The following is a 144,179-nucleotide window of genomic DNA, read 5'->3' as shown; positions in this document are numbered from 1 at the left end:
CTTTGACATTGGAAGAAAATTTTGTTCTAATTAAAGCAATGAAGAATTTCAACACCACAATCGATTCATCCTTAGAATTCAAGAGGCACACCCATGTGAATCTACTGAAATCATCTACAAGAGTCAAGAAATACTGTTTGCCATCATAAGTAGACACTCTAAAAGGTCCCCACACATCTGCATGTATAAGATCACCCAATGCATAACTCTTTGTAATGCTATCTGGGAAAGGTAAACGAGTTTGTTTAGCCAAAAGGCATACAAAACATGGATCATTACAGTCAACAAGTTTTGTATTTCCAAACATATGCATTCTTTTCATAGTCTCTATAGGCACATGCCCTAATCGTTTATGCCATAAGGTAGCATTTATTCTATTAATAGGCAACATAGAAGAAATGAAACCAACATGTAATCTTCCATGTGTTAACTTTGACATTCTGATCCAGCACATACAATCCATGCTCCATTCTACCAATCCCCTTCACCTTGCCATTGCAAATGTCCTAGAATATACAACAGGCAGGAAAGAAGGCAAAAAATAAGCCTAAATCCCTGGTCAGTTTAGATACTGATAACAAATTATACCTAAACTTAGGTATAAAAAGCACATTCTTGATCACTATGTTATCTAATATACTGGAAGTCCCTAAGTGTGTGATCACACTTGTCTCTCCGGTAGGTAATTGCACCTTTCTTGAATTACTCTCAGACAGTTCCATATAATCAATATATAGATGTAGGCTAGACACCATGTGATTCGTAGCTCCCGAGTCTATAATTCACCTATTTTCTTTGATCATACTCAGAAGTGACAGTGGTATACCTCTGACCTTGGCATGGGCAGCTGTATCAGTTGAAGTGTTGGTGTTGGTGTTGACCTAGTTGAGCATTCTTAGCAACTGAATATATTGCTCCTCTGTAAAAAAATGTCCTGCAGGTTCAGTTTTTGACCTTTCTATCTGTTCATTTGGGGCTGCTGTACATTTGTCCATCTGCACATGTGCTGCAGTTGCATTCCTTCCAAAGTTCTTCCTCTTTGGTTTGAAATCTGCAGGATATCCTACCAATTTGTAACAGACATCCCTAGTGTGTCCCTTGTACTTGCAATAATCACAATACAGCTGATTCTTCTGCTTGTAGCCTCCAGTGTATGTTTGCCCTGTGTTATAGCCCACAGCATTAGCTCCATAACCTGCATTGGAAGCCATTGGGTTAGCTACATGACCTGTGTTATAAGTCATTGCTTGAGCTCCTATTTCCAAGTTACTGATGCTAGCTGCCTTAGCTCGTTGACTCTCATCCTGCACAGCCATTGCATAGGCTTCATTGATGTTTGGAGTTGGAATCATCAACATAATCTGACCTTTCGCCTGAGCAAATGATCCATTGAGACCACTTAGAAACTGCATTGTTGCTGAATATGTTCCACAAATATCCTTGACTCAGGACATGGACATGAAGGAGTAGTTGTCATAACATCATATTCATCCCATAGGTCCTTCAGTTTAGAATAGTAAACAGAGACTGGTGCCAAACCTTGCTTAAGGGCTATAATTTCCTGCGACAAATTGTAGATTCTAGAGATGTTCCTCTTATCAAACCGTTCCTTCAGATCTCTCCACACATTACACGCAGAGGACCCATAGACCACAGTACTATAGAGCTCTTTGGTGACATCATTCATTATCCATGATAGCACAAATGCATTGCATCTCTCCCACTGATCGTGCAAATTTTGCTCAAAATTCTCCTTCTTACAGGTTCCATCAATAAATCCAATTTTGTTCTTCGTAAACAGCCCAATTCTTATAGATCTAGACCACAAATTGTAGTTCTCTGTCCTTATCAGCTTAAATTCAATCAGATGCTCTCCCGGCGTGTCTGATGGTCGTAAATACAAAGGATGAGTGTGCCCTAGCACAGCCTCAACAGGATGAGCGTGTCCTTGCACAGTCTCAACAGGATGAGTGTGTCCTTGCACATTCTCAGCATTCAATCCATCATTAGCCATTTTTGCTCTGAATTAGGAACCCTAGCTCTGGGACGACGAACTCCGACGAGAATGAAAATCGAGAGAACAAATCAGAACTGTAAGAGTGACAGAAAGAAGAAAGATACAACGGAAGAGAGAAGGCAATCTGTAAAATCTCCATTGTTATTCACGATTGGAGAAAAAAATGAATTAGCTAACAAACAAAGCTCAGCTAACTACTTATATACAGACACTAACTAACATCTCATTAGTTAAGTTAGGTACTAACTTCTAATCTGTACACTTTAACCCCTGAACTTTCTACACATACAAATACTATCCTGGCTCAATAAAAGGGTCCTTCAGTTTGATTCGTATTCAGATCAAAAATTATATTTCTTAAAAGGATTTAATCCTTTTCCTCTCAATGACAGATTCGAGAACAAATACACATTCTCGTGATTTGTTGTTTAGCTCTTCCATTTCCAGTGGTCACATAGTTACAAACCCAAACAAACAATAAAAGCTAAATAGAAAAAGAAAGGAGTTTAGAACTAAGCTATTTTTGACTTGGAAGACAAAGAAGAATGATAAAGATGAGACGGTATAAAATGAATATTCATCAAATTGACTATTTTCCTTTTTTCTTTGATTTGCCTTTTCTATTGATTCCTGTGGATTTGATCAAAAACAATTCTTGAATGAGGCCAGGGATGAATCGAAAAAGAAATCTTTATTGGTTCTACCTCCTATTTTTTATGAAGGGTTAGTACCCAGCCGGGCCTCTTTTGTGTTAGGATCGGAAAAATCAGGTGTCATGCGGAATCTAGCAAAGCAAACCTTTAACGACGATAAATCATACAACAAAAGAGAAATATACCAAAAGAGACACAAACCTTTAACGTGGTTCGGTCAATTGATCTACGTCCACGACGGAGATGAGCAATCCACTAAATAAAAGAGCGTACAAAATATCGAGAGAACAACCTCACGAAAAGGCAAACACAAGTGACACACTAATATTTGTTCCGTAAAGTTCTCCCCCTAAACACGACTCTCAAACCCCATATAGCTACATTGTGGATGCTACTGAATGAGAATGAATGATCCTCAATTTATAGAGCCCAAACCTTTTCCTACAAGAAAAGGGACTAGCCAAATATGGAAGAATTATATTTTCCTTCTAGGAAAAGAAAAACTCAGTTATGGTAAATATGTTGTCCTTTCCTTCATGAGATAGGAAAATCAAATATGGTAAGAAAACCAAGACAACCCTTAACATTTTGTTCCAACGAATTTGAATTTGAAAACCAAAATGCCTGTTATAATTGTAATATTTCATTTCAATTGAATAGAATTCGCTCAAATTTCAGGACACGACGTCCTAAAGTTTGAACCGCGTTCTAAAATTCGAAAATTGTGTCCATAAATTCGAACTTATATCCTGAATTTTAAATTACTAGTAGTTCGAAAATCCAAGGCACTTAGTCCTAAATTTCAAATTAGCAGTTTAGAAATTCAGGACAGTTAGTTCTGAATTTCAAATTAGCAGCTTACAATTTTAGGACACTAAGTCCTAAATTTCAAATTAGTAGCTCAAAAACTTAGGATACAAAAATTTCAGGATACTGAAGTTTGAGCGAATTAGTTAATCTTTAAATATATTGCAAATGCTGGATATATTTTAAATAGCATATTTAAAAGTGGTTATTGATGCATTTTGATAGCCAATTCCTTAAGGATTGTTTGGTTGCTCGTTAGCAAAATAATCCAGACATAAAATAATATAATATTTGGTTAGCTGCATAAATAATTTTTGCATAACTAATGTAGTATTTGATTGTCCAAATAAGAACAAACAATACCCGCATAAGTAATTCAGCAATCAATTAGCAGTATCAAGCTTAACACCCACGTAATTTATGCAGGAACATGAGCACTATTTGTGTGGGATAAATTGCAATTACTAAATCATACTCTTTATATTTCAAAATATTATAATGAAAGAAAAATAATGTTTGACTATAGGAGTGAAGCTAGAACACAGGTTGCGAGTTCGTCCGAATCCAGTTGTTTTAATCCAGACCCTATATTTGTCTTAAAAAGTCTATCAAATATATATAAATTATTAAATTAGAATCTAGTAACTTAAACAGACTAGAATCACAAACCCATAAACTTCAAATTTTAACCCGTAAATGTTTGACTAGTGTTACATAAAATTAGAACCAATTCGTTACATATAATTAGAACAGTCAAAATTGATATATAAAACAGTCCATTTCGACTTCTTTTAACTTAACAGTCCTCTGTTGCCAATTGGAAATCACAAAAATAGAAGATATCACAAACTTAATAGCTAATCATATTAACACAACAGCTCTTGGAGTCTTCCGGTTGAAACCTATAGGATATTCCATTTGTAGGATAAGAAAGAAAAGGAATAAAGACCAAATATTTCTCCATTTCCCTTTTGCTTATTTTATGTTTTTGATAACAATTGAAATTTTCTCTCTCTCTTGTTTGACTTTTAAGGGAATAGGGAACAAGTAAGTATATTACTATTATAGAAGAACTAATCTCTTGATCACGCTTCTCTAGTGCCAAAAATAAAGAATATATTTATTTTACTTTATCCATTTTTTTAAATGGAAAAGGGCCAAAAATATCCTTGAACTATTTGAAATAGCTCAAAAATATCCTCCGTTTGTTTTGGTACCAAAAATATCTCTGCTGTCTATGTTTAGGACCACAAATGCCCTTAGTCTTGCCATTGAAGCTGACATGACAGTCCAACTGTGTTAGATTTGCTTACATGACCATCTACCTAAGCAATCCAGCATGGCGAAAAGTTTATTTTTTGTTCTTGAATCCTAATCACAAAATAAAATAAAATAGAAAATTAAAAAAATACCAAAATAGTTCTTAATTGGGGTTTATGCTTTGATTAAAAAACTCCATTGTGCTGAAGTTTATTTGAAGTTGTACATGTGTGTCGAAGGATCGAGCTCATTGATTGGGTTTTAGGGTCAATAGATCTGAGGCTCAAATTTAATTCAAATGGTTGATTGTTGTTGGAAAACTTGTGTAGCCATTCTTTATTTGTCAAAATTTGAAAATAACTGGTGATTTGAAACCTTCTTGGTGAAATATTTTGTAGTTGTTGTTGGGTTATTGAAAATAATTGTTGTCCAATTTTAAGAGTTTTAATTATATGTTACTGTAAATTGCTTCGATATTGCGATTGAAGCTAAAAATTGAACTTTAACAACTTTAACAATTGCGATTTCTTGGTTTGAACATCTGAGCTAACCCCCCCCCCTCCCGAAAAAAAACCTTCATGGAAGAGTTCTTAAAAGCTTGATAATCTGAAAAAGCGTTTTGTGAATTTATGATTGGTTTGATCTGAATCTTACTAGGGATTGTTGGGTTGATATTGTGAAGCTATAACAGATAAGCATCTAAAAAATTAGATCAAACTAATCATAAATTTTCACAAAAGAGAACAATGGAGTTTTCTAATCAACTCATAAACCCCCATCAAGAGCTATTTTGGTATTTTGTTAATTTTCTGATTTTTTTTTGTGATTAGGATTCAAGAACAAGGAATAAACTTTTCGCCATGCTAGATTACTTAGGTGGATGACCATGTAAGTAAATCTAACCCAATTGAACTGCCATGTCAGCTTCAATGCCATGACTAAGGGTATTTGTGGTCCAAAATATAGACGGTAGGGATATTTTTGGTACCAAAAATAAACGGAGGGTATTTTTGAAATATTTCAAATAGTTCAAGGACATTTTGGCCCTTTTCTGTTTTTTCTATATCTTCATATCCAATTGTGTGAGCTAGGGGTGTTTATAAAAACCCGAAAAATCGAACCAAACCGAAAACCAAACCAAACCGACCAAAAAAATTGATATTTTTTGGTTTGGTTTGGTTTTGGTTTTGAATTTAAAAAACCAATCAAATTTAGTTTGGTTTTGGTTTCAATCAGAAAAAACCAAACCAAACCGACTATAGGAGTAGCTATTTTAAATTTATTATTACACTTATATATATGTATATTTTTATACAAAGTTTCAAAAATTTAATGGTAAATTTTTATAGTTTGCACTTTTAGTATAGTTCTTTACCTTTACATTCTAATTTGATTGGTAATTTTCTTTTGTTAAGTGTAAGAATCCATTTCGTGTTAAAAATAATATATTTTAAGTGAGTCCTTAAATTATTCATCACTATTTGATTCAATTACCATCAATATATCTTGGTAAATAATAGATTTCTTAAAAGGCAATTGATTTGATAGTGCTACGTTGAAAATGTGGTCGCCGGAATATGTGTTTGGTAGTGTATGTCTTATATTTAAGGAAAAATCGACAAATAACCGAAAAAATCGAAAAACCGACATAAACCGAATCGAGAAAAAACCGACTTAATTGGTTTGGTTTGGTTCTAATATTTGAAAAACCGACTTACTTGGTTTGGTTTCTTTTAAGGAAAAATCGATCCAAACCGAACCATGGACACCCATAGTGTGAGCTATTAAAAAAAATCATATTTTAAAAATAAAAATTACCTAATTTTATTTATTTGAGATTCGTGACATGTTTCTTCATGTATATACTCCCTTCATTTCTATGGAATACCTTAAACCACCCCTAAACTTGGCTCAGATTATTAGTATTCTCCCCGAACTATGCCCGGTCTTAACTACCCCCCTCAACTTGGCCTTTTGAGGGCCATTACTCCCTTAGACGCTGATGTGGTAAAAAGTATGGGTGCACTCGTCTGCTACATGAATTTTTCTGTTTATGTGGCATTTTTTTGAAAAATAAAATATTTTTTTATCTTTTTAAGAATATTACTTTTTTAGATGATTTTTTTCGAATAAAATTTATAATAACACTTGGATATAACTACATTATTTAGGCTAAATATTTTTATTTGGCCAAAAAATAAAGTTTTACTTAGTCTTTTTTTTTTTGAATTTGACCTGAAAATAAAGATTTATACAATTGAAATAAATCGTCAAGTCATCTAAAAAGTTATAAAAAATATATAGCTGAAATAAATAGTCATTGCATCAAAAGAAGAAATAAAAAGAGTGTACAATTGCACTTGTAATTTCTTGCAATTGTACACTCTTTTTATTTCTTCTTTTGATGCAATGACTATTCATTTCAGCTGTGTATTTTTACTTTTTTTTAGGTATAATCTGTAAAAAAAAAATTAGAACACCATAATTTAGAGCTATATAAAAAATTATAGCCAAAATAATTAATTTCAAACTATGTATTTTTTATAACTTTTTAGATGCCTTGACTATTTATTTCAATTGTATAAATCTTTATTTTCAGGTCAAATTTAAAAAGAGATTAACTAAAACTTTATTATTTTTGGCCAAATAAAAATATTTAGCCTAAATAATGTAGTTATATCTAAGTTTTATTATAAATTTTATTCGAAACAAATCATCTAAAAAAGTAATATTCTTAAAAGGTAAAAAAATATTTTTATTTTTCAAAAAAATGCCACATAGACAGAAAAATCTACGTGGCAGGCGAGTGCATCCACACTTTTTGCCACATCAGCATCTAGGGGGCTAATGGCCTCAAAAGGCCAAGTTGAGGGGGGTAATTAAGATCAGGCATAGTTCGGGGAGGATACTAATAATCTGAGCCAAGTTTAAGGGTGATTTAAGGTATTTTGCCAGAATTAATTGGTTCAAAGACAGAATTATGCAGGGATTGAAACTAAGAATTCTATTACAGGGTAGTATATAAAAAATACTTATTGCTAGATGTCAATTACCCATAGAGCCTTTGCATTTCTTACTACTATATGAAATTATATGAATGATTTCGTCTAATAAATTAAACTATTCTAGGAAAACACTTTATTTCAGGTCAACATAATCCTTTATCGGCATGAGCTATATTAGGTGTAAATTAATTTCCTTATAATTAATATATTTCCTTTTATATAGAATCCTATAGTATTAATTTTCTTTCTTATCTAGAATACTAGTATTAGTACCCCGCGCAGAAGCGCGGACACTAATCATGTTAAATATTTAAGTTATTTGGATTGTGTATAAATAATCTTAAAATTTATACTTTCTCAGTAAATATAGATAATAATTGGATATTAACTACATGGAAAAAATTAACCATTTCTTCTATTTTATTTTTTTTGATACTTTTTTGCCGGTGTCATTGGATCCTAAAAATAGTTAGGAAGCAAAATAATAACTCATATTTATGGCAAAATAATTAAATGTTGAGACAATGAATGACTATTTGGATAAGACTTAACTCTTTTACTACTACTTGAACTCTTATTTGGTGTGTTGATATCTCTTAAAAAATATTTCTTTCTTAAAATTTCAGATTCTAAAATATTATTTTTCAATAATAATTATTTTTATAATAATGTAATTGAAAATACTATTCTTAATTCAAAACTCATTTTAGTTGGCTATCTAAAAATATAAAAAATTCTTTAGTTAGTGATTTTTTTTTACTCAATTTTGATATTTGACATTAACCATGTTAAATATCTGAGCTATTTGAATTATATGTAAATGACCTTAACATTTAAACCTTCTAAATAATTATAGATAATCGTCAGATATTAATTAAGAAATACTACATGAAAAAAGACTAACATTTCTCAATTCTCGTAATGATAATTTTATTTTTGCACTATTCTCATAGGTATCATTGGGACCAAAAAATAGCTACAAAGTTAAATAATAACTCATATTTATGGCAAAGCACAAAGGTTGACACGATATAAGCGATTCTTTGATTACGACGTGACTCTTATACTACGATTTGAACTCTTATTTGGTATGATTTTATCTTTCAAAAAATATTTTTATTTTAAAATTTCAATTTCTAACACTTTATATGTATTATAATAATAATTATCTTTATAATGATGCAAGTGAAGATATTTTAAAATAAAAATAAATAACTCATATTATTTTAAAAGTTAAATAATAACTCATATTTATGGCAAAGCACAAAGGTTGACACGATATAAGCGATTCTTTGATTACGACGTGACTCTTATACTACGATTTGAACTCTTATTTGGTATGATTTTATCTTTCAAAAAATATTTTTATTTTAAAATTTCAATTTCTAAAACTTTATATGTATTATAATAATAATTATCTTTATAATGATGCAAGTGAAGATATTATCGTTAATTTAAAATTCAGTTTAATCGGCTATCTAAAAATTTAAATGATTCTTTGGCCGGATTTATTTGAGTATGACTCCACTTTAAGTTTATCGATATCTCTAGCCCTAGAATTTGAATTTTTAATACCCTATATATACAATTTCTTTTTTTCTTTGAATCAGTAAATATTAAATTAGTTGATTATTATTATAAAACATTGCATATATTGTCTTAAAATTGTCACGTAGTTTATTTTTGACACCATACTTGGCTTAACCTCAATGAAAACTACTCAAATTGCATTCTAATTCAAATGCGAATATCATATTAGTTTGTTAGTAATAGTGATTTTTTAAAAATGACGCATAATGTAAATTTAAAAAAATATTCTAAGATATCCTTATCTTATAATCTATGCATTTGAGTTAAAAAAAAATATTTGAAATCGATGAGATTAACTTTCAAATTTTTTATACTCAACAAAGATGAAACATAAGAAGACATTTGTTGTTCATCTTTTATTTCTCGTTTTTAGATCTTTCTAACATTTTGTTTCAATATTTATTTTCTTTTATCTTATTTTTATGTCATTATTTCTTTTGTAACAAAAAATTTAATTTATTTCACTATAAAAGGATGTATTTTAATAAAAATTGTCTACATGTGAACTTTAATTATATTTTTAGTCTTTGGTTGAAATTATTTCATATTTTTCTTTTGGCTTTATCTAATCAGCCTAAATATGTGCTCACCCAACCACTTAAATTAAAAAATTGAATGATGTGTAGTTTATATATAATCCATATATAATATATGTATAATCGTGTGTTATCGGCATATCATCTATTTATATTAGCTATAAAAAGTAAACAATAAATATGGCCGGCTATTATGTAAATATTCCATAAGATTTCGGTTTTTTTGAGCTTATCCATGATATAACTTCTATTATAATAATTTTAAAACTCTCTACTAATGTTCAAAAATATCTTATCTTTTTATTATCTTTGAATTAAAAAAAGTAAAGAGTTTTTTCGAAATAATTTGTTTACATTTAAAAAAAAAAAATTCACGTCATACCAATTTTTTCTTTATATATATATACTCTTTGTTACACTATAGAAACTATCAATTAGAAAACAATTTCTCTCTTGTTGAGTTTGAAAAAAAAATCTTACACATAATCTAATGATTCAAAATTAATATTCTTCAACGAAAAAAATATTATACCCTTGCAATATTGGTCTGACTACAGCTAAATGAAGGGGTTTTAGCTTATACCCTTCAATTCCTTGAATGTGCTAAATTAAAATTAATGATAGAAATTGTATAGACAAAGTTTTGTTATTTGTTTGATGTCCATTTATGCAAATTGACTCTTCAAACAAATATTCTTCAAGAAAAAAAAGAAACAACTTTTTTTTTTAAATATTGACTGATTTTGTGATGTTTCTTTCTCCAGCATGTATGTTTACTTTATTATATATGTAAGTAGACTTTTATTTGGTTTTGTAAACTCTTTTTTGTTATTTAGATAAACATAGACGTGTACCCTATATATTACATTTATTTTACACGAATTTCATTTTATTCAAATCTAGCTACAATGTTTCAAAGAACAATACTTATAAGATTTTAAATATGAAAAAAATTTATAGTGATATGGAGTATTATTATTTTTTGGCTAGATGCGAAGTAATATTTAAATAATTAGAAAAAATAACAAAAGTTCCTAATATGATTGCATATGATAACATGATAAAAAAAAGATAAATTTTATTTTTAATGTAAATTCGAATTTTAGAACTTTATCTATAAATTCAAAATTATCTTTTAATTCAAATTCCGTATATATATTTAATTCAAATTCCGTATATATATACGGAATTTGAATTAAAAGATAATTTTGAATTTATAGATAAAGTTCTAAAATTCAAATTTACATTATATATATATATATATATATATATATATATATATATATATATATATATTTGTATTTAACTAAAATAGTCAAATATAAAAAATAGTCAAATATAGAATAAAGTTATCATATACTATTGAGATTTATTAGCTTGCCACTTGACTTAACCATAATGTCAATCATATATGGTAACTTTCTTGCTTTAATATATATATATATAGATTAAGAATATCTATTAAGTTAATTCTCTCTTTTTTCTTTCTTTCTTTCTTAGTTGTTTTTTTTTCTAGTTTAGACTAAAGTCAATATCTGTATATTGACTTCAAATTGGAGTGAAAATATAGAACTAAATTATTCTTTAAATACCATAGTCTGACATCTTCCAACCCAAGATTTTAGCTGTTTAACTTTTGGCTGAAGATAAAAGGCTTTTAAAATGTGTTGACTTAAGTGTTTCAACCAACTTAACAAACAATTGAATATTATATTTCATGTTAAACATTTCAAGAAAATCCAGTTGGTTTCAGAGCTAAAGATGATGATTAAGGAAGTTGGTAAAATTTGTATAACAATTTGCTGCTTTCAGTTTCTTGTAATAGTTGCAGACGCCATACCTACAACATTGGATGGACCATTTAAGCCAGTAACTACCAGATTTGATCCTTCACTGCGTAGAGGAAGTGATGATTTACCAATGGAGCATCCAAGGCTTAAGAGAAATGTGACTTCATTTTTTCCAGAACAGATTGCTCTTGCCTTGTCATCTTCTCCTACTTCTATGTGGGTTTCTTGGGTCACTGGTAATATCATACTCCTCTTCTCTATTTAAATTTATTTTCTTTGCTTAGCTACTTTATGGAGAAAAGAAAAAGATTTGCTTAGTTCTTAAATCTTGTTCAAATTACATTTATTTATGGGTTACAATGTTTTGGTTTTTGGTATAGAGGAAACCGTCTCTCTGCCTCATTGGGCAGAGGTAAGTAGGGGTAAGGTGTGAGTACATATTACCCTCCCATATCCCATTTGTAGAATTTTACTAGGTCGTTGTTGCTGTGTTGTTGGTTCTTTCGGTATAGCAAATAGAGATACCGTGATTTCGCATATGATTGATTGGCTGAGAATTTTTTCCATTTTTGACTTTATTGGTGTTAAGAGGACGTCTAGATCAAGAAATAGTGTGTACCACTAATGGAAGTATCAGTTCATTTAGATGGAATTAACTGGTCAAAGTTACTTAATGGAGTTGACTTTATGCACTCGCAATGTAAAAGAATACCAGGTAAATATTTATACTAAACATGATTAGTAATGTGGAAAAAATTGGGTAAATTGTTGAAGCATGTCAAATTGCACAAAGCATGTAGACGTTTTGAACTCTTTTTACCAAAAAAAAAAAAACAGCCCTAACCTCCCGCTATGCGCGAGGTGCGGTAGGTTAGCCCAGTTTTCTTTAACTCTAACTTAAAGAATCTAAATAAAATTATCACTTTTGCAAGAGGTTGTTTGCACGGCTCGTGACCTCCTGGTCACATGGAAGCAACTTTACCTGTCACGCCAAGGCTCCCCTTCAACTTAAATTCATTAATTTATTGTGTGGTCGCTTTATTTAATTTAGTTTTGGAACGATGATATAGGCGACCCAACTTGCCTAGGTTTGAGGTGTAATTGTCGTCGTTGTTGTTGTTGTAGCTTGTGGAAATGGTAGTATACTATTTTCAGTTAGTTTGGTTTCCTTTGGTCAAGTTACTTGAATTTTTTGTAGTTATCTTCTTTTTTGTGTCTCGGCTTTGGCAGCTTTTCCAATTGGTCTATAGGGGATGCTCAGATCATGAAGCGTACCAATTGCCATAACACTAATTAATTTAGAATGGATTTGATTGTTCAAGTCGTTTTAAAGTATTTTTATGGTTTCTTGTTATTGGTTTTAGGGGAAGCTCAGATTGGTCTAAATGTGACTCCACATGATCCAACAACAGTAGCAAGTGAGGTGTGGTATGGAAAGGAAAGTGGGAAGTACACAATGAAAAAAACTGGGGTTTCAGTGGTTTACAGTCAGTTGTATCCATTTGAAGGTCTATGGAACTACACCTCTGGCATTATTCATCATGTGAAGATTGATGGTAAGTTTTTCTGCAGAAACCTTTTTGAGTTGCTGCATATATTCACTTTGCTAACAATATCTCGCCTTTTCCAGCTTCAAACTGAGATCCATGCATGTTGATAGAAAAGAACACATTCTTGCGAACATTCACTATTTTTAGTGTGCTAACTTGATTTGGATGATAAATTAGACCATATTTCGATACATTTGGTTATGATGCCATTGGAAGAATTATCTTGTAGCTGCCGAGTCAGCACGGTTTTGCCTTAAAAAGTCAAGTAGATATAGGGAACTGTTTGAATTACCTTTGGTTATTAGAAAATTCAATCACCAAATCTTCCTTCCCTGAAAATGTAGATTAAACCATGAATTGCTTTGCAGTTTATATAAGTAAGGGGCTACAATGGTTACCACCTTTTGTTTGTTAGATGATATTTTAATCTAATAAGACAATCAATTCATCATAACTGTGGTAAGCTAATAAAGGAAGAGTGAGTAGAATGGTACAGATTAAACAAGTGAGCTTCACAAAGAACTCCTTCTGGTTTCAAGTTTCGATATGCAAATTTAAGCGGCAGGTTCCTAGAGTAGTTAATCCCCTAAAATTGAGTGGTATATTATATAGATATACCAGTTCGCTATATATCTATATATGGTGCTGAATATTGCCTCTGAATTATAAGCCATTAGGATAACTTAAATGTACGTATATCGCATTAGTTAAAGAAATCCATGTCTCCTTCCACATATCTTTGCTTTGCTCCGTGCCACTAGGTATCTCTAATTATTCATCATGTGAAGATTGATGGTAATGTTATCTGCACAAACCTTTAAATGGCTGCATATGTTCCCTTTGCTAATAATATCTTGCTTTTTCCAGCTACACTATTTTTAATGTGCTAACTTAATTTGGAATGATAAATTAGACCAGGTTTATACTTTTATTTATGCTGCCGAAGAATTATATTTTAGCTGCAGTGCGAGCACAGTTTTGCCTAAGAAAGTCAACTAGATGCAGGGAACAGTTTGAATTACCTTTAACTCTAATAAGACAATTTGATTCATTTGACTGTGGGGAAGCAACTCAAAGGAAAAAAGAAGTTCAAAAGGAAGAAGGGAAGAAACAGTAGAATGGTACATATTATACAACGGAGCTTCACAAAGAACACCTACTGGTTTCAAGTTTCTACATACAAGTATAAGTGGCAGGGTCCTAAAGTAGTTAATCCCCTGAATTTGAGTAGAATATATTACTGATCTACCCCGTTTACTAAGAGGCTGCACATGTGCAGTGTATATGTATCTATATATGCTGCTGATTGCCTCTGAATTATGAGCCGTTAGTGTAGGATAACTTAAATGTACGTATATTGCATTAGTTAAAGAGATCCATGAATGCTAGTTCTCCACTCCTTCCACATATCTTTGCTTTACTCCGTGCCACTAGTTATCTCTAATTAATCAATAGGAGGACCATAAGCTAAACTGTGTGAGTTGGTGCATCTAGCGTATGTGTCTTATAGCGTAAATTACTAAAATGGATGTAGAGGATCATATAGATCACTAGAAGGATAATGTAGTTTGTATTGCACTCAGATATCCAGTGAATAGCAAGCAACATTAGCTTTGCGTGTGGACTACTATCGTTGTCAAGTACACTTTGGGTTAGAGGAACTTCTTTCATCCCTCTTTTGTAATTTCAGTTCAGTTGATTGATAATCTTTCAGCTTCATATGGAATGTCGACTCATCAGGATGTCGTGAAATGGAGACCATCCATTAGTATTTTAGCATTCATATGAAAAAGGTAACAGTAATACCGATGGAGGATAAGATTTACTAGCTTTTTTAGGACTTGGAGGGAACAAAATCTTACAAACTTGCACATTTCAAATGTACATCTAGGTCTTTTGATTTATTCTGTTATGCGGATGCCATTATTATTAAGTGATAAGTAATTATTCTTTTTCTGATCCAAAAATGAGAGTTCCTTTCCTTCCATAGGTCTTGAACCTGAGACAAAGTATTATTACAAGTGTGGGGATAGTTCTTTAGCAGCAATGAGTAAGGAACTTGAATTTGAGACCTTCCCATTGCCTGCATCTAACAAGTATCCACGACGAATAGCAGTTGTTGGCGACTTGGGTCTTACAAGCAATACAACCACAACCATTGATCATCTCATAACAAATGATCCTTCCATGATTCTGATGGTCGGAGATTTAACTTATGCAAATCAATACCTTACAACGGGTGGTAAAGGAGCTTCATGCTTTTCGTGTCAGTTTCCAGATGCACCCATCAGAGAGACATATCAACCTCGGTGGGATGGATGGGGAAGGTCGTCTATTCTTTTTCTCACTTAACTAATCTCTTTTGTCTCTTAAAACTTGTCTGCCCTTTCTCTATAATTTTCTTGATGAGCAGGAGCCTCCTGTCTTGCACTGTCGCTAGAATGCTATATAGAATTGTCTTTTGATATGGCATATTGATACAAATAGTCAGCTACTGCTGATATGTCTTGCGAATGAATATTGTTCTCTCTTTAATTTCTAATCTTACATGGAGATTTTACTTGAAGAAAGTAGAACTTTTTCTCATCTTTATAGCAATTTGAACTCAAGATAATAACTGAATTTGCTGTTCTACATTGCACAAAATATTCGGTGTTCCGTTGTAACAATGTCATTTTGTTAAAGCTAGATGTATTGTGAGGAGAATCATTTAAAGGGCTAACTTAGGTGCCTATTTTGATGGCCAAATCATAAGTTGTAACAATGATTAGGGCAGACAATATACATATATAGATGTAATTGTTGAGCATGTGGGATGCAATAGTCTGTTTCGGGTGTGAGGTTTGAGTTGAGGCCAGGTACACTATTTATTGAGTGCTCATAAAATTGATATCATTGTGGAACAACAAACTGCTACAGAGCCTATTATATATTCCTATGAGATAGAAAATGGAAAATAAAGTGAAAAATTGGAAGTCGTTGGATTTGAAACAAGCTAATCTGAATATGATTCTTTGTGGTGCATTACTAATTTAAGCAAAGAGAGAAATTTGAACTGAATAAACTGGAGTTGCAGGTTTATGGAGCCGCTGATCTCAAGAGTTCCGATGATGGTTATTGAAGGAAACCATGAGATTGAGCCTCAAGTAACAGGCCTCACATTCCAGTCGTACTTGACAAGATTTGCTGTTCCTTCAAAGGAATCCGGCTCTAACAGTAACTTTTACTACTCTTTTAATGCTGGAGGAGTCCATTTCATCATGCTTGGAGCCTATGTTGACTATAATCAGACCAGTAAGTAATTAAATTGCTTGAGTTAATAAATCATTTTTTTCATTTTTCAGTACCTTCAGTCACTGCCTGTTTATGTCTAGAATTTGAGGTATACTAGCATAAAGAAAGATCATGCTGCAAAATATAATGTGTTTTTTTGTTTAACTTGTATCAGGTGCTCAGTATGCTTGGCTTAAGGATGACCTGGAGAAAGTAGATCGTGGCGTGACTCCTTGGTTAGTGGCTGCATGGCATTCTCCTTGGTACAATAGCTATTCGTCACACTACCAAGAATTTGAGTGCATGAGGCAGGAAATGGAAGAAATCCTCTATACGTATTGCGTTGATATTGTTTTCTCTGGTCATGTAAGCTGAAATACACTCCTAATGGCTGGCTATGGATAAGCAAATTAATGATCTCAGTCCAGACTTCTCTGGCCTTGAAATAAGAAGCTATTTTTGCTTATGTTCTGTCCTTTTACCAGATCATATCATAGCATTAAGAGGCTAAGAAAATCATAATTGGTGAAATAAGAAATATTTCTAGTGAAATTCGAATATGTATGTTCAAGTAACAGTGCAATCTAGATATTAGGATTTCATGAAATCATTTAATTAGGATTTCTTCACGAAAAGATAGGTTTCTCATTTTAACTTAATTTGTGTAATTCATGTCAGGTACATGCGTATGAGCGAATGAATCGAGTCTACAACTATACATTAGATCCATGCGGCCCTGTTTATATAACGGTAGGAGATGGTGGTAATATTGAGAAAGTTGACATTGATTATGCAGATGATCCCGGGAAATGTCCTTCACCAAGTGACAACATTCCAGAATTTGGAGGTGTATGTCACATGAACTTTTCCAGTGGACCTGCTAAAGGAAAATTTTGCTGGGACAGACAACCCGAATGGAGTGCATACAGAGAGAGCAGCTTCGGTCACGGAATACTGGAGGTAAAGCCAGAGCTTTAGCTATATTACTTTTCTTTATCTATATGCAGTATAATGTTCACCTTGATGTCAAACAAGCCTCTTTCATCAAGTTAAAGAAAGCTATTAGTCTATAATAAGATACTGTAAAATAGTAAATAACCTGCCTGCTGTGTCACCTACTCTTGTAGTTTCGTATTCCTGGATCTCTGTTATTACTCATTGTATTACTTGCTTCATTATCTTATTACCTTGTTGTTGGTATTGTTTCTCTATTGCTTCATTTTTACTGTTCTTGAGCCGAGGATCTTTCAGAAACAGCCTCTCTACCTTCATAAGGTGGGATAAGGTCTGCATACACACTACCCTCCCCAAACCCCACTTGTGGGATTTCACTGGGTTTGTTGTTGTTGTTGGCTGCTGTGTCACTTTTATTTCATCAAAGCTACACAACTGATTCTATTTCTGATAACAAGTATGTTTCATATTTACCATTGTCTTTTTTTTTTGTTTAACGTATGTCTCTTCTCCATTCATACATGCAGATGGTAAATTCAACCCATGCATTATGGACTTGGCACCGTAATCAGGACATTTACCATGAAAACAGTCATGGTGATCAAATATACATTGTACGACAACCTCAATCTTGCTCTGTACGACAACCTCAAAGGTGATGGCGGACAAATATATCTTTAATAAAATTATTCAACAAAGTGAAATAGTTATGGAGTTTATAGAACTGATTATGATATAGGCGCTGTATAGGGTCTCCGATAAGGTTATGTGGCTCTGAGGGCTATACTCCAAGGAGGATATCTGTGAGAAAAGTAATAAAAATTGTTGATGTCATAGTAATTACTAGTACTATTCACCAAAAGTATTTATGTTCTCTATTACTGAAGCATTTTTAATTTTTCTCTGGAAATGGCTCTAAGGTATTCCAGTTCACTGTTAGTTACTACTTTGAAACAAATTTTTTCCACCTGCATGTAACGAAGAAAATGATTTTTGCATCTTCCAAAGGCGATAACCAGTACCATATTTCTTTTCCATTTGTAAGTGCCATGCTACGTTGAACTCGGCACTCTTCTATCAATGAAACTCGGCATTATTCTCTCTATCTATGAAACATTGGATTTTGGCTCTTCATCAGAATGTTATCTGGTGGATTTTTTTATTCGAAGACTAACGCAAGACAAAGATGAAAATTTTCTGCAAGTCCTCTTTAAGGCCTATAGAAGAAACTGCTGAACCTATCATTCTCCAGCATGCCAAGACCTGTAAACATTTATAGTTATCTCTATGTCTCGGGTTATCATATCTTTATACATGAGTCTCTCTGACTTAAGATGCGAAAACCAAGTCAGAGATTACTAGACGTCTCGCAGAGTGACTCAAAATCTGTTTAAAAGTTTTTTATGGAGCAACAGTAAAGTTATCTCCGTGTCACGGGTTCGAGCCGTAAAAGCAGACACTAATCTTGCGTTAGAGTAGACTGTCTACATCACACCCCTCGGTGTGCGGCCCTTCCCAGAAGCGTGAACGCGGGATGTCTTGTCCAGTGCCTGCCCTTTAAAAACTGTATTGCATTGTAAGAGCAGGTTGAGTCCATTAATGACACCTGCATTGGAAGTTGTAGCCTCTTAGATCATGTTGGGTTTAAAGAAGCTTAAAAGAGAGTGAATGGAAAATGGAGGGAAAAATAAAAATTTGATTTTCCCTCCTTGACAAAGGGACATTGTCCCATATTGGAGGAGGAAAAGACTTTTGATGGGTATATATACAATTGCTCTTCTTCTAGCTCTTAAAGAGTTACGAAGAAGGCAAGCCTCGCGACGTCGTCTCTCGGCTTTAGCTTCAGATTTGGATTTGATCAAATGATCGATTGATTAATTAATTTTTTTGAACCAAATTTATTTATTAATATTAATGCAATATTAATTAAATCCAAATTAGACCGTTACTGTAACGGTAATTTAATTTTTCTCTGTTTTAATTTTCCCGTTATAATTTGGCGGTTTGCACAAATGGCCGTTTTATAAAACAACCATTTTGAGTTGCAACCTTACCTGAAGAGTTGTAACTCTTCAGTATAACCCAACGTTTTTTGGCTATAAATACATTAACTCTCCCTCAGATTTTCCTTACAAAAATTCTGATTTTTCTTTCTTCTTTCTGCATTGTTTTAACAAAAAAGAAAGCAGTAAGTGTGATTTACTACTGTTCTTTGAGTTCGTCGATCACTGGGGATTAAAGTACCGCTGCACCAGTGAGGTTATCTGTTCTATCCTGGGAGAAAATAATCCTAAATCTCGGGTACTAGGAGGAGATTAAGTTCCTTAAGGAAAAACTGTGAATTCAGTGGGCTCGGATTCATTTTATGTTCTTCTACATTTCTGATTTTTTCCATTGGTACTAGTTTTGAATATATTTTCGAATACAGATTTATAACAAGCTTGAGGAACTTAATTTATTTTTCTGTATTCTTCTTTTATTCTGTTTCTGGGAGACTAAATCCTAGTGCTTTCTACTCTCAGTTTGGAGACTAAAATCTTCGGATTTTCTACTCCTTTTGTGTTCGGTTTGAAGAAATAAAATCTTCACCGTTGTATTTAATCTATTTCTGTTAAAGTTTTTCGGTTTGAAGATTTTAAATACTTCACTGTTAATTAATTTTGTTTATGTTTTGTGATTAACAGAAATGACAGAAACATGAACTCATGTGGTTGGCTCTACGAGCAATGTTGCTTCTTCCAGTCGTTCTGTCCTACCACCGGCTCCGGCGGAAAAGCCCGAAAAAAATTTCAGGATTGACTTCAAACTGTGGCAACAAAAGATGTTCTTCTATTTGACTACTTTGAGTCTACAGAAGTTCATCAAAGAGGACATTCCAGTTCTGCCGGAATTAACTCCTGAGAATGAACGTTTTATGATGACTGAGGCATGGAAGCACTCAGATTTCTCTTAGCCGAATGGATGATGATCTTTACAACGACTATACTAATGTGGAAACTTCAAAAGAACTATGGGAGGCGTTGGAGAAGAAGTATAAAACCGAGGATGCCGGTTTGAAGAAATTCGTTGCAACCAAGTTTTTGGACTATAAGATGGTAGACAACAAGCATGTCATTACCCAAGTTCAAGAACTGCAAGTTATCATTCATGATCTCCTTGCTGAAGGTATAATATGAATTAATGCTTTTGTTGAAAGTATCAATTCTGTTACTAATTATGAATTTTTTGTTGAAGGTTTGGTCATCAATGAGGCGTTTCAAGTTGCAGCAATGATTGAGAAGTTGCCTCCTTTATGGAGGGACTTAAGAACTACTTGAAACACAAGCGCAAGGAGATAAAACACGAAGATCTCATCGTTCGATTGAGGATCGAAGAGGACAATAAAGCTGCAGAAAAGAAGACATGTGTGAACTCAATAATTATGGGAGCAAATATTGTTGAAATTGCTCCAACTAATCCAAAGAAGCGGAAGAAGTCTTCTGGACCAAACAACTATCCCAACAAGAAGAAATTCAAGGGAAACTGCCTCAAATGTGGAAAGGCTGGACACAAAGCTGTAGAATGTCGTGCTCCAAAGAAAGAGAAGAAAAAGGGTTATATGGTTCAAACAAATGATGATATTGGTGACTTGTGCTCTATGTTGTCTGAATGCAACTTAGTGGGATATCTTAAGGAGTGGTGGATTGATTCTGGTACCACCCACCATGTTTGTGCTGTTAGAGAAGCATTTTCTTCATATGCTCCCGCTGGAACCGACGAGACCATTTTTATTGGAATTCTGCAACGACGAAAATTGAAGGTTATGGAAAGATATTCCTAAAGATGACCTATGCAAAGTGGTGACTCTGAACAACGTTTGTCATGTTCCTGAAATACGGAAGAACTTAATTTCTATTTCACTTCTTGCAAAGAATGGGTTTAAGTGTATTTTTGTTTCAGACAAAGTTGTAATAAGTAAGAACGGGATGTACTTAGGAAAGGGTTACCTTACTGAGGGCCTTTTTAAGGTGAATGTAATGGTTGTTGATAATAATAAAATTTCAGCTTCTTCTTATTTACTTGAGTCAAATGATTTATGGCATATACGTTTGGAACATGTCAATTATAAAACCTTGCGAAAAATGATTAATTTGAAAGTATTGCCTAAATTTGAATGCGACAAATCAAAATGTCAAATATGTGTGGAATCTAAGTATGCTAAACATCCTTATAAGTCAGTGGAAAGGAATTCAAATCCTTTAGACTTAATTCATACAGATACTTGCGACATAAAGTCAATACCATCTTGCAGTGGAAAGAAGTATTTAATAGCTTTTATTGAAGACAATACTCGATATTGCTATGTTTACTTACTTCATAGTAAAGATAAAACAATAGATACATTCAAACAATACAAAAATGAAGTTAAAACGCAACTTAACAAGAAAATCAAAATAATAAGAAGTGATAGGGGTGGTGAATACGAATCTCCTTTTGAAGAGATACAACAACAACAACAACACCTAGTATACACGAATCTCCTTTTGAAGAGATATGCTTAGAATATGGAATTATTCATCAAACAACGACCCCTTACACGCCCTAATCCAATGGGATTGCGGAAAGAAAGAATTGATCATTAAAGGAAATGATGAATGCTTTGTTGATAAGTTCTGGTTTGCCACAGAACTTGTGGGGGGATCTACTCTTACGGCTAATCAGATATTCAATCGAGTAACCCATAGCAAAACGCAATCCATTTCATATGAAAAATAGAAAGGAAAGAAACCCAACTTGAATTATTTTAAAGTGTGGGGAAACCCAAAATGTTAAAGATAGGACCAAAAATCGTTGATTGTTTTCATAGGATATGCGACCAATAGTAAAGCATATCGTTTTCTGGTGCATAAATCAAAAAAATGCCGACATTCATAATAATAAGGTTATAGAATCAGATAATGCTGAATTCTTCAAAAATATATATTCATATAAAAAGGAATGTGAGTCGATTGGTGAAGGATCTAAACGATCTCGAGAAGAGACAAAAGAAAGTACGTATAATAAGGAGGATCCAAGATGTAGTAAATGTCAAAGAATGTCTACTTCATTTGGACCAGATTTTGTGACTTTCTTATTGGAAAATGAGCCTCGAATATTTAAAGAAGCTATGTCTTCTTTGGAATCATTATTTTGGAAAGAGGCAGTCAATAGTGAAGTAGAATCCATACTGAACAACCATACATGGGAATTAGTTGATCTTCCTCCAGGAAATAAACCATTGGGTTCTAAATGGATTTTTAAGAGGAAAATGAAAGATGATGGTACTATTGACAAATATAAGACAAGACTTGTGGTCAAAGGGTATAGACAACGAGAAGGTCTTGACTATTTTGATACATACTCTCTAGTTACAAGAATTACGTCCATTCAAACGTTAGTAGCATTAGCTGCGGTATATGGTCTTGAAATTCATTAAATGAACGTTAAAACGACCTTCTTAAATGGAGATTTGGAGGAAGAAATTTACATGGAATAACCTGAAGGGTTTGTAGTTCCAGGTAAAGAAAAGAAGGTATGTAGACTTGTTAAGTCACTTTATGGACTAAAACAAGCACCCAAACAATGTCATGCGAAATTTGACCAAACAATGTTGTCAAATGGTTTTAAGATAAATGAATGTGATAAATATGTATACATTAAAAATGTTGCAAATCACATAATCCTTGTTTTCTTATATGTGGATGATATGCTGATAATGAGTAATGACATTGCCAACATAAATGCGACCAAGTGTATGCTAACTACCAAGTTTGATATGAAAGACTTGGGAGTTGCCGATTTAATTCTAGGTATTAAGATCCATAAGACTTCTCAAGGTCTGGTTTTATCGCAATCTCATCACATAAAAACAGTACTTGAAAAATTTTAAGTACTTAGATTTTAAAGTTGTAAAGACTCCAATTGACGTGAATCTTGCACTTGCAATGAACAAAGGCCAAAGCATATCACAATTGGATTATGCTCGTGCGCTGAGATGTTTAATGTATACCATAAATTGTACTCGACCATATTCAGCTTGTGCTATAAGTAAATTGAGTCGATACATGAGTAATCCAGGTCAATCTCATTGGATGGGAATGAAACGAGTTTTGGGATATTTAAAACATACCTAAGACTTTGCTTTACACTCTAGTAATTATCCTGCGATGATTGAGGGATACTGTGATGCAAATTGGATCACCGGTTCAACTGATTCTAAGTCCACAAGTGGATATGTATTCACTATTGGTAGAGAAGAGGTATCTTGGAAGTCGTCCAAAGAAACTTGTATTGTGCGCTCTACAATGGAGGCTGAGTTTATAGCCTTCGACAAAGCTGGTGAAGAAGCTGAATGGCTTCGGAATTTGTTGGAAGATATTCCATTTTGTCCTAAACTATTGGCACCAATATGCATACATTGTGATAGTCAAGTGGCAATTGGAAGGGCTAGGAGCATTATGTATAACGGTAAATCTTGTCATATATAACAAAGACATAAAACCGTTAGGCAACTACTCGTTAGGGGGATCATCACAATTGACTATGAAAAGTCGAGCGATAATGTGTCGGATCCACTTACGAAAGGCCTAACTGGAGAGGTGGTTGAGAAATCATCGAGGGGAATGAGACTATGGCCGAGGACAAGTTATTGTGGCGGTAACTCTACCTAGAAGACTGGAGATCCCAAGATCTAGGTTCAAGGAGATCAAACAAAGTCATTAATGACATTTCAACATTGTTAACTAGAAATTTTGGTCTATTCTCGTGATGAGACAATGTTCAGTATCAAGGATAAAGTATTAAGGCTTTTTAATGGTTTCTAAATTTGATATGGGGTATATCAAATAGTGTATCTATGGGATGAACATTTAGGAATCACCTATGTAAATGTGAAGTGTTACCCGCTTCTAGGAGAACTTTGTAAGGCCAGTTTTCTATGCACTTAAGAAACCAGGCAGTTTTCATGGCAGAAACGAACACAACCAAAGATGGTTAAGGGTTGATTGTGTGACTTATGGTTGTCTAGGTAACGACCCGGTTGGTCATTTCGAGAGTTTAGCCCTGTTCCCCCATTTCTCTGCTTCTTTTGTGTTCTACAGCTATATTATGATTTACCAGGTTAGTTGGTTTGGGTCCAGAGTGATTTCAGAGTGAATTGAGACATTTCGTCTCATAGTTGGAAGTTTAAGTTGGAAAAGTCGACCGGATGTCGACTTATGTGTAAACAACCTCGGATTTAAATTTTTATGGTTTCGTTAGCTCCGTTAGGTTATTTTGGACTTAGGAGCGCATCTGGAATGTAATTTGGAGGTCCGTAGTAGAATTAGGCTTGAATTGGCGAAAGTTGGAATTTTGGCGAATTTGACCGGCAGTGAAAATTTTGATATCGGGGTCAGATTTGATTTTCGGGAATTTGAGTAGGTTTGTGTTTTAATTTATGACTTATGTGCAAAATTTGAGGAAATCGGACGTGGTTTGATAGGTTTCGGCGTCGTTTGTAGAATTTGGAAGTTTAGAAGTTCATTAGGCTTGAATCCGAGTGTACTTCGTGTTTTTGATATTGTTTGAGGTTATTTTAAGATTCGACTAAATTCGTATGATGTTTTGGGACGTGTTGGTATGTTTGGTTGAGGTCCCGAGGGCCTCAAGGTGATTTCGGGTGGTTAACGGCTTGATTTTTAGTTGAGGAATACAGCGGAAGTGCTGCTGCTACTGGAGTAACTGCACCTGCAGAGTGGGCACCGCAGGTGCCAGCCCGCAAAAGCGTGGCAAGGATCGCAAATGCGACCAAGAACGAGATGGGCAAAGTTCACAGGTGCGAAGACTTTCCCACACTACGATGGTCGCGGAAGCGGGAAGAAGGGCGCAGATGCGAGATTCATCCGCATGTGCGATGTGCGCAGATGTAGTCTTGTGATTGCAGAAGTGGAGGCAATGGCTTAAGTGACTTTCTGCAAAAGCGGAGGTTTGACCGCAGATACGGCTCCGCAGATACAAATATAGAGCCGCAAGTGTGAAAAGCCTGGGAAGAACATATAAAAATGGGATTTCGAGATTTTTCACATTTTGGAACTCGGATTTTGAGGAGGATTTTGAAGTTATTACTGAGATAAGCTCCTTGTGACTATTTATCTTCAATAATGGTGTTTCTCCACTGATTTTACACCTAGTTGGTGAGTTTTTGAGGTGAAATTTGAGAGATTAGGGCTTGAGAATTGGAAAGTGAATTTTGGGGATTTGGAGGAGCAAATGGTATCGTATTTTGATAAATTTAGTATGGTTAGACTCGTGAGTGAATGAGCTTTAGGGTTTTTGTGACTTTTGTCGTATTTCGAGACGTGGGCCCGGGGGACGGGTTAAGTCAATTTCGAATTTTTGGCTCTAATTTAGTAGTTTTCTTGTGAAATTGATCCCTTTAGCATATATTAATTGTATTGCACTGCTTGTGGCTAGATTCGGGGACGTTTGGAGACCGATTTGTGAGGCAAAGGCTTTGTGGAGTAGAGATTTGCTTGGTTTGAGGTATGTAACGCTTTCAAACTTAGTTCTGAGGGTTCGAAACCCCAAATTATGTGTTATGTGATTGGTGTTGAGGTGACGCACATGCCAAGTGACGGGCGTGCGGTTGTGCACCGTGAGAATGTGACCTGGTTGGTTCCATGACGTTGTATAGTGACTATATCTTGTTGATATTCGTGTTTTCACCATGTGATAAAGTAGTTGAGCTATCAATAATGCTAGATATCATGTTTAGGCTTTATGATGATACTGTTGGGACCCATAGTGGTAATTTTTTGCTGCCATCTCACTGATTACATTGATATTTCGTACTCAGTCATGTACATGCATTTCATATCATGTTTCAATATTAGTTTTTATTTATTGATAGATCATATCACTGTTCCGGGCTAGTTTTCATGATATTGTGAGCCTGTGAGTGAGACTGGAGAGATTGATGACTGAGTGAGGCCGAGAGACTGATTATGAGTGACCATTATAGGATCGGGCTACACGCTGCAGCGGTTATACTGATTTGTGATAGCGCTTGGGCTGTAGGAGCCCCTCCGGAGTCTGTACACACCCCAGTGAGCGGGGTTGATATTATTGAGGGATGAATCTTCCTTGGATATGGATCTTGTCCGAAGTACTTGATACCTGGAGATGGATCTTCTTCATAAGGCTTGATTGGCCTTCCTCGGTACTGGGTGACTTATAGTCAGCGATGTATATATTTTGGGATGGATCTTCCCTGGGCCTTATGGGCCATATACAGTACTGAGTGGTTGAGCATTTGAGAGTGTGAGCACATGAGGTTGACAGCATGGTGCATTCCATACAGTTCGGATATGTTTTACCTTGCTGTTTTGAGTTGTCTATTTAATTAGAAAGCATGCCTACATTTCTGCATGGTTATTTCTATTTAGCTGTATCAGTTGAGTTCGTCACTATCTTTCATTCTAAAGTATGGACTTGTTACTTGCTGAGTTGGATGTGCTCACGTTACTCCCTACACCTCGTGTGCAGATCCAGGCGATTCAATTTACGGCAGCGGTTGCTGATTGAGGCTTCAGAGTTCGGAGACTATCAAGGTAGTTGCACGGCGTTCGCAGGCCTTGACTCTCCTTCTTTATCACTAGTTGTATTTTCAGTTTATTTCTATAGACATTGTATTGGATTTTATCTTGATTTAGACGCTCATGTACTTAGTGACACCCCGTTTTTGGGTTGGATTGTATCGTATTTTGGGATTTATCCTGTTTCAAAAAGGTTTTCCTTATTGTTAATTGCTTCCGTCTTTATTTTTCAAAGTTATTATTAATATGATGAGTTAATAAGTAGAGGCTGGCCTAATTCCACGATAGGCACCATCACCAGAGTTAATTTGGGTCGTGACAGTTATACACCAAAGTTCGACGGTTCAAAGATATCAAATCTACTAATTGATTGAGTATATCCGACATAAGTTCACTACGGAAAGTTCAAATGGAAACCTACTTATCCAGATGCGATTTATCCTTGCTTGTAAATCACACAGTTTTTCATGCATATTTCCGTGATATAACCATTCCCCATTCATGTAGGGGATTGTTGGGTTTAAAGCCTCTTAGAGCTTAAAAGAGGGTGAATGGGAAATGGAGGGAAAAATAAAAATTTGATTTTCCCTCCTTGACAAAGGGACATTGTCCCATATTGGAGGAGGAAAAGACTTTTCTTCTAGCTCGTAAAGAGTTAAGAAGAAGGTCAGCCTCGCGCCGTCGTCGTTGTCGCTCGCTCGACTCGGATTCGAATTTGGATTCGGATTTGGTCAAACGATTGATTGATTAATTTTTGGGCCAAATTTATTTGTTAATATTAACGCAATATTAATTAAATGCAAATTAGACCGTTACTGTAACGGTAATTCAATTTTCCTCCATTTTACTTTTCTCGTTATAATTTGGCGGTTTGCATAAATGACCGTTTTATAAAATAGCCATTTTGAGTTGCAACCTTACCTGAAGAGTTGTAACTCTTCAGTATAACCCAACGTTTTTTGGCTATAAATACATGAACTCTCCGTCAAATTTTCCTTACGAAAATTTTGATTTCTCCTTCTTCTTTCTGCATTGTTTTAATAGAAAAGAAAGCAGTAAGTGTGATTTACTACTGTTCTTTGAGTTCGTCGATCACTGGGGTTTGAAGTACCACTACACCAGTGAGGTTATCTGTTATATCCTACGAGGAAATAATCCTAAACCTCGGGTACTAGGAGGGGATTAAGTTCCTTAAGGATACACTGTGAATTCAGTGGGCTCGGATTCATTTTCTGTTCTTCTACATTTCTGATTTTTTTATTGCTACTCGTTTTGAATATATTTTCGAATACAGATTTATAACATATCGTACCCCCACCTTGAAGGTAGAGATATTATTTTTACTAAACCCTCGGCTCACGAAAGTCGAGAAAAATAACAATAGCACCAAGCAATAACAACAACAAGATAGTAAGAAAACGAAACGAAAGGAACAACAAGTAATAAATCTAACAATAACAGAATACAGGTCTAACACTAATACTCTTGTCTACCTACTTGCTGTCTATCTTGATTCTCGACCTCCACACCTTCATATGAAGGGTCATATCCTCGGTAAGCTGAAATAACGTTATCTTGCCTAATCACCAGGGGTGGCTCTAAGGCTTTGGGCAGTGAGGCTATTGCCTTAGGTCTCCAAAATTTGAAGGCCCCAAATTTATTATAAACTAGTATTAGCACCAGCGCGGATGCGCGGACACTAATCATGTCAAATATTTGAGTTATTTGGATTATATGTAAATAATCTTAAAATTTAAACTTTTTTGATAATAACTCATGCTTATGGCAAAACGTTCAAAGATTGAGACTATGAAGGAAGGACGCTTTGGATACGACTTGACTCTTTTACTACTACTTGAACTCTTATTTGGTGTGTTGATATCTTTCAAAAAATATTTATATTTTAACATTTCAGTTTCTAAAACTTTATTTGTCAATAATAATGTAAGTGAAAATATTATCCTTAATTCAAAACTCATTTTAGTCGGCTATCTAAAAAATTTAAAAAAAAAAATTTAGCCAGTGAATCCCCCCCCCGCCCCTAGTGTGACTCCTTTTTGATATTTGACATTAACCATGTTAAGTATCTGAGTTATTTGAATTATATGTAAATAACCTTAAAATTTGAATCTTCCAAATAATTATAGATAATCGTTAGATATTGATTAAGCAATACTACATGAAAAAAGACTAACATTTTTTAAATCTCGTGTTGATAATTTTATTTTTGCTCCATTCTCATTGGTTTCATTGGAACCTAAAAATTCCGCAAAGCGAAATAATAACTCGTATTTATGGCAAAACACAAAGGTTGACACAATATGAAAGATTCTTTGGTTACGACGCGACTCTTTTACTATGATTTGAACTCTTATTTGGTATGTTATTATTTTAAAAAAAAAAGTATTTCTATTTTGAAATTTCAATTTCTAAAACTTTATATAGTTTCAATAATGATTATCTTTATAATGATGCACGTGAAGATATTATCCTTAATTTAAAATTTATTTTAATCGGCTATCTAAAAATTTAAACGATTCTTTAGCCGATGAAACTTTATTTCAGTATGATTCCATTTTGAGTTTATCGATATCTCCAGCCACATATTTTGAATTTTGAATATTGAATACCTTATATACATATAGATTTTAAAATATACTTTTTGTTATACTTCAATACAACAACAACATACCCAGTAATATCCCACACTGTGGGAGGAGGGTAGTGTGTACACAGACCTTACCCCTACCTTATTTTGTTACACTTGAAAATCGCTATAGAAACTAATATACCTCTTGTTGAATTCGAGAAAAAAAAACCTTTCACATAATCTAATGGTTCAAACTAAATATTATTCAACAAAAAAAATATTATACCCTTGCAATGTTGTCTTGAAGAGGTTTCAACTTATACCTTTTAACTCCTTGAAGGTGCTAAATTGAAATCGATAATAGCAATTGTAGCCAAAGTTTGTTATTTGTTTGATGTCCATTTATGCAAATTAACCTTCAAACAAACATTCTTCAATTTTTTTTTTTTTTGAATATTGGATGATTTTTGTGATGTTCTTTCTCCGGCATATAGGTTTACTTCATTATATATGTAAGTAAACTTTATCTGATTTTTAAACTCTTTTTTTGGGATCAAGCTGGGTTTTTTGTTGTTGTTGTTTAAACTCTTTTTTATTATTTGGATAAACATGTATGTACCCTATATATTTTATTTAATTTTAAAAAAATTCGCTCTATTCAAATCTTAGCTATAGTGTTTTAAAGAATTATATTATAGGGTTTTAAATGTGAAAGGATTTTATAGTTATTTGCAGTTGTTGTTTCTAAAACTTATATATATTTCAATAATGATTATCTTTATAATGATGCAAATGAAGATATTATCGTTAATTTAAAATTCACTTTAATCGCCTATCTAAAAATTTAAATGATTCTTTAGCTGGTGAAACTTTATTTAAGTATGACTCCATTTTGAGTTTATCCATATGTCTAGCCACATACTTTGAATTTTGAATACTTTATATATACATATTTTTTGTTATTTGAATCATTAAATGTTAAATTAGTTGATTATTATTATATAACATTGAATATATTATCTTTAAATTGCCAAGTAACTTTTTCTCGATACCATACTTGGCTTAGCCTTAATGCAAACTACTCAAATTGCATTTAAATTCAAATTCGAATATCATAGCAGCTTGTTAGTAATAGAGATTTTTTAAAAATGACACACAATGTAAACTAAAAGATAATAATATTCTAGGATATCCTTATCTTATAATCTATGTATTTGAGTTGAATTTTTTTTTGAAATCGATGAGATCGGCTTCCAAATTTTTTTTACTCAATAAAGATGAAACAAAAGAAGAAATGTGGTGTCATCTCTTATTTCTTGCTTTTAGATTTTTCATTTATTTTTTTCTATATTTATGTTCTTTTATCTTATTTTTTGTGTCGTTCTTTATTTTGTTACAAAGAAATTAATTTATTTTGCTATAAAAGGATGAGTTTTTTTGTTTGATGTCCATTTATAACAAAAGATAATTTTTTTTTATTTTAATTCAATATTTTAAAACTTTATCTATGTTTAAAATTATATTTTAATCCAAATTCAGTTTATATATATATATATATATATATATATATATATATTTGATTAACATAGTCAAATATAGAATAAAGTTACTGTATATTATTGACATTTATTAGTTTGCCACTTAGCTTAGCTATAATGCCAATTATATATGCTAACTTTATTCCTTTAATATATATATATATATATATATATATATATATATATATATATATATATATATATATATATAGATTTATGTTCTTTTATCTTATTTTTTTATGTCGTTCTTTCTTTTGTTACAAAGAAATTAATTTATTTCGCTATAAAAGGATGAGTTTTTTTTGTTTGATGTCCATTTATAACAAAAGATAAATTTCTTTTTCATTTTAATTCAAAATTTTAAAACTTTATCTATGTTTAAAATTATCTTTTAATCCAAATTCAGTTATATAACTGAATTCAGTTTTATATATATATATATATATATATATATATATATATATAGATTCTTATTTTTCTTATTCTTCTTTGTCTTATTATTATTATTATTATTATTATTATTATTATTACTATATACTATACAATTTATATAAATAATTAGTATAAAGAAAAGTGTTACAATATAATTTTGTTACTTGATTGAGGTTATTTTATACCAGTAAATTTATATATTATGATAATTTTCTTCCCTCCTTAATTAGCATATTTGCTTCACTCTTCAATTTTAATTATTTCCTTTTTATATATGAATTATGTTATATGTATCGACAACATAATGAATTTCTTTTAAAATATTCTTTGAAATTGCGCGAACACAAAAGGATTCATGCACCAATTTTCTTTTGGTGTAATTCGACATATTATATTAGGTTATTTATAATTTATTCTGGATATTCACCAATAAGTGTTACTTAATAGAATCAACTACAATTATCGTTTAAATTGATCAAAAGGAGTAAATATTTTTGACACCGTCAATGTTCAAAATTTAAGCTATTACATTATGTACGTTTACTTCCTTTTCTTGTTTGTGATGATAGTCAAATCGAATTTTTCACTTTGGTTTCTGAACCACAACATCCGATAGTCCACAATTTTATTTTTTGTGCTCATCTTCCTCTTTTTTTTTTTTTGAAATTCACTTTTTTGTTTTAAATGCTTAATTTTGTTATTTAAAAAGCAATTTTTTTTTTGTTAGTATAAATATTTTATAAAATAAATTTAAGGGTCTCTCAATATGGTTTCGCCTTCGGCCAAGAAATCTGTTAAGCCCCTGCTAATCAACTCTTACAGTATCTATGTATTAAAATATTCAATATTAAAGTTGTTATTTTTTTTTCTAGCTCCAAAGTTTCGGAAAAGAATTGTCCCAATTAGAGTTGCTTCAAACTTCAATACTATGAAACTCCAAGGTCATGCAATATGATGATGACTTTAAATACTACCACTGACACTCAAAATTTGGAATTAAATAATCCCCACAAGCATATATTACACTTTCACATACTAACATTTCAAGCTAATACACATATCAACGAGTATTTAACGCTGTGGTATTATTGGAAGTCTACCTTACAAATGTCCAAATTTGAGTCTTACTTTATGAAACAAAAACAAAAAGACATGCACACCTTGGATTAGGGAATATAATTGGTGCTTTATTATGAATAGGCAAACAGACAAACTATAATATGCGAATAATATTTTCTATACAATGTAGCCCGTCTAGCTCAGTTGTAGAGCGCAAGGCTCTTAACCTTGTGGTCGTGGGTTCGAGCCCCACGGTGGGCGATCTAATTTTCTACTCTTTAAACTTTATTTCTCCATTTATCATGTTTTGATTCCTACGTAAATTTAGAACATTACTTTGACCTCATCTGATATTTCATTTTTTTCACCTTTCCTTTGAAACTATTATTCCAAGTTTATCCACTAACTACGTTCAAGTAATCAATACGTTTTGATGATATTATCATTGTCTCGATGTTATAAGGTTCTACTTAAAATGATCAAGCTATGCTTCCCATGTAATACGTAAATGGTTAAAACAATTTACATTTTGTATGCATCACTTCGCTTTGCTTTACAGCCCCAAAGTTTTTAATAGGAATTTAATATTTTTTGTCTCAGAGAATATTGAAGTTTGTAGAAAAAAATACAAAATCTTTATATAAAAAGGAAGAAAGATTACCTACTTTTTAAAGAACTTTAATTAAACTAGTAAATAAAGTTTTTTACAACAAGATCTAAGGTCGTATATTGCAAACACCTAATAACATCTTATTAACTTAATAATTTTACAACTATTTCAACATTTCATATTTCTTAGCTTATTAACGATGAAAACATAGTTAAGCCTCATAAAGTTTATTTAGATTTGTAAATGACAATATAGATAATCCACGTTCCTCATTCAATAATTTATCAAATTTAGACATAGTTTCTGAACCCTTGTATCTTATTGAGCTTTGCTTAATGACAAGAAACGGGAGAAAGAGAACGTGTCCTTAAGGTAAAAAAAATAAGGCCTTGTAAGCTGCCATCAAGATATTTAAGGAGGTAATGATCTTCCTAACAACAAGATCTAAGGTCGTATATTGCAAACACCTAATAACATCTTATTAACTTCATATTTTTACAACTATTTCAATATTTCATATTTCTTAGCTTATTAACGATGAAAACATAGTTAAGCCTCATAAAGTTTATTTAGATTCGTAAACAATGACAATACAGATAATCCACATTCCTCATTCAACAATTCATCAAATTTAGACATAGTTTCTGAACCCTTGTATCTTATTGAGCTTTGCTTAATGACAAAAAACGGAAAAAAGAGAACGTGTCCTTAAGGTAAAAAAAAAATAGGGTCTTGTAAGCTACCGTCAAGATATTTAAGGAGGTCATGATCTTCTTAACAATAATTGACTGGATTTTAAAAAAATTCAAAAGAATGATCATATTTTAAGAAATGATGGGATGAGTTATGGTGTTTTAGATTTCAACTAAGTCCAAGATTAAAAATGATATGACCTAATCAAACGTGTAGCTTGTCCTTTTCTTTAAGATCGGGTTACCCCATTTTGCAATAAATAAATAAATAAATAAAGTAGCAAAACAAACTTTGTAAAGTGGAGTATAAAGCAAAAAAAAAAAAAAAAGAAGAAGAAGAAGAAGAAGAAATTGATGCTACAATTATAAAAGAAAAGCGAAAACACATGATAAAAATTGCTTTGTTACTTCAAATTATTTTGTTTACAAACAAATTAAAATGTCATAGTTGTATTCTTGCAATAAACAGTCAACCTAAATTTTCAATTATACTATCAATACACTTCATTTAATAATTATACGACAGCTTTAAATGATCTAATTATAGAAAAAGAGAATAAAACAGAACATGCTCTAGGAACAACAACTATAAAAAAAATTAGGTGATCTATAATCATATTACATATTTATACTCATAACATCAAAATAATTTAATTACAAAGTATATTTACATATCTAATTATTTGGAGCTCAACACTATATTGCTTTCACTATTCATTATTTTGAGATACATCCCCCCTCCCCCCAATTTAAGTTATTTTAATAAGTTTCTACTGCTTGACACGAGATATGGATAATCATGCCTATTTACTCAATAAGAATTTTGGTCATAACCATCCGATCAAAATGTCAAAGTAGATCATACACCAAGAACAACGTCAAAGTATTAGGTATGATACGATCATATCACATGTTTGTATTAAATAAAGCAAATAAAATGTTCATTATACATCGTAGCTACCTAACTACAATTTTTTCCATCTAATCATTTATTTATATATATATAAAAGAAGAAAAAATAATGCTGACTTGATACCTCTCTTTGCGCAAGAAATATATTTATCTTTTTTCTCAATTTTTTGGATTTTCCTTCCTCTTTCTTCCATTTACGTGCTAGATTAAATAACACAAAAAGACATTCTTAAATGCTCTTAAATCTTAATCAGTGTTTTATAAAGCGCGGGCATAAGGCGAGGCGTTTTACATATGCCTCAGCGGGGCGTAAGCCCTATGGGTATTTAATTTTTAATATTTTATAAAATAATATATGTAACGACCTGACCGGTCGTTTTGAGCTCTAGCGCATCGTTTGGCAGTTTGAGGCTTTGAGCAGCTTCACTTAAGGTATTATGATTTTTTACGCGTGGTCGAAATTGAAATTTGGGGAGTTCGGGTTGATTTAGAAAGAAAATTCTCATTACGGAAGTTTTAAGTTGAAAGAATTGACTAAGGTTGGATTTTTGAGTAAACAACCTCGGAATCGGGATTCGAAGGTTCCAACAGGTTCGTATGATGATTTCGGACTTGGGCGTATGTCCGGACTAGGTTTTGGAAGACCCGAAAACGTTTCGGCGCCTATTGTGGAAGTTAGCATTTTGGAAGAAATTTCACAAGTTTGGGTTGAAGTGCATTTCAGTGTTATCGATTTCCACTTGGGATTTCGAGTCTGGGAGTAGCTCCGTGTAGTGATTCTGGAGTTGGGAGCGAGACCGGAAGTGAATTCGGAGGTCCGTATGTCATTTTGGAGTCATTTGGCTAAAGATAGAAATTTGAAGGTTTTAGGAAGTTTGACCAAGAGCTGACTTTTTGATATCAGGGTTGGAATCCAACCCCAGAAGTTGGAGCAGGTTCATAATGGCGAATATGGCTTGTGTGCAAAATTTGAGGTCAATCGGACGCGATTTGATAGGTTTAAACACCGGAAGTAGAAGTTTGAAATTTTAGAGTTCATTAAGCTTGGATTGGAGTGCGATTCATGATTTTAGCGTTGTTCGATATGATTTGAGGCCTCGAGAAAGTCCGTAATGTGTTTTAGGCTTGGTTGGTATGATTGGTTGGGGTCCCGGGGCCTCGGGTGGATTCCAGATGGTTAACGTATCAAAAATGGAATTTGGAGAAGGTTTGATGCTGCTGGTACTGGTATGACAGTTTTCTTCTTATTATGGGTAACAATTTTCTTCAAAAATTTCCGGAATCCAGGCACATGGGCCCGAGGGTATTTTCGTCAACTTTTCGAGCGGAGTTGGGAAATTATATAATTTGAATTGTTACAAGTATTGGAGTGAATTTTTATTGGTTTGCCCGTTGTTTGAATAGTTTTGGGGCGTTGTGCATCAATTGGAGTCATTGGAAGGGCTTGGAAGCCGGTTATGGAAATTTCGGAGCGAGGTGAGTCTCCTTTCTAACCTTGTAAGAGGGAATTGTCCCCATAGGTGAGTTAATTGGTTATGTGCTCCTATTTGCGGGGGCTACGTATGCACGAGGTGACGAGAGTCCGTGCGTAACTATTATTATGCTTTAGTCCGAGCAGTTTAGGGCCCAAAAACATGCTTTCTTGAAATACTTGCAACCTTGTTGACAAACTTAAAATGTTTAAAACATATCGAACGTGTAAATGAATTTCTAAAAAAAGAGGCTAGATATCATTTCTTGACTTTTAAAAGAGAAATTTGCCTTTTCCTGAATATTTTCTCCTTGATGAATTATTGATTTAATTGTTTGAATGTATTTATCTATTGTGGAACGGGCCGAACGCCTCGGTAGATTAAATAGATGCATCTATGGTTCGCGCCATTCGACCCTCTAGCAGTGCACAATTTAAATATTGTTGGATCGGGCCGTACGACCTTGGCATGATTTGCGCATGCTTGTATTGCTTGCCTTGAAATTTATTGATATTGATATTTGCCCTCCTAGCCTTGAGATAATTGAAAATTAATAGATTATGAATCCGGAGACTTTTAATATAAAAAGGAACTTTCACCTATTCGTGACTTATTTGAAATTACTGTCATTCTTAATAAATCCATGATTATTCGAATTAATATTATATTACTATTGGACCACTAGTAAGTGTCGAAGTCGACCTCTCGTCTCTACTTCTTCGAGATTAGACGGGATACTCATTGGGTACACGTTATTTTTCGTACTCATACTACACTTGCTGTGTATTTTTGTTGCACAGGTTTATGTGTGGCTAGTGGCTTAGTGGCATAGCGGCATGGTCGATACAGAGACTTGGGTGAGTTGCATTTATCGAGACGTCCGTAGTCAGCAGAGTCTCCTTCAGAGTATTGTACTGTATTTTCATTTCTGTCCACTTGTATTCCAGACAGTTACTGTATTTTATTTCATCCCCTAGTAATTGCTCATGTACTTGTGACACCGGGTTCTGGGATGATCACGGGATTTTCAGTAGTTAAATTTTGTAAAGACATCCTCATTTATCCAGCGGAATTTATTATTTATTATTTATATGTTTAAAGAAAATGGTTTCAAAATAATTAAAAATGAGAAATTGCTAGTAAATTGTAGTTGGTTTGCCTGACAGTGGTGTCTGGCGCCATCACGACCCTTAGTGGATTTTGGGTCGTGACAACATGGTATCAGAGCACTAGGATCCCCTAGGTCTCACGAGTCATGAGCGAGTCTAGTAGAGTCTTGCGGATCGGTACGGAGACGTCTATACTTATCTTCGAGAGGTTATAGGACTGTTAGGAGCACCTCCCTTCTTGATTCCTCATCGTGCAGTTTGATTCCTTTGAGGCTTATGCCTTGGATGCCTTGGTAAGGTTTGAGCACTTAGTCTCTAAAAGTAGCTGTAGAATTAGAAAAGTCAACCGAGTGTTGACTTATTGGTAAATAACCTCGGAATGCAGATTTTATGGCTTGGATAGCTTCGTTAGGTGATTTGAGACTTAGGAGTATGCCCGGAATATTTTTGTGATGTCCGGTGTAGAATTAGACTTGAATTGGCGAAAGTTAGTTTTTGGCAATTTTCGGTCGGCAGTGGAAAATAGGCTATCGGGGTTGGAATGGAATTCCGACAGTTGGAACAGGTTCCTAATGTCATTTTGGATATGTCTGCAAAATTTCAGGTCAATCGGGGTTGTTTTGGATAGTTTCGGCGTCGTTGGTGGAATTTAGGAATTTCAAAGTTCATAGGCTTGAATTTGATGTGATTTTGGTGTTTTGATGTTGTTTTTGGTGTTTCGAAGGCTCGACTAAGTTCGAATAATATTATGGGACGTGTTTCTATATTTGTTGAGATTTCCGAGGGCCTCGGGTGGATCTCGAAAGGTTAACGGATCAATTTAGACTAGAAGAAAAGCTGCATTTTTTCACAGCAGCATGAACAGTAACTCGGGTGAATAGTACTCGGGTGAACAGTAACTCGGGTGAACAGTACTCGGGTGAAAAGTCCTCGGGTGAACAGTACTTGGGTGAACAGTAAAACACGTGAGCAGTATTTAAATAAACCTTCTGCGACTATTAAACCCTTTTACACCATTTTTGAACAGGAAAAGAGCTTTGAGGCGATTTTGAAGAGAGGAAATCATTGTTCTTTATTGAGGTAAGGATTTTGGACCCTAAAACTCGATTATTTGTGATTAAGGAACAAAATATCAATGTTTAATTCATGAAAATCAGTAGAAAAAGGTGGAGTTAGAGCTTGAGATTATGAAACCTTCTAGGGATGATTTGAGGGGGCCAACGAACTCTGATTTTTGAGTTCTTTATATGTACGGACTCGTGAGATGATGAAGAATATTTTGGTATAGTTTGTGTTCCGCGAAGCGGGCCCGAGGGTCAGGTTTTGACTGATTTCAGGTTTTGTGCTTAAAATTGATATTTTTCAATTGGAATTCATTCGTTTAGCATAATTTGGTGATAAAAATCTGAACTTGGTAGATTTGGAGCACTCGGAAGTTGGTTCGAGAGGCAAGTGTGTTGCAGAGTAGCTTTTCGGGCTAGTTCGAGGTGAGTAATGATTTTAAATGCTGTTCTAAGGGTATGAAACCCCGAATTATACAATGTTCGGCTATGTTGAGGCTAGATGACGAGCGTAGGGTCGTGCACCGTTGGGGATTGTGACTTAGTCCATCCCGAATGACTATTTTTCTGTATATTTGGTAGCTAATTGTTTGATATTATTATACTTTGGGCTAAATGCTATATTTGGGCTTCATGCCAACTGTTTGAACCCTTAGGGGATCGTTAATGATAGAGCAGTCATGCCAGATCTTTCAATGTTTTCAAAACTCATCTATGTTAATCTGTTTTAGAAACCTTAAATGATGTTTTAAAGATATTTTGAGCTGAGTTGCATATTTTTACTATTGTCCGGAGGGCTTATGAGATTTTTACTGAGTAAGGCCGAGGGCCTGTATTGTGAGGATACTTTTGGGTTAGGCTGCACGCCACAACAGTGATACACTAATTATGATAATGAGGCCGAGGGCCTGAGGTTGTGCACCATGAGGTGGCTTGATATTGATATGAGGCCGAGAGCCTGTTTATGATGCCACGAGATGGCTTGATATTGTGCTTGGGCCGTAAGGGGTCCCTCCAGGAGTCTGCACACCCCCCGTGAGCGTGGGTACCCATTGTGACATGAGATATAACCCAAGGGACTGGTATTATTCTGTGATATTGCCCGAGGGGTTGATTTGATGTTATTGTGCCCGAGGGGCAATTCTTATGTGTTTACCATTCCTAGTTGTTTTTCCTATCTATTGTTGACTGCTTAAAAAGGTATTTTTATGAGATTTCATTATTAACTTGTGTGACGACCCGACCAGTTGTCTCATGAGTTACAGCTCCGTTTCCCCCATTTTTGCTTCTCTATGCTTCGTTATCCGTGTTTTATGGTATCGGGTTGGTCAGATCGAATCCGGAATGATTTTAGTAAGGTTTGAGACACTTAGTCTCTTTTAAGGGAGTTTGAGTTAGAAAAGTCAACCGAATATTGACTTATGTGTTAGAGGGCTCGGATGTGAGTTCCGATGGTTTGGTTAGCTTCGAGAGGTAATTTATGATTTAGGAGTGTGATCGGAATGAGTTTTAGAGGGTTGGAGTAGTTTTATGCTTGAATTGGCGAAGTTGATATTTTGGCGATTTCCGGTTGGTAGGCGAGATTTTGATATAGGGGTCAGAATGGAATTCCAAGAGTTGCAGTAGCTCCGTCATGTCATTTGGGATGTGTGTGTAAAATTTCAGGTCATTCGAACGTGGTTTGGTTGGGTTTTTGATCGAAAGTGTATTTCGGAAGATTTTAGAAACTTAGGCTTGAATCCGATGTGATTTGGTAGATTTGATGTTGTTTGAGGCATTTTGATGATTGGAACAAGTTTGAATAAGGTATTGGGTTATGTTTGTGCTTTTGGTTGAGGTCCCGGGAGCCTCAGAATGATTTCGGGTGGTTAACGGAGAAGTTGAGATGTCATTTCAGTTGCTGAAGTTTTGCTGCTTTTGGTGTTTTTGCACTTGCGGTTTGGGGACCGCAAGTGCGGTGCCGCACGTGCGGAAGGGGGAGCTACAAAAGCGGATTTGAGAGGAAGAGTCAGGAACCGCATACGCGGTATTTGGACTTCGCAGGTGCGGAGATTGGATCACAGATGCGGTTTGCCGCTGGTAGGTGAATTCCGTAGAAGCGGAGGATTTGACCGCATATGCGGTACTGCAGAAGCGGGTTTTGGACCACAGATGTGGAAAAGCATGGGCAGAACATATAAGTTATTTCATTTCGCGAGATTTAGCTATTTCACCATTTTTGGCTTTGGCTTGGGAGTTTCTTGGACGATTTGAGAGGGGGATTTCAAGAGAACTTCATTGAGGTAAGGAATTTGGACCTAAAACTCGTTCCTATGCTATTATTTCATGGATTAGAGCTAGAAGTTATGGAAATCAAAGGTTAAAAATGGGGAAACTAGGGCTTGAGAACTTAGGCCTTTAATTGTGGATTTGAAGGACTATTTGGGGTCGGATTTGAGAACTTTTGATATGTATGAACTCGTAGGAAGATAAGGAACCTATTGATGTAAAAATTTCTGAATTTCGAGAAGTGGTCCCGGAGTCAAGTTTTGGTAATTTCAGGATTTGTGCCTTTTGTTGATTGTTTTCGCTTGGGCTTTGTTCCCTTAGCATATGTTGACGTCATCGTTCTGATTTTGGATAGACTCGATGCGCGTGGAGGCCGATTCAAGGGGCAAAGGCATCATGAGCTAGAGATTTAGCCGGTTCGAGGTGAGTAATGATTGTAAATGATGTTCTGAGGGTTTGAAACCCCGAATTACACATCGTAGTGCTATATTGAGGTGAGGCACACGCTCGATGAGCGTGGGGTAGTGCACTATTGGGGATTGTGACTTGGTCCATCCCGATTGATGATTTTTACCGCGTATTTGATTGAAAACTATTTGCTATCATCATTATTTGGGCTGAATGCCATATTTGGGTTTCGTGCCAACTATTTGAATCCTTCGGGGATTTTCATTGCTATTTCCTCACTGTTTTGGCTTTATACTTGAACTCAGTCATGTTATTTTCCACTGTTTTCACACTCAACCATGTTTACTCAGTTTTAAGACTTAAATGATATTTTAAATAATGTTTGGGCTAAGAAACACTGTTTTACTATTGCCCGAGGGGCTTGTGAGTATTTTTGACTGAGTAAGGCCGAGGGCCTATATTGTGAGGAGACACTGCTACTGATTTGAGGCTGAGGGCCTGAGTTATGTACGCCACGAGGTGGTTTGATTGATATGAGGCCGATGGCCTAGTTTTGATGCCACGAGATGGCTTGTTATTGCGCTTGGGCCGTAAGGGGCCCCTCTAGGAGTCTGCACACCTCCAGTAAGCGCGGGTACCCATTGTGATGTGAGATTGAGCCCGAGGGGATGGTATTGTTTTATGTGATTGCCCGAGGGGCTGGTACTATTCTGAGATGTTGCCCAAGGGGCGGATTTGTTGACACTGTGCCCGAAGGGCGAGCCTTTACGTGTTTACTTTTCATAATTGACTGTCAATTTCCTGCTTAATCATTGAAAAAGGGTTTTTCATGAAGTTAAATTTTGAGTTAAAGGATTTTACCTATCTTTCACTGTTTTACTATTTTGAAATGGTTTTACTGCTTCATTATAGAATGCTTTGTGCCCTACGTGATTTTCTGCTTTCAGTTTTTATTTACATTTGTTACTCACTGAGTTGGAGTACTCACTTTACTCCCTGCACCCCGTGTACAGATTCAGACGTAGCTGGTCCCGCTCCCGAGTGCTGATTCATTCCAGCTTCAGGCGGATCTTGGAGGAGTCTTTAGGTAGCTATTGGCGTTCGTAGCCCGGAGCTCCTCCCTATCTGTTTCCTTTATGTTCTTAGTTCAGTATTTAAAACTCTGTAGTTACGTTTGAGGATTCCGTATTGTTAGCCCGGTTAGGGCTGTGTTGCATTGTACTTCTGTATTTTATTGATATGATCTGCTACTTCATTTTATTAATCATGGTTTAGGCTATTTTATTATTGATTAACTATTTAACATCGAATTAGGAATAGTTGGCTGGCCTTGTCTTCACGAGAGGCGCCATCACGATCGGGTTCGGGTTTAGGGTCGTGACAAGTTGATATCAGAGCCTAGGTTACATAGGTCTCACGAGTCATGAGCAAGTTTAGTAGAGTCTCGCGGATCAATACGAAGACGTTTGTATTTATCCTCGAGAGGCTGCAGAACCTTTAGGAAAAACTTCATATTCTTGAAATTTTTGTCGTGCGAACTTGTTGATCCGAGAACTAAACTTATGTTATTCTATTCTCTCATAGATGGTGAGGACACATGCTACTGGTCGGGGTGGAAGACCCCCAGTACCACCAGCTGTGGCCACCAGAGGTCGAGGACGCGGCTGTGGTTGTGGTAGAGGCAGAGCAGCGAGGGCAGCACTTGTAGATTTACCAGCTGCCCCAATTCAGGATCAGGTCCCAGTTATGGACGCTCCTGCAGCACCAGCTCAGGCACCAGTTGTGCCCATCATGATTCCGGGTCTTCAGGAGGCCTTGGCTCAAATCTTATCAGTTTTCCAATGCCTAGCTCAGGCGGTTTCAGCCACTACAGTTGCAGCTACTTCTCAGGCCGGGGGAGGCAATCAAACTCCCACCGCTCACACACCTGAGCAGGTCGTGCATGGACTCCAGACGTTGAGGGTGCATCTAGCCCAACCGGTTGCAGCTGCTCAGGACTATGTAGTTCCTGCCATACCAGAGGACGAGCAGCGTAGGTTGGAGAGGTTTGGTAGACTTCAGCCTCCGTCATTCAATAGTGCAGATGGCGAGGATGCCTAGGGTTTTCTAGATAAGTGTTAGAGGATGCTTCGTACAGCAGGTATTCTGGAGACTAGCGGGTTCGCTTTCACTACTTATCAGTTTTTAGGAGCTGCTTTCACTTGGTGGGAGGATTTTGAGAGGCGTAGGCCTGTTGGTGCAGCACCCCTTACCTGGTAGCAATTCTCCGTTCTCTTTCTGGAGAAGTATGTGCCGCAGTCTCGTAGAGAGGAGCTGTGTAGGCAGTTTGAGTGGTTGCGTCAGGGGGAGATGACCGTGTCGCAGTATGAGTTGAGGTTCTCTGAGTTGGATCGTCATGCCATCTAGTTGCTCCCGACAGATAGAGCGAGGATCAGAAGGTTTGTTGATGGTCTTACTTATCAGCTTCGTATTCTTATGACCAGGGAGAAGGTGGCTGGTGCTACTTTCGAGGAGGTTGTGGATATTTCCCGTTAGATTGAGTATGTTCTTCGCCAGGAGCGAGAGGAGAGGGAGGCCAAGAGGCCTTGAGGATCTGGAAGCTATGGTGGTGCTCCTTCGAGGGGCCAGTTTCAGCATGGTAGAGGCCGTCCATTCAGGCTTGCTCAGCCAGCTCGCCCAGGTTATCGTGGGGCGTCTTCGGGTCATGGTTATCACAGTTCTCAACAGGGCCAGTCTTCACTTAGTGCCCTTCCAGCTTAGAGTTCGACCCATGCTCCATTAGTCTAGGGCTCTTCTATGCCGAGTTCATCTTCTAGTCACTCCAGTGCGAGGGGTTCCCTTCAGTCCCCTTCTCCAGCACCTAGGAGTTGTTATGAGTGTGGCGAGATAGGTCACATATGAAGGTAGTGTCCTCGTCGTGTTGCAAGTTCGTCCCAGCAGAGGGGTTAGTCATCGGCTTCAGTGCCAGTTTCTTTACCACCACCCGCTCAGCCAGCTAGGGGTAGGGGTCAGTCAGCTAGGGGTCGCCCAAGATGGGGAAGTCGATCAGGGGGCGGCCAAGCCCGTTTCTATGCACTCCCAGGCAGACCCGATGCTATTGCTTCAGATGCTGTCATTACAGGTATTGTTTCAGTTTGCCACAGAGATGCCTCTGTATTATTTGATCCCGGTTCCACCTTTTCTTATGTGTCATCATACTTTGCTTGTTATTTGGGTACGCCCTATGAGTTTCTTGATTTACCTGTTCATGTATCTACCCCGGTGGGTGATACTATTGTTGTAGACCGTGTGTACCAGTCGTGTGTGGTGACTATTGGGGGTCTGGAGACCCGAGTGGATCAATTGCTATTGAGCATGGTGGATTTTGATGTCATTTTGGGCATGGATTGGTTATCTGTGTGTCGTGCTATTCTGGACTGTCATGCTAAGACAGTCACATTGGCTATGCCGGGTGTGCCACGGATCGAGTGGTGAGGTGTGACTGATAATGTTCCTAGTAGAGTGATCTCTTTCTTGAAGGCCCAACGTATGGTTGGGAAGGGTTGTCTTTCATATCTAGCATTTGTGAGGGATGTCGGAGCTGAGGCTCCAAGTATTGATTCTGTTCCAGTTGTGAGGGATTTTCCCGATGTGTTTCTTGTAGACCTACCGGCCATGCCACCGGACAGGGATATCGATTTTGGTATTGGCCTGGTGCCGGGCACTCCGCCCATTTATATTCCGCCATATCGTATGGCACCAACAGAGTTGAAAGAATTGAAGGAGCAACTTCAGGAACTCCTAGATAAGGGGTTCATTCGGCCTAGTATGTCACCTTAGGGTACACCGGTTTTGTTTGTGAAAAAGAAGGATGGCACAATGAGAATGTGCATTGATTATAGGCAATTGAACAAGTTAAGAACAAGTATCCTTTGCCTCACATTGATGATCTATTTGACCAGTTTCAGGGAGCGAGGGTGTTCTCCAAGATTGATCTTCGTTCGGGTTATCCCCAGTTGAAGATCAGGGATTCAAATATTCTTAAGACAGCTTTCAGGACCCGATATGGTCATTATGAGTTCTAGCTGATGTCTTTTGGGCTGACCAATGCCCCAACAATGTTCATGCATTTGATGAACAGTGTGTTCCGGCCTTATCTTGACTCATTTGTCATAGTCTTCATTGATGATATTCTGGTATATTCGCGTAGTCAGAAGGAGCACGTGGAGCATTTGAGAGTTGTGTTGCAAATATTGAGAGAGGAGAAGCTTTATGCAAAATTCTCCAAGTGTGAGTTTTGGCTCAGTTTAGTGGCTTTCCTGGGGCACGTGGTGTCCAGTGAGGATATTCAGGTTGATCCAAAGAAGATAGAGGCGGTTCAGAGTTGGCCCAGACCGTCCTTAGCTACGAGATTCGCAGCTTTCTTGGTTTGGCGGGTTATTATTGCCGTTTTGTTCAGGGATTCTCATCTATCGCATCGCCCTTGACCAAGTTGACTCAAAAGGGTGGTTCATTTGTATGGTCGGACGAGTGTGAGGAGAGCTTTCAGAAGCTCAAGACAACTTTGACCACATCTCCAGTGTTGATTTTGCCATCAGCTTCAGGTTCATATACCGTGTATTGTGATGCTTCGAGAGTTGGGATTGGTTGTGTATTGATGCAGGAGGGTAGAGTTATTGCTTATGCTTCTCATTAGTTGAATCCCCATGAGAAGAACTACCCTGTTCATGATTTGGAGTTGGCTGCCATAGTTCACGCATTGAAGATTTGGAGGCATTACTTGTATGGCGTATCTTGTGAGGTGTTCACTGATCATCATAGTCTTCAGCATTTGTTCAAGCAAAAGGATCTTAATTTGAGATAGTATAGATGGTTGGAGCTGCTTAAGGATTATAATATCACTATATTGTACCATCTGGGAAAGGCCAATGTGGTGGCCAATGCTTTGAGCCAAAAGGCAGTGAGTATGGGGAGTTTGGTATATATTCCAGTTGGGGAGAGACCTCTTGCAGTTGATGTTCAGACCTTGGCCAATAGGTTCGTGAGGTTGGATATTTCGGAACCCAGTCGGGTATTGGCTTGTGTGGTTTCTCGGTCTTCCTTATATGATCGCATCAGAGAGCGCCAGTATGATGATCCGCATTTGCTTGTCCTTAGGGACAGAGTTCAGCATGATGATGGTAGAGATGTGACCATTGGTGATGATGGGGTGTTGAGGATGCAGGGCCGAATTTGTGTGCCTAATGTGGATGAGCTTCGGGAGTTGATTCTGTAGGAGGCCCATAGCTCGCGGTATTCCATTCAACCGGGTGCTGCGAAGATGTATTAGGATTTGAGGCAACACTATTGGTAGAGAAGGATGAAGAAAGATATTGTGGGATTCGTAGCTCGGTGTCTCAATTGTCAGTAGGTGAAATATGAGCATCAGAGACCGGGTGGCTTGCTCCAACAGATGGTTATTCCTAAGTGGAAGTGGGAGAGGATTACTATGGACTTTGTTGTTGGACTTCCACGGACTTTGAAGAAGTTCGATGCTATTTGGGTGATTGTAGATCAGCTGACCAAGTCTGCGCACTTCATTCCTGTGTACTACCTATTCTTCAGAGCGGTTGGCAGGGATCTATATCTGAGAGATTGTTCGCTTGCATGGTGTCCTAGTTTCCATCATTTCAGATAGAGGTACTTAGTTTACTTTGCAGTTTTGGAGGGCCATGCAGAGAAAGTTGGGTACTCAGGTGGAGTTGAGCACAACTTTTCACCCTTAGACGGACGGGCAGTCCGAGCGCACTATTCAGATATTGGAGGACATGTTGCGTGCTTATGTCATTGATTTCGGAGGGTCATGGGATCAGTTTCTACCGCTTGCAGAGTTTGCTTATAGCAACAGCTACCAGTCGAGTATTCAGATGGCTCCATATGAGGCTTTGTATGGGAGGCGGTGTAGATCTCCAGTTGGTTGGTTCGAGCCCGGTGAGGCTAGGCTATTGGGGACAAACCTGGTGCAGGATGCTTTGGAGAAGGTGAAAGTGATTCAGGAGAGGCTTCGTACAGTGCAGTCGAGGCAAAAGAGTTATGCTGATAGGAAGGTTCGAGATGTGTCCTACATGGTTGGCGAGAAGGTTCTGTTGAAGGTTTCACCCATGAAGGGTGTTATGAGATTTGGAAAGAAAGGGAAATTGAGTTCGCGGTTCATTGGGCCTTTTGAGGTGCTCCGAAGGATTGGAGAGGTGGCTTATGAGCTTGCTTTGACACCCAGCTTGTCGAGTGTGCATCCGGTATTTCATGTTTCTATGCTCCGGAAGTATATTGGGGATCCATCTCATGTTCTGGATTTCCGCACGGTTCAGTTGGATGATGATTTGACTTATGATATAGAGCCAGTAGCTATTTTGGGTTGTCAGGTTCGTAGGTTGAGATCAAAGGATATAGCTTCAGTGAAAGTGTAGTGGAGAGGTCGGCCCGTAGAGGAGGCTACCTGGGAGACCGAGCGGGAGATGCGGAGCAGATATCCTCACATGTTTGAGGCTTCAGGTATATTTCTTAATTTGTTCGCGGACGAACGTTTGTTTAAGCTGGGGAGGATGTGACGACCCGGCCAATCGTCTCATGAGTTACCGCTCCGTTTCCCTCATTTCTGCTTCTTTATGCTTGTTATCCGTGTTTTATGGTATCGGGTTGGTCGGATCGAATTCGGAATGATTTTGGTAAGATTTGAGACACTTTGTCTTTTTTAAGGGAGTTTGAGTTGGAAAAATCAACCGGATATTGACTTATGTGTTAGAGGGATCGGATGCGAGTTCCGATGGTTCGGTTAGCTTCGGGAGGTGATTTATGGTTTAAGAGTGTGATCGGAATGGGTTTTAGAGGGTTGGAGTAGTTTTAGGCTTGAATTGGCGAAGTTGATATTTTGACGATTTCTGGTTGGTAGGCGAGATTTTGATATAGGGGTCGGAATGGAATTCTGAGAGTTGCAGTAGCTCCGTCGTGTCATTTGGGATGTGTGTGTAAAATTTCAGGTCATTCGGACGTGGTTTGGTTGTGTTTTTGATCGAAAGCGTATTTCAGAAGATTTTAAAAACTTAGGCTTGAATCCGATGTGATTTGGTAGATTTGATATTGTTGAGGCATTTTGATGATTGGAACAAGTTTGAATAAGGTATTGGGATATGTTTGTGCTTTTGGTTGAGGTCCCCGGAGCCTCGGGATGATTTCGGGTGGTTAACGGAGAAGTTGAGATGTCATTTCAGCTGCTAAAGTTTTGCTGCTTCTGGTGTTTTCGCACCTGCGGTTTGGGGACCGCATGTGCGGTGCCGCATGTGCGGAAGGGGGAGCCGCAGAAGCGGATTTGAGAGGAAGAGTCAGGAACCGCAAACGCGGTATTTGGACCGCACCTGCGAAGTCGCAGGTGCGGTGATTGGATCGCAGATGCGGTTTGCGGCTGGTAAGTGAATTCCGTAGAAGCAGAGAATTTGACCAAGATTTGACCGCATATGCGGTACCGCAGAAGCGGGTTTTGGACCGCAGATGTGTTAAAGCCTGGGCAGAATATATAAGTTATTTCATTTCGCGAGATTTAGCTATTTCACCATTTTTGACTTTGGCTTGGGAGCTTCTTGGACGATTTGAGAGGGGGATTTCAAGAGAACTTCATTGAGGTAAGGAATTTGGAACTAAAACTGATTCCTATGCTATTATTTCATGGATTAGAGCTAGAAATTATGGAAATCAATGGTTAAAAATGGGGAAACTAGGGCTTGAGAACTTAGGCCTTTAATTGTGGATTTGAAGGACCATTTGGGGTCGGATTTGAGAACTTTTGATATGTCTGAACTCGTAGGAAGATAAGGAACCTATTGATGTAAAAATTTCTGAATTTCGAGAAGTGGGACCGGGGGTCAAGTTTTGGTAATTTCGGGATTTGTGCCCTTTGTTGATTGTTTTAGCTTAGGCTTTGTTCCCTTAGCATATGGTTGACGTCCTTGTTATGATTTTGGATAGATTTGACACGCGTGGAGGCTGATTCAAGGGGCAAAGATGTCGCGAGCTAGAGATTTAGCCGGTTCGAGGTGAGTAATGATTGTAAATGATGTTCTGAGGATTTGAAATCCCGGATTACACATTGTAGTGCTATATTGGTGAGGCACACACTCGATGACGAGCGTGGGCCCGTGCACTATTGGGGTTTGTGACTTGGTCCATCTCGATTGATGATTTTTACCGCATATTTGATTGAAAACTATTTGCTATCATTATTATTTGGGCTGAATGCCATATTTGGGCTTCGTGCCAACTATTTGAACCCTTCGGGGATTTTTATTGCTATTTCCTCACTGTTTTGGCTTTATACTTGAACTTAGTCATGTTATTTTCCATTGTTTTTATACTTAGCCATGTTTACTTAGTTTTAAAACTTAAATGATGTTTGGACTGAGAAACACTATTTTACTATTGCCCGAGGGGCTCGTGAGTATTTTTGACTGAGTAAGGCCAAGGGCCTATATTGTGAGGAAGTACTGATACTGATTTGAGGCCGAGGGCCTGAGATATGTACGCCACGAGGTGGTTTGATTGATATGAGGCCGAAGGTCTAGTTTTGATGCCACGAGATGACTTGTTATTACGCTTGGGCCGTAAGGGGCCCCTCCAGGAGTCTGCACACTTTCAGTGAGCGCGGGTACCCATTGTGATGTGAGATTGAGCCCGAGGGGCTGATATTGTTCTATGTGATTGCCCGAGGGGCTGGTACTGTTCTGAGATGTTGCCCGAGGGGCGGATTTGTTGATATTATGCCCGAGGGGCGAGCCTTTACGTGTTTACTTTTCATAATTGACTGTTAATTTCTTGCTTAATCATTGAAAAAGGGTTTTTCATGAAGTTAAATTTTGAGTTAAAGGATTTTACCTATCTTTCACTGTTTTACTGTTTTGAAATGGTTTTACTGCTTCATTATAGAATGTTTTGTGCCCTACGTGATTTTCTGCTTTCAGTCTTTATTTACATTTATTACTCACTGAGTTGGAGTACTCACATTACTCCCTGCACCCCGTGTACAGATTCAGGCGTAGCTGGTCCCGCGCCCGAGTGCTGATTCATTCCAGCTTCAAGCGGATCTTCGAGGAGTTTTTAGGTAGCTGTTGGCGTTCGCAGCCCCGAGCTCCTCCCTATCTGTTTCCTTTATGTTCTTAGTTCAGTATTTAAAACTCTATAGTTACGTTTGAGGATTTCGTATTGTTAGATGCTCATGACTTGTGACACCCCGGTTAGGGCTGTGTTGGGTTGTACTTCCGCATTTTATTGATATGATCTGCTACTTCGTATTATTAATCATGGTTTAGGCTATTTTATTGTTGATTAACTGTTTAACGTCAAATTGGGAATAGTTGGCTGGCCTTGTCTTCACGAGAGGTGCCATCACGATCGGGTTCGGGTTTAGGATCGTGACAAATTGTGTTACTAATTTTGTTATGCCTCTGATAGCTAAATGTTGTGTTTAACGTGATTTTATATCGTTCAGTCTTCATTTATTCTTATTACTCATTGAGTTGGAAGTGCTCACTTTACTCCCTGCACCTCTGTGTGCAGATTCGGGCGCTACAGGTCCTGATACTCAGGGTTGACAGTTTCAGCAGATCTTCGGAGGTTTACTAGGTAGCTGTTTGGTGATTCGCAGCCCAGTGCAACCTCCCTCTATCTTATTTCTTTTCTGATTCAGTTATTTAGTAGTGGAGTAGACTTTCAGACTGGTAGTATTGTTTTAGATGCTCATGACTGGTGACACCCCAATGTTGGGCTGTGTTGGCTTTTATCTCCGCAAATTATACTGTTAAATGCTTATTTTGGGATTTTATTTCTGATTAAAGACTTAGTAGTTATTATTTTAATTGCTTAAAGTGAATTGGAAGTGAGTCGGCTGGCCTTGTCTTCACGAGAGGCGCCATCACGATCGGGTTGGGTTTAGGGTCGTGACACTTGTATTCTGGACAGTTACTGTATTTTATTTCATCCCCTAATTGCTCATGTACTGTGACACCGGGTTCTGGGATGATCATAGGATTTTCAGTAGTTAAATTTTGTAAAGGCATCCTCATTTATCCAACGGAGTTTATTATTTATTGTTTATATGTTTAAAGGAAATGATTTCAAAATAATTAAAAATGAGAAATTGCTAGTAAATTGTAGTTGGCTTACCTGACAGTGGTGACCGGCACCATCACGACCCTTAGTGGATTTTGGGTCGTGACAATATAATTATAAAAAATATTTTTAAATAGGTAAAGTTGCATAAAATTTTGAAAAAAAACTATAAATAAGTTAAATATATATATAAATCCCATATTATCTAATAAAATTATATAGAAGTCCCAAATAAAGTGAAATTATATAAGTGAAATTACATATTAATCCCAAATAATTATATATAAGTGAAATCCCATATTATCTAATGAAATTATAAATCCCAAATAAATAAGTGAAATTATATATAAATCTAATCAATACATATAAAAGCATGCACACATATAATCCCATATTATATTTTGAAAGAGAGCAAGAGAAGCACTGAACTTAAAAAACTAATTACATACATATTTGCAAACTAACAGTGAAATATAAAAAGAGAGGAAAGTAATGAGTTCAAAATAATACAGTTTCTACATGGAGGAAGGAACAAACCTGTTGAATTTGAAATAAGAAGAATAATGAAGTTTTTTGTTGCAAAAAAAGTTATAAATTGCTGCTCTTGGTAGAGGCAGACTACAGGAAAGAATTGGGAAAGACTTCTAATTTAGGGCTTTTAGCAATATTAAAAAGTTTACTTTTAAATTTAATGTTTTTAGTTCCTTTTTAAAAAGATGTCTCTAGGGCTTACGCCTCAACCAAAAAACTCGCCCAGGCGTACGCCTCGAACTTCTGGGCGTACGCCTTACGGGACTTTCGCCCTCCACCATCGCCCCGGGGCATTTTTGGTACGCCTCGCCCCAGGGCTTTCCCTAGGAACGCCTTTTAAAATACTGATCTTAATCATATTTATCATATTGATTGAATCATTAATTAATGGGATCATTATAATTTTAGATGAGTTACAAACTTTTCACCTCCCCATGCACCATAACATTTCCTTTTTCAATAAATTCAATCATATAGATTTCATATACATATTGTCAATCCTCTTTTCTTAGGCGTGTTGTATGTTTCAATTAGTTTCACGTTTTCGGTGCTAACGGGGGCTTCCAAGAGTATGTTAATAGATTATTATTTTAGTTGTTTGGCTTCTTACTGTTATCGTTTAGGTATATATCAAGTGTGGTTTGAAGTATATTTTGTGTTAAAGTAAAGATTTTTGTTCTTGATGTGCTTTTCTTTGTCCATGATTTTTCTCTTTCACAGGTAATGTGATTCAATATTTGTTATGCTCTTTAATTGTTGCTATGCTCTTTGTATAATGTATATGACGGAGGAATTAAATTGGTTTTGCTTCATGCTTTCACGATATGCATTTTATCTTTTTTCTTTTTTTTTTTCTTTTTCACATAGTCATAGTTCGGAAAAAACTATGTTAGTCTTTTGTCTCTTCTGTTTTCTTTAAATAAATTCTCTAAACATTTAAAATTAGCATTCAATGGGTAACAAAGAAGTATAGAGATGAATAGAAACAAATGACGAAAATTAAAAAGAATAGTGTAATTATTTTAGATGAATAAAAAATTTAAATGTGAGGATATGTCATTTCTTTTCATAAAATAGATCTATTCTTTGAAAAGGTGTGCTAGTTAATATGTCACTTTGTGTAAGTGTACTATTCTATATAATTGCAGCACCTATAAAGAATTGTTGCACTAGAAAATTTCAATTCTTGAAATTTGTCTCAACTTGAAATCTTCATCTTTTTGGCTATTCATTTCATTCACTCTAACTCTAATTTAGCAATTCTTCTTCACTTTAACTTCTAAAAAGCAATTGAGAGATTTAACGGTACCTCCGAACTTTTATTTGAGTGCATATTAGAGTGAATATTTACTTTTAGATTGTTCAGTAATTTTTGTTACGGTAATCATCACCAGTGACCTTGCGTATATATTAGTCTGATTCTTTTTCAAAAATTTGCTTTTAAGATTTATATGGAAGAGAAATGTAACTTGTGAGATTAAATGATAGAAAGAATTATCTAGAAAAAGTAATTATTTTTTAGGTTCATAGTTGAAAAAATACGTCTCAGGTTGAATTGTTTTTCCAAAAAAAATAGCTTAACGAAAGGAAAAGAATGTTTCATATTTCCTCTTCATAGTCTGTAGCCGGAAATTAGTCTTATATGGGTTTTTTTTTTTTTTTTTTCCATTTGTGTTATATAAATAACTCCTTTTTTCAGTTTGATTTAATATAGCTTTCACTTTAAGCCCCTCATAAATATCTAATTATATTTAAAAAATAGTCTATGACAATGACATGTTCAACCCCTAAAAAAAGTAACTTAAATGGATTCAAATTTGAGGTTAACTTACATAAATTCCTTTTCATATTCTTTAGACTTTTCTGTGTATTTTTTATATCTACTATAATATCATATGCACTTTAATTTGATCGAGAGAAAGATACAAGTTATTTCTGTTGCGTGATTAAGCATTGATTATATGCTTTTCAATTTTATGATTAGGAGTCCATAAGTTCCTTTCCTATTTAAATTTAGACCAAAAGAGGAATTTGTTCTTTCCTTTATTTTATTGCAGGTGTTTTTGGTTATTTTAGATAATTTTTTTCGATGAATGGGAAATGATTGAAAAAGTGTTTACTTTGTTGTAATTTTCTATAATTTTAGAAGATTTTTCAATCAAAGTGTTGTTATTTTAATACTTTCAATTTTACTTAAAATTATTAATTTGATTAGTTTTGAGTTTAGATCTGATTTTTATAAGTGAAAATTAGTTTAGTATTTGCCATGTTTCTTCTTTTTCTATATGAACTAATTTATAAAATATCACGAACAAACTCACAATTATTTATTTATATATATAATCGCGCGAAGCGCGAACAAGTTAACTAGTTGTATAATAATCAAGTCATCAAAATAGGTTGATTGTTCATCAATCTGAGCTTGTAATCCCCTCCCCCCCCCCCCCCCAAAAAAAAAACATTTTTATATTACTCATTACACACATATTTTAATATTCTCAATATTATTTTAAAAAGTATGTACTGATCGCTATATATGGGACACACGTACCACGTACATGTCCAGAAATTAGTTATATTAAAAGCACGAAGTTCTTTAACGAAGTATCATTCACCTTATTTGCTCTTTAAAAATAAATTTATTGTACAAAATCATTATTTAATTTATTTTCTAATATTTAGAAGTATTAAATCAACTAAATTTTTTGCACTATATCCTTTTTTACTTGAAATATGTAGAAATCCTAATATTAGTCAATAAAAGAAAAAAAATTAGATTTGTAAAAGTATAAAACCAAAAAAAAAAAAAAACAGATTGAGTTGGATTAGAAATAAAATACCAAACTTTCTTAGATTCTTTTGCCTAAATAAAGATACGATTATTTTCTATTAAAATGATATACTCACTGTCAGAGTCTACAATAAATAGATTCTGAAATATATCATTTGGAGCATCTCATCCTCAAATAGATTCTGAAATATATGATATTCTGAAATATACTCAGCATAATCGATTAGACTAGTGGCTGGGATAGCATGTATGTAAATAGCTCTTTCTAATTGTTACGACCCAAATTCTCCTTTAGGCCATGATGGCGCCCAACGTTACCGTTAGGCAAGTCAACAGTGAATTAACTATATAATTGTTTCTTTTAATGTTTTAGAAATAACTGATTTTTAATTTATGCATAAATAAGCAGCAAGAATGTAATAAAATGAGAGACAAATAGTTTTAAGAGCAAGTGAGATAAGTAATTATCCAAAATCATCATGTGTGTACTAGTATAATTTCCAAGGCCTGGTGTCACAAGTGTATGAGCTATTAGTAGAATATACAAAAGAATACTAATACTGTCTGAAATGAAGTAAACAGAAAATAAATGCAACAGGAAAACTTCAGGTGCTGTGGAACGGGCTCAGAAGGCAGCTCACTACGAAGTCTCGGAGAAATCAGGAGTGCGCGCCGGGATGATAACCAGATGCACCTGCCTCAGATCCTGCACGGGTAGTGTAGAAGTGTAGCATGAGTACATAAACAACATGTACCCAGTAAGTATCTAGTCTAACCTCGAAGAAGTAATGACGAGGGATCGACTTCGACACTTACTATAGGCTAAAAATAAAAATATTGAAATTCTAAATAAGCATGGAGTAAATGAATGACAATAAAACTCAATAATAAGAAATAAATAGACAATTCTTTCATCGATAGTAAGTCCCAAATCAATTTCCATCATTTAATCATTTAACCCCTCGAGCCAATGAAACAATATCAAATATAATTGGGCTCTAAGTATTATTATGCATGAATTATGCCGAGGACATACGACCCGATCCAAAAATACATATACATATACTATGTGCATTGCCGAGGATCGAACGACACGAACCATAGATGCATCTATTAACCTGCCGAGGCGAGCTGCCCGCTCCCATGAGAATAGTGGAATTTACCTCGCTCGCGAAAAATACTTGCGACACGAGTGAACATATATTTCTCGAAATTATCATAATATTCTTAAATTCTTTCCAAAAATAAGGAATCTAAACTTTGAACTTTAAATCTTGAAATCCTCAATCTTAGCTCTTATTCAATGAAATTAATAAACATAATCAAATAACGGTGTCAACAAGGTATGATGTAAACCTAAGACTACCCCGACATGAGCATAATTAGTAGCTACGTACGGACTCTCGTCACCTCGTGCGTACGTAGCCCCCACAAATAGAAGCGCATATTAATTCGATTTACCTATAGGGTTAATTCCCTCTTACAAGGTTAGTAAAGAGATTTACCTCGTCTCAAAGCTTACTTTCCGGTCCACAATTGTGCTTTAAATCCTCAACTCGGTGCCAAACGATTCGAAACTAGTCAAATGTTATATAAAAATGATCAATACATGTCCAAAAGTTCATATCCTAACTATTAAAGTGATTTTCCAACCCTAATTGAAGAATTCCCAGGCCCATATGCCCGGATTCCGGAAAATTTTCAAGAAAGTTGTTACCCATAACCTAATGAACTCAAACATATAATTTTCACTCAATTCCATAACCATTTTCGTGGTTAAATCTCATTTTTATCAAAACCTAGGTTTTTCATCTAAACCCATAATTTTACAAATTTTACATGTTAAATCTACCCATAATCTATGTATTAACTCACATTGTGCAGAAATTATTTACCTCAAAGTGTTAGGTGAAAACCTCTCTCTAAGATCTCTAAAATCGCCCAAGGAATGAAATAAATAAGCTCAAAAATGCCTAAGTCCCATATTAAATGAGGTTCTACCTCTAGCGGTTTCCACTTCTGCGGACCTGGAGTCATATCTGCGGCTCTACACCTGCGGAAAAGCCATCACAGGTGCAGTCCTAGCCTAGACTGGCTGGCTCCACTTTTACAAACAGGGACCCGCGTCTGCGGAGGCTTCTCAACTTTTACGGACCACTGGCCAAATGTACAAAGCCGCTTCTGCGGCCAAGAGCTCGCACCTACGGCTAGCCAAGTGCAAGAGCGATTGCACCAGAAGTTGGGAACTTCAGCTATTTCTCCCAAGTCCAACTTGGTCTGAGCCTCGTCCGATTAACAACTGGAGTTCCCGAGGCCCCGCCCGAATATATCAAAAATTTTGAAATCATAAAACGGACTCTCTCACACCCTCGGAACACATAAAACATCAACAAAACTAAGAATCACACCCCAAACCAATTTGAATCAACTTAAAAACTTCAAGTTCCTTCAAACTTTCTCCGACCGCGCCGAAATATACTTACACTACTCGGAATGACACCAAATTTTGCGAGCAAGTCTATCACAACCCAAAAATCACAAGTCGTGATGGCACCTAACTCGATCCGTTAAATAAGCCAAACAACAGAAAATACATCCCAAATGAGATTATCTGGTAATAGTGAAGAATTATCTGAATATTTGCAAATTGACCCAAGAACTGGTAGTATGAACCATGAACTTCTAAGACTTGGAATTTACAAAGCTGATACATATAATCACACGATCTGTTTGAAATTTACATAACAAATTAGCAAAACCTAAGCTATCAAGGACAAGTGGCAGTTGTATTCAGAATGCGCGAACATCTTCAGGGTCAGCACCCGACATCACCAGCAGCTCCGCTCCAAAAATCTGTACGCAATGTGCAGAAGTGTAGTATCAGTACAATCGACCCCATGTACTGGTAAGTATCTTGTCAAACCTCGCCGAAGTAGTGACAAGGCCTTTTAGTTTAAAGATACTCACTGATAAAACCTGCACTGTAAATCAGCAATAGAACTATACCTCGATATAATGGAGAAGATTACATGAAACGAATACGCAAACAATAATCGAATACTAGCAGTGATCACAATTTAGCATCTTACAATACCTCGACCAATCCTTTCCTTAGAATGAAATCGATAAACCACGACAATCACTTCATAACTTTCATAGCATGAAGAATGTACTCGATATCCAATCAATTACACGGCAACACCATTCGTACTTTTATCTCATCCTCACCCAATATACGTATAACAGAACCAACCAGGTGACAAAAATACCGATAACAGGAATTACAAAGTAGGAAATACACAAGTAGTAATACTGAACGAAGATATACATGTGGGCAACAGAAATAGACTAGGCAGAAAATATATGAGAAATAGCAGCAATTAGGAAAACACGGGATATCAACTTCAGCTAACTAGTATGGTGGAGGACTAGGTGTAAGCATAACAAATAAGAAAGAAACACATGATCTATACAAGTTAACAAGTAGAGGCATGAATGGCTAGCATGGTGGAAGGCTTGTACTAAAGTGCAACAAAATAGATACGACATGAGTATACTTATAAAAACAAAAAATAGGCATGATATTTGCAAGTTAAACAAGTAGAAGATATGAGCAACACAACGACAATTGAGATAAAGATAAATGACAGAACAATAGTAACAAGTCACATAAGATTTGTGATTTACGACAATAATAGCCTAATGTAAAGACATGAACATATACGCGGGAAATCAGGTATCACAACATAATGCATGTACCTCATCCTCGCCTGCACGGAAACACCCATCATGCCATGATCTCACGATAATATGAAAGCATAACAATATAAATGAAATGACATGGTATCACCCTTCGTGTTTTTACTCTCAAATGATATGACACGGCATCACCCTTCGTGCTTTACACTCTCCCTCACAATATAATGTATAAACAATGGCACGATATCACCCTTCGTGCTTTACACTCTTTTTGTTATGACCCGGATTTCCCACCCTCGGAGGTCATGATGGCGCCTACTCGTGAAAGCTAGGCAAGTCGAGTATTATAGATTCACTAACTCTTCTATTTAGCCCTTTTTAACAGTTCAAAATAACATGAAATATTAACAATAATTAAAGACATGCGCAAGACGTAATCTGATAACTTAGCCAACAACAAGTACGACAATACCAAGTATATCTCTACCCGGAACAGGTGTCACAATATCACGGACCATCTACGAATACTACAAACAATTGTATGGAAAGAAAGATACAATCTGTCTCTGAAGTAAATGAAAACAGAATATAAAGATGGAAGAGAACGTCGGGGCCTGCGGATGCCTGCAGGACTACGTCAGAATCTCCGACTGGACTGAAGGTAGCCACCCAAAGCTATGGTCCAAAAGCTGTCGCTTCGGGATCTGCACACAGTATAGAGTATAGTATCAGCACAACCGACCCCATGTGTTGGTAATTGCCTGGCCTAACCCTGGCAAAGTATTGACGAGGCTAGGACCAGACTACCAAATAAACCTGTGCAGTTATATCATATACAACGGAAATAAAATAGAAATATACAAATAAGGATGGGAGGGGGGCATGCTGCGGGGGAATATCATCTACCAACAGTAACTCAGGAGAGAAACATAAAGAACAATCTAAAATTTTGCGTCAGAAAGAATAAGAAAAAATTGTAACAAATCAATAATCACTTTTATCATTTATTGTTGCGGCGCGCAACCCAATCCAAATCATAAAAACACTGTTGCAGCGTGCAACCCGATCCATAATATCTATCACTGTTGCGGCGTGCAACCTGATCCAATTATAATATTGTTGCGGCATGCAACCCGTTCCAAATATAATATTGTTGCGGCGTGCAACCCGATCCAAATATAATATTGTTGCGGCGTGCAACCCAATCCAATTATAATACTGTTGCGGCCTGCAATCCGATCCAAATATAATTCAACACCAATCACAAAAAAATTCCCGGCAAGGGAACAATAAGGAAACAATACTATCCCGGCAAGGGAACCGACTTTATAAGTAAATACGTCCCGGCAAGGGAGTCAGCTATAACCAAACTTATTCCAACATTTAACTTCACAAAGAAACCTCAACTAGCACCAATACTCAACCATAAGCAACTTCCACGAGAATACTCATAATTCTTGCCCAACACAGAAAGTCAACAACTTAGGCATTCGTAGTACTTATTAAGAACACAACGATTTCAATTTAAGACTCACGGGCATGCTTGACACCAACGTAAAGATACTCGTCACCATGCCTATACATTGTACTCAACAAATAACATATAGCAAATAGGACACAACTCCTAATCCCTCAAGCTAAGGTTAGACCAAACACTTACCTCGATGCCACGAACACAATTCAAATCCCAACATGGCTTTAGCTCTTGATTCCACCATCAATTCGCTTGTATCTAGCCATAAGTTACTTAATTACATCAATAAATGCTAAATGAATCAATTCTAATGCATGAAAATAAGTTTTCTAAAGTTTTTCCCAAAAAATCAAAAATCGCCCCTAGGCCCACATGGTCAAAACCCGAGGTTCGAAAAAAAACTCGATTACGCATTCCCCCACAAACCCAAATATATGATTTGTTTTTAAATCGGACCTCAAATCGAGGTTTAAATCCCTAAAATTCGAAAAACCTAGGTTCTACCCGAAACACCTAATTTCCCACATGAAAATCATTGATTTTGAGTTGAAATCATGTGAAAAGATGTTAAAGATTGAATAATAATTAGAAATGACTTACAATTGATTTGGAAGAGAAGTTGTCATTGAAAAATCGCCCAAGATTGTTTTGGTTTTGAAAGAGTGTGAAAAATGGTAGATTTTTGGCTAAGTTATAAAATTGCAGGTTGTAGGTGTCGCAATTGCGACCTGCGAACCCTTCAGAAAACTGACCTTTTCGCATTTGCAAATAAAATTTCCGGTCACCTTCGCATTTGCGAGGGACCTTTCGCAAATGCGATATCGCATTTGCGATAGAACAGTCGCATTTGCGACTAAGATTGCCTAGGTCCATTATCGCATTTGCGATACTTTGTTGCATTTACGAGCCAGGCTTCGCAATTGCAAAGCCTGCAGACCTGAACACACCAGCTGAAAAACCTGCAACTTCCTAAGTCCAAATTCCACTCCGTGGCCTATCCAAAACTCACCCAAGCCCTCGGGGCTCCAAACCAAACATGCACACCAACCTAAAAACATCATACGGACTTGCTCGTGCATTCAAATCACCAAAATAACATCAACAACTATGAATTTAGCATCAAAATTATGAAATCACTTAAGAACATCAAATTTTCACAATTTTTCTCAAATAAGGTCTGACTCACATCATCTCAAGTCCGTTTCTTACCAAACATCACAAACTCAACTTAAATCACATATAAGACCTGTATTAGCCTCCGAAACCAAAATACGGGCCCGATACCATCAAATTTCAAACACATTTCATTTCCAAAAACTCATAAATATTCCAGAAACAATTTTCTTTAAAAATTCATTTCTCGAGATTGGGACCTCGGAAGTCGATTCAGGGCATATGCCCAAGTCCCATATTTTCCTACAGACCCTTCGGGACTGTCAAATCACGGGTCCGGGTCTGTTTACCCAATATATTTACCGAAGTTAACTTAATCTCATTGTAAAGGAAAAATCCATCATTTTTCATAGATTTTCACATAATGGCTTTCCGGCTACATGCCCGGACTATGCACGCAAATCGAGGTGAGATAGAAAGAGGTTTTTAAGGCCTCAGAACACAGAATTTGTTTTTAAAACAAGTAGTTATCACATTCTCCACCTCTAAAACAACTGTTCGTCCTCGAATGGACATAAGAAGGAAGTACCTGAGTCGGGAAAAGATGGGGATAATGTCTCTGCATATCAGACTCGGACTCTCAGGTCGATGCCTCAGCAGGCTGACCTCTCCACTGAACACGAATAGAAGGAAAACTCTTCGATCTCAACTGACGAACCTGCCGGTCTAGAATAACTACCGGCTCCTCCTCATAAGAGAAGTCCTTGTGCAACTAGAAAGTGCTGAAATCTAGCACGTGGGATGGATAGCCGTGATACTTCCGAAGCATGGACACATGAAACACTGGATGCACGGCTGATAAGCTCGGCGGCAACGCAAGTCTGTAAGCCACCTCTCCCACTCGATCCGATCAAGAATCTCAAACGGGCCAATGAACCTAGGGCTAAGCTTGCCCTTCTTCCCAAATCTCATCACGCCCTTCATAGGTGACACTTGAAGCAATACCTGCTCACCGACCATGAAAGCCAAATCACGAACCTTACAGTCGGCATAACTCTTTTTCCTAGACTGAGCTGTACGAAGACTATCCTGAATGATCCTGACCTTGTCCAAGGCTTCCTGTACTAGATCTGTACCCAACAACTGAGCCTCCCCCGGCTCAAACCATCCAACCGGCGACCGACACCGCCTACCGTACAAAGCCTCATAAGGAGCCATCTAGATACTCGACTGGTAGCTGTTGTTGTAGGCAAACTCTGCTAAAGGAAAAAGCTGATCCCACAAGCCTCCAAAGTCAATGACACAAGCTCGGAGTATATCCTCCAAAATCTGAATAGTCCGCTCGGACTACCCGTCCGTCTGAGGATGAAACGTTGTGCTCAACTCAACCCGTGTGCCCAACTCCCGCTGAACTGCTTTCCAGAAATGTGAGGTAAATTGCGTACCTCGATCTAAAATGATATACACGGGCACACAATGAAGACCAACAATCTCCCGGATATAGATCTCAGCTAACCTCTCGGACGAATAGGAGACTGCCATAGGAATGAAATGTGCTAACTTGGTCAGCCTATCAACAATAACCCACACTACATCAAACTTCCTCTGAGTCCGCGGGAGTCCAACAACAAAGTCCATGGTGATACGCTCCCACTTCCACTCAGGAATTTCAATCTTCTGGAACAAACCACCGGGCCTCTAATGCTCGTACTTAACTTGCTGACAATTCAAACACCGAGCCACATATGCAAAGATATCCTTCTTCATTCTTCTCCACCAATAATACTGTCGCAGATCCTGATACATCTTCGCGGCGCCTGGATGAATAGAGTACTGGGAACTATGGGCCTCCTCTAAAATCAACTCTCAAAGCCCATCCACATTTGGCACACAAACTCGGCCTTGCAACCTAAAAACTCCATCATCTCCTAAGGTATTCTGCTTGGCATCTCCGTGCTGAACCGTGTCTCTAAGGACACAAAAATGAGGATCATCATACTTTCGATCTCGGATACTCTCCAATAAAAAAAAATGAGCGACTGTGCAAGCTAACAACTAGCTGGGTACAGAAGCATCCAACCTCACGAACTGATTGGCCAAAGCCTGAACATCCAAAGCAAGCGGTCTCTCACCGACCAGAATATAAGCAAGACTGCCCATACTGGCTGACTTCCTACTCAAATCATTGGCCACCACATTGGCCTTTCCCGGATGATATAAGATGGTGATATCATAGTCCTTTAATAGCTCCAACCACCTTCTCTGCCTCAAATTTAGCTCCTTCTGCTTGAACAAATACTGCAGACTCTTGTGATCCGTAAACACCTCACATGCCACGCCATACAGATAATGTCTCCAAATCTTCAACGCGTGAAGAATGGTTGCTAACTCCAAATCATGAACCGAATAGTTCTTCTCATGAATCTTCAACTGCCGTGAAGCATAGGAAATGACCTTGCCATCCTGTATCAACACCGCACCAAGTCCGATATGAGATGCGTCACGATAAATTGTGTAAGGCCCTGAACCTGTGGGAAAAACCAACACCGGTGCCATAGTCAAAGCTATCTTGAGCTTCTAAAAGCTCGCCTCACACTCGTCCGACCACCTGAACTAGGTACCCTTCTGGGTTAACCTGGTCATCAGGGCTACAATAGACGGAAACCCCTCTACAAACCGATGGTAGCCTGCCAAACCCAAGAAACTCCGGATCTCTATAGTTAATGCTGGTCTAGGCCAGTTCTTGACTGCCTTTATCTTCTTCGGATCAACCTGAATACCCTCTGCTGATACAACATGTCCCAAGAATGCAGCTGAACTCAACCAGAACTCACACTTCGAAAACTTGGCATACAACTGACTATCCCACAAAGTCTGAAAAACCACTCTCAGATGCTGCTCATGCTCCTCCCGGTTGCGGGGATAGATCAAAATATCATCAATGAAGACTATCACGAACGAGTCCAAGTAAGGCCTGAAATCTCGGTTCATCAAATCCATAAAAGCTGTTGGGGCATTTGTCAACCCGAATGACATCACCAAGAACTCATAATGCCCGTACCGAGTGCAGAAAGTTGTCTTAGAGACATCATATGCCCTAATTCTCAACTGATGGTAGCCAAATCTCAAGTCAATCTTCGAAAATACCTTGGCACCCTGAAGTTGATCAAACAAATCATCAATCCTCGGCAATGGATACTTATTCTTGATCGTAACCTTATTCAACTGCCGGTAGTCTATACACATTTGCATCGATCCGTCCTTCTTCTTAACAAATAACACCGACGCACCCCAAGGCGAAACACTAGGTCTAATGAAATCTTTCTCAAGCAAGTCTTGTAACTGCTCCTTCAATTCTTTCAACACAAGCAGGGTCATACGATACGGCGGGATAGAAATAGGCTGAGTGCCCAAAAACAAATCAATGCAAAAGTCAATATCCATGTCGGGTGGCATACCCGACAGGTCTAAAGGAAATACCTCAGGAAATTCATGAACAACAAGCACAGAATCAATGGAAGGAACCTTAGCACTAGAATCACGAACATAGGCCAAATAGGCCAAACACCCCTTCTCGACCATACGCTAAGCCTTCATTTATGAGATAACACTACAGGTAGAATGACCAGGAGTCCCTCTCCACTCTAAACGAGGTAAACCTGGCAAGGATAAGGTCATAGTCTTAGCATGACCCTCCAAGATAGTGTGGTAACAAATCATCCAATCACCATGTCATAAGGTGATAACCAGTCCATCTCCAATATGACGTCAAAATCATCCATGTCCAGAAGTAACAAATCTACACGAGTCTTAAGACCCCCAATCACAACTATACACGAATGATGGACTCGATCTACCACAATAAAATCACCCACCAGTATAGACACATACACAAGAGCACTCAAAATATTACTAGGCATGACCAGATACGGTGCAAAATAAGATGACACATAGGAGTATGTAGATCCTGGATCAAATAAAACTGAAGCATCTCTGCTACAAACTAGAACAGTACTTGTAATAACTACATCGGAAGCCTCAACCTCAGGCCTGGCTGGTAGAGCATAACATCGGGGTTGGGCCCCACCACCCTAAACTACATATCTGGGATGGCCTGCTGCTGGCTGGCCTCCACCTCTAATACCTCTACATCCACCTCTAGCACCTCTACCTCCACCTCTAGCTGGATGAGCGGGCTGTGGAACACCTGGCACCTGAACCATAGCACAGGAACCCTACTGTTGCGACTGAGTACCACCAACCTCGGACAAGTCCTCCGGATATGACCATACTCACCGCACTCAAAACATCCACCTGAGAGCTACAGATGAGGAAACTGAGACTGACCCTGGCGACCCGAATGACCACCCCGGAAACTCTAGAGCGGCGGTACACTGATAGGAGCTGGTGGTGCACTATAGGACCGCTGATCAGAATACTGCATATGAGGACCACAACCACCTGAAGCACCATGAGAAACCTGAAGTGCTGACTAAAAAGGCCTAGGAGGATGGCCCCTACCATACGAATCCCTGCCTCCAGATGAGGCACCACTGAATCTTCCTGAATGATGAGGCCTCTTGTCGGACCCCTGACCACCCCCCTGCGATAGTACCATCTCAACTCTCCTGGCCACATTGGCCGCCTCCTGAAAAGAAATCTCACTCCCTGTCTCCTTAGCCATCTGAAGTCGAATAGGCTGAATGAGTCCCTCAATGAACCTCCTCACCCTCTCTCTCTCGATACATCTGGTTTCATACTGAGTATGACAGGCCAAGTCGATACTGAGTATGACAGGCCAAGTCGAAGAGCATGACAGGCCAAGTCGATACATCTGGTTTCATACTGAGTAACGGTCATAGAACCCTACTGGAGACGCTCAAACTACCTCTAGTAGATCTCTCTCTAAGTGATAGGGAGAAACTTCTCCAGAAATAGCTGAGTAAACTGCTCCCAAGTCAAAGCTAGCGATCCGGCCGGTCTAGCCAAACAATAATCTCTCCACCAAGTCTTGGCGGATCCAGACAAGCGGAAAGTAGCAAAGTCGACCCCATTGATCTCCATTATCCCCATGTTCCTAAGAACCTCATGACAACTGTCTAGATAATCCTAGGGATCCTCAGAAGATGCACCGCTGAAAGTAGTAGTGAAGAGCTTGGTGAACCTGTCCAATCTCCACAAAGTATCGACAGACATAACTGCTCCATCATCGGTCTAAGCTACCACACTCAGCTAAACTGCTCCAACTAGATGAGCTGCTGGATTCTGAAACTGGGGAGCCATCTGCTCCGGAGTGCGAGTAGCAGGAGTCTGGGCTCCTCTCCAGTTTGAGAGATGGCTGGTGCTACAGGAAGTAAGCCTGCTTGGGTGACACTCTCGATAAGGCCCACTAGATGGACCAGATCATCCTAGAGTACTGGGATAGCAATAAATCCCTCTAGGACCTGAGCTGGGCCTACCAGAACTATCTGGGCCAGAACCCCATCATCAAAGTCAACTTGAGGCTTCGCCGCTAGTGCTGCTGCTTTGGGCTGAGCTCTGCCCCTACCTCGGCCTCTAGCACGGCCTCGGCCTCGGCCTCTGCCCCTCTTTGGAGCTGCTGCTGGGGGCTCGGTCTGCTGATCGGTGGATGAGGAAGCACGTGGTCTCGCCATCTGTGAAAGAATAATTAGCATTGAGAAACCAAACCGCACGATAGGAAAGAATAAATGTGAAGTTTTTACTAACTCTGTAGCCTCTGGGGGATAAATACAGACGTCTCCGTACCGATCCTCTGACTTTAATAAGCTTCTCCATGAATTGTGAGACCTATGTAACCTAGATCTCTGATACCAACTTGTCACGACCAGGATTTTCCACCCTCAGGAGTCGTGATGGTGCCTACTCATGAAAGCTAGGCAAGCCGAGTATTATAGATTCACTAACTCTTCTATTTAGCCCTTTTTAACAGTTTAAAACAACGTACGATCAATAGTGAAATATTAACAATAATTAAAGACATGCGGAAGACGTAATCTGATAACTTAGCCAACAACAAGTACGACAATACCAAGTACATCTCTACCCCGAACTGGTGTTACAATATCACAGACCATTTACGAATACAAACAATTGTCAGGAAAGAAAGATACAATCTATCTCTGAAGTAAATGAAAATAGAATATAAAGAAGGAAGAGAACATCGGGGCCTGCGGATGCCTGCAGAACTACCTCGGAATCACTAACTGGACTGAAGGCAGCTACCTAAAGCTATGGTCCAAAAGTTGCCGCTCTGGGATCTGCACATAGTGCAGAGTGCAGTATCATCACAACCGACCACATGTGCTGGTAAGTGCCTGGCCTAACCCCGGCGAAGTAGTGACGAGGCTAGGACCAGACTACCAAATAAACCTGTGCAGTTATATCACATACAACGGAAATAAAATAGAAATATACAAATAAGGATAGGAGGGGGGCATGTTGCAGGGGAATATCATCTACCAACAGTAACTCAGGAGAAAGGCATAAAGAACAATCTAAAATTTTGCGGCAAAAAGAATAAGGAAAAACCATAACAAATCAATAATCACTTTTATCATTTATTGTTGCAGCGCGCAAAATCATAAACACACTATTGTGGCATGCAACCCGATCCATAACATCTATCACTGTTGCGGCGTGCAAACCGTTCCAAATATAATATTGTTGCGGCGTGCAACCAGATCCAAATATAATATTGTTGCGGCGTGCAACCCAATACAATTATAATACTGTTGTGGCGTGCAACCCGATCCAAATATAATTCAACAACAATCACAAAAAGAGTCCCGGCAAGGGAACAATAAGGAAACAACAGTATCCCGGCAAGGGAACCGACTATATAAGTAAATACGTCCCGGCAAGGGAGTCAGCTATAACCAAACTTATTCCAACATTTAACTTCACAAAGAAACCTCAACTAACACCAATACTCAACCATAAACAACTTCCACGAGAATACTCATAATTCTTGCCCAACACAGAAAGTCAACAACTTAGGCATTCGTAGTACTTATTAAGAACACAACGATTTCAATTTAAAACTCACGGGCATGCGTGACACCAACGTATAGATACTCATCACCATGCCTATACGTCATACTCAACAAATAACATATAGCAGATAGGACACAACTCCTAATCCCTCAAGCTAAGGTTAGACCAAACACTTACCTCGATGCCACGAAACACAATTCAAGTCTCAACTATTCCTTTACCTCTTGATTCCACCACCAATTCGTTCGTATCTATCCACAAGTTACTTACTTACATCAATAAATGTTAAATGAATCTATTCTAATGCATGAAAATAAGTTTTCTAAAGTTTTCTCCAAAAAGTCAAAAATTGCCCCCGGGCCCACATGGTCAAAACCCAAGGTTCGAACCAAAACCCGATTACCCATTCCCCCACGAACCCAAATATATGATTTGTTTTGAAATAGGACCTCAAATCGAGGTCCAAATCCCCAAAATTTGAAAAACCTAAGTTCTACCCAAAACACCCAATTTCCCCCATGAAAATCATTGATTTTGAGTTGAAATCATGTGAAAAGATGTTAACGATTGAAGAAAACTAGTTTGAAACGTCTTACAATCGATTTGAAAGAGAAGTTGTCTTTGAAAAATCGCCCAAGAGTGTTTTAGTTTTGAAAGAGTGTGAAAAATTGTAGATTTTCGGCTAAGTTATAAAATTGCAGGTTTCAGGTGTTGCAATTGCGACCAGGGTTTGCAATTGCGAACCTCTCAGAAAACTGACCCTTTCGCATTTGCGAATAAAAATGTCGCATTTGCGACCAAGTCAATTTCCGGTCACCTTCCCATTTGTGAGGGACCTTTCGCTAATGCGATATCGCATTTGCGATAGAACAGTCGCATTTTGCGACTAAGGCTGCCCAAGTCCATTATCGTATTTGCGATGCTTTGTCGCATTTGCGAGCCAGGCTTCGCAATTGCAAAGCCTGCAGACCCGAACACACCAGCTGAAAAACCTGCAACTTCCTAAGTCCAAATTCCACTTCGTGGCCTATCCAAAACTCACCCAAGCCCTCGAGGCTCCAAACCGAACATGTACACCAACCTAAAAATATCATACGGACTTGCTCGTACATTTAAATCACCAAAATAACATCAACAACTATAAATTTAGCATCAAAATCATGAAATCACTTAAGAACATCAAATTTCCTGAATTTTTGCAAATAAGGTCCGAGTCACGTCATTTCAAGTCCGATTCTTACCAAACTTCACAAATTCAACTTAAATCACATATAAGACCTGTACCGGGTTCCGAAACCAGAATACGGGCCCGATACCATCAAATTTCAAACACATTTCATTTCCAAAAACTCATAAATATTCCAGAAATAATTTTCTTTAAAAATTCATTTCTCGGGCTTGGGACCTTGGAATTCGATTCCGGGCATACGCCCAGGTCCCATATTTTCCTACGGACCCTCCGGGATCATCAAATAACAAGTCCGAGTCCGTTTACCTAAAATGTTGACCGAAGTCAACTTAAACTCATTTTAAAGGCAAAATTCATCATTTTTTTTATAGATTTTCACATAATGTCTTCCGGCTACACGCCCGGACTGTGCACACAAATCGAGGTGAGATAGAAAGAGGTTCTTAAGGCCTCGAAACACAGAATTTATTTTTAAAATAAGTGATGACCTTTTGGGTCATCACAGTTCCTTACCAAGCTATGACGACTCGGCCGGTTGTCTTAAAAATTAATACCATGATCCCCTATTAACTACTTTTTCCAAGTTTATTTCTTCTATTTTGATTTGACGGGATGTTCGGTTTTGAGTTTCGGAGAGTTTTGAGACACTTAGTTACTAAATGAGAGCTTAAGTGTTGGAAAGTTGGCCGTAGTCGGAATAGTATGAAGACGGCCTGGGAATGGAAATCTGATGGTTCTATTAGCTCCGTTAGGTGATTTTGGGCTTAGAGGTGTGTTCGGATTGTGTTTTGGAGGTTCGTAGCTAATTTAGGCTTGAAATGCCGAAAGCTGAATTTGTGAAGTTTCCGGTCCAATAGTGAGATTTTGATCCGAGGATCGGAATGAAATTCCAGAAGTTGGAGTAGCTCTGTATTGTTTAATGTGGCGTGTGTGCAAAATTTTAGGTCATTCGGATGAGGTTTGATAAGACTTTTTGATCGAAAGCATATTTTGAGGAAATTTGGAGTTCTTAGGCTTAAATCCTTGGTTAATTTGATGTTGTTTTAAGTGTTTTAAAGATTGGTACAAGTTTGAATAAGGTATTAGGTGATGTTTGTGCTTTTGATTGAGGTCCTGGGGGCCTCAGGGTGATTTCGGATGGTTAACGAGAAATTGAGGAACATATTGCAGCTGCTGTATTTTTGCTGCTTCTGGTATTTTCGCATCTGCGATTTGGGGATCGCAGAAGCGTAGCCGCAGAAGTGGCGTAAAGACCATAGAAGCAAAATTTGGGAATTCCTCAGGAACCGCAGATGCGGTGAAATGTTCGCAGAAGCGCAACCGCTCATGCAGATGCGGAAGCTGGCATTTAAATGAAAGTCGTAGATGCGACGTAGTTTCCGCAGAAGCGGACGCAGATATGGTCTCAGGGCCACAGATGCAGAAATCATTGGGCAGAACATATAAATAGTTGCCTTCGCGAATTTGAGCGATTCCTTCACCATTTTCATCCAGGTTTGAAGCTTTTAAGAGAGATTTTTGAGGAAAACAAAGGGGAATCACTTGGAGGTAACATCCTTGACTTCATTACTCATTTTTATGTGATTAAAGACCTAATTAGTGGTAAAAAATTTGGGAAAAATGGGTAAGTAGGGCTTGATTCTAAGAGACCTTTGAATGAGGATTTGAGGGGCCATTTGGACTCTGATTTCAGTATTCTTGTTATGTATAGACTCGTGAGAGTAAGAGGTTTCTAAAAATATAAATTTCACCTGATTCCGAGATGTGGGCATGAGGGGAGTTTTGGTCATTTTACCTAATTTCGCGTATTAGCTTAGAATTTAATTGTAGAATCAGTTACTTGAAGTGTTATTTACATTATGAAATTGAATTGAATAGATTTGGGCCATTTGGAGTCGAGTACTTGTGGCAAGAGCGTGGTTTCGGATTAATGTTGAGCCAGTTCGAGGTAAGTGGCTTGTCTAACCTTGTGTGGGGGACCTTCCCCTTAGGATTGTTATGTTTGGTAATTGAAATGCCTTCTACGTGAGGTGACGAGTGCGTACTTGTGCTACTTGTTGGAAATCCGGTTTTCTTTAAGTAAATACTAGCATGTTTCCTTTCCTTTTTCTATTACTTGCACTATTAAGCCTGTTGTTAGCTTAGGAAAGCATGTCTAAGTGACTTAATTGCTTTATTTGATTCAACATACCTTACTTGAATTCTGTGCAGCATGCTAGGCTAGAATCACTTATTGCCTTAATATGAAATTTGCCATTTCTATATATCATCCTGCTGCTGCTGTGTATTTATTTTGGGACTACGGATGTGGGATTTCAGTAGCTCCCCCTTGTCTGTTTACTTTGAGATTACGGGTTAGATTCCCGATAGATCCCCCTGCACATTTACTTTGGAACTACGGGAATGCACCCGGTGGATTCCCCCAGTACTAGGTATTTACATTTGGGACTACGAAATGGGATTCCGGTAGATCCCCATGCACTATGAGTTGGACTACAGGACGGGATCCCGGGAGATCCACTAGGCATGTACAGATGGGACTACAGGACGGTATCCTGGGAGATTCCCGATTGTTATTATTGGTGCTAAGCTGTATTTCCTTTCCATGTTTACCTTCTTTCTGTGTAGTTGTTGATGTCCTATATATCCTGTGTTATTTTACTGCCGTACTTATTTATATTGTTCTATTCTTACTGTTGATCTTTATATTTTATTTAACCTTAGTAGGGCCCTGTCCTTCCTCGTCACTACCCAACCGAGGTTAGGCTTGGCACTTACTGAGTACCACTGTGGTGTACTCATGCCCTTTATGCACATGTTTTTCATGTGTAGATCCAGGTACCGTTACTCAGGCCTATCATCCTTGAGGAGGCAACTGCTCTAGAGACTTCGAGGTGCATCTACCGTGTCCGCAGACCGAGAAGTCCCTTTCTATTCCTGCTTTTAGTATTTAGCCCTTTTGTACTTTCCTGTTCTTATAGACATTCTGGAATTAGAGTTATGTAGCATTATTTTCTCCGCTTGTGGATCCGTGAGTTTTCGAGTTTTGGGATAGTGTATCAGATTTTGAGAAGTTATGTGTATATGCCGAGCGGCATTTAAATATTGTTTCCTTCGGTTGTTTTAAGCTTTTGATTGTTTATTCTGCAAGTTTAGTTTATTTTCTGCACTTGTTTGGCTTACTTAGTCGTAGAAACTAGGTGCCGTCACAACAGTTCACGGAGGGCGAATTGGGTCGTGACAAGTTGGTATCAGAGCTCTAGGTTAATAGTAGTCATGGATCATAAGCCGATTTATTAGAGTCTCGCTGATCGGTACGGAGACGTCTGTACTTATCTACGAGAGGCTATGTAACTGTTAGAAAAATTCCACTTCATTTGATTTCCTTGTCATGCGATATTTTGACATCATAATTCTAAACTTCTGTCTTCTATCCTCTCACAGATGGTGAGGACACGTGCTACCCGAGATGATCAGAAACCCGCGCCCCCTATTGCAGCCGTCAGAGGCCGGGGCCGGGGTAGAGGCCGAGGATGCGCACATGGTGTAGCCAGAGCACCTGCGCGAGCTGCCACTGAGGTACCACCGACAGATCCAGCCGAAGTCCAGGCACCTGATATGCCTACCGCTACTACTACTCCAGCTCTTTAGGAGACTTTGGCACACTTCATGAGCATGTACATCACTCTGGCTTAGGCAGGGTTGCTTCCCCTTGCTGCAGATACATCTCAGGCTGGAGGAGTAGCACATACTTCTGTCGCCCGCACTCCTAAGTAGCGAGTGCATGTTGAGTAGGTCCCTGAGATTATTCCTATACCGCCTGCAGTGCCGGTTCAGCTCGAGGATAGAGCAACAGCTTCCGAGGATGAGCAGTTGAGGCTTGAGAGGTTCAAGAAGTACAAGCCCCCTGTATTTAGTGGTCTAGCATCGGACGATGCTCTGGGATTTCTAGATGAGTCTTACCACATTCTTCATACCATGGGTATATCAGGATCGAGCAGGGTTTCCTTTACTACTTTCCAGCTTTGAGGAGCCACCTATGAGTGGTGGCGCACCTATGAGTTAGATAGTCTGGATGTGGATGATTTACTGACTTGGACTCAGTTTTCATATATATTCCTAAGAGAGTATGTTCCTCAGAGCCTCAGGGACGCATGTCGCGCAGAGTTTGAGCATTTGCGCCAGGGTACTATGACTGTCTCAGAGTATGATGTCTGTTACACCAGTCTGGCTAGGCATGCACCAGCCGTGGTTTCCACTGTTTGCGAGAGGGTTCGCCGGTTTATTGAGGGCCTTATTCTCAACATCAGATCTAGCATGGCTCATGAGTTGGAGATGGATATTTCTTATCAGGAGGTGGTGAGCATTGCTAGGAGGATTGAGGGTATGCCTGCTTGGGAGAGAGAGGAGAGGGAGGCCAAGAGTTCTCGAGAGTCGGGCCACTTCTCTGGTGCCCGTACCCCAGCTGCTGGACGTCATGATAGGGGTTATATGAGTCACCCTATTTATTCAGCTCTTCCAGCAGCCAGTAGTGCTCCAGCTCCTCCTAGACCTCAGGAGCCTTATTAGGCACCACTGGTATCTAATGCTCTTCCTGCGCGGGGTGCTTTCAGAGGTCAATCCAGCAGACCTGGCCCAAGCCAGTCATAGCCGCCACGTCCTCCTAGAGCTTGTTTTGAGTGTGGCGACACATGCCATATGGTGAGGTACTGCCCCACACTTGGGAGGGGTGCACCTCCACAGACTTCTCAGCCATAGTGTGTCCCGCAGAGTTCTCAGGTTATGGTTACCGCTCCAGTTGCTACCCCACCTGCTCATCCAGCTAGAGGTGGAGGTCTGGGAGGTAGAGGTCGCCCTAGAGGGGGAGGCCAGGGCAGATACTATGTCCTTCCTGCCCGTACCGAGGCTGTTGCCTCCGATAATGTCATCACAAGTATTATATTGGTTTGCCACAGAGATGCATCGGTTCTATTCGATCCAGGCTCTACTTACTCTTATGTGTTTTCTTATTTTGCTCTGCATTTGGGTGTATTTTGGGATTCTTTGAGTTCCCCTGTTTATGTTTCTACTCCATGGGAGATTCTCTTATTGTAGACCACATTTATCGGTCGTGTTTGGTTGCTCTTGGTGGTTTTGAGACTAGAGCTGATCTATTGTTGCTCAATATGGTAGATTTTGACATTATCTTGGGCATGAACTGGTTGTCGCCCCTTTATGCTGTTCTTAATTGTCACGCCAAAACTGTGACGCTGGCTATGCCAGGTGTACCGCGTGTTGAGTGGAGGGGTACTTTAGATCACACTCCTAGTAGGGTTATTTCTTTTCTTAAAGCTCAGCATATGGTTGAGAAGGGGTGCGACGCGTATTTAGCTTATGTGAGAGATGTCAGTATTGATACCCCTTCATTTGATTCAGTTCCAGTAGTACGGGATTTTTTCGATGTGTTTCCAGCTGATCATCCAGGCATGCTGCCTGATAGAGATATTGATTTTGGCATTGATCTGTTGCTGGGCACTCAGCCCATTTCTATTCCTCCGTATCATATGGCTCCTCGTGAGTTGAAAGAGTTGAAGGATTAGTTACAAGAATTGCTTTATAAGGGTTTTATTCGGTCCAATGTATCACCTTGGGGTGCTCCTGTCTTGTTTGTGAAGAAAAAGGATGGTTCTATGCGTATGTGTATTGATTATCGCTATTTGAACAAGGTTACAGTGAAGAACCATTATCCTTTGCCTCGTATTGATGATCTGTTTGACCAGCTTCAGGGTGCACGAGTGTTCTCTAAGATTTATTTGCGCTCAGGTTACCATCAGTTGAAGATTCAGGAGCCAGATATCTCGAAGACTACTTTCAGGACTCAGTATGGTCATTACGAGTTCCTTGTTATGTCATTTGGGCTGACCAATGCCCCAGCAGCCTTTATGCCTTTGATGCACAGTGTGTTTTGGCCGTATCTTGACTCGTTCGTCATTGTCTTTATTGATGATATTCTGGTGTATTCCCGGAGTCGGGAAGATCATGAGCAACACCTGAGGACTGTGCTTTAGACTTTGAGAGATAAGAAGTTATATGCTAAGTTCTCGAAATGTGAGTTTTGGTTAGATTCAATGGCATTCTTAGGCCACGTGGTATCGAGTGAGGGTATTCAGGTGGATCCAAAGAAGATAGAGGTCATGCAAAGTTGGCCCAGACCATCCTCGGCTACAGAAATTCGCAGTTTCCTTAGTTTGGCGGGTTACTACCATTGTTTTGTGGAGGGGTTTTCATCGATTGCGGCCCCTATGACCAGGTTGACCCAGAAGGGGGCTCCATTTTAGTGGACGGAGGAGTGTGAGGCGAGCTTCCAGAAGCTCAAGACAGCTTTAACCACAGCCCCAGTTTTGATATTGCCTATAGGTTTGGGGTTTTATACGATCTATTGTGATGCCTCGAGGATTGGCCTCAAAGCGGTGTCGATGTAGGATGGTAGGGTGATTGCCTACGCGTCCAGACAGTTGAAGATACATGAGAAGAACTACCATGTTCATGACCTTGAGTTAGCTACCATTGTTCACATCCTGAAGATTTGGCTCCATTATTTATACGGGGTTCCTTGTGAGATTTATACTGACCATCGGAGCTTGCAGCATTTTTTCAAGCAAAAGGATCTAAATTTGCGCCAAAGGAGGTGGTTGGAGTTGTTGAAGGATTATGACATCACTATTTTGTATCACCCGGGCAAGGCCAATGTAGTGGCTGATTCCTTGAGTCGCCCGGCAAAGAGTTTGGGGAGTTTGGAATATTTACCAACATCAGAGAGGCTTATGGCGATGGATGTTCAAGCCTTAGCCAGCCAGTTTGTATCTTTCGGAGCCCAGTCAGGTTCTGGCTTGCATGGTTTCTTGGTCTTCCTTATTTGATCGTATCAGGGAGCGGCAGTATGATGACCCTCATTTGCTTGTCCTCAAGGACAAGGTTCAACACGGTGATGCTAGAGATGTGACTATTGGTGATGATGGAGTATTGAGGATGTAGGGTCGGATTTGTGTACCCAATGTTGATGGGCTTCGAGAGTTGATTCTAGAGGAGGCCCATAGCTACGCGGTATTCTATTCATCCGGGTACCGCAAAGATGTATCAGGATTTGAGGCAGCACTATTGGTGGAGGCGAATGAAGAAGGATATAGTTGGATTTGTAGCTCGGTGCCTCAACTATCAGCAGGTGAAGTATGAGCACTAGAGACCGGGTGGGTTGCTTTAGCAGATAAAGATTCCGGAGTGGAAGCGGAAGCGGATCACCATGGACTTTGTAGTTGGGCTCCCACGGACTATGAGAAAGTTCGATGTTATTTGGGTGATTGTGGATCAGCTGACCAAGTCCGCTCACTTTATTCCTCAGAGCGGTTGGCAAAGATTTATATCCGGGAGATTGTTCGACTGCATGGTATTCCAATGTCCATCATTTTAGATAGAGGTACTCATTTCACATCACGATTTTGGAGGGTCGTTCAGCATGAGTTGGGTACTAGGGTGGAGTTGAGTACAACATTTCACCCTCAGACAGACGGACAGTCCGAGCGCACTATTCAGATTCTTGAGAATATGCTCCGTGCGTGTGTGATTGAGTTTGGAGGGTCTTGGGATCAGTTCTTGCCTTGGCGGAGTTTGCTTATAACAACAGCTATCAGTCCAGCATTCAGATGGCACAATATGATGCTTTATATGGGAGACGGTGTAGATCCCCGGTTGGTTGGTTTGAGCCGGGTGAGGCTAGATTATTGGGCACACACTTAGTTCAGGATGCTTTGAAGAAGGTTAAGGTGATTCAGGTCCGTACAGCCCAGTCCAGACAAAAGTTACGCGGACCGAAAGGTTCGTGATGTTTCCTATATGGTTAGAGAGCGGGTTCTACTTCGAGTTTCGCCTATGAAGGGTGTCATGAGATTCAGGAAGAAAGGAAAGTTGAGTCCGAGATTTATTGGACCTTTTGAGATATTGAGGCGTGTTGGGGAGGTTGCTTATGAGCTTGCCTTACCTCCCAGCTTGGCCGGAGTTCACCCGATATTCCATGTTTCGATGCTCCGGAGGTATCACGGTGATCCGTCGTACATGTTGGATTTCAGTTTAGTCCAATTGGACAAGGATCTATCTTATGTTGAGGAGCCAGTGGCAATATTGGACAGGCAACTTTCTAACATTGCATCAGTAAAGGTTTAGTGGCGGGGCCAGCCGGTCGAGGAGGCGACCTGGTAGACCGAGCAGGATATGCGTAGTCGTTACCCTCATCTTTTCACTACTTCAGGTATGTCTTTATGCTCGTTCGAGGACGAACGAATGTTTAAGTGTAGGAGGATGTGACGACCCGGCCGGTCATCTTAAGAATTAACGCCCCGATCCCCTATTAACTGCTTTCCCAAAGTTTATTTCTGCTATTTTGATTTGCCGGGATGTTCGGTTTTGAGTTTCAGAGAGTTTTGGGAAACTTAGTCCCTAAATGAAAGCTTAAGTGTTGGAAAGTTGACCGTAGTCAGAACAGTGTGAAGACGGCCTCAGAATGGAAATTCGATGGTTCTGTTAGCTCCGTTAGGTGATTTTGGGCTTAGGGATGTGTTCGGATCGTATTTTGGAGGTCCGTAGCTAATTTAGGCTTGAAATGCCGAAAGTTGAATTTTTGAAGTTTCCGGTCCGATAGTGAGATTTTGATCCGAGGGTTGGAATGAAGTTCCGAAAGTTGGAGTAGCTCCGTATTGTTTAATGTGATGTGTGTGCAAAATTTCAAGTCATTCGGACGAGGTTTGATAGACTTTTTGATCGAAAGCGTATTTTGAGGAAATTTGGAGTTTTTAGGCTTAAATCCTTGGTTAATTCGAGGCTTCGATGTTGTTTTAAGTGTTTTAAGGATTGGTACAAGTTTGAATAAGGTATTAGGTGATGTTTGTGCTTTTGGTTGAGGCCCCGGGGGCCTCGGGGTGATTTCGGATGGTTAACGAGAAATTGAGGAACATGTTGCAGCTGTTGTATTTTTGCTGCTTTTGGTATTTTCGCATCTGCAGTTTGGGGACCGCAGATGCGAAGCCGCAGAAGCGGCATAGAGACCGCAAAAGCGGAATTTGGGAATTCCTCAGGAACCGCAGATGCGGTGAAATGTTCGCAGAAGCGCAACCGCTCCTGCGGTTAGAGTTCTGCAGATGCGGAAGCTGGCATTTAAAAAAAAGTCGCAGATGCGACGTAGTTTCCGAAGAAGCGGGACCGCAGATGCGAAAATCACTAGATAGAACATTTAAATAGTTGCCTTCGCAAATTTGAGTGATTCTTTCACCATTTTCATCTGGGTTTGAAGCTTTTAAGAGAGTTTTTTGAGGAAAAAAAGGGGAATCACTTGGAGGTAACATCCTTGACTTCATGACTCATTTTTATGTGATTAAAGACCTAATTAGTGGTGAAAAAATTGAGAAAAATGGGTAATTAGGGCTTGAGTTTAAAAGACCTTTGAATGAGGATTTGAGGGGCCATTTGGACTCTGATTTTAGTATTCTTGGTATGTATAGACTCGTGAGAGTACGAGGCTTCTAAAAATATAAATTTTACCCGATTCCGAGACGTAGGCCTGAGGGGCATTTTGGTCATTTTACCTAATTTCGCGTACTAGCTTAGAATTTAATTGTAGAATTAGTTACTTGAAGTGTTATTTACATTATGAAATTGAATTGAATAGATTTGGGCCATTTAGAGTTGAGTACACATGGCAAGAGCGTGGTTTCGGATTGATTTTGAGCCGATTCGAGGTAAGTGACTTGTCTAACTTTGTGTGGGAGACCTTCCCCTTAGGATTGGTATGTTTGGTAATTGAAATGCCTTGTACGTGAGGTGACGAGTGCGTACTTGTGCTAATTGTTGAAAATCCGGTTTTCTTTAAGTAAATACTAGCATGTTTCCTTTCCTATTTCTATTACTAGCACTATTAAACATGTTGTTAGCTTAGGAAAGCATGTCTAAGTGACTTAATTGCTTTATTTGATTCAACCTGCCTTACTTGAATTCTGTGCAGCATGCTAGGCTAGAATCACTTATTGCCTTAATATAAAATTTTGCCATTTCTGTATATCTTCCTGCTGCTGCTGTGTATTTATTTTGGGACTACAGATGTGGGATTTCGGTAGCTCCCCCTTGTCTGTTTACTTTGGGACTACGGGTTAGATTCCCGGTAGATCCCCCTGCACATTTACTTTGGAACTACAGGAATGCACCCGATAGATTCCCCTAGTACTGGGTATTTACATTTGGGACTACGGGACGGGATTCCGGTATATCCCCGTGCACTATGAGTTGGACTACGGGACGGGATCCCGGGAGATCCACTGGACATGTACAAATGGGACTACAGGACAGTATCCTGGGAGATCCCCGATTGTTATTATTGGTGCTGCGCTATATTTCCTTTCCATGTTTACCTTGTTTCTATGTAGTTGTTGCTGTCTTGTACATCCTGTGTTATTTTATTGTCATACTTATTTATATTGTTCTGTTCTTTAATGTTGATCTTTATATTTTATTTAACCTCAGTAGGGCCCTGGCCTTCCTCGTCACTACCCAACCGAGTTTAGGCTTGGCACTTACTGAGTACCGCTGTGGTGTACTCATGCCCCTTCTGCGCATGTTTTTCATGTACAGATCCAGGTACCGTTACTCAGGCCTATCATCCTTGAGGAGGCGATTGCTCTAGAGACTTTGAGGTAAATCTGCCGCGCCCACAGACCGAGAAGTTCCTTTCTATTCCTGCTTTTAGTATTTAGCCCTTCTGTACTTTCCTGTTCTTATTAGACATTCCGGAGTTAGAGCTTTATAGCGTTTTTTCTCAGTTTGTGGATCCATGAGTTTCCGGGTTTTGGGATAGTGTATCAGATTTTGAGAAGTTATGTGTATATGCCGAGCGGCATTTAAATATTGTTTCCTTCGGTTGCTTTCAGCTTTTGATTGTTTACTCCGCAAGTTTAGTTTATTTTCCGCACTTGTTAGGCTTACCTAGTCGTAGAGACTAGGTGCCGTCACGATAGTTCATAGAGGACGAACTGGGGTCATGACACAAGTATATGTATACCAATGACAAGCATGGCAGGAAACATAAATAATATCAAGGAGAGTGTTTAAATGAACATTCCAAACAAATCATAGTCACAACTTTCCAAGCCAACAATGATTCAATAAACCCTCAAGAACCGTATTATTCATGTACTTCTGCAAATCTCACAAATGGTCAACAACACAAATATAGAATCTAGTATCTCAAGAATACCGGCTGTAGTAGTGTATTAATGATTATGCAAAGTGATGACCGAATTAGACACATCAATGTATTCTCAGAATTTCCTTCAAATTTGATCAAGTTATAATAAGCTAAGTCTTGATTTCTAACATTTAATACCACGTTCTTTATATCTAGAAGTCAAGTGAGGTATGAAGCAAGAAGGTCACGAAATTCTATAAGACATAATTATAACATAATCTACCCCCGAGCATGATCGACCCTGGCACATACATATATGCTCGTCACCTCATATATTTATCACCCCCTCATGTAGCAAACAACGTCAAATAGTAGGAAAAATTCCCTCAACAAAGCTAGGTAAGACACTTACCTCAATTCGGCTAACTCAACACCCAATTTAGCCTTTTTCCTTTACAAATTTGCCTCAGCTCGGCTCAATCTAGCCAACGACAATTTGAATACACCACACCGTGTAAGAGAAAACATATTTAATTAATAAAGCTGTAATTTTTATTAGATTTCTAAAAAGTCAACAAAAGTCAAACCCCGGGCCCGCCCAGTCAAAACCTGGGTCCAAGGGTAGGTCTTGACTACCCATAGCCTCACGAGTCCAAATATATATTTTGTTTTCAAATCCGAATCCTATTCGACTCTCAAATCCCAAATTTTTATTTTTCAAAATTTGACAAAATCCCTAAAGTTTCCCCTAGATTTCTCGTGAATTTGATGTTAAATCGTATATAAAATCATGAAATATAGTTGAGAATTGATTAGACGCACTTACTCATTGATTTGGTATAACAATTCCTTCACAAAATCGCCTCTCGTCGAAGCTAGGGTTCAAAATATATCAAAATGAAGCGAAGTCTCGGAATTCTCAGGATTTAAGAGGTTGCAGATATCGCATTTGCAACAGGGGGTTCGCAAATGCGAACAATATATCGCAAATGCGAACTGGAGGTTTTCCTGCTAAGGTCGAATTTGCGACCAAGGGCTTCACAAATGCGAAAAGGGGACCATCGTAAATGCGAGGAATTCTTCGCAAAAGCAAATTCCTGCCCAGTAGCCTGGGATCGCAAATACGAGGCTGCTTCGCAAATGCGATAGTCGCATTTGCGACCAAAACATCGCAAATGCGATGACACCAGCACCAACAAACAAAGATTATGAAAAATCATTTCGAAACCAATATGAAACTCACCTGAGCCCTCGGGGCTCAAAACCAATTATGCACCCAAGTCCAGAAACACAACACGAACTCGCTCGCGCGCTCAAATCATCAAAATAACCTCTAAAACCACGAATCGGACGCCAAAACGCATGAAATCAAACTAAACTTCAAGAACTTCTAGAATCACAACCGAGCGTCCGAATCATATCAAATTAACTCCAAATGGCGCCAAAATTTGCAGACAAGTTCCATATGACGAAACTAACATACTCGAAGCTTTAATTCACGCATAACAACCTCGAAACAATGGATCTCACCTCAAGTCAAAATCAATGAATTTTTAAACTTCCACTTCTACAACCGATGTCGAAACTTATCAAATCATGTCCAATTGACCTCAAATTTCGCACATAAGTTAAATTTGACATTACGGACCTACTCCAACTTTTGGAATTGAAATCTGACCCCGATATCAAAAAGTCCACTCCCGGTCAAACTTTCCAAAAATCAACTTTCGCACTTTCAAAATTAATTCAACTACGGACCTCCAAATTACGATCCAGACGTGCTCCTAAGTCCAAAATCACCCAACAGAGCTAACAATACTGACAGAACTCCATTCTGAGGTCAAATGCTAAAAAGTCAAACTTGGTCAACTCTTCCAACTTAGAGCTTAAATCTTGAAGGTCATTCTTCCAAATCGATCCAGGATAACTTAAAAACCAACACCGACGATTTACACAAGTCATAATACATCATGCGGAGATACTCGAGCCCTCGAAATACTGAGCGAAGTGCAGATACTCAAAACGACCAATCAGATCGTTACAAAGTCATAAATTACCATACGGAACTATTCCCATGTCTTGGAATCCCAATTGGACCTCGATAACACCAAAACCTACTCAAAACCAAATTTCAAGAACGTTAAAACCTTCAAAGAGCCAACTTTCACTTTTAGGCACCGAAACGCTCCCGGGTTATCCAAACCCCAATCCAAACATACGTCCAAGTCCGAAATCATCATACAAACCTATGGAACCGTCAAATTCCGATTTCGAGGTCATTTACTCAAAGCGTTGACCAAAGTAAAACTTAGCCTTTTTTGCCAACCTAAAGGAACCAAGTGTTCCGATTTCAACCCGAATCCTTACAAATCCCGAACTAACCATCCCCGCAAGTCATTAAATAGTAAAAGCACATACATGGAGCCTTATTTAGGGAAGCGGGGTTCTAGAAAGCAAAATGACCGGTCGGATCGTTACATTCTCTACCTCTTAAACAAACGTTCGTCCTCGAACGAGTCTAGAATCATAACTGGGGTACTGAACAAGTGTGGATATGTGCTCCGCATGTCCTCCTAGGACTCCCAAGTCCCCTCCTCGACTGGTTGGCCCCTCCACTGAACCTTTACCGCGAAAATCCTCTTGGACCTTAACTGGCGAACATGCCTATCAACAATGGCAACTAGCTCTTCCTCATAACCCAAGCTCTCATCTAACTGAATCGTCCTGAAGTCTAACACATGTGACCTGTCGGCATGATACCTCTGGAGCATAGACACGTGAAAAACCGGATGAACTCCCGATAGACTGGGAGGCAAAGCAAGCTCATAAGCAACCTCCCCAACTCCTCTCAAATCTCAAATGGACCTATAAACCTTGAGCTCAACTTGCCCTTCTTCCTAAACCTCATGATCCCCTTCATCGGCGAGACTTTCAAGAGAACCTTCTTGCCCACCATAAATGATAAATCACGCGCCTTCTAATCCGCGTAACTCTTATGTCTGGACGGTGCTGTGCAAAGTCGCTCCTGAATTAACTTTACCTTTTTCAAGGCATCCTTCACCAAATCAGTACCATATATCTTAGCCTCACCGGGCTCAAACCATCCAATGGGAGAACGACATCGCCGACCATATAAAGCCTCAAATTGAGCCATCTTGATGTTGGACTAATAACTATTGTTGTAAGCAAACTCGGCCAAAGGCAAGAATCGATCCCACTTCCCTCCAAAGTCAATCAAACATGATCTAAGCATGTGCTCCAAGATCTGAACTATCCGCTTCGACTGTCCGTCGGTCTGCAGATGAAAAGTTGTACTGAGCTCTACAAGGGTCCCTACCTCACTCTGTACTGCTCTTCAGAAATACGAAGTAAACTGAGGGCCTCTATCTGATATGATGGAAATAGGTACACCATGCAATCGAACTATCTCCTGAATATAAATCTAGGTTAACTTCTCTGAAATATACGTAGTCACAACCGGAATGAAGTATGCCGACTTGGTCAACCTATCGGCAATGACCCAACTGCATCAAACTTCTGCAAGGTCCATGGCAAGCCAACTGCGAAGTCCATGGTAATGCGCTCCTACTTTGACTCAGGAATAGTCATCTATTAGAGTAGGCCACCTGACCTCTAGTGCGCATACTTAACCTGCTGGCAATTTAGACACCTCGTAACATACTCAACTATGTCCTTCTTCATCCGCCGTCACCAATAATGCTGCCTCAAATTGAGGTACATCTTCGTAGCAGCTGGATAAATAGAATTTCGAGAATTGTGTGCCTCCTCTAGAATCCTCTCCCTCAAACCATCGACATTAGGAACACATAAGCGACCCTGGAGTCGCAAAACACCATCCTCACCGATAGTAACCTCCTTGGCACCACCTTGTAGTACCGTATCTCAGAGAACCAACAAGTGCAGATCATCAAAGTGACGAGCCTTAATCTGCTCTAATAATGAAGACTGGGAAACGACGCATGCAAGAACTCGACTGGGCTCCGAAATATCTAGCCGCACAAGTCTGTTAGCCAAGGACTAAATGTCCAAAGATAAAGGCCTCTCCTCTACTGAAATGAATGCCAAGCTACCCTCTCCGCCTATCTGCTCAAGGCATCCGCAACCACATTCGCCTTGCTCGAATGATAACGAATGGTAATATCATAATCCTTCAATAACTCAAGCCATCTGCGCTGCCTAAAATTGAGATCCCTCTTCTTGAGAAAATGCTACAAGCTACGATGATCAGCGTAAACCACATAGGACACCCCGTAAAGATAATGCCTCAAGATCTTAAGAGCATGAACAATCGCGACCAACTCCAAATCATGTACGAGTAATTCTTCTCATGGATCTTCAGCTGACGTGAAGCATATGAAATAACTCGCCCCTCCTGCATCAATACACAACCCAAACCAACGCGTGAAGCAATGCAATACACAATATACATCCCCGAATCGGAAGGCAACACTAGAACGGGTGACGTAGTCAAAGCTGCCTTGAGCTTCTGGAAGCTCACCTCACAATCATCAGACCAACAGAACGGAGCACCCTTCTTGGTCAATCTAGTCAAAGGTGTTTCAATAGATGAGAAGCCCTCCACAAACCGCCGATAATAACCTGCTAACCCTATGAAGTTCCAGATCTCGGTTGGCGTAGTGGGACGAGGTCAACTCTGAACTGCCTCAATCTTCTTGGGATCTACCTTAAGACCCTCGCCTGATACAACATGCCCCAAGAATGCCACAGAATCTAGCCAAAACTCACACTTGGAGAACTTAACATATAGCTTATATTCCCGCAAGATCTGAAGCACCAATCTCAAATGTTGCTCATGCTCCTCCATGCTGCGCGAGTATATCAAAATGTCATCAATGAAGACAATGATGAACGAATCAATATATGGCTTGAACACCCTATTAATCAAATCCATAAACGCCGCTAGGGCATTAGTCAAACCGAAGGACATCACTCGAAACTCATAATGGCCATATCTAGTCCGAAAAGTAGTCTTCGAAACATCCGAGTCCCGAATCTTCAAATGATGGTACCCCGATCTCAAGTCGATCTTTGAGAACACCCTGGCACCCTGCAATTGGTCAAACAATTCATCAATATACGACAACGGGTACTTGTTCTTAATGGTGACTTTGTTCAACTAGTGATAATCAATGCACATCCGTATAGTCCCATCTTTCTTCTTCACGAATAACACTAGTTCACCCCAAGGCAATACACTTGGTCTGACGAACCCTTTTGCTAGCAACTCCTCAAGTTGTTCCTTCAACTTCTTTAACTCTTTCGGAGCCATATGGTACTATGGGATAGATATAGGTTGGGTGCCTGGAGCCAAATCAATGCAGAAATCGATGTCACGATCTGGTGGCATGCCTGGAAAATCAAAAGGAAATACATCGGAGAACTCTCGAACTACAGGTACTGAATCAATCGCTAGAGTCTCTACGATAGTATCCCGAACATAGGCTAGATAAGCTAAATAACCCTTCTCGACCATGTGTCGAGCCTTCATAAAAGAGATGATCCGGCTAGGTATGCTGACAGAAGAACCCTTCCACTCCAATCTAGGTAACTCTGTCATTGCCAAGGTAACAGTCTTGGCGTCACAATTAAGGATGGCGTGCTATGGAGATAACCAATCCATGCCCAGGATGACCTCAAAGTCGGTCATATCAAGCAGTAGAAGATCCCCTCTAGTCTCATAACTATAGAACGTAACAATGCAGGACCGATAGACCCGATTCACAACAATAGAAACGCCCACCAGAGTGGAAACATAAACAGGAGTACCTAACGACTCATGAGGAACATCCAGGAAATGAGCAAACAGAGATGACACATATAAATAGGTAGACCCTGGATCAAATAATATCGAAGCATCCCTACCGCAAACAGACATAATACATGTAATCACGACATCTGAGGCCACTACATCTGGTTTGGCCAAGAAAGAATAGAATCTAGCCAGAGCGCCACCTGGCTGGCCTCCACCTACCTGGCCTCCACCTCTAAGATGGCCCCTACACACATGCCCTCTACCTCTAGACGGCCGGACGGTTGTTGCGGCAGCTAGTGCTATAATCATAGGCTGAGAACCCTGTTGTACTGCCTTGTCCCGAAGTTTGGGGCAAAACCTCTTCAAGTGGCAAGGATTCCCGCCTTCATAACAACCCCTCGGAGCGGTAGACTACTGAAAGTTTGACTCCGATGGCCCGAGTACCCAATGGAAGAACCCTTAATAGCTAGTAGGCGATAGGAACTCTCTGGCATGGCACTAAAATAAGGTCGCACTGGAGCACCCCAAGGAGGCGGCGGTGCTAGATATGCAGGCCTGCTAGGCTGATCGCTCCCAAACTGATCCCTGCCACCAAACGGGGCACCACTGAACTCTCTGGAATAGCAGAGTTGCTTGTCCCGCGGCATCTGCTCTCGGCCCCGCTGATAACCCTCAATCCCCCGAGCTATCTCCACAACTAGCTGGTAAGAACTCCTCATATCCACTTCTCGGGCTATATTGGCCTGAATGTCGCAGTGCAATCCCACAACAAACCTTTGTACTCTCTCTGCCTCAGTAGGGAGTGTGAGCATCTAATTTTTTACTACATTTGAATTTTTCATTACTTTTTAGTATGTAAATATTTGCTAAGTTTAATCTTGATATTTTAGCCTTTATTTCACGTTTTAATAGGTTAATTTGATAAAATTAAAAACCAACAAAAAGATTTACATTTTTAAAGTGTTAAATTTTGTTATTCTTGCAAAGAAAAGAAAATGAACAAAAATATATCTTTTCTCCTAATCTTGATAAACTAGTATTTTCATTTAATTAGTATTTTGCCTCGCCACTTTCACTTGATAGAAGTAGTAGTTTATTTTGTAGTTGTGTATCTTTTAAAAGAAAATCATAAAAATAGTCCCGCTATCATTAGGATCTTAAAATAGGATTAATTTTTATCTCTCAGCTTTTCCTTATTTTGTAGTAGGATTAATTAACACTCTCATGTTTAGTTTTTCTTGTAAGTTGAGATCTTTTTTGTTAGCTTGTTAGTCTTCTCTTCCGTTATGAATTTTTCTTGCATTTTATCAAAAATTGAAAAGAAAACAAACCATATGTGAACATGCATATCATAAAATATGAGTAGACTTGCGTAACAAAATTCACATGGGCAAAAGGTTTCTTATCTTTTTCGTACACATGCAGTTACCAAAATAGGAATATTCCTTGCCTATATTTATTCTTTTTGTCCCATATTTTTGGTATTTTGATCCGCATATACCCTTTCCATGAAATATCTTCTCATTCACTTTATACATGTATAGGATTCCCTCACCCATTCAATTTTTCCATCATCCTTATCCTTAGCTGGGTCTCACGCGTACATGACTCGACCCAAAAACCTTTTCTTGGTGGCCAAGCACACATATTATATGGAGTGTATAAATATATCTTCTTTCATACACAGGGGGATATCTAAAAGAGAGGATGAACCCTAGAGCCCTAAAGAAAGAAAAGGATGCGCAACAACTGATAAAAAAACGCAGTAGCAAGAGCTAAAAGAAACAACTTCATCTCCCTCAAGAACACCTGCTAATCACCATTAAAGCACCCCAAAATCAGCACCTAAAACTCGACAAAACACATCCATTTTTACCTCAAGTCCACCCCAAAATATAGTAGAAATCCAAGCCAAAAAGGAGCAGCAAAACCAGTTTTAAAACCTCCAAAATCCAGCCAAGAACTCCAACAAAGCTTCAGCTCAAAATCGGGCTTCCGACGAATGTTTCCGGTGAGTTTCATGGTTCCAGCGCGGTTTTTGGGTGGCAGGTCTGTTTGCTTTTAGGTTGTCAGTGTGCCATTCCTTGTATGCTGACCGGAGGCTCTTGCAAATACAGAAAGCTAATTAAAAAAAAGGTTCATTTCCTTTATTATTTTCTGCATTTTTTATTTTTTTAAAGTTGTTACCTTATTCGGCCATCAACTATGTGTGACCTTAATTTGCCCGATTGGCTTTCTTCCTGTTGCCTCTATTTTGTCATCTTTTAGTATGTTTCAGCATTGTTAATATTTAGTGTTGATCTGAAGATTAATTAGTTTTGTTTTGAGTGATGGATTCGTTAGTGTAGAACTAAATTTATTTGGGCTTGATTATTTTATTGGTTTTATTCATGTGGGCCATATGAGATGTCTTGATATAATGGGCCGTATAGTCTAGCTAGAAGTAGACGTAGCTTTGAACATAAGACAAATTAGATTTGCAATAAATCAAAGTACGCGTTTGCGCGACTTTAGCCAAACAATCTTAATAATAATAAAATGTTATTAATTGTGTACATGTTCGCGTGACACGAGTACGATTTAAAAATGAATACTCGTAGAAATGCTTTTAGGCGTGGTTTTTAAACTACTATCGTGATTGTCTACATGTTCGCGTGTCGCGATTCTTATTTTTTCAAATAAATTGAAGGTACGCATTCGCGCGACTTTGACCAAAATTTTTGTTAAATAAACTAAGTGTTAGGAATTGTGTACACGTACACGTGACATGATTCTTGATTAACCAAATTAGATGAGTATACGTACACGTAACTCGATAATTCTTTAAATATGAATAATCAAGTACTTAAGAGCTGTAAAAGGCAAAATACACATAGGTTCTAAAATGAGTAATTAAACAGTTAATTAAGCCAGGTAAGATTAAAAGCGACCGTGCTAAAACTACGGAACTCGGGAGTGCCTAACACCTTCTCCCGGGTTAACAGAATTTCTTACCTAGTTTTTTCTGGTTTCACAGACTTTAAACAAAATCAAATTTTCCTCGATTTGGGATTTAAAATAAACCGGTGACTATGAACACATAAAATTATTCCAATTGGCGACTCTGAATTTAATAAATAATCTCATTTCGATTAATGTCACTTTAATTGAAAAAACTCCCTATCCCTTCTGGAAAAAGGAGGTGTGACAACTCGGGCGACTCTACTAGGGAGAAGAACCTAGAATCTCTGGTTCAGGGTTCAAGAATTCGAGCTTGTTAATGTGATTTTTACTTGGCTTTATTTATTGTTGATATTGCTATATTTTGTGGGCCTAATGTGCTAATTTTCGCTTATTTACCGCTTTGATATTATTTGAATTGTATTAAACTGTCTTCTTATGCCTCCCTTCTGAGTCTTCTAAAAATGGTGCACACGTTCGTGTGGCCCACTTTTTTGTTAGATGTCGTACAAAATAGAACGAGGATGGATTAGCCACTAGGCCGGGTAGACTTTCGTGCTCCCAGTACATCGCTCCTACCACGGCTCAAGTTGTCCACTTGGGTAAGCCAGGTTTAGAACACATCCCAAGTTTAAACCTAGAATAACATAGCCTCATGTCGGATCCCTAGTAGGAACGTTTGTTTGCATCATGTGCATTTGACTTTGGGGACTCAACACAGGAGTTGGGTCCGTCTAGGACAGGTGTACCCGAAATAAAAGACCATCCTAATACATCTTACCTGCTGAAAACTCCGGTATTTGGAAATGCCTCGAAACTTTGCCAAAATTTTTTATAAAGAAAAGAAAGAGAAAATATATTTAAAAAATGAGTCAATATCATGTTTTTTCTGGTTATGTCAAAAGTGGCCGAACTACGCGGGTCTGATTCTCACTGGTTGTGAGATACGTAGGCAAATCTCATTGATTCCAGCCCACAATTTTAAAAATTCAAAAATATTTTTCTTTACTTCCTTCTTTATAGAAGTATTTCTTTGAGACCCCAATTTAAAAATTTAAAAATATTTTCTTTCTGCTTTAAAAATTGACAACAATAAAAGATATTAAAAAAAGTGCCTTTCTTTTGAAAATTTCCGAAAATAAAAGTCCAAAAATTCAAAAAATATTTTCTTTCTTCTTTAAAAGTTTTTCTTTTGAAATTCAAAAGAAAAACGAAATTCAAAAAAAAAATATTTTCTTTCAAAAGAAGTCTTTCTTTTCAAAAATTCTCCAAAAAAATAAAAAAAAATCAAAATCCAAAATATTTACTTTCTCTTTTACAAGTTTTTCTTTTGAAAATTAAAAAAAAAAAACTAAAAAACCAAAAAAAACACAGAGTTAATTTATTTACTTTATTCCTGATCTTCAACTACACGAAGATTTGATTCATGCGGCGTCATGATACGTAGGCAACCTACATCAGGTTCGATCGAATCATTTTTAAAAAAAAAGAAGAAAAAAATAGAGAAAAAAAGAAGCAAAGTGCTTAAAAAATAAGAGAGTGACCCTTCTAACATGTTGTTTGTTTTGAATTGTGAAGAAAGTTTGAGGTGATCGGTTTGTGGTAAGCAGCAACACATCCATAATTCACAAGGTCCAAGAGAAAAATGCCAATGACAACTGATATCGAAACTGTTATGAGTGATCAAGAGACTCAGAGTCAGAGGGTTCAACAAAAGTCTACTGTGGTAGAGGATAATAGAATACTGAAACAACAAATGACTGAAATGTGTCAAGCATTGGTCAATGGCCAAGGACCGCCATTTTTTATTCATGATTTCCCGGAGTTCACATCCATCTCAACTACTACCACTCCGGTTTACTTGTCTGATCAATTCTATCCATCTGGGTTCAGTATTTATCTCAGCTGTACGACTACAGCTGGAACTTCTATTGCGCGCTCCCAAAGTGTGCAATTGACAACCAATCAGACAACCACTATTGTTATGCTCGTCTTCACCATCCCACAACCGACGGTGGTGCAGAAGAAAACTCATGAGTCACAATCTGCTACCAACAAGAACAGTACCACTTTCCTGAGTACCACTTGTACCTATTTGATCTTCCTACAAAGATTGAGAAGCCTGTCCAAAAGATGACACAAGAAGAAATGACCCAAAGAGTGAAAAGCTTAGAACAACAGTTGAAAAACATGCAAGGGTTGGCAGGTCAGAAGAGTATTGCCTTCAAGGATCTATGTATGTTCCCCAATGTTCATTTGCCACTTGGTTTCAAGACTCCCAAATTTGAAAAGTATGATGGACGTGGAGACCCCGTAGCCCACCTGAAAAGGTATTTCAATCAACTAAGAGGTGTAGGAGGAAAGGAAGAATTACTGATGACTTATTTTGGGGAAAGCCTTACGGGTGTAGCCTCCAAATGGTTTATGGGTCAAGACACATCTCGCTAGTATGTCTGGAATGACATGGCCCAGGCTTTTCTCGGACAATTCCAATACAACATTGATACCTCCCTAGACCGCAAACCTGAAGAAGAAACCAACTGAAAGTTTCAGGGAATATGCCATTAAATGGAGAGAGAAAGCGGCTAGAGTTAAGCCACCCATGGATGACCACGAGTTAATCAGTGTCTTCCTTCAAGCTCAAGAGCCAGATTATTTTCAAAATATGATGTCCGCAATGGGCAAATACTTCTCGGAAGGAATCAAAATTGGGGAAATGGTTGAGAATGGCCTCAAGACAGGCAGAATTATAAGTCAAACATTTCTCAAAGCCGCAACTCAGGCTGTCCAGATTGAATCCAATAATTTTAGTGACACGAATGAAAAGGATTAAGAAACCATGATGACATCAGGGTCAAGAAGAGGTCCTAGGAGAGCATCCCGAAGGTATGACCAGCCTCGTTTGGTTTCCGATAATTCCCTTGAGCACTACTACCCACCTCAAAACCCACAATACTTTGTTGCTACACCTCAGTATGTTGTCCAGCCGCCAAAACACCTCAGAAGGTGAGCACGAGCATCACAAAATCTCCACCAGCCTTCATAAAATTTTCAAGTGCCCTATAACTCACATCCAAGACAAAGGTATAAAGGGGAACAAAGATTGAAAGATAATTTTACACCAATAGGAGAGTCCTATGCAAGCTTGTTTGAGAAATTAAAGCATTATGACGTGATTGCACCTATTCCTCCAAATTATATGAACCCACGTGCGAGAAGCTTTGGCCCTGCTAAAAGTTGTGAATACCATTCCAAAAAGCCCAGGGGCACGATGTCGAAAGCTGTCGAGATTTGAAAAGAGAAATAGAAAAGATGATCCAGGAAAAATTGATTGAAATTAGAGAAGGCCCTGGTGATTCTGATGAGCAAATTGGTAGCTAAATGTCAAGCTTAGCAATTGAAAAGTTATTCCCTCCTCACTAGGAAGGAATCTTGGTAGCTTGTTTTGATCTTTTTTCTATTATTTGGGTTATTTCAGGGTTGTTATCCAGATTTTATTTGTTTTATTGAGTCAAACTCTTCTATCCCTCCATTCTGTTTGTGTGAATCTTGTCTGTTTGTTCTATTGCTATTTTCATTATCCAAGTTATTTAGAGTTGTAACTCGGATTTTAGGTTGTTTGTCTTGTTGTTAAACCCTTCCATCATTTCCTCAATGAAATATTGTTTGTCCTTTGTGTCATTCCATGCTTAGTTCTTTTCCCCGCTAGTTCTAATGACATGACATGCATGCAAAAATTTTGGCCAGATCCTAGAAAACTGATTTAGGTTTGAACTGGAAAACTGAGAAAAAGACACTCTTGAGGATAAATAGGGAGTTAAAACACTTTGGAATTAAGTCTGAGTCAAATTCACGGGGAACTCGAATAGCCATACATGTGGAGGTTAATGGTGTTTGCCTCCAAATCACTGTGAAGATCGGGTTGAGAAATAATCAATTGAAGTTTGGTGGAAAGTTTGACATTAATGGATGGAAAGTGTCCTTCGACCAAGACACACCAAGATGATAGACGTGCTCATCAATGTTGTGATCACGAAAAGATACTATGATTGGTGTTCTCGAGGCTGGGAGGCCCTTTTTCCTGCTACCCAAACACTTTACACAATTCGTTACCCATTTTGAGCCTGTGTTATTTTCTTTAACTACCCTCTTTTGGAATCAAGTTTAGAGTCAAAAGTCCAAAAAGAAAATGAAATGAAAAAAAAAAGAAAAAAAAAGTCCACACCCTAAGAGTATAAACTGGGGCAAAAGTTACAAGTGAAGACATTGATATCAAAAAACCATCTCTCTCTAAAATCCTCCTCTTTCTCTCTAGGAAGAAGGGTGAATAGTAATTCCGTCACTATTCACGCGCCTCAACTCCGGCATCCGGTGGTGGATCTTCGCAAAGTTGGTGTCAAAAGAAGCATCTAGTCTTTGCGCACAAACCCCATTTGCTTTCATCCTCAAATCCATAGCCATTTGTAAGAGATCTTGAATTTTAGTTCGCAGTTACTGTAGCAGGCAGCTCTTTTTCCAGATTTTTCAATATTTTATCGTTAATTTTTGCTCTTCACGTCAATGATATGGTGGCGTCTTGAGCAGCCATGGATGTTGTCGTCTCTCCCCAGCTCCAAGCTGTGAGAGAGCCATCTAAAATCATCCCTCCAATCCTTAATAACTCCATAAACAACAAACCCAATTCATATGCAGCAAGTTTGATCCATAAACAAACAACTGGACAAGTTACAAAAACAATCTTGAAGCCAAACGAAGTAGTTCATGGAATCCCAACGTTACAATTTACAATGGAGGAACGGGAAGACTTTGCAAGGGAGGAAGGTTTACATCAAGCCATTGTAGTGAAGGTTTCTCCTAATGCTCCACAATTGCAAGAATTGCGTACAATCCTTCCAAAACAGTTTGGCGTCAAAGGCCACTGTTTGATCGGACTTCTTGCGCAAAGATAGATTCTCGTTCGTCTGGATCAATATGAAGACTTTGTAATTTGTCTTGCAAGGTCAGTTAGTTATTTTTCGAACAAAGGAAAAGAACATCAGGTTAGAGTGTTTCCATGGACGATTGGATACAATCCAAAAGAAGAGACATCTATGGCAGCGGTATGGATTTCGTTATCAAGTTTACCCCCTGAGTTGTTTGCTAGGCGTGCCTTAATGTCTATTGCAGCAGCTGTTGGAAAGCCTATTTCTATTGATAAGGCTACTCAACTTAGATCTAGACCTAGTACAGTCAGGGTCAAGGTGATTCTGAATATTTTGGACAAACATCCAGAACAAATAAGGCTCAAATATGTTGATGGAGGAACTGGAAAGATTGTTGAACAGCTTCAACAAGTTACGTATGATAATTTACCTTTGTATTGTAACCAATGCAAGCATCAAGGACATGACGAATATACATGTCGCATCCTTTTAGGAAAAAAACCTGTAACACATGATGAACAGGTGGAGGATGAAATGGATGCAACAGGTGTGATGGAGAAACTACAGGGTGATGCACGAGACTATTTAAATTCAAAAAGAGCTAGCAAACTGTTGATTGAAGGACCTGGAAAAAATACAATTTCTGGGCAGCAAAATAATTTGAAGGCCACTGTGAATGATGGTAGTAAAGAGGTGGTTGTGAACAAGAAAATTGAGGACATACAGGTCCAACAAGTGCAAGATCAAGCTGGGAAAAAGGTTGAGGGTGTAGTTGTGAACCAGTTGATTTTGCATCCCAATAGAGGACAACAAAGTGTTAATGTTAATGAAAAGGCTAATGGCTATTTGGTTTTGGCTAATGCTGGACAAAAAGGGGATGGTGAAGGAATTCATGATGGTAAACAAGGGATAGCAGTAGGTGATGCATCATCTCCAATGAAAGCCAAACCTCCAGCTGACATCCTGCTGCAACAGTTTTTGAACGAATGAATGCAGCAACAGCTGGTGCTTTGAAGGCTGCTAGTTATTCAGCTGTTACTTTATCTGGACAAAATCATCAAGGGGCAGGAGATGTTGAAAAAGATGTAAAAGTTCCTAATACTATAGGGTCAAATATGGAGATTGATGTTGCACTGAATACAACCGTGGATAGAGCCGCATTTACCTTTGTTAATATAGATACTGTAGCACCTATGGAACATGTAGAAAAATCTCCAAATCCTAAGAAGGTGGATCAGGACGCTGATACACTAAATGCAGCTGGAAAATCTAAAGAGCAGGGATTCACTATTGATGCTCGAAATATGGATGATGCAAGGGTTAATGCAATAGAAAGAACTGGGCAGATTCTGCAGATTACTGATGATAATGCATTAGCTTCAGCTTTTCTGAACAATGCAACAGTACCAGGTGCACAATTTAGTTCATCTGCTAATATTGAATCAGCTACACAAGCAGCTTGTTTAGATGTTGCTTCTGTTGTGGGATCAGGTGTTAAAGCAGAGTATCGACATGGGCAACAATCACAGAATATGGGTTGGTCAGTTGTGCATCGATCACCTAGCAAGAAGGCGGCTTCAGATATTAAAATACTGGAAAGGGAAGCAGAAACTTTCAAGTGTTCTAACTTTTTTGATGCTTTGCTCAATGTACATGAGAAAGGTGAGAAGGAAGCTAGGAATATATTGCAACTGGTGCAGGGTGACACAAGTTTAAATGATCGACTTGGGATTGCAACAGATAAAAATCACATTGTTGAGGCAAGTCAAGTACATGATGATCCTACAACAACAATGCACATTTCCAATACAGAGCTAGCTAAAATGGTAGAGAATGCCCAAGCAACTATGATGATCAATACAACTCCAAAAAATGGGCAACCACAACCTTTACGCAGTAACACGCAGCAGCAAAATTCCAAGAACATAGGTGATTGTCTCACTATTTCGAAGGACATTTTTCGTGTTGATAAGCAAAAGGCAGAGGCACACAGTTCAAATGCACCTACAATGCATTTTTCCAACCCTCAAGTAGAACAAATCATCAAAGATGCTCAGAATGAAATGATGAAAAATTCTACTGTTGTGAAACAACCTGTGGTCACTTTGAACACCTCCGTCTATGATATCCCTTCTCAATCTGCGGAGTCGTTTGGGGAATTAGAAGGTGAATCTAGCAGTTTATGTTGTCAACGGGGAATAACAACGAGGTTATACAAACAAACGTGAGGCTTAAGGCTATTACATCCAAACTGTGGCAAGATCAACGAGACGAAGATGAAGAGGAGGACTGGGGCGATGGTTTTGCAGGATACTCAGCTGAAGAAGGTGACGAGGAGGTGGATCAGGAGAGTGCAGGTGAGGAGCTTGACTCTCTAGTTAAGTCAAAGTCTCATGGGAAAATTGCAGCAGTCCCCACGAGCAAATTAAACCTCCATGCTCCTGCATTTGTTCCCAGAATGTCTCGTAGTGTTGCAATTCAAAATGCCCCAGCTGGAATTTTGCCTCAACATGTAGCAACTTCTTCCAAGCAGCTTACTATAGGTGCTAAGAGTTGTTCCCCAAATACAAGTCCAAGTCAAGCTGCAACAGCAGGTATAAGACAGACTGTTAAAGCTGCACATCCTATAGCTGATCGCGCAAAAACTGGGCAGCAGCAACTGGTCACCACTAAACCAGTTATTTCAGAGGAGGAGATAAAGCTTTTGGAAGCTATGGTAAGTTCCATACCTGTAAATCCTATTACATCTAGCACATGTCCTGTAGGTAGGAATAACAACAAATTACAACACATTGGACAACAACAAAGTAAGGCAATGGTGGCAACTGGAGAATCTGCCTTGGTGTCACTAGATACGATTCAAAATGAACCACAACCTGTGAATTTAGGGAGAGAGTTTTTTGAACAAGGAGAAGAAGATGCAATGTTACAACAGTGTAGAGAAGAGGCGGCAAGAAAAGGGGATTTATCACCAATGCATAGTGGAAAAATTTGCAAATCTCATACAAGGAAGAATAGTTGGGATGACAAGGTTAGTGATTTTTTAAATGTTAGGCGACCTCCAATGAGAGTTGCCAAACAAAAGAAGGCCACCCCAACTACATCAACAAAGTCCAATCGTTCAAAAAAGAAATCATGAATTTTGAATACATCTTGAAGAATTGGGATTGTGATGAAAAAGAGTTACAAATTGAAGAAATTACAAGTTCGGACAAGAAGGGACAACATTTTAATTCCTTCATCATTTTATTCTACCATTATGTTAGTATACTCATTTGTAATATCATCACAGAGTATGTTATAAACTCTGTGATGATCATTAAATATTTGGTTCTTTCCAGTTCTTTCTTTTTACATGCTTGTTAGTAAGCGAGGCTTTTTATTTGCCTCAATAGGATTAGTAAGGTAAGGTTTAGCCCGGTTTGTATTGCCTTGGTCCTATGCCTTTGGAAAATATCCACACGGTTATGAGATTATATGCCCTCGTGATACGTTGCCGACAGCTACACCATGAATCCTCTACATGAGGCTGTCATCATAAGGCAGTGTGAGGCGCAAAGGAGTGATTATATAGCCAAGGCATATGGGTAACAATACCGGTGCTATTGTCCCCCTTATTTGTACTTTTCCTATTTGTTGTATTTTTCTGTTCTTTTATTAATAAAAAACTTAGCCCTAGGCGCTTGACTAGCGGATTGCCAAAAAAAAAAAACTGGGGCAAACTCTTAGAAAGTTCAATTAAAAAAAATACAGTCAAAGATCCATGCCCCCAGAAAATAAAAGTGTCACAACCCCAAACTGGACCCGGTCGTGATGGCGTCTCTCGTGAAGACAAGGCCAGCCGACACAATTCCCAAATCAACTATTTTCCATTAAAAGTTGTTTTTATACCATTTATAAACCAATAATCACATAATGAACATTTAAAAGAAAAATGCGGAATAATTACACAAGACCGACATCGGGGTGTCACTAGTCATGAGCATCTACCAAGGTCTGAATACAACAAGAGTCTAAAAATGTACTAAATACAGTAATAAAATGAGAGGGAGGAAGCAGTGCTGCGAACATCGCGCAGCCAGCTTGCTAACTCTGATGACTCCGCGTCTGAGCAATCAATACCCGCTACCGAATTTCGAAATACCTGAATCTGCACACAAGGTGCAGGGAGTAATGTGAGTACTCCAACCCAGTAAGTAATAAGAGTAAATAAAGACTGGGTAGTAGGAAACGATGAATCCACATTTATGATAAACTCAATAAGCACAACAGGCTTTCAAATCGGAATACGAGTCAATCGTCTCATTTTAAACCCAGCTTTCGGTAAAAATCATTTGAGAATGCCTTCCAATAGTTTCAGTAGGGGTTCAATACCATTTATAACAAAAGAGATGAAAACCATAATCGGCCCCGCGGGCAAAACATAGTTCGCATACATCCCCTCGAGCAAAATAGAAATTTCACAACCCTTTTCATAACTTAGAAACATCAGTTTAAAAGAAAGATTATTTAAAACATTTGTTCAACATTTTTAATAGAGTCTCGGGTTAAAGATGAGTGAAAGCAGTACTCAAATCAACATGTTCAATAGAAACTCGCTTTAAAGAGGAGTGAAAACAGTAAGTTCATAAACCAACCCTTCAGGCAAAGCATCACTCATGTACATGTATACCTATGTAGTCCCTCGGGCAAGCCTTCAGTCAATCATGACTTAACTCTTACCAATCAGCGCTCATACTCAATAGGTACCATATAGTAACCGTTGCGGCGTGCATCCCGATCCATATATATAGTCGACTGCGCCCACTGGGGTGTGCAGACTCCGGAGGGGCTCCTACAGCAAAAGCGCTATATCGCTGTGGCGTGCCGCCCGACCCAACATATCGCTGCGGCGTGCAGCCCGCTCCATATACATATCGTGGCGGTGTGCAGCTCGATCCATATATATATATATATATTGTTGCGGTGTGCAGCCCGATCCATAGATATATAGTCCTCACAACCAGGCCCTCGGCCTCTCTCAGTCATTAACCTCACAATCAGACTCTCGGTCTATCTCAGTCATCAACCTCATGATCACTCGGACCATCAATAAAATAGGGAACTCAGCCCAAACAGTTTCCACATTTTTAAGAAATAAAGTGATAAAACCAGATTTAAACAATAAACATGTAAAACATGACTGAGGATATGCTTTCAAAAGAAACAGAGTGAGGAAAAATAGTGAAAGTGCCCCTAAGGGTATCAGCAGGTCGACCAAACATGGCATACAGCCCAAATATAATATAAATCTCTAGAACATGGAATATCATAATATTTCAAATCAAATACACGACTTAACAATCGTACGGAACAGACCAAGTCACAATCCCCAATGGTGCACAACTCATCGCTCGTCATCTAGCGTGTGTGTCACCTCAAAGTAACACAACGATGTGTAATTCGGGATTTCAAACCCTGAGGACAGTATTTACAATCATTACTTACCTCGATCCGGTCCAAACTCTAGCCCACGATGCCTTTGCCCTCACGAATTGACCTTCGGATGCTCCAAATCTAGCCACAATCAGAACATAACTATTAAAATATGTTAAGGGAACAAAGCCCACTCGAAAATATCCAATTTGCATCAAAATCATGAAATTGCTCAAACCCGGCCCTCGGGCCCACGTCTTGGAACTCGATAAAATTAACATCAATGGAATCCTCATCCTCCCACGAGTTCATACATATCAAATTTACCAAAATCCGGCCTCATATGGTCACTAAAATTCTCAAAATCCACTCTCCAATTTCAAGTCCTAATTTCCCAACTCTTCCTCAAAATTTCCACTGATTTTTCATGATTAAATAATGAAATAATCACCATAAACACAAGGCAAAGCCCAAGTAGCTTACCTCTATGGAAACACTTGATTTCCTCTTGAAATCACAGCTTGGAACTCCAAAATCGCACAAAAATGGTGAACAAATGACTGAAAATCGCGAAGGGGCATTTTTATATATTCTGCCCAGCACTTCCGCACCTGTGATCCTATAAGCGCACCTGCGCTTCCGCTTCTGCGGAAAAACACCCGCTTCTGCGGATTCCACTTACTCGTTCAGATTCCGCATCTGCGACCTAGGCATCGCACCTGCGGCCTAGGCATCGCACCTGCGGCCTCGCAGATGTGGTCAAATCCGCAGGTGCGGAAACAATAGAGGCAGCAAATTTTCTGCTGCAAAACTCCAAGTCTGGCTTCCCGATAACCATCTGAAACTATCCCGAGGCCCCCGGGACCTCAACCAAAAGCACAACCATATCCCATAACCTTATTCGAACCTATACCAATCTTCAAAACACTTCCAACAACATCGGATCAACCAAAACACATCGGATTCAAGCCTAAGTTTCCAAATTCTTCCGAATCACGCTTTTGATCAAAAACCCAACTAAACCACTTCCGAATGATCTAAAATTTTGCACACACGTCATAAATGACACAACGGAGCTACTGCAACTTCTGGAATTCCATTCCGACCGCTATATAAAAATCTCACCTATCAACCCGGAAACGCCAAAATCTAAATTTCGCCAATTCAAGCCTAAACCTTCCACGGACCTCCAAAATGCATTCTGATCGCTCTCCTAAGTCCCAAAATCACCTAACGGAGCTAACCAAATCATAAAAATTTGAATCCGAGATCATATACAAGCAAGTCAAAACTTGGTCAAACCTTTTAATTTTCAAGCTACAAATTGAGAACTATTCTTCCAAATTCATTCTGATTATCTTGAAAACCAAAACCAACGATTTACATAAGTCATAATAGATCACACGGGGCAAGTCATGCCCGAGAACTGGCGAGCAAGTGCAAAAACTCAAAACGATCGGTCGGGTCGTTACATCCTCTCCCACTTAAACATACGTTCGTCCTCGAACGTGCCCAGAGTTGTTCTAAAAGCCAACCAATCGCTGAATAACCCTACCATGAACATAGACCCAGGGGTGATCCCACGTCACCCTATCTCGTATAGGTCCGATGACACAATGTAACTGAAATTTCACAGTCCAACCTAGCCCATTAACCTTGGAACCACATTTCCACTTCTGAAATCATCCACAAGATCAGAATCTCACATCTATACTCTGAATAAGTCCGAATCGGCTGTAATAAACCATACCTACAACCTCAGGTGCAATTACATGATATACCACATAACTCAAATACTTGTAGCGATAACTTCTAATCACAGCAGGTGCACGCAACAACCGAATACCGGTAGGGAACCTCTTATCAGCTAAAGTCTTATTCCAACACTTTTATATACTGCTAATGATAAATAAAACATGCAGTAAGCCATAACCATTTCTCAGATCAACCATACATGAAGCCACTTCTCCTTTGGCAAAGACCATAGCAAATTTCTGAGCCGAACCTCGATATTATCCTTCCAACATGCTGGAATCGAATTCGTTTGCAGTCATTAAAGATCCCAGCGATCTCATCTAATCCAACACAACTACTCTGGTGCCATTGACACATCAATACATACTAAAGCCATCACTTGTGCAATCTGTGCACCAATAAGCCACAATCCGAACTTACTCAAATCATGAAAATGACTCAAATGGAAGCGTTGTACCGCAAGCTCACTAGTACCACAAAACACAAGACTGAGAACCCGTCTCCCATCATAGAAACAGAACACATGAATCTAACCCGCAAGATTATACCTCCACATAGCTTCTCTCCAATGCGCGACCTCATCCAAACATTGGTCCACGTGAAAACACCTTAAGTCACTATGCTCAAAATCGACAACCATGTGCAATATGATATCTAAAACCAAAGCAATCATCATAACCACCGCGAGGTAATTAAATAACACCACACGACTTGAAAGGACATAACTGATATGCCATCCACCGAGCCATACCCCGTGCTCTTCCTGCTCGAATTCCACTGAGAGGCCCTAATAAAGCCGCACCACATGTGCCTATAACCAACAAACCTTAATGCCTCGCAACACAGAAAAATATCTCATAGATCCCCCTGATTACTAATAGCTCAATAACAACCGAATCAACACATCCTTCACCATTGGCAACTCGAAGTCAATAGAGCCGTCGCAATACAGAACACACATCCATATAGGTCTACCAATGAACCACACATCAAGTCTAGTCACACGCAACCAATAAATAATCCTCAAAAGGTTCACAATGACTGAATCATAGCACATACTATCATCTGATTAACTTACCCACATCCTTGTCGTCCACAATCACGAGCTAACCTGTATATGAGAACTTCCAGTCTCCAAGTCCATAAAGCACACGAATTACCATATCTGATCCCAATTCCGCCGCTCGCATATATAGCACACCTCTAGTACTCAATCATTCCACGAGAGATACTCTAAAATTCTTCTGTGCTGTCAAGCAAACTCGAATATCAGCAGCCGATCTGACAAGAAGTGCTGCAATACTACCGAAGTACCATCAACTTAATCACATTGCCATTTTTAAAACATATACCCTAGTCAAATCACCTTAATTACCATTACCATTTCCTTAATCATCTGAAGCTCATTTCTCTAATTATCTGAAACCACCCGTGCTGTATAAGAATTGTGACCTTCCTTTCTGAACTGATCTGTGACCTTACATATGCAAATCTAAGTCTTGCACAACACACCGCCTATACTATACCGTCCTAAGGTAAACATGAGAACTTCATATCCATTCTGAGCCACACACAACTACGTACTCAACTAGCCAATCACTTTTCTATTAGACCTTAGCTAGGAGAAAATCATTATACATCTCATGCTCTTCATGCCCATGGTAAACTACACACCTCTAACCGTGGTAGAATCATTGAGAACTTTCCGAATTCCATTCGCACAAAACAAAACCGTCAGAACTGAATCCTTCTAACTCAACCAAGCTACGCAGGCCACTAAAACCCAAGAGCATTGTCGCTAAACACCTGTATAAACTCATTACCTCATAAGCATCCAAAGAACTAATCATGTCCTTACCACACCGATCTGAGCCACTACCAAGCTATCCCATCTATCCGAGTTCCCTTCTGACTTACCTTCAACTTGATACTCATTCTTGCTAGAACATCACAATTTCTCAACCCAGACTTACCACATGAGACCCAAGCACAAAACCACACCGTCTAAGACTCATAAGCCGCTGAATACTCTCTTAAATATTCCCAAAAGCACCACCTTCAAAATACTTTACTCTGAAGAGACTTCCTACGAATCTAAATCTGTTACCTTTACCTTCCTGATGCTGATACACAGAATCCCATAATTAATATAGAAAATACCACAAGTCTTGACATCTTCCAATGAAAACTCAGTTCCTAACCACACGTACAACTTGAAAATAACCAATTGTTATATGTAAAATCTTGAACACATTAGAACCATTCTTGAGAGTCATTCACTCTACACAAACTGCAATTAGCCTGATCAAATGAACAGAACCACCCGTGCCTCAATAGCACCCCAACACCGCAGAGTGTAACCTCATCCTTGAACATCCAAGCAACTTCCTGCTCTATGCACCGAGCATCCATTACCAACAACAACTCAAGACATGTCGTGATTCTCATACACCTATGAAGCATGACATAACCTTTGTCAAAAAATTTCCTTTACTCGGGCCACCCTTGGTCTAAATCTCCGTAAGCCATAACTGATTCACCAGTATGCCTCACACTGGAACCAACATAGAACATAACCGTGCAATCAACTCATCAATAGCGGACTCCCCCACTTGGCTCGAAGCCATAGACCAAACCACACACAATAACTCGTAACGCATATACTCTATTGCTGCTATAATACCATAATGAGATTTAAACTCAATCCTTCATAAGCTCGTGAAACACAGACCATCTGGTACTTTGAATCTTCTGCAATCTCGCATTCATCCTCGCAATAGTCAAGCCCACTCGCTTAAGTATCCCAAATTTAAATTTTCAACACCTATATTTCACTTGTAAATGAGATCTTCTAACAGACAACATGAGGATCACACAACCTCAGAACACTCCACAGGATATAACCCCACCTGCTTGGCCTCAAACTAATATTTTTGTATAGCTTCCACTGTCATAAACATTATGCAGTCACTTAATCATTCCGAGTCTGAGCTCATACCATAACATGAAATTTATTTCACTCCCAACTAGAACACATGAAAAGATTCTTCACACACTCATAACTCGGGGCTATACCTCAAATCGAGATGAAAATCAAGCACCTATTAGTTCTTTTATCCTTCCGCAGACCCTTCTCGTCGCTTCCAAATCATATGAATGCATCTCGCAGTCACATCACACTCATCACGTAACTATCCAGTCATTACCGCTACCAATAGGGCACTACCGAACATATAAGTTCAAAAATACTTTCTCACACAATCAGCACCTCGGTGCTCAAGCTATAGGCAAAAATCCGGCCTCGAGTCCTCCAGACTGGCCCAACATCAACAAACAGAGATCACATCTTGCCCCTCGATTAGGGAATCACAAGACATCGATGCACATCTAATACCGAGCGTTCATGCGCGCATACGAACGCGTGGAACGAATTCCAAGAGTTACTTTTCAAGCTGAATCAAGGACGCACGATAAGAATTCAAGAATATGAAGTTTTTCCTAAAGGTTCAGCAGCCTCTCGAGGATAAGTACAGACGTCTCTGTACCGATCCGCGAGACTCTACTAAACCTGCTCATGACTCGTGAGGCCTATATAACCTAGGCTCTGATACCAACTTGTCACGACCCCAAACCGGACCCAGTCGTGATGGCGCCTCTCGTGAAAACAAAGCCGACACAATTCCAAATAAACCATTTTCCATTAAAAGTTGTTTTTATACCATTTATAAAACAATAATCTCATAATGAACATTAAAAAGAAAAATACGGAATAATTACACAAGCCCGACATCGGGGTGTCACTAGTCATGAGCATCTACCAAGGTCTGAATATAACAAGAGTCTAAAAATATACTAAATATAGTAATAAAATGAGAGGGAGGAAGCAGTGCTACGAACGTCGTGCAGCCACCTTGCTAACTCTGATGACTCCGCGTCTGAGCAATCAACACCTGCTACCGGATTCCGAAATACCTGAATATGCACACGTGGTGTAGGGAGTAATATGAGTACTCCAACCCAGTAAGTAATAAGAGTAAATAAAGGCCGAGCAGTAGGAAATGATGAATCTACATTTATGATAAACTTAATAAGCACAACAGGCTTTCAAATCGGAATACGAGTCAATCGTCTCATTTTAAACCCATCTTTCGATAAAAATCATTTGAAAATGCCTTCAACAGTTTCAGTAGGGGTTCAATACCATTTATAATAAAAGACATAAAAACCATAATCGGCCCCTTGGGCAAAACATAGTTCGCATACAGCCCCTCGAGCAAAACAGAAATTTCACAACCTTTTTCAAAACATAGAAACTTCAGTTTAAATGAAATACTATTTAAAACGTTTGTTCAACATTTTCAATAGAGGCTCGGTTTAAAAATGAGTAAAAGTAGTAATCAAATCAACATGTTCAATAGAAACTCGTTTTAAAGAGGAATGAAAACAACAAGTTCATAAACCAGCACCTCAGGCAAAGCATCACTCATGTACATGTATATCTATGTAGCCCCTCAGGCAAGCCTCTCAGTCACTCGTGACTCAACTCTTACTAATCAGTGCTCACACTTAGCACTCACACTTAATAGGTACCATATAGTAATCGCTGCGGCTTGCAGTCCGATCCATATATATAGTCTATTGCGCTCACTAGGAGTGTGCAGACTCCGGAGGGGCTCCTACAGCCCAAGCGCTATATCGCTGCGTCGTGCATCCCGATCCCCATATATATATGTATATATATATATATATATATATATATATATATATATATATATATATATATATATATTACTGCGGTGTGTAGCCCGATCCATAGATATATAATCCTCACAACCACGGCCTCGGCCTCTCTCAGTCATTAACCTCACAATCAGACTCTCGGTCTATCTCAGTCATCAACCTCAGAATCAGACCCTCGGTCTATCTCAGTCATCAACCTCATGATCACTCGGACCATCAATAAAATAGGGAACTCAGCCCAAACAGTTTCCACATTTTTAAGAAATAAAGTGATAAAACCAGATTTAAACAATAAACATGTAAAACATGACTGAGGATATGCTTTCAAAACAAACAGAGTGAGGAAAAATAGTGAAAGTGCCCCTAAGGGTATCAGCAGGTCGACCAAACATGGCATACAGCCCAAATATAATATAAATATCTAGAACATGGAATATCATAATATTTCAAATCAAATACACGACTTAACAATCGTACGGAACAGACCAAGTCACAATCCCCAATGGTGCACAACTCATCGCTCGTCATCTAGCGTGTGTGTCACCTCAAAGTAACACAACGATGTGTAATTCGGGATTTCAAACCCTGAGGACAGTATTTACAATCATTACTTACCTCGATCCGGTCCAAACTCTAGCCCACGATGCCTTTGCCCTCACGAATTGACCTTCGGATGCTCCAAATCTAGCCACAATCAGAACATAACTATTAAAATATGTTAAGGGAACAAAGCCCACTCGAAAATATCCAATTTGCATCAAAATCATGAAATTGCTCAAACCCGGCCCTCGGGCCCACGTCTTGGAACTCGATAAAATTAACATCAATGGAATCCTCATCCTCCCACGAGTTCATACATATCAAATTTACCAAAATCCGGCCTCATATGGTCACTCAAATTCTCAAAATCCACTCTCCAATTTCAAGTCCTAATTTCCCAACTCTTCCTCAAAATTTCCACTGATTTTTCATGATTAAATAATGAAATAATCACCATAAACACAAGGCAAAGCCCAAGTAGATTACCTCTATGGAAACACTTGATTTCCTCTTGAAATCACAGCTTGGAACTCCAAAATCGCACAAAAATGGTGAACAAATGACTGAAAATCGCGAAGGGGCATTTTTATATATTCTGCCCAGCACTTCCGCACCTGTGATCCTATAAGCGCACCTGCGCTTCCGCTTCTGCGGAAAAACACCCGCTTCTGCGGATTCCACTTACTCGTTCAGATTCCGCATCTGCGACCTAGGCATCGCACCTGCGGCCTAGGCATCGCACCTGCGGCCTCGCAGATGTGGTCAAATCCGCAGGTGCGGAAACAATAGAGGCAGCAAATTTTCTGCTGCAAAACTCCAAGTCTGGCTTCCCGATAACCATCTGAAACTATCCCGAGGCCCCCGGGACCTCAACCAAAAGCACAACCATATCCCATAACCTTATTCGAACCTATACCAATCTTCAAAACACTTCCAACAACATCGGATCAACCAAAACACATCGGATTCAAGCCTAAGTTTTCAAATTCTTCCGAATCACGCTTTTGATCAAACACCCAACTAAACCACTTCCGAATGATCTAAAATTTTGCACACACGTCATAAATGACACAACGGAGCTACTGCAACTTCTGGAATTCCATTTCGACCGCTATATAAAAATCTCACCTATCAACCCGGAAACGCCAAAATCTAAATTTCGCCAATTCAAGCCTAAACCTTCCACGGACCTCCAAAATGCATTCTGATCGCTCTCCTAAGTCCCAAATCACCTAACGGAGCTAACCAAATCATAAAAATTTGAATCCGAGATCATATACAAGCAAGTCAAAACTTGGTCAAACCTTTTAATTTTCAAGCTACAAATTGAGAACTGTTCTTCCAAATTCATTCCGATTATCTTGAAAACCAAAACCAACGATTTACATAAGTCATAATAGATCACACGGGGCAAGTCATGCCCGAGAACTGGCGAGCAAGTGTAAAAACTCAAAACGACCGGTCGGGTCGTTACATCCTCTCCCACTTAAACATACATTCGTCCTCGAACGTGCCCAGAGTTGTTCTAAAAGCCAACCAATCGCTGAATAACCCTACCATGAACATAGACCCAGGGGTGATCCCACGTCACCCTATCTCGTATAGGTCCGATGACACAATGTAACTGAAATTTCACAGTCCAACCTAGCCCATTAACCTTGGAACCACATTTCCACTTCTGAAATCATCCACAAGATCAGAATCTCACATCTATACTCTGAATAAGTCCGAATCGGCTGTAATAAACCATACCTACAACCTCAGGTGCAATTACATGATATACCACATAACTCAAATACTTGTAGCGATAACTTCTAATCACAGCAGGTGCACGCAACAACCGAATACCGGTAGGGAACCTCTTATCAGCTAAAGTCTTATTCCAACACTTTTATATACTGCTAATGATAAATAAAACATGCAGTAAGCCATAACCATTTCTCAGATCAACCATACATGAAGCCACTTCTCCTTTGGCAAAGACCATAGCAAATTTCTGAGCCGAACCTCGATATTATCCTTCCAACATGCTGGAATCGAATTCGTTTGCAGTCATTAAAGATCCCAGCGATCTCATCTAATCCAACACAACTACTCTGGTGCCATTGACACATCAATACATACTAAAGCCATGACTTGTGCAATCTGTGCACCAATAAGCCACAATCCGAACTTACTCAAATCATGAAAATGACTCAAATGGAAGCGTTGTACCGCAAGCTCACTAGTACCACAAAACAGAAGACTGAGAACCCGTCTCCCATCATAGAAACAGAACACATGAATCTAACCCGCAAGATTATACCTCCACATAGCTTCTCTCCAATGCGCGACCTCATCCAAACATTGGTCCACGTGAAAACACCTTAAGTCACTATGCTCAAAATCGACAACCATGTGCAATATGATATCTAAAACCAAAGCAATCATCATAACCACCGCGAGGTAATTAAATAACACCACACGACTTGAAAGGACATAACTGATACGCCATCCACCGAGCCATACCCCGTGCTCTTCCTGCTCGAATTCCACTGAGAGGCCCTAATAAAGCCGCACCACATGTGCCTATAACCAACAAACCTTAATGCCTCGCAACACAGAAAAATATCTCATAGATCCCCCTGATTACTAATAGCTCAATAACAACCGAATCAACACATCCCTCACCATTGGCAACTCGAAGTCAATAGAGCCGTCGCAATACAGAACACACATCCATATAGGTCTACCAATGAACCACACATCAAGTCTAGTCACACGCAACCAATAAATAATCCTCAAAAGGTTCACAATGACTGAATCATAGCACATACTATCATCTGATTAACTTACCCACATCCTTGTCGTCCACAATCACGAGCTAACCTGTATATGAGAACTTCCAGTCTCCAAGTCCATAAAGCACACGAATTACCATATCTGATCCCAATTCCGCCGCTCGCATATATAGCACACCTCTAGTACTCAATCATTCCACGAGAGATACTCTAAAATTCTTCTGTGCTGTCAAGCAAACTCGAATATCAGCAGCCGATCTGACAAGAAGTGCTGCAATACTACCGAAGTACCATCAACTTAATCACATTGCCATTTTTAAAACATATACCCTAGTCAAATCACCTTAATTACCATTACCATTTCCTTAATCATCTGAAGCTCATTTCTCTAATTATCTGAAACCACCCGTGCTGTATAAGAATTGTGACCTTCCTTTCTGAACTGATCTGTGACCTTACATATGCAAATCTAAGTCTTGCACAACACACCGCCTATACTATACCGTCCTAAGGTAAACATGAGAACTTCATATCCATTCTGAGCCACACACAACTACGTACTCAACTAGCCAATCACTTTTCTATTAGACCTTAACTAGGAGAAAATCATTATACATCTCATGCTCTTCATGCCCATGGTAAACTACACACCTCTAACCGTGGTAGAATCATTGAGAACTTTCCGAATTCCATTCGCACAAAACAAAATCGTCAGAACTGAATCCTTCTAACTCAACCAAGCTACGCAGGCCACTAAAACCCAAGAGCATTGTCGCTAAACACCTGTATAAACTCATTACCTCATAAGCATCCAAAGAACTAATCATGTCCTTACCACACCGATCCGAGCCACTACCAAGCTATCCCATCTATCCGAGTTCCCTTCTGACTTACCTTCAACTTGATACTCATTCTTGCTATAACATCACAATTTCTCAACCCAGACTTACCACATGAGACCCAAGCACAAAACCACATCGTCTAAGACTCATAAGCCGCTGAATACTCTCTTAAATATTCCCAAAAGCACCACCTTCAAAATACTTTACTCTGAAGAGACTTCCTACGAATCTAAATCTGTTACCTTTACCTTCCTGATGCTGATACACAGAATCCCATAATTAATATAGAAAATACCACAAGTCTTGACATCTTCCAATGAAAACTCAGTTCCTAACCACACGTACAACTTGAAAATAACCAATTGTTATATGTAAAATCTTGAACACATTAGAACCATTCTTGAGAGGCATTCACTCTACACAAACTGCAATTAGCCTGATCAAATGAACAGAACCACCCGTGCCTCAATAGCACCCCAACACTGCAGAGTGTAACCTCATCCTTGAACATCCAAGCAACTTCCTGCTCTATGCACCGAGCATCCATTACCAACAACAACTCAAGACATGTCGTGATTCTCATACACCTATGAAGCATGACATAACCTTTGTCAAAAAATTTCCTTTACTCGGGCCACCCTTGGTCTAAATCTCCGTAAGCCATAACTGATTCACCAGTACGCCTCACACTGGAACCAACATAGCACATAACCGTGCAATCAACTCATCAATAGCGGACTCCCCCACTTGGCTCGAAGCCATAGACCAAACCACACACAATAACTCGTAACGCATATACTCTATTCCTGCTATAATACCATAATGAGATTTAAACTCAATCCTTCATAAGCTCGTGAAACACAGACCATCTGGTACTTTGAATCTTCTGCAATCTCGCATTCATCCTCGCAATAGTCAAGCCCACTCGCTTAAGTATCCCAAATTTAAATTTTCAACACCTATATTTCACTTGTAAATGAGATCTTCTAACAGACAACATGAGGATCACACAACCTCAGAACACTCCACAGGATATAACCCCACCTGCTTGGCCTCAAACTAATATTTTTGTATAGCTTCCACTGTCATAAACATTATGCAGTCACTTAATCATTTCGAGTCTGAGCTCATACCATAACATGAAATTTATTTCACTCCCAACTAGAACACATGAAAAGATTCTTCACACACTCATAACTCGGGGCTATACCTCAAATCGAGATGAAAATCAAGCACCTATTAGTTCTTTTATCCTTCCGCAGACCCTTCTCGTCGCTTCCAAATCATATGAATGCATCTCGCAGTCACATCACACTCATCACGTAACTATCCAGTCATTACCGCTACCAATAGGGCACTACCAAACATATAAGTTCAAAAATACTTTCTCACACAATCAGCACCTCGGTGCTCAAGCTATAGGCAAAAATCCGGCCTCGAGTCCTCCAGACTGGCCCAACATCAACAAACAGAGATCACATCTTGCCCCTCGATTAGGGAATCACAAGCCATCGATGCACATCTAATACCGAGCGTTCATGCGCGCATACGAACGCGTGGAACGAATTCCAAGAGTTACTTTTCAAGCTGAATCAAGGACGCACGATAAGAATTCAAGAATATGAAGTTTTTCCTAAAGGTTCAGCAGCCTCTCGAGGATAAGTACAGACGTCTCTGTACCGATCCGCGAGACTCTACTAAACCTGCTCATGACTCGTGAGGCCTATATAACCTAGGCCCTGATACCAACTTGTCACGACCCCAAACCGGACCCAGTCGTGATGGCGCCTCTCGTGAAGACAAGGCCAGCCGACACAATTCCAAATAAACCATTTTCCATTAAAAGTTGTTTTTATACCATTTATAAAACAATAATCTCATAATGAACATTAAAAAGAAAAATACGGAATAATTACACAAGCCCGACATCGGGGTGTCACTAGTCATGAGCATCTACCAAGGTCTGAATATAACAAGAGTCTAAAAATATACTAAATACAGTAATAAAATGAGAGGGAGGAAGCAGTGCTACGAACGTCGTGCAGCCACCTTGCTAACTCTGATGACTCCGCGTCTGAGCAATCAACACCTGCTACCGGATTCCGAAATACCTGAATATGCACACGTGGTGTAGGGAGTAATATGAGTACTCCAACCCAGTAAGTAATAAGAGTAAATAAAGGCCGAGCAGTAGGAAATGATGAATCTACATTTATGATAAACTTAATAAGCACAACAGGCTTTCAAATCGGAATACGAGTCAATCGTCTCATTTTAAACCCATCTTTCGATAAAAATCATTTGAAAATGCCTTCAACAGTTTCAGTAGGGGTTCAATACCATTTATAATAAAAGACATAAAAACCATAATCGGCCCCTTGGGCAAAACATAGTTCGCATACAGCCCCTCGAGCAAAACAGAAATTTCACAACCCTTTTCAAAACTTAGAAACTTCAGTTTAAATGAAATACTATTTAAAACGTTTGTTCAACATTTTCAATAGAGGCTCGGTTTAAAAATGAGTAAAAGCAGTAATCAAATCAACATGTTCAATAGAAACTCGTTTTAAAGAGGAATGAAAACAACAAGTTCATAAACCAGCACCTCAGGCAAAGCATCACTCATGTACATGTATATCTATGTAGCCCCTCAGGCAAGCCTCTCAGTCACTCGTGACTCAACTCTTACTAATCAGTGCTCACACTTAGCACTCACACTTAATAGGTACCATATAGTAATCGTTGCGGCTTGCAGTCCGATCCATATATATAGTCTATTGCGCTCACTAGGAGTGTGCAGACTCCGGAGGGGCTCCTACAGCCCAAGCGCTATATCGTTGCGGCGTGCATCCCGATCCCCATATATATATGTATATATATATATATATTACTGCGGTGTGTAGCCCGATCCATAGATATATAATCCTCACAACCACGGCCTCGGCCTCTCTCAGTCATTAACCTCACAATCAGACTCTCGGTCTATCTCAGTCATCAACCTCAGAATCAGACCCTCGGTCTATCTCAGTCATCAACCTCATGATCACTCGGACCATCAATAAAATAGGGAACTCAGCCCAAACAGTTTCTACATTTTTAAGAAATAAAGTGATAAAACCAGATTTAAACAATAAACATGTAAAACATGACTGAGGATATGCTTTCAAAACAAACAGAGTGAGGAAAAATAGTGAAAGTGCCCCTAAGGGTATCAGCAGGTCGACCAAACATGGCATACAACCCAAATATAATATAAATCTCTAGAACATGGAATATCATAATATTTCAAATCAAATACACGACTTAACAATCGTACGGAACAGACCAAGTCACAATCCCCAATGGTGCACAACTCATCGCTCGTCATCTAGCGTGTGTGTCACCTCAAAGTAACACAACGATGTGTAATTCGGGATTTCAAACCCTGAGGACAGTATTTACAATCATTACTTACCTCGATCCGGTCCAAACTCTAGCCCACGATGCCTTTGCCCTCACGAATTGACCTTCGGATGCTCCAAATCTAGCCACAATCAGAACATAACTATTAAAATATGTTAAGGGAACAAAGCCCACTCGAAAATATCCAATTTGCATCAAAATCATGAAATTGCTCAATCCCGGCCCTCGGGCCCACGTCTTGGAACTCGATAAAATTAACATCAATGGAATCCTCATCCTCCCACGAGTTCATACATATCAAATTTACCAAAATCCGGCCTCATATGGTCACTCAAATTCTCAAAATCCACTCTCCAATTTCAAGTCCTAATTTCCCAACTCTTCCTCAAAATTTCCACTGATTTTTCATGATTAAATAATGAAATAATCACCATAAACACAAGGCAAAGCCCAAGTAGCTTACCTCTATGGAAACACTTGATTTCCTCTTGAAATCACAGCTTGGAACTCCAAAATCGCACAAAAATGGTGAACAAAATGACTGAAAATCACGAAGGGGCATTTTTATACATTCTGCCCAGCACTTCCGCACCTGTGATCCTATAAGCGCACCTGCGCTTCCGCTTCTGCGGAAAAACACCCGCTTCTGCGGATTCCACTTACTCGTTCAGATTCCGCATCTGCGACCTAGGCATCGCACCTGCGGCCTAGGCATCGCACCTGCGGCCTCGCAGATGTGGTCAAATCCGCAGGTGCGGAAACAATAGAGGCAACAAATTTTCTGCTGCAAAACTCCAAGTTTGGCTTCCCGATAACCATCTGAAACTATCCCGAGGCCCCCGGGACCTCAACCAAAAGCACAACCATATCCCATAACCTTATTCGAACCTATACCAATCTTCAAAACACTTCCAACAACATCGGATCAACCAAAACACATCGGATTCAAGCCTAAGTTTCCAAATTCTTCCGAATCACGCTTTTGATCAAAAACCCAACTAAACCACTTCCGAATGATCTAAAATTTTGCACACACGTCATAAATGACACAACGGAGCTACTGCAACTTCTGGAATTCCATTCCGACCGCTATATAAAAATCTCACCTATCAACCCGGAAACGCCAAAATCTAAATTTCGCCAATTCAAGCCTAAACCTTCCACGGACCTCCAAAATGCATTCTGATCGCTCTCCTAAGTCCCAAATCACCTAACGGAGCTAACCAAATCATAAAAATTTGAATCCGAGATCATATACAAGCAAGTCAAAACTTGGTCAAACCTTTTAATTTTCAAGCTACAAATTGAGAACTGTTCTTCCAAATTCATTCCGATTATCTTGAAAACCAAAACCAACGATTTACATAAGTCATAATAGATCACACGGGGCAAGTCATGCCCGAGAACTGGCGAGCAAGTGCAAAAACTCAAAACGACCGGTCGGGTCGTTACATCCTCTCCCACTTAAACATACGTTCGTCCTCGAACGTGCCCAGAGTTGTTCTAAAAGCCAACCAATCGCTGAATAACCCTACCATGAACATAGACCCAGGGGTGATCCCACGTCACCCTATCTCGTATAGGTCCGATGACACAATGTAACTGAAATTTCACAGTCCAACCTAGCCCATTAACCTTGGAACCACATTTCCACTTCTGAAATCATCCACAAGATCAGAATCTCACATCTATACTCTGAATAAGTCCGAATCGGCTGTAATAAACCATACCTACAACCTCAGGTGCAATTACATGATATACCACATAACTCAAATACTTGTAGCGATAACTTCTAATCACAGCAGGTGCACGCAACAACCGAATACCGGTAGGGAACCTCTTATCAGCTAAAGTCTTATTCCAACACTTTTATATACTGCTAATGATAAATAAAACATGCAGTAAGCCATAACCATTTCTCAGATCAACCATACATGAAGCCACTTCTCCTTTGGCAAAGACCATAGCAAATTTCTGAGCCGAACCTCGATATTATCCTTCCAACATGCTGGAATCGAATTCGTTTGCAGTCATTAAAGATCCCAGCGATCTCATCTAATCCAACACAACTACTCTGGTGCCATTGACACATCAATACATACTAAAGCCATGACTTGTGCAATCTGTGCACCAATAAGCCACAATCCGAACTTACTCAAATCATGAAAATGACTCAAATGGAAGCGTTGTACCGCAAGCTCACTAGTACCACAAAACACAAGACTGAGAACCCGTCTCCCATCATAGAAACAGAACACATGAATCTAACCCGCAAGATTATACCTCCACATAGCTTCTCTCCAATGCGCGACCTCATCCAAACATTGGTCCACGTGAAAACACCTTAAGTCACTATGCTCAAAATCGACAACCATGTGCAATATGATATCTAAAACCAAAGCAATCATCATAACCACCGCGAGGTAATTAAATAACACCACACGACTTGAAAGGACATAACTGATATGCCATCCACCGAGCCATACCCCGTGCTCTTCCTGCTCGAATTCCACTGAGAGGCCCTAATAAAGCCGCACCACATGTGCCTATAACCAACAAACCTTAATGCCTCGCAACACAGAAAAATATCTCATAGATCCCCCTGATTACTAATAGCTCAATAACAACCGAATCAACACATCCTTCACCATTGGCAACTCGAAGTCAATAGAGCCGTCGCAATACAGAACACACATCCATATAGGTCTACCAATGAACCACACATCAAGTCTAGTCACACGCAACCAATAAATAATCCTCAAAAGGTTCACAATGACTGAATCATAGCACATACTATCATCTGATTAACTTACCCACATCCTTGTCGTCCACAATCACGAGCTAACCTGTATATGAGAACTTCCAGTCTCCAAGTCCATAAAGCACACGAATTACCATATCTGATCCCAATTCCGCCGCTCGCATATATAGCACACCTCTAGTACTCAATCATTCCACGAGAGATACTCTAAAATTCTTCTGTGCTGTCAAGCAAACTCGAATATCAGCAGCCGATCTGACAAGAAGTGCTGCAATACTACCGAAGTACCATCAACTTAATCACATTGCCATTTTTAAAACATATACCCTAGTCAAATCACCTTAATTACCATTACCATTTCCTTAATCATCTGAAGCTCATTTCTCTAATTATCTGAAACCACCCGTGCTGTATAAGAATTGTGACCTTCCTTTCTGAACTGATCTGTGACCTTACATATGCAAATCTAAGTCTTGCACAACACACCGCCTATACTATACCGTCCTAAGGTAAACATGAGAACTTCATATCCATTCTGAGCCACACACAACTACGTACTCAACTAGCCAATCACTTTTCTATTAGACCTTAGCTAGGAGAAAATCATTATACATCTCATGCTCTTCATGCCCATGGTAAACTACACACCTCTAACCGTGGTAGAATCATTGAGAACTTTCCGAATTCCATTCGCACAAAACAAAACCGTCAGAACTGAATCCTTCTAACTCAACCAAGCTACGCAGGCCACTAAAACCCAAGAGCATTGTCGCTAAACACCTGTATAAACTCATTACCTCATAAGCATCCAAAGAACTAATCATGTCCTTACCACACCGATCTGAGCCACTACCAAGCTATCCCATCTATCCGAGTTCCCTTCTGACTTACCTTCAACTTGATACTCATTCTTGCTAGAACATCACAATTTCTCAACCCAGACTTACCACATGAGACCCAAGCACAAAACCACACCGTCTAAGACTCATAAGCCGCTGAATACTCTCTTAAATATTCCCAAAAGCACCACCTTCAAAATACTTTACTCTGAAGAGACTTCCTACGAATCTAAATCTGTTACCTTTACCTTCCTGATGCTGATACACAGAATCCCATAATTAATATAGAAAATACCACAAGTCTTGACATCTTCCAATGAAAACTCAGTTCCTAACCACACGTACAACTTGAAAATAACCAATTGTTATATGTAAAATCTTGAACACATTAGAACCATTCTTGAGAGTCATTCACTCTACACAAACTGCAATTAGCCTGATCAAATGAACAGAACCACCCGTGCCTCAATAGCACCCCAACACCGCAGAGTGTAACCTCATCCTTGAACATCCAAGCAACTTCCTGCTCTATGCACCGAGCATCCATTACCAACAACAACTCAAGACATGTCGTGATTCTCATACACCTATGAAGCATGACATAACCTTTGTCAAAAAATTTCCTTTACTCGGGCCACCCTTGGTCTAAATCTCCGTAAGCCATAACTGATTCACCAGTATGCCTCACACTGGAACCAACATAGCACATAACCGTGCAATCAACTCATCAATAGCGGACTCCCCCACTTGGCTCGAAGCCATAGACCAAACCACACACAATAACTCGTAACGCATATACTCTATTGCTGCTATAATACCATAATGAGATTTAAACTCAATCCTTCATAAGCTCGTGAAACACAGACCATCTGGTACTTTGAATCTTCTGCAATCTCGCATTCATCCTCGCAATAGTCAAGCCCACTCGCTTAAGTATCCCAAATTTAAATTTTCAACACCTATATTTCACTTGTAAATGAGATCTTCTAACAGACAACATGAGGATCACACAACCTCAGAACACTCCACAGGATATAACCCCACCTGCTTGGCCTCAAACTAATATTTTTGTATAGCTTCCACTGTCATAAACATTATGCAGTCACTTAATCATTTCGAGTCTGAGCTCATACCATAACATGAAATTTATTTCACTCCCAACTAGAACACATGAAAAGATTCTTCACACACTCATAACTCGGGGCTATACCTCAAATCGAGATAAAAATCAAGCACCTATTAGTTCTTTTATCCTTCCGCAGACCCTTCTCGTCGCTTCCAAATCATATGAATGCATCTCGCAGTCACATCACACTCATCACGTAACTATCCAGTCATTACCGCTACCAATAGGGCACTACCGAACATATAAGTTCAAAAATACTTTCTCACACAATCAGCACCTCGGTGCTCAAGCTATAGGCAAAAATCCGGCCTCGAGTCCTCCAGACTGGCCCAACATCAACAAACAGAGATCACATCTTGCCCCTCGATTAGGGAATCACAAGCCATCGATGCACATCTAATACCGAGCGTTCATGCGCGCATACGAACGCGTGGAACGAATTCCAAGAGTTACTTTTCAAGCTGAATCAAGGACGCACGATAAGAATTCAAGAATATGAAGTTTTTCCTAAAGGTTCAGCAGCCTCTCGAGGATAAGTACAGACGTCTCTGTACCGATCCGCGAGACTCTACTAAACCTGCTCATGACTCGTGAGGCCTATATAACCTAGGCCCTGATACCAACTTGTCACGACCCCAAACCGGACCCAGTTGTGATGGCGCCTCTCGTGAAGACAAGGCCAGCCGACACAATTCCAAATAAACCATTTTCCATTAAAAGTTGTTTTTATACCATTTATAAAACAATAATCTCATAATGAACATTAAAAAGAAAAATACGGAATAATTACACAAGCCCGACATCGGGGTGTCACTAGTCATGAGCATCTACCAAGGTCTGAATATAACAAGAGTCTAAAAATATACTAAATACAGTAATAAAATGAGAGGGAGGAAGCAGTGCTACGAACGTCGTGCAGCCACCTTGCTAACTCTGATGACTCCGCGTCTGAGCAATCAACACCTGCTACCGGATTCCGAAATACCTGAATATGCACACGTGGTGTAGGGAGTAATATGAGTACTCCAACCCAGTAAGTAATAAGAGTAAATAAAGGCCGAGCAGTAGGAAATGATGAATCTACATTTATGATAAACTTAATAAGCACAATAGGCTTTCAAATCGGAATACGAGTCAATCGTCTCATTTTAAACCCATCTTTCGATAAAAATCATTTGAAAATGCCTTCAACAGTTTCAGTAGGGGTTCAATACCATTTATAATAAAAGACATAAAAACCATAATCGGCCCCTTGGGCAAAACATAGTTCGCATACAGCCCCTCGAGCAAAACAGAAATTTCACAACCCTTTTCAAAACTTAGAAACTTCAGTTTAAATGAAATACTATTTAAAACGTTTGTTCAACATTTTCAATAGAGGCTCGGTTTAAAAATGAGTAAAAGCAGTAATCAAATCAACATGTTCAATAGAAACTCGTTTTAAAGAGGAATGAAAACAACAAGTTCATAAACCAGCACCTCAGGCAAAGCATCACTCATGTACATGTATATCTATGTAGCCCCTCAGGCAAGCCTCTCAGTCACTCGTGACTCAACTCTTACTAATCAGTGCTCACACTTAGCACTCACACTTAATAGGTACCATATAGTAATCGCTGCGGCTTGCAGTCCGATCCATATATATAGTCTATTGCGCTCACTAGGAGTGTGCAGACTCCGGAGGGGCTCCTACAGCCCAAGCGCTATATCGCTGCGGCGTGCATCCCGATCCCCATATATATATGTATATATATATATATATATTACTGCGGTGTGTAGCCCGATCCATAGATATATAATCCTCACAACCACGGCCTCGGCCTCTCTCAGTCATTAACCTCACAATCAGACTCTCGGTCTATCTCAGTCATCAACCTCACAATCAGACCCTCGGTCTATCTCAGTCATCAACCTCACGATCACTCGGGCCATCAATAAAATAGGAACTCAGCCCAAACAGTTTTCATATTTTTAAGAAATAAAGTGATAAAACCAGATTTAAACAATAAACAGGTAAAACATGACTGAGAATATGCTTTCAAAACAAATAGAGTGAGGAAAAATAGTGAAAGTGCCCCTAAGGGTCTCAGCAGGTCGGCACAAGACCCCAAACATGGCATACAGCCCAAAATATAATATAAATCTCTAGAACATGGAATATCATAAGATTTCAAATCAAATACGCGACTTAACAGTCGTACGGGATGGACTAAGTCACAATCCCCAATGGTGCACAACTTCACACTCGTTATCTAGCGTGTGCGCCACCTCAAAGTAACACAAAGATGAGTATTCCGGGGTTTCAAACCCTCAGGACAATATTTATAATCATTACTTACCTCGATCTGGTCCAAACTCTAGCCCGCGATGCCTTTGCCCTCACGAATCGACCTTCGGATGCTCCAAATCTAGCCACAATCAGAACATAACTATTAAAATATGCTAAGGGAACAAAGCCCACTTGAAAATATCCAATTTGCATTAAAATCATGAAATTGCTCAAACCCGGCCCTCGGGACCACGTCTTGGAACTCGATAAAATTAACATCAATGGAATCCCCATCCTCTCACGAGTTCATACATATCAAATTTACCAAAATCCGACCTCATATGGTCACTCAAATTCTCAAAATCCACTCTCCAATTTCAAGCCCTAATTTCCCAACTCTTCCTCAAATTTTCCACTGATTTTTCATGATTAAATAATGAAATAATCACCATAAATACAAGGTATAAAGCCCAAGTAGCTTACCTCTATGGAAACACTTGATCCCCTCTTGAAATCACAGCTTGGAGCTCCAAAATCGCACAAAAATGGTGAACAAAATGACTGAGAATCGCGAAAGGGCATTTTTATACATTCTGCCCAGCACTTCCGCACCTGCGATCCCATAAGCGCACTTGCACTTCCTCTTCGGCGGAAAAACACCCGCTTCTGCGGATTCCATTACTCCTTCAGATTCCGCATCTGCGACCCAGGTATCGCACCTGCGGCCTCGCAGATGCGGCCAAAGTCTCCGCTTCTGCGGCCAGCACCGCTTTTGCGGTCTCCATTACGCACCAACGACATCGCACCTGCGGTCACCAAATCTGCAGGTGCGGAAACAACAGAGGCAGCAAATTTTCTGCTGCAAAACTCCAAGTCCGACTTCCCGATAACCATCCGAAACTATTCCGAGGCCCCCGGGACCTCAACCAAAAGCACAACGATATCCCATAACCTTATTCGAACCTATACCAATCTTCAAAACACTTCCAACAATATCGGATCAACCAAAACACATCGGATTCAAGCCTAAGTATCCAAATTCTTCTGAATCACGCTTTTGATCAAAAACCCAATCAAACCACGTCCGAAAGATCTGAAATTTTGCACACACGTCACAAATGACATAACGGAGCTAGTACAACTTCTGTAATTCCATTCCAACCCTTATATAAAAATCTCACCTATCAATCGGAAAACGCCAAAATCTTAATTTCGCCAATTCAAGCCCAAACTTTCCACGGACCTCCAAAATGCATTCCGATTGCGCTCCTAAGTCCCAAATCACCTAACGAAGCTAACCAAATCATAAAAATTCGAATCCGAGATCATATACAATCAAGTCAAAACTTGGTCAAACCTTTCAATTTTCAAGCTACAAATTGAGAACTGTTCTTCCAAATTCATTCTGATTACCTTAAAAACCAAAACCAACGATTTACATAAGTCATAATACATCACACGGGGCAAGTCATGCCCGAGAACTGGCGAGCAAAGTGCAAAAACTCAAAACGACCGGTCGGGTCATTACAAAAAGTTAGGTCAATTTGTTTTGAAAAAAAAAGGAGAAAGAAAAGAAAAAAAAGAGAAAAAGATATAGAAAGTAAGATGAAAAAAAATTAGTTAGGACAGATGTTTGAACTACATTTGACAAGGCAGCCTTACACGGTTCGGTCCAACAAAATAAAAGTCAAAAAAAGAAGAAAAAATCCAAAAAAATCCCAAGTATCTGAAACTAGTATTTGAGCCATCATGCCGTCTTTTCTTTTCAACCCTATCCAAATAAATACCTCCTGATCAGCCTTCAAGAATGCTAAGAGACACATGCAATGACCAACAGTTGTCACACGATATAGAACACTGTCAAGTTGCTCACAAAGGAAAGAAAAAACAAAAAAAGAAAAAGAAAAAATGAGAGAATTTTACTAGCGAAAACCTTTACGGGCACTGTAAAGCAACGGTAAGTAGAGATAATAAATGAGAGAGGCTTGTTGGTGAAAACCCTTCGGGCCACCACTAGTCAAAAGTGAATCGTGAAGCTGATGCAAAGGATTGACACGAACAAGCCCGACTTCAAAGGTCATAGGAATGGTAAAGGAAAGATTAGATCAGTTTGATAGATTAGGCCGTTGAGTCCAAAATGCATGTCATGGTCATTAAGGCTAGTTATTGAAAAAAAAACTCTTCCTTTTGTCCTTCTCGACAGGGGCATATCTTGTTAATATTGTTTCTTTGCATCATTGTGTCGTTCGCTCTGAGTCAGTCCTTGCCAAAAAAAAGCAAGAAAAGATTTCAAAATTTGCTACCAGCTTTTCAGCTGCACAAAGTAAATTTGGCCAGCACACTCGGTTGTTACAGGCAACATGCCTTGAGATTCATGCAAAGGCTCCCCCCCAAAAGACTCTTATCAGCCTACTTAGCTAAAGCAAGCAAAGATAACCTCAAGGTTAATCAAGGATTCTCTGTAGTACCGAACAAGGACTATAGTGTGTGCACATCGTGCAAAAGACACTTCCAGTTGTGATTCTCTCTGACAGACAAATTGCTCCAAAAGCAAAAGCCATTCAAGATATCAGAAAAGGTTATCCAAGAAAAAAATCTCTTTTCCGAGATACATCTGATTGAGCCGCAAATTCAAATGGTACTGAGTGTGAAACAATCAGGATTGATGTAGAGCAAAAGTCTCTTGAGACCGACTCAAGCTGGTTGAGCAAAAGCCAAGCTGCCCAAGACTCAAGGCCACAAACCAACCACCACTTTCAAAACTGACAAAATTTTCTTTGTTTGAAACAGGAACAAAGCAGTACAAATGGTTCAAAAAGGGGGGGGGGGAAGAAAGGAAAAAAAAATAAAGAAAAGAGAAAAAAAGAAGAGAAGAGGAGAGCCGACACAGGGAAGTTTCTCAAATCTTTGCCTTTATTTGTCTTGCTAATGTGCATAAAATATTTTCATTGCACTCACATTTTTCCTCCTAGGATAAAAAGCCCTAGTCTGATGGATTTTCTCCAAATAAAAATCTTAGTCTGATGAATTTTCTCCTAGGATAGAAATCTTAGTCTGATCAAACTTTCTCCTAAGATAACAAAAAAAAAGGACCTAGTCTGATGAATTTTCTCCTAGGATCGAAATCTTAGTCTGATGAATCTTTCTCCTAAGATAGAAAACCTAGTCTGATAAATTTTCTCCTAGGATAGAAATCTTAGTCTGATGAATTTTTCTCCTAAGATAAGAGCCCTAGTCTGATGAATTTTCTCCTAGGACAAGAAATCTTAGTCTGAAAATCTTTCTCCTAAGATAATAAGAAAACCTAGTCTGGTGAGCTTTTTTCCTAGGATTAAAATCTTAGTCTGATGAATCTTTCTCCTAAGATAACAAATTAGAAAACCTAGTTTGATGAACTTTCTCCTAGGATAGATGTCTTAGTCTAATGAATTTTTCTCCTAAGAAATAAAAACTTAGTCTGATGAATTTTCTCATAGGAAATTAAAAAAAAGGATGTCTCAATTAAAAAAAGTTATTTATTCATGCCTTTGAAAAAAAGCATTGGGGCAATTTGTTTAAAAGAATGATTTTCTAAAAAAAATTGATTTTTTTTAAAAAAAAGGAAAAAAACAAAAAAATCATTCTTTGTTCATTTTAGCATGGGTACACAATTCAGTAGTCTCATTTTCCAATATAGGGTCTTCACTCCCTAGTTGATGTCAGCATAACCTGATGCCAACCAATCCCTAGTTGATGCCAGCATAACCTGACGCCAACATAGGGTCTCCACCCCCTAGTTAATGCCAACATAACCTGATGCCAACATAGGGTCACCACTCCCTAGTTGATGATTTTTCAATATAGGGTTTCCAATCCCTAACGAATTTTATTTTTTTTAGATATAGGGCCTCCACTCCCTAATCTCTTTTTCCCAAGGATACACAATCCTGACTTTTATTGCTTTAAATAATGAAGTAGTATAGAGTTTTGGTTACAAATAACTCACGAAGTTTTCCTAGTGAAAACTGGGGCAGAAAATTTTCGTTCGTTTATTTGTTTTGGTGTCTGAGCAGATTTTACCTCGAGACACAATGTTAGAGATGACCAAAAAAGAGGTCTCAATCCAGAATAAAAAAAGAGAAAAAAGAAAAAAAAAGTGAATCCAAAATGCAGAAGCAGATGAAAGATGTGAAGTGCTCAAGACATGACTGAAGTCCTAAGCACAACATTCCCTGTTCTTATCAGAAAAAGTCGTAGAAGAATGAACAAGCACCTCCAGCTAACAAGCAGCAAGGCTCAAATCAAAAGTCTGCATGAAGAACCATTCAAGACTCAAGATCAAATTTCAGAACAAATATAGATAGGAATCTTGTAACTCATAGCTAATAGGCTTGTTTAGTTCCTTTAGATTTTGGTTTTTTATTTAATAACAGGACCACGGACCGGAGCCTCGACGGAACCACACTCGACTCTCAACTCATCACTCCGTCATTCTCTCTGAACTACACGCGACCTGATTCCCTTATAACCCGTGATATGTAGGCTGTCCAAAACCAGGACTCGGTTGCACTCTCTTCTCTATTCTTTGTTTCTTCCCTTTTGAAAATAGTGTGGTAAAAATTAGTCACGTGGCTCACCTTGTCTTTGCCTGAAAACCCTTCATGTTTCCAAGCAAAGAGGGGCATGTGCTGAGCACTTAATTGTTGACTACATTTGAATTTTTCATTACTTTTTAGTATGTAAATATTTGCTAAGTTTAATCTTGATAATTTAGCCGTTATTTCATGTTTTAGTAGGTTTATTTGATAAAATTAAAAACCAACAAAAAGATTTACATTTTTAAAGTGTTAAATATTGTTATTCTTGCAAAGAAAAGAAAATGAACAAAAATATATCTTTTCTCCTAATCTTGATAAATTAGTATTTTCATTTAATTAGTATTTTGCCTCGCCACTTTTACTTGATAGGAGTAGTAGTTTATTTTGTAGTTGCATATCTTTTAAAAGAAAATCACAAAAATAGTCTTGTTCTCATTAGGATCTTAAAATAGGATTAATTTTTATCTCTCGACTTTTCCTTATTTTGCAGTAGGATTAATTAACACTCTCCTGTTTAGTTTTTTCTTGTAAGTTGAGATCTTTTTTGTTAGCTTGTTAGTCTTCTCTTTCGTTATGAATTTTTCTTGCATTTTGTCAAAAGTTAAAAAGAAAACAAACCATATGTGCACATGCATATCATAAAATATGGGCAGACTTGCGTAACAAAATTCACATGGTCAAAAAGTTTCTTATCCTTTTCGTACATATATGCAGTTACCAAAATAGGAATATTCCTTGCCTATATTTATTTTTTTTTGTCCCATATTTTTGGTATTTGATCCGCATATACCCTTTTCATTATATATCTTCTCATTCACTCTATACATGCATAGGATTCCCTCACCCGTCCAATTTTTTTCATCATCCTTATCCTTAATTGGGTCTCACGCGTACATGACCCGACCCAAAAACTTTTTCTTTGTAGCCAAGCACACATATTATATGGAGTGTATAAATATATCTTGGGGATATCTAAAAGTGAGGAGGAACCCTAGAGCCCTAAAGAAAGAAAAAGTTGTGCAGCAGCTGATAAAAAAATGCAGTAGCAAGAGCTAAAAAAACCCAGCTTCATCTCCCTCAAGAACACCTGCTAATCACCATTAAAGCATTCTAAAATCAGCACCTAAAACTCGACAAAATACATCCATTTTTACCTCAAGTCCACCCCAAAATACAATAGAAATCCAAGCCGAAAAGGAGCAGCAAAACCAGTTTTAAAACCTCCAAAATCCAGCCAAGAACTCCAGCAAAGCTTCAGCTCGAAATCGGGCTTCCGACGAATGTTTCCGGTAAGTTTTGAGGTTCCGGTGCGGTCTTCGGGTGGCGGGTCTGTTTGTTTTTAGGTTGTCGGCATGCCTTTCCTTGTATGCTGACCAGAGGCTCTTGCAAATACAGAAGCTAATTAAAAAAAAGGTTCATTTCCTTTATTATTTTCTGCATTTTTATTTTTTTAAAGTTGTTACTTTATTCAGCCATCAAATATGTGTGACCTTAATTTGCCTGATTGGCTTTCTTCCTATTGCCTCTATTTTGCCATCTTTTAGTATGTTTCAGCATTGTTAATATTTAGTGTTGATCTGAAGATTAATTAGTTTTGTTTTGAGTGATGAATTCGTTAGTGTAGAATTAAATTTATTTGGGCTTGATTATTTTATTGGTTGTATTCATGTGGGCCATATGGTATGTCTTGACATAATGGGTTGTATAGTCTAGCTAGAAGTAGACGTAGCTTTGAACATGAGACAAATTAAATTTGAAATAAATCAAAGTACGCGTTTGCGCGACTTTGGCCAAACAATCTTAATAATAATAAAATGTTATTAATTGTGTATCGTTCGCGTGACACGAGTACGATTTAAAAATAAATACTTGTAGAAATGCTTTTAGGCGTGGTTTTTAAACTACTATCGTGATTGTGTACATGTTCGCGTGTCGCGATTTTGATTTTTTCAAATAAATTGAAGGTATGCGTTCGCGCGACTTTGACCAAACTTTTTCTTAAATAAACTAAGTGTTAGGAATTGTGTACACATACGTGTGACATGATTCTTGATGCACCAAATTAGATAAGTATACGAACACGTAACTCGATAATTCTTTCAAGTACTTAAGAGTTGTAAAAGGCAAAATACACATACATTCTAAAATAAGTAATTAAATAGTTAATTAAGCCAGGTAAGATTAAAAGTGATCGTGCTAAAACCACAAAACTCGGGAGTGCCTAACACCTTCTCCCGGGTTAACAGAATTCCTTACCTAGTTTTTTCTAGTTTTGCAGACTTTAAACGAAATCAAATTTTCCTCGATTTGAGATTTAAAATAAACCGGTGACTTGGAACATCATAAAATTATTCCAAGTGGTGACTCTGAATTTATTAAATAATCTCATTTCAATTAATATCATTTTAATTGGAAAAACTCCATATCCCTTCGGGAAAAAGGAGGTGTGACAGAGAGTATTATAAGTGCATGGCGAGACAACTTAGAGTGTCTCGCCTCATGATCGGTCACTGACATCTGACCCTACTGGAGCTGCTCAAACTGAAACCGCAACTCTTCTCTCTGAGAGGGTGGATTATACATATCCAAGAAAAAATGTGTAACTGATCCCAAGTCAATGGAGGAGAACTTGCTGGTCTGCCAAGAAGATAAGACTGCCACCATCTACGGGCCCTGCCCTCCAGCTTGAAAGTAGTAAAATCCACCTTGTGGGTCTCTAATATCCTTATATTGTGCACTATGTCCCTACACCAATCAATAAAGTCCTGGGATCCTCATGTCGCTCACCTCCAAAGACAGGAGGGTGTAGCCTAGTCCATCTGTCTAATAACTTCTACGGCTCGCCGGTCGCAGTTGGTCGGGGCTCAGGTACTGTAATGACCCGGCCGGCCGTTTTGAATAATACAATCTTGTTTCCCCTATTTACTGCTAAATTTATGCTTTACAATTGTTATGTGACTTGTCAGGGTAATTGGTTAGGGTCCGGTGAGATTTTTGAAATGAATTGAGACACTTAGTCTCCAAGAAGAAAGCTTAAGTTGAATAATTTGACCGGAAGATGAAAATGTGTAAACGACCCCAAAATGAATTTTTGATGATTCCAATAGCTCCGTATGGTAATTTCGGGATTAGGAGTGTGTCCAGATATTTATTTCGAGGTTCGTAACTAAATTATGCTTGAAATGGAGAAAATGAGAAATTTAAGTTTGGAAGTTTGACTGGGGAGTTGACTTTTTGATATCTTTGGGTCGGAATCCAGTCCTGAAAATTTTTCTAGCTCCGTTTTGTCATTTATGACTTGTGTGCAAAATTTGATGTCAATCGGACTTGATTTGATAGGTTTCGGCATCGAATATAGAAGTTGGAAGTTCTTAGTTTCATTAAGCTTGAATTGGGGTGTGATTCGTGGTTTTAGCGTTGTTTGATATGATTTGAAGTTTCGACCAAGTCCGTATCATATTTTAGGACTTGTTGGTATATTTGGTTGGGGTCTCGGTGGACTCGAGTATGTTTCGAATCATTTTGGGCTACTTTGGGTGCTGATTTTCTGATATCTGGTGTTGTTCTTCGCGTTCGCGAAGAAGAATTTGGCCTCTGGAAGTTTGTTCTTCGCGTTCGCGAAGAAGGAAATCTCGATTGCATAGGTCTGACTTCGGAGGCTCATATCTCACAATCTATAAGGAATTTGGAGATAATCCAAACATGAAAGTTATAGATCTTTGTGTTTAGTTTTCAGAAATGTAAATTAATTGGCATTTAGATTTGTGTACAAAAATTTATGGTAGTTACACTACAGTCTGTCCGGGGAGAGTTTGAAAATCTCTGCTGCACAGGGCTGACTTTGGAAGCTTATATCTCGCAATATATAATGATGACTCAGGAAATTAGCAACCTATGAAATTATAGCCCTTGGTGTCTAGTATTCAGAACATCAAACCATTTGTCATTTGGAGTTGTGTAAAAAAAATTATGGCAATTATACTAAAAGCTGTCTGGAATGAGTTTGGAAATCGCTGACGAGGAATTTGTTCATCGCGAACGCGAGAGGAGGGTCGCGAACGCGAAGAACAAACCCTGGGTAGCAGAATAAAGTCCAAATTCGTCCCATTCTTCCATTTTTGGACCAAGGAAGCTCGAGTGGGGCAATTTTTCGAGAGATTTTCAGAGAAAACAACGGGATAAGTGTTCTTAACATAATTTTTGATAGATTACTCGAATCCATTGTTGTTTTTAACATTTAATTGGTGATTTTAAGTTGGAAAAGTTTGAAAACTCTCTTGGATAGATTTGAGGATTTGAGGGTCGAAATGTTATCGGAATTTAGTAATTTTGGTATGGTTAGACTCGTGGTTGAATGGGTTGTCGGATTTTATGAGTTTCGTCGGATTTCGAGACGTGGGCCCCACGTGCGATTTTGAGTTAAATTTCGGATTTTGTTGGAAAATTAGTATTTTCATATGGAATTAATTCCTATAATTAGTATTGACTGAATTGAATTAAATGTGGCTAGATTCGGGTCGATTGGAGGCCGATTCAAGGGGCAAAAGCATTTTGGAGTAGGATTTTGCTCGGATTGAGGTAAGTAATGATTGTAAATGTTTGTCCTGAGGGTATGAAACTCCGAATTTCACATCGTTGTGTTATTTTGAGGTGACGTACACGTTAGATGACGAGCGTGAGATCATGCACCATTGGGGATCGTGATTTAGTCCATCCAGTATGACTGTTTAACTGCGTATTTAATTGAAAATTATTTTCTATCATCATGTTTTGGGATGAATGCCATATTTGGGCCTCGTGCCAACTATTTTGGACCCTTAGGGGATTTTTACTACTATTCCTCATTGTTTTGACTTTATATTTGTATTCAGTCATGCTATATTCTACTGTTTTCATAACTCAACCATGTTTACTCTATTTTGACATCTTAAATGATAGTTTGGGTTGAGCATCATATTTTACTGTGTCCGAGTGGCTTTTAGAGATTTCTGACTAAGTAGGGCTGAGGGCCTGTGTTGTGAGGTTATTATGGGATCGGGTTGCACACTGCAGCAGTGTTATACTGATTTATGATCTTGAGGTTGAGGGCCTGAGTTGTTATGCCACGAGGTGGCTTGATATTGCACTTGGGCCGTAAAGGGCCCCTCCCGGAGTCTATACACCCCAATGAGCGCGGGTACGCTGAGTGAGTGATATATTGATTTTGCCACGAGATGGCTTGTTATTGCGTTTGGCCATAAGGGGCCCCTCCCGGAGTCTGTACACCCCCAGTGAGCACGGGTACCCAGTGTGAGTAATATAATGTAGCCCGAGAGGCTGTTGTTGTTTCATATTGTTGCCCGAAGGGTTGTTCTTGATCCACGTTTGGCCCGAGGGGCGGTTCTTGATTCTTGTTATACCTGAGGGGTTGATTACGAGTGATTGTGAGGTAGCCCGAGGGATGGTTCTGTTGATATTATGCCCGAGGGGCGGTTTATGGTACATGTTTTGCCCGAGGGGCAGTCTACATTTTATATCATTTTTACTCACTGTTTTATCACTCGTTTGAAACTATTGAAAGTTATTTTCAAAGGCTTTTACTGAACTGAGCTTGATTTATGAAGTAAATAATTTATGTACTGTGTTGGAAATGTCTTGCATTTGTTATAGCGTGTTGACGTGGCTTACGTGTTTTCTTACTGCGCAGCTTTCATTTACTTTTATTACTTACTGAGTTGGCGTACTCACATTACTCCCTGCACCTTGTGTGCAGATTCAGGTAGTTTTGAATCCCGTAACGGGTGTTGATTGCTTAGTGGCAGAGTCATTGGAGTTAGCAAGGTAGTTGCCCGACGTTTGCAGCACTGTTATTTCTCCCTCTTTTCTTCCTTAGACTGTATTTAGTACATTTCTAGACTCTTTGTTGTATTCAGATCTTTGTAGATGCTCGTGACTTGTGATACCCCGATGTCGGGCTTGTATATTTATTCTGCACTAGTTGTTTAGACTTATATTATAAGATTTCTTCTTAATTAATGACTTAAAAATGACTGTTATAGAAAAATAGTTAGATTTGGGAATTATGTCGGCCGGCCTAGTTCCACGATAGGTGCCATCACGACCGAGTCGATTTTAGGGTCGTGATAGGTACGACTGCTGCCACTGGCTAGGCTCCGCCCACGGTACCTCGTGCCCGGGGTCTGATATACAACAGTTGTATGCCTAGGAGCCTGAGCAGTAGGGGTCTGTGCTCCCCCTCCAATCTGAGATGTGGCTGGGTCTGCTGGAAATAAATCAGCCCGGGTCATAGTGTCTATGAACTGTAGCATACGGCCTATGACCTCCTGGAAGCCCGGTGCTGACATAAAATCTACCGGGGCTGGCTCTTCCGCAGGCATCTAGCCCTGCTCCTCAATAATAGAATCCTCTACTAGATTCGTTGGTGGAATAGCTGGAGAAACTCTGGGATGTCCTCGTCTCCTACCTCGGGCTGGTGCCCTCCCTCGGCCTCTAGCAACATGGGAAGTAGCTCCTCCCGGGTCTGGAATATACGTTGTACGCGTTCTCACCATCTGTGAGAGAATAAAAGAAAGATACTTAGTATAACATTAATTGTACGATAGGAGATGAAGAAAGAGTAGTTTCCTAACAGCCTATAGCCTCTCGAAGACTCTATTAGGCCTGCTCATAACTTGTGAGACCTACATGACCTAGTACTCTGATACCATGTTGTCACGATCCAAATTCTCCTTTAGGCCGTGATGGTGCCCAACGTTACCGCTAGGCAAGCCAACAGTGAACTAACCACATGATTATTTCTTTTAACATTTTAGAAATAACTGATTTTTAATTTGTGCATAAATAAAAAGTAAGAATGTTATAAAATGAGAGAAAAATATCCAAAATCATCATGTGTCTACTAGTATAATTTTCAAGACCTGGTGCCACAAGTGTATGAGCTACTAGAAGAATATATAAAAGAATACTAAACTACTATCTGAAATGAAGTAGACAGAAAATAAATGCAACAGGAAGACTTCAGGTGCTGCAGAACGGGCTTAGAAGGCAGCTCACCACGAAGTCTCGAAGAAATCAGGAGTGCGCGCCGAGTTGATAACCAGATGCACGTATCTCAGATCCTGCACGGGTAGTGCAGAAGTGTAGCGTGAGTACATAAATAACATGTACACAGTAAGTATCTAGTCTAACCTCGAAGAAGTAGTGAGAGAGGTCGACTTCGACACTTACTATAGGCTAAAATAAAAATACTAAAATTCTGAATAAGCATGGGGTATATAAATGATAATAAAACTCAATAACAAGAAAGAATAGACAATTGTTTCACCTATACTAAGTCCCAAATTAATTTTCATCATTTAATCTCTCAAGACAATGAAATAATATCGAATATAATTGGGCTCCAAGTATTAGTACGCACGAATTATGTTGAGGACGTAACGGCCCGATCCAAAAATACATATACATATACTATGTGCACCGCCAAGGGTCAAACGCCACAACCCATAGATGCATCTATTAACCGCCGAAGCGAACAACCCACTCCCATGAGAATAGTGGAATTTACCTCGCTCACGGAAAATACTTGCGACGCGAGTGAATATAGATTTCTCAAAATTATCATAATATTGTTCAATTCTTTCCAAAAATAAGGAATCTAAACTTGTAACTTTAAATCATAAAATCCTCAATCTCAGCTTTTATTCAATAAAATTAATAAACATAATCAAATAACGGTGTCAACAAGGCATGGTGTAAACCTAAGACTACCCGGACATGAGCCTAATTAGTGGCTACGTACGAACTCTAGTCACCTCGTGCGTACGTAGCCCCTACAAATAGAAGCGTATGTTAATTCAATTCACATATGGGGTTACTTCCCTCTTACAAGGTTAGAAAAAGAGACTTACCTCGTCTCAAAGCTTAGTTTCCGGTCCACAATTGTGCTTTAAACCCTCAACTCGGTGCCAAACGACTCGAAACTAGTCAAATATTATATAAAATAATCAATACATGTCCAAAAGTTCATATCCTAACTATTAAAGTGATTTTTCAACCCTAATTGAAGAATTCCTACAATTCACCCCGGGCCCACATACCCGGATTTCAGAAATTTTTGAAGAAAGTTGTTACCCATAATCTAATGAACTCAAACATATAATTTTCACTCAATTCCATAACCATTTTCTTGGTCAAATCCCATTTTTATCAAAAATCTAGGTTTTCCATCTAAACTCATGATTTCACAAATTTTACATATTAAATCTAGCCATAATCTATGTATTTAACTCACATTGTGTAGAAATTACTTACCTCAAAGTGTTAGGTGAAAACCCATCTCTAAGAGCTCCAAAATCGCCCAAGGAATGAAATAAATGAGCTCAAAAATGTCTAAGTCCGGTATTAAATGAGGTTCTACCTCCAACGGTTTTCGCTTCTACGGACCTGGGGCCGTATCTGCGGCACCGCACCTGCGGAAAAGATATCGCAGGTGTGGTCCTAGCCTAGACTGGCTGGCTCCACTTCTGTGGACCACTGGGCAAATGTCCAAAGCCGCTTTTGCAGCCAAGAGTTCGCACCTGCGGCTGGCCAAGCACTGGTTCGATTGCACCTGGAGCTGGGAGCTTCAGCTGTTTCTCCCAAGTTCCAACTTGGTCCGAGCCTCGTCCGATTAGCATCCGGGCTCCTAAAGCCCCGCTCGAACATACTAACAAGTTTGAAATCATAAAACGGACTCGCTCGCACCCTCGGAATGCATAAAACATCAGCAAAACTAAGAATCGCACCAGAACCAAATTGAATCAACTTAAAAACTTCAAGTTCTTCAAACTTACTCCGACCGCGCCGAAACATACTTAAACTGCTCGGAATGATACTAAATTTTGCGTGCAAGTTTTAAATCACCTTATGAAATTATTCCTGATCTCAAAATCATAATTGGACCTCGATAACACCAAAACCTACTCCAAACCAAATTTAAAGAATTTTAAATCCTTCAAAGAGCCAACTTTCACTTTTAGGTGCCAAAACGCTCCTGGGTTATCCAAAACCCGATCCGAATATACACCCAAGTCCAAAATTATTATACGAACCTATTGGAACCGTCAAATCCCGATTCCGAGGTCGTTTACTCAAAACATTGACGAAAGTCAAACTTAGCCCTTTTTTGCCAACCTAAAGGAACCAAGTGTTCCGATTTCAACCCAAACCCTTCCAAATCCCGAACTAATCATCCGCACAAGTCATAAAATAGTAAAAGTACATACGGAAAGTCTTATTTAGGGGAACGGGGTTCTAGAAAGTAAAACGACCGATCGGATCGTTACACTAATTCTTATATTTTGTTAGCTCCTTGACTTTTTAGTTAGGAGTTCTTAATGATGTATACATGAACTTATTTCTTTCTCTCTCTCTTTTTGTACTCAATTGCATCCTCGTTGTTGAAATGAAATCTTATTTTAATTGTTAAAAATTAAAAAAAAAATTAAAAAAAAAAAAGTAAACAACAAAGTAGTAATGTTCTATCCATGAATTACATGAAAATGGGAAGCAAAATCTGAAGAAAAAGATACATAGACAAAAGTTGCAAGAAAATATGAGAGTCAATTGAGATTTGCGAGATTAAAGAGGGTAAATTTGCTATTAATGAAGAGTGATATTATCAAATCACGAAAACTACATATTAATTCTCTAGTACAGCACTATATATATACATATACTAGTTTCTGGCACGTGTATCCCATATCTATACATACAAACTTTTTAAAATGAAATAATTATTATCAAAACCTATATGTGATGATTAATATGGAAATTAAAGTAGAAAATTACAAGCTCAAAATGATGAATAATAAATGGCAAGAATTAAAATTCCTCAATGTTTTTTCAAAAACGTTAGTTCAAGAGGTTTTTGCTTCTAACTATGCAAAATTATCAAATCTCAGTATGATTTAAGATTAATGTTAAAAAATGATTCAAGAAATAAAAGAATAGGGGTATAAATATCAAAGAGCACATCCAATCCTTATGGCATAAACATAATGCAAAAGAAAACATGAGACAATAGTAGTACAAATTTTAAAAATAGTAAGAAAATTTAGAATATGTTGTTCCTTTTAAATTTGTTTGCCATGCATGGTGAAAAAAAGGAGTCGATCAATTGCTCGCCATGTTAAAATTTTGAAGAGACTTACTCGAATCTCCTATTCGATTGAATCATTATATTCCCTAATCTTCATCATACCACATTATAACTCGTTAACTAAAATTAACCATGCTACATATTCATGATAATCAATAAATATACCAAATTCATCCAGCATACATATATCTCCGGAAATTTAGATATTAGATTGTTAAAAATTCAAAATAAAATTTATTCTTAAATAAATCAACAACATTCCTAGGTAGTATATGATATTATTCAAGGGTTACTTTATGCAAAAAGTAGATGCTATGGATCAAAGTAGATGCTATGGATCTTTAAAATATTTCGATTAAAAAAAAAAGATCTTTGACGATTTCAAGATATTCAAATAAAATTTCCTCTCACACCTAATATATCAAATAAATGTACATATTATTAACACACACACACACACACAAAAAAAAAAAAAAAAAAAAAGAGGACACTACTTCATAGTACTAAATAGCAATAGGAAGTGCTTTCTAGCCCAAATTTGCATAACCATAATATGTACATTTCATGAATACTCATAGAAAGTAACAAAAAAGGAAATTAACTTACTTGAGTTGATACTTGTAGAGGATTTGGGTGTTGCAGGAAGTGAACATGCAAGCCTATTAAAACTTACAAATTTTGGTACGGGAAGTAAAATATTTCATGTGATTCCAAAGTCCATTTATATAAGTTGATGGCTGCTTTGAATTTAATTGAGTATTTAATGACCTATGATTTTCTTCAACGGATGGGATATATATATACATACACACACATCATTATCAATTTTATTGGATGTCTGTTGGTTTTCTGCAACCGATGAGATTATGCATTAACTTGACTGACATTGTTTAGTAATTGCTCTACTCATTAAAGTGTTTGAAATGTTATTGCAATTTTGAACGTAGAAGAAATAAACTGCTCAAGCTGAGAAAACCAAAGGCCTTACTAAAGGCTAACATTTCAATATGGGCCCACATTTGTCCCATTTTAGTTTATTAATTTATTTTTTGTTTTATTAGAATTACATTAAGTGCTTGAATGTAGACACATAAATTTCACACTAATCTTCGCAACTAATTAATTAATTAATCATTTAGGGGTAGAGGGAAAATTCACTATTTGGTACAAAAATATTACAGGAGTAATGATTAGATTAGGGATAAGATGTCTATTTTGGTCTTTTAAGTTTCACTTTAGGCCTTCCCACTTATAATATAGTATGATAAGTTTCACTTTAGGCCTTCCCACTTATAATATAGTATGACGATTCATGTTGTGAAGTGACCCTTGAGAAACCCTTGTTATAAATTGTGGCCTGTCAAGGTTTTCTGATTTGTCCCATTGTTCTTTCCGTCCTTAAAAAAAATACATGCAGTTTGAAGTCTGTAGGGAACTGTATTTAAAATGAGCAATTTATATAATTTCTTTTAAAAACTATGCATTATGAGTAACACCATGTCTGGTTATTTACAGAACAATTTTTGTATCTATGTATTTACGAATCTGTTGATCAGTTTTTCTAAAGAAAAAAAAAAAGCCAAAAAGCTATACAAGAATGGATAAGCATATTTGAGAATGTAGATAACTCCAGCTTTCCTACTACAGACAAATTAAGAATTAGCACAGTAAAACCTCAACCTCCATCTATTTTCTTAATATCACTAGAACGGAGAGGCCCCAGAGTTTTGACCTAGCAGTAAGAGCGCAGCGTATGATATGCGGTTTAGACGCACATCACAAGTTCAAACATTGTCAGACGAAATCCTGATATTTAAGTGAAAAGGGTAAAGGAGTGGATCCTTTATCCACCGAGTTTAGACCTACTAGCTGGCCCTCAGGGATTTCTGGGTTATCAAAAACACAAGACTAGACACAAAAATGTACTGCCCTATAATGTCTGTCTACATTAGCAATGGAATTTTTTCTATCACACCCTCTGATCACCCCTTAACCATCCAGTCATAATAGCCTAGTTGAAAATGTGAAAATTGGGCATGAGTTTTCATGTCTTGTAAGAAAATTGAGTCTTGAACTCCTTTTCAAGTTGTTCCCTAGTTTCTGTCTTTGCAGCCAACACAACATCATCAAGGAAACCTCTCTGAGGAAATTCTTCGGGTACAAGACTTCGATATATCTCAAACTGCTCGTTAGCTTCTTTCTTCTTGTCCAACAAACTGTAGACTATTCCCTGCCACCAAGTCCCGAAAAGGGTCAGATTCGAGAACAAGTATAGCTGAGTTGCCTGCACTATAAGCTCTAATATTTCCTGAGTATTTTTTTTTCAGAACACATGCATTAACACGTTAATCAGAGTTAATTACAATCAAGAGCAAAACTTGCTGCATATGCATGACACGTGCTTATTGCCTAACCAATGCATCTATCTTTCCTCTCTGTGCACTACACTTGCTTCGCCATATATTGCGATCCATTTAATTAGTGCTATTTTTTTGTTGCCGATCTCATAACATATGACCGTTGCTATCAGTCTCTAACCTTGATGAAATTACAAGATCAATTATGAAAAGCTCTAAAGCTTTTCAATGGTCCCATTTGAGTCAAGAAGGATGGCAAGTAACAATTTAGCAAAAAGTTTACGCTGATTAAGAGAGCTACAATTTGCTTATTCTTTAGATATCCTTTTAGAAAGCTCACAATTCAAGAAGAACGCTAAGGCTTATAAAGTAATATATGCAGAGGAAAAATAGAACATAAATTACCTGGCACAGATAAGGCCTGAAGTCTCTTGGGTTCTCTTTAACAAGATGTTGAAACTTCTGTAAAGCCTCTTCTAATTCACCCTGCACGACACGAGTGAATGTAAGAGAGGAGTACTAGGCTGAACAATTTTGTATCCTCCTTTTAATTTTTATGGCTATATAGGCAAGAACTAGCAATTGGTTCCTCTGAGGCTCTGACTATCAAAATATTGAGCATGAGACTTGCAGGAAAACTCTCCCTCTCCAGTTTTCAACTAACGTTACCAAATAAGAGTAGTTGGTGCTATCACGATCTTCACTAGCAAAAGTAACCTCATAACTTAGCAAAGATAACATAATTGTACAACCTATTACCTGCAAAGCAAAACGAGACGAGCATGCAACCTGCCACAGTTTCACGCCCTCTCTCTCTCTATCTCTCTCTTCTAATCTAGTCATTAGTGTTAAACTCTAGGGATATCCAACGTTATTACTCCATTTGTCCCACTTCATGTGACACACTTTCTTTTTTAGTTTGTTCCAAAAAGAATAACACCTTATTATATTTAGAAGCAATTTAACTTAAACTTCCCAATTTATCTTCAATGACAAGATTTTGTAGTCATAGAAATTTTTAATAGCATGTTCTAGAGCACAAGTTTCAAAATCCTTTTAATGGCATGTTCTAGACCACAAGTTTCAAAATCCTTTCTTTCTTTCTTAAACTTCATGCACAGGCAAACACTGTCACATAAATTGAGACGGAGGTAGCATTATAAATCAAACAAAGGAGGCATCTCTGTTATACTTAATTGTATCAACTTAGGCACAAGATGTTACTGTAGACAAACTACAAAAGATACAGGGTTGAGTATTCTTGTGATGTAATAGATAAAAGTCACTCTAAAGAAACCAAATTTGGCAGGTATACCACAAGCCATTACCTTAACGACATGCATTTGTGCGACTAATATTTTTATGTTTCTCTCTACGTTGACTCTTTTTTCCCGACGAGCAACTTCTAGAGCGTCACTCAGCATCTCAAAAACAGCAGGACCTTCAAAGTTCTTGTGCATCACCATTGCTAAACCCTGGAACAATTCAATGCATAGATAAGGTCAATAAGCAAAACTTATAATCATTGACAAGGTTAAAAGAGTATGAATTCCGAGAGTTACACATAATGCGTACAACTTCTAAGAGAGGTCATGTGCCATCACGAATGGCAGGATGCTAAGTAATTCAAACATGGAGAACATTACATTAATTATGATTGACAAATATTTAACTGTGGCTCAAATACTTAAAACCCGACATCATGCGCATTCCATATATCTAGTTAAGATAAATCTCATGACTTGATCAATACATTACATCCTCAGTGACAGTGGAACCTTCTAGTTCTCAACAAAATACTTTTAGTGGTGTAGGGGCCAGCTTCTGCCACCTCGACTAATTCCACTAGATACATGCTACCTCCACCAACAACAAGTATTTGGTAATTTTATCCACCAAGGCTTGGACAAATCGGAAGAAATCACCTAGTGTTTTTGCCTCCACTGTGAATTGAGCCTGAGACCTCATGGTTCCCAACCCACTTCATTGACCACGAGGCCACACCCTTGGGCGTAATTATCAACAAAATACTACTTCCATCAAATTTCTTAGTGCCCTCACTTAACACAGATACATGCTTGATTCTGATTACTTACAATGTTCACGCCATATATGTTTATGTCTACAGTGTTCTCCTCCTCCACGCTGCAAATTTGTAGCTATCCTTTAAAGAATTGTTTCTTCATTCTAATGGCAGTGCTATTTTGAAAATGACATATGATTGAAGTTCAAAATATTCGTGTCTCAGGCTAGCATTCACTGCAAGTATAACTGGATATCCTACTTGAACGCATAGTAAACATTAAGTATCCAAGCTTAGACAACACCATAGATTGAATGACAAATGTCGAGCTGCGCTCCTCAAAGAAACTTGATTTGTATTTTTAAACCATTGTGTCAAAGCTTTCCTTATATGAAGCATCATAATAGTCCTCATGCAAGTTCACAATTCTAAAAAAAACACGAGTTTCTTAAGTAACGATTATTCGTTACATCAGGTAATGCCACTAGTGTTCAGAACATGGTTAGCACCACCAGTAAGCGAACAGGCTTCTGAAGCAATCATTCTTGCTCATGCACATCTTTATCATTCTTCAGTTTAGCAATAACAAAGTCGAAAACAAAATCACATCAGTGGGATCCAAATATTGCTGTTTCTACAGAAATAACCAGTCTAAGAAGGTGACCTGAAGAATTCAAGAGAAAAAGAGGATTTTTCTGCTACTGCATGATTTATCCATTCGAAAGCAGTTTCTTATACAATCTTCCCGAATTTATTAGGCTTCAAATGCAGTTGCATATGACTTTTCCAAAGATTAGATTAGTGAAACCTGCATTATTATTGCCAAGGCATCCAAGCCAACAACAGGATCCTTCTGTTTAGTCGTCACAGAATATCAATTAACAATGAGGCATTGCTCAATTACCGTCTGGATAACTGATAAAGAAAATGGATACCGTATCCCATATCTATCGTGAGAGAGTAAAATTTCCACATAATTTAGATTCTAGAGTCCATGTTCGACCTTCAAACCATAACAAAATATCCAATTACTAACTTATTGACATTCTCCACTGTAATGCAGAATTCAACAGTTGATCAAAACTATATGAAATGATTGACTCGACGGAGCTGTATCCATCAAACCACCCCAAGTAACAACAAACAATAAGGGAAAAAGAACATATAGTGATTGTTAGGTCTGCCATATATATGTAATGCTAAATAACATGGCTCACTGCACAAAACTCATCACAAGACAAGATATCATATATCAACTCTAGATTTTGACACTCAACAATGTTCTATAAGCAACCAATAACATCATCTTGAATTACTCGAAAATTAAAACAGGTATTTCCTAATCCTCTTCAGTTCAAACATGGTATCTAAGAGTTTTCTGACTACATCAAAATAGCAGTAAAACACATAAGATTTAGGGAACATACATGCAAAGCTCTGAGCAAGAGAGGCCTCTGCTTCAAAATCTCCTTGAACAAACTTTTAGCCTTACTCAGCTGCCCCGTCATCTCATAGCAAAGAGCCTGCAAAAGCCTCCACTCCATTTCTCTAGGCTGGACTTCAATAAGCTTCTCCACATACTTCAAAGCCTCTTTAGTCTTCCCTTTCCTCATTTTCACATTAACAATAGTCTTCAAAGCCTCAACATCTCTCTCATTCTTCTCCAATAACTTCACATACATCTCCTCTTCTTCCTCACTATTATCTTCTTGGGTCTCAAAAACACTACTTTCTTGAACTGGTCGTGACACTGACACTGCATTCTTGGCCCTTAAACCCATAAACAAGAATGACCCAACAAGTAAAATGACAATTTTTTCACTGAAAAACTTGGGAATTTCTTTCTGGGGTTTCCAAGAACAAGTTAAAACTGGTGAATCTTGGGGTTTGGAGGTTGCTTGGAGTTTGGGGTAAAGAGTGCTCAGGGTTTTAGGACTGTAAAGTAAAAGGGTTTTGAGGGGGTTGTATGAAATGGGGTGGTGAACAAGTTTTGGGTTGTGATTATTGAGGGTTGTCGAGTGTAGGCAGAGTGGGATTTTGGTGGCAGATGAAGTCACCATTTTTTAGCAAGCAAGAAAGATTGTAGTGGCACGCACTGTAGAAGAAGAAGAAGAAGAAGCTGCTTAGAAGAACAACATCAAGAAAAGGGGAGGAGTACCATGTAAAAGTTCTGTCTAGCTCGTACTTGAATTATTATCAAAAACCTCCAAAGGGTTTAAGAGGATAGAATAATTAGATGCTTGATACGCTTCTCCAATAATTATAAATTTGACAGGCCACCTTTCTATTTCCCAAGTATAGTTTTAGACTTTAGAGGGAGAAGAGTTCCACTTTTGTCATTTGTTTATAAAATTCCCATTAAAGTGTAATGATATTCGAATCATATTAAATTGGATTACACAATCATAGGCAACGAGAAATCTTAATCTATATTATGAAATAAAATTGTCTTATTTCAAATTGTATTCATCCACGGAGTATTGACAAAATATGAGACCTCTCATCCAAAGGCTAATTTATGAGTTAAACTCTTGTTGCTCCCAAAAGCACATGCAATTATACGTAGCCATACAAATAATATAGAATTGTAAGTCCAAATATCGTATTCACATGGACTTGTGATTAGCTATTTACTAAATTAAACTAAGACAGATTAATCTATTCAAGCGATTTTCTAAAGTGTGATTATTTAACTAAAGTTAATCTAGAGTAACAAACTAGGCGATTACAGAAAATAAGTCGGTAAGCTTACAGACGAATTCAATGGGAAAATATTCTAGAGCTATGGGTTAGCTAACAATCATGTTGAGTCTTCTACCTAAATTGTCTAATTAATTTATCTAGTTTATTGGTTGACACAGTTAATATTCCTCGTAGTATTCTCCCGAAGTACTACTCGCCTATTCAAGCTAACCTAACTGGTATATTCCTATGGAATTAGGATTAACAAGAACACATTAAAAATTCATGTATAGTAACCAAGCAAGGCGATTAGGTATATCCCTATCCTAACCGCAAATTTATTCCCGATACTCAGGTTCAAGATCTTGCTCTACTCAATCTTATATGCAATATAGAATTCCCTCTCCCGAGTTCAGTCCTAGATTCGTAGATAGTATTCAATTGGTAGTCAAGCAATCAAATAATCAAGTGCAAGATTGAATAAATAAAATAATATGATAAAATAATAAGAACAATTCAAGCTTCAAACTATAACGTTTATGTAGCACCCACAACTCTAGAACTAAAAAACTATAAAGTTAAAGGAAGAGAAGAGAAGAAAAACTAGTTAGAAGTCTCCTCTCAAGCGTGGTTTGTGTTCCCTCACGTGATTCTCCTTCAAAGTATGTTCGATTCCCTCAGAAATATGCTAGCTCCCCTCAAAAATAGTTTTAGAACCCTTTTTATACATGTTGGGGACGTGTAGGGTTGAAATCCCCATGTCCCAGCCAACTTAGGAAAAAATCTGCCCTCCAGCATCTCGCTTGGCGCTTGGCGCCAACTTGGACACTGAACTTCTTAGCATGCTTTCAACGGCGTTTTGGTTGGTGCCTGGAGCGAACCTAGGCACAAAACTAATACTTCCTCCAAATTCTTCCGTTTTTACTTTAATTTAGATGCAAACCTTCAATATCACTTCCAGTTTACTCCTACATATCAAAATACCAATAAAATAGCTCAACTCATTACAAATATACATTAGAACAACAATGAATAGAGCAAAATGTGAGGCGATTCATATACAAAATACATGCTTGTGGCCGAACATCAACACCCAACACTTAAACTCTTGCTTGTCCTCGAGCAACCTTAACTTTACTACCTAAACCACACAACTTGAAATACTACATCACGGGGGAGCATGTGACCATTAAGCACACTATACCTATGACTATGGTTGATAGCAACAATTAAGCTAGAGCATATGCAATCACATACACTTCCTCTTTACTTATGTCATTCTTCAAAGGAATTATTCACAACTAAGGTAGCATGCTCTTAATAATCCTAACCTAAAAAACCGACTCAATATCACAATGCACTCATGTCTTGAACACCCAACATCATAGAGAAGTCTAATAACGTTACATATCCCTCGTGAAACCATGTGCCTTCACAACAAGAATAAGAGAGTAAGTGGAATCCACACATTCGAATCTTATGATCAAATATAATTTAAGCGCTCACATATATCAAAAACAATCTCTCACTCTCACAAAGAAGTCACATTGATAAGCTGGGATTTTGACTACTTATTAGTGTCTTTTTACTTTTGTTTTAGTCCAAAAGTGTTTAATTGTATTCCCGAAATCTGATGAAACATTAATTGCAGGAGTATTGGAAAATGAGCCACAAAGATGAAATTTAACTCAAGAAGGAGTGATCTGATGATAGCATCCTAGGAAACTTAAATCTATTCAAGGACAAGGATGAAGCTTTGGAATCTCAAAAGGGCCTTTAACAAGATCTCAAGCTAAAAAGCTGCAAAACAAGGTCATTGGACTTCAGGAGCGATCAAAGAAGTTGTTAGTTGAGAGGAAGAGCTTAAGGATAAAGTATATGAGTTATCTAGGTGTTATAATTATTTTATGGCCCAAATTCATGTCAAAGAAGAGGTGGATTAGATTCCAAGAAACATCCTCTGAAGAAAGT

The 144,179-nt window shown here is 38.6% G+C and overlaps 4 protein-coding genes and 1 non-coding gene across 6 annotated transcripts; 3 read left to right on the top strand and 2 right to left on the bottom strand.

Moving 5' to 3' along the window:
- Positions 1-1,399: 1,399 nt before the first annotated feature.
- On the bottom strand, positions 1,400-2,014 carry LOC138869417 (uncharacterized). Its single transcript, XM_070147033.1, has one exon. The coding sequence runs from the start codon at positions 2,012-2,014 to the stop codon at positions 1,400-1,402; it is 615 nt and encodes a 204-aa protein (XP_070003134.1).
- A 9,519-nt stretch (positions 2,015-11,533) lies between these two features.
- On the top strand, positions 11,534-18,374 carry LOC104211488 (purple acid phosphatase 23). Its single transcript, XM_009760548.2, has 7 exons — positions 11,534-11,894; positions 13,023-13,214; positions 15,199-15,535; positions 16,285-16,502; positions 16,657-16,847; positions 17,160-17,441; positions 17,963-18,374. The coding sequence occupies exons 1-7, from the start codon at positions 11,630-11,632 to the stop codon at positions 18,092-18,094; spliced, it is 1,617 nt and encodes a 538-aa protein (XP_009758850.1). The 5' UTR covers positions 11,534-11,629; the 3' UTR covers positions 18,095-18,374.
- A 14,462-nt stretch (positions 18,375-32,836) lies between these two features.
- On the top strand, positions 32,837-32,908 carry TRNAK-CUU (transfer RNA lysine (anticodon CUU)). The gene has a single exon. It is a non-coding gene; the product is annotated as a tRNA-Lys (tRNA).
- A 54,741-nt stretch (positions 32,909-87,649) lies between these two features.
- LOC138891306 (uncharacterized) lies at positions 87,650-125,223 on the top strand. 2 transcript variants are annotated; one of them, XR_011407690.1, is made up of 2 exons: positions 87,650-88,236; positions 124,484-125,223. XR_011407690.1 is itself a non-coding variant. In XM_070174661.1 (2 exons), the coding sequence occupies exon 2, from the start codon at positions 94,949-94,951 to the stop codon at positions 96,188-96,190; it is 1,242 nt and encodes a 413-aa protein (XP_070030762.1). In that variant the 5' UTR covers positions 87,650-88,236; positions 90,619-94,948; the 3' UTR covers positions 96,191-97,152. The 2 variants fall into 2 exon arrangements, 1 of the variants encoding a protein (XP_070030762.1); XM_070174661.1 differs by lacking the exon at positions 124,484-125,223 and adding an exon at positions 90,619-97,152.
- An 11,702-nt stretch (positions 125,224-136,925) lies between these two features.
- LOC104210999 (protein SLOW GREEN 1, chloroplastic) lies at positions 136,926-141,734 on the bottom strand. Its single transcript, XM_009759984.2, has 4 exons — positions 140,954-141,734; positions 138,832-138,978; positions 137,909-137,989; positions 136,926-137,376 (listed from the first exon to the last, which is right to left on the bottom strand). Exons 1-4 carry the CDS (start codon positions 141,584-141,586, stop codon positions 137,191-137,193), a joined length of 1,047 nt encoding a protein of 348 aa, XP_009758286.1. The 5' UTR covers positions 141,587-141,734; the 3' UTR covers positions 136,926-137,190.
- Positions 141,735-144,179: the final 2,445 nt, after the last annotated feature.

The sequence above is a fragment of the Nicotiana sylvestris genome, chromosome 5, assembly GCF_000393655.2.
Source record: "Nicotiana sylvestris chromosome 5, ASM39365v2, whole genome shotgun sequence".
Taxonomy (NCBI): domain Eukaryota; kingdom Viridiplantae; phylum Streptophyta; class Magnoliopsida; order Solanales; family Solanaceae; genus Nicotiana; species Nicotiana sylvestris.
Note: the sequence above shows the minus strand (reverse complement) of the source record. Positions and strands in the feature narration are given on the sequence as shown.

Coding starts and splice junctions, on each gene's coding strand:
- LOC138869417 (XM_070147033.1), bottom strand. CDS start 2,014: ATGGCTAATGATGGATTGAATGCTGAGAATGTGCAAGGACACACTCAT.
- LOC104211488 (XM_009760548.2), top strand. CDS start 11,630: ATGATGATTAAGGAAGTTGGTAAAATTTGTATAACAATTTGCTGCTTT. Junction 13,215..15,198: donor TCATCATGTGAAGATTGATG/GTAAGTTTTTCT, acceptor TTCCTTCCATAG/GTCTTGAACCTGAGACAAAG. Junction 16,848..17,159: donor ATATTGTTTTCTCTGGTCAT/GTAAGCTGAAAT, acceptor AATTCATGTCAG/GTACATGCGTATGAGCGAAT.
- LOC138891306 (XM_070174661.1), top strand. CDS start 94,949: ATGAATGCAGCAACAGCTGGTGCTTTGAAGGCTGCTAGTTATTCAGCT.
- LOC104210999 (XM_009759984.2), bottom strand. CDS start 141,586: ATGGTGACTTCATCTGCCACCAAAATCCCACTCTGCCTACACTCGACA. Junction 138,979..140,953: donor TCTTGCTCAGAGCTTTGCAT/GTATGTTCCCTA, acceptor GAATTGTTCCAG/GGTTTAGCAATGGTGATGCA. Junction 137,377..137,908: donor TCAGGCCTTATCTGTGCCAG/GTAATTTATGTT, acceptor ACTTGGTGGCAG/GGAATAGTCTACAGTTTGTT.